This window comes from Taudactylus pleione, unplaced genomic scaffold (genome assembly GCF_031769625.1).
Source record: "Taudactylus pleione unplaced genomic scaffold, aTauple2 ptg000105l, whole genome shotgun sequence".
NCBI lineage: Eukaryota > Metazoa > Chordata > Amphibia > Anura > Myobatrachidae > Taudactylus > Taudactylus pleione.
The window spans coordinates 9,812,343-9,956,521 of record NW_028284507.1 but is presented as its reverse complement, the minus strand read 5'-3'; the positions used below and the strand labels follow the sequence as shown (position 1 = coordinate 9,956,521).

General features: G+C 45.3%; 1 protein-coding gene, 1 long non-coding RNA gene and 1 pseudogene across 2 annotated transcripts in view; 1 reads left to right on the top strand and 2 right to left on the bottom strand.

The window, feature by feature from the left end:
• The window catches only part of LOC148525570 (uncharacterized), an 82,260-nt pseudogene extending 78,681 nt beyond the window's left edge, over window positions 1–3,579 (bottom strand).
• A 44,301-nt stretch (window positions 3,580–47,880) lies between these two features.
• On the bottom strand, window positions 47,881–97,803 carry LOC148525569 (hexokinase-2). The gene is made up of 18 exons (XM_088470839.1): window positions 97,633–97,803; window positions 86,844–87,006; window positions 70,092–70,240; window positions 68,013–68,132; window positions 67,098–67,193; window positions 65,608–65,707; window positions 65,314–65,497; window positions 61,453–61,608; window positions 60,293–60,526; window positions 58,255–58,559; window positions 57,688–57,836; window positions 57,209–57,328; window positions 55,758–55,853; window positions 54,787–54,886; window positions 54,232–54,415; window positions 53,161–53,316; window positions 52,602–52,835; window positions 47,881–50,093 (listed from the first exon to the last, which is right to left on the bottom strand). The coding sequence occupies exons 1-18, from the start codon at window positions 97,693–97,695 to the stop codon at window positions 49,949–49,951; spliced, it is 2,754 nt and encodes a 917-aa protein (XP_088326965.1). The 5' UTR covers window positions 97,696–97,803; the 3' UTR covers window positions 47,881–49,948.
• A 45,687-nt stretch (window positions 97,804–143,490) lies between these two features.
• The window catches only part of LOC148525568 (uncharacterized), a 9,070-nt gene continuing 8,381 nt past the window's right edge, over window positions 143,491–144,179 (top strand). Inside the window, exon 1 of the long non-coding RNA XR_015878272.1 lies at window positions 143,491–143,719. This is a non-coding gene — a long non-coding RNA (uncharacterized LOC148525568). The remainder of the gene's footprint in view (window positions 143,720–144,179) is intronic.

Here is a 144,179-nt window from a genome sequence, read left to right as displayed (position 1 = left end):
AGCCACTTAGTTACATTGGGCCACTCAGCTCTCAACTTACTGCTGTATAGTAGCTTTTTTCTCAGTTATTGGACACACTGGTGCTAATTGCTGTGGAACATTGTCAGCCAGTTTAACTGGGCTATCCAGCTCTCAACTTACTGCTACATAGTAGTTTTTTCTCAGTTATTTAGATACATTGCTGCCAACTGGGTCACTTTTTTTTACATGGTTCACTGAAGCACCAGAGCTCGGATGTAAAATTAATCAACTAGAGAATAATAGAGACGTTTTATTGGAATTGTTTATTTTTTAATTGCGATTCTGTGCTCCATTTAAATACATGTTATTTATTTAAATACATGCTGTGTGTATAGAATTCTATTACACTCCCGGGAGTCTTATTGATATTTTTGAATGCTTACATATATTTATATTTGAGCTTTTAATAAAGGTGATTTAAAAATACACTCCCTGATATGTGTTCTTAGACGCCGCCTACTATTCTTGTGTATATCTTTGTTTTTGTTGGAAGTGTGGCAAAAACTTCCTGTGGGCGTGCCGCAATTTACACAAGGAGGGGAGTTAACAGCATACCATTACTGGCGCTTAGGTTATTTATCTTTTTTATATTAATACATGACTTAAAAGAATAGATGGAAATTAGAAATATACGAGTAAAGCAATATATGTAGCAGACCAGCAAGAGCATAGCTTAACATTTTTTAAAGTAAATAAACTAATTTAAATAAGCCCAACATTACACAAAGACCAAACCGTGGGCCTAACAATAATACTAGCAGTGAGCAAAATTTCAAAACAGTCATATAAAACATTTGATACCTTCCATGTTTGCCCATTCAATTTTACACATTTTGTCACTGCAATATGATGCTTCCAGCATGACCGTTGGGAGCAGTGATGGTCCCAGGGGTTGTGACCAAATCCTGCGGGAGTGAAAACCTAACCCCTCCCCAAAATTAATGAAAATTACTAGGGGGGGGCATTATTCACCCTGCACAGCTGGCCTAGGCCTCTACTCAGGCCAGGGTAATTAGTACCTGCTCCTCTCCCACTCTCTGCACCTCTGGTCCCCAGGCCTACTGCAACAACACCACACAGCAGAATGAATTGCCTGTCATCGTCCCAGCTCATTTCAGAGACTATACATTTTTGCGAAATGTAAATTTAGAAAGTAATGGCTAAGCTAAAGCACAACTGCAAGATTATGTTACCAGAAGGCCTCACCACTACAAGACAGCCCGTTCTATTCCAAAACTCACATTAGACTAAAGATCACTGTGACTTCATTGGTCTCTAATATATTCCTTGCTCACACTCTTAAACTATCATCAATGTTTATGAACTACTTTGTATTGTAACAAAGCCCTAAAATTGCTAAGAATCATTTGTAATACAATTTAAAAATAAGAACAATTACATTTTTTATGTTACATATGGTGTTACCCCATGTGTTTTGGAAAGGGTCACTAGGTCCCCTAATTAGATCTTTGTTCTCTGACCACCACGTAACTTAATTTGGTCTCGTCTGTAAAATAATGGGAACATTTTATAAAGCTGAAAACACTTGCTATAGAAGGATACGCGCTACCAGAGCCTATGCAATCTGGTCCAACCAGATTGCAGAGGTTCTTGGTGGGCTGTATGATCCAGACACACAGGAATGTTGGCCTAAAGTCAGCGATATGCGTAAGTGTAGAAAGAGAACATATGTAAAGTTATGTGTGGACTGTATATATGGGATGTAATTGGGTAGGATAGCTTATGGAGGTTATGTGGGTGGTTCTGGAATTTGATAAGCTTGTCTGTGGAGGTGAGTTCTCATGGAACGCTTGAAGGTTTGGACACTGGAGGAAAATTTTTTTGTGCATGGGAAATCAGATTGGGTGCAGCCGAAAAAAAGTCCTGTAACCGTGAATGGAAGCAAGTGATACGTGTGGATGAGAGATGCAGATCTTGGGCAGGTCGGAGGAGTCGGGTTGGGTTTTAAAGCACTATAAAGCTACATACTGCCCCTAAATGGCCATTGATCCATTATAAAGCACAATGGAATCAGGGTTTATTTTGAACTTATATTTAATTCTGCTCATTTTAATAATTTATCATTTATATTTGTAATACAAATTCTGTCATTTTACAATCAAACAAATTCACACAAAAAACTATTATGGCTGAGTAGGTAGTTGTGTTACATAACACTCCGAATACATAATTCCCTAAACTCACACCCTGTTGTCAGTTGTCATTATACCGCTACTTTATGTTCACACTTTAATGGGTTCACATTTTTTTTTAAAGAAAATAATTTCTTATTTATAGGGTTCTTTTAAGACCAATTCTCCATTTGGGCTTTTTAAGCATAAATAATGCACATATTTTTGTTGCTAAAAGTATATTTCTTAAGTGTGATTTAATTTAGAATTTTGAGCAGTTTGGCTCAAGACATTTGTTAGAAGAAATTTCAGACATATTGAGTCAGCAAAAAGCAATACAAAAAGTGCTTTAAAACACCCACTGAACATGATGAAATGTATAGTACCATCATCATATATTATTTTAAAAGGAAATTTTACTCAGCATGGGAAATTCTCTTGTCAGATGCAATACCGTGAGTGAAACTTTGTTGTCTACAAATGTTACTTATCTGGGGGCTAGCGTTAACCACTGTTGAGTCCCTTTATGTCCTGCACATGCTTACCACATTCTCTAAATGTAATTCACAACTGGCACTCAAGTCTTTGTCCTCCAAATTGGGCCCCTGCCAATTTGGAATAAGAGTAACATTTTCAATGAAAACACATAAAAATGTATCTTCAAAACAGTGTAAAAAACAAAAAAGAAGCCAGAAGTTAGTGTGTTCAGAGTTTGTACATATAACACATGTACTCATTTATTATATGTGAGACCAGCCAGGAAAGAGGTGGCAACATTTGCCCTTTGGGGCAAAAGCAAGCAGGTGGCCTAAATTATTGTACCAGTCACTGAAATGCAAATGAGTGTGATTAAACTCTACAATACAAAGAGCACTGACATTATAAAGACTGATATATACAATACAAAGAGCATTCTAGTGACTGATATACAATTCAGAGAACATTCTAGTGATGATATACAATAGAAAGAACATTCTAGTAACATCCATGCAATACAGAGAGTCTCTACTTGCCTAATATATAATCTAGAGATCATCCCATATTTAATGACTGTGACTATGATCAAACCTTTAATAAAGGTGCGGGTGGAATATTTCTTAGCACCCTAGGCAAACTTCAGCCTACTGCCCCACCACCACTAATACTTACTTCCAAACCCCTCAGGTGATAGTGTGGAGATGGCGTTTTATAAGTTGTACAGCCACCTTCTGCATTAAATACAAAAAGTAGGTCTATCTTAGAGACACCAGGACGTAGCGTAGGTGGAGCTCGTACTCTGGGCACTTGCTCCAGCCAGGGGCACCGTCACATTTTTTATTCTGGCCACCACTGACCACGGGATAATTTCTCAATACCTGGTAGTACGTAGCAGAGATGTCCCCATTGGTGTCTGGGATTCACTGGCCGCCAGCTTCCACTGATCCATCTTGCCTCCCCCAGGCTCTGTTACTCCTCTCCCTAGCAGGTCTATTAATTTGCTTCAGCTTGGCTGGTCCCACCCACTGCATAGTCACCCGTACCATGGTAGCCTGTGTATCAGACCTTGGATTCAGCCAGAGCCAGCTACCCAGCCAGAGCTAGCTACCCAGACAACATGATATGACAACTGCAGATAACGGTCACCATCTCCTAGCGAGACGACACTGGCACTGCCTCTCGGGATGGATCACAGTCACACTGAGTTAGTGTGTAAGACGGGCGTGCAGTGCATGGTGTTGCCTGCTGCCATGCTGGTGTAGTCCTGTGGCTTACCTTTCATCGCACCCTCTCACCTACAGGCTGTTAGGTAACAGATGGTCCTGGTATGCAGACTGGACAAACACGAAGGAGGAGGTCTAGGACAATGGGGTATTTATAATGGGTGCACACGGGCTCCTGGGTCCAGGGGGGGGCACGCACCGCACACCCTGCACCCATACTTTTTTTTCATACTTACCTCTCCGATGTCCCATGAAGTAGCGCTGCTGAAAACACCGGAAAATGGCCACCGCAGCCATTTTCCCGGCGTTTTGCGCTTGTGCCGTAAGAAATCACAGGGCAAATGGCTGCTGCACCATTTTCCTGGTGAACCGTGCATACGCAGTAGACTCCGGGCACACTCTAGTGCCTGGAATCTACTGCTGCTGACGGTTCATTGAAAGCAGCCGGGGAGAGAGGAGAGGGTCCCGGACGGTGAGTGAACACGGACTCCCTCCTCTCTTAATATGCCCCTGGTCTAGGAGAAAGACAGGATGTAAGAGCTGTCCTTGCCCAAGCCGACCATCACGCCCTACCGAACTGGGAACCGTTCCAAAGATGGTGATTCAGGTTTAAGGGAAGATCATCACTGGCACTTTTGGCCTCAGAGCCTCAATTTCACCTATGGGTACTCATGCACCAGGTGGAGATTCGACCTTGCACCGGAGTGCAAGGCCCACTGTCTACCCAGAAAGAAGATAGACAGGAAGAGACAAAGGGACTATTTACTAAGCCTTGGATGGAGATAAAGTGAATGGAGATTAAGGCCCTGATTCAGAGCCGGACGCTCTGACAGAGCACTCGCTCTGAATCAGGGCCGTTCCTCCTACTTTTTGGAGCGGCCTCCGGGCTGCTCGCATAGCTGTGGATAACCAACCACAGCTATAGCGAGCGGTCAAAATGATGGTCGCGATGGTCAGCGATGGTCAGCGCTCGTGAGTGGATCTGAATCAGGCCCTAAGTCCAATAATGTGTTGTAATTTTTCAAACACAGCCTGTGACATGATAGTTAGGAGCTGATTGGCTGGGACTTTACCTCCGTGTACATTATCTCTATCCAAGGCTTAGTAAATAGAACCCAAACAAACACAGATGGTTCTCACTGTGACTTTCCTTGTTCTTCATTCACTTACTCTCTTACAGATCCCTGTGAGCAGACAACATTACAGTCATGCAGGGCTCTATCCTAGACTACGGTGTGTCACTCCTACTCTTCCTGCAACACAAAAATGGCCCTCAACTCACCGGCCTAACAAACTATAACTGTGTATATGTAGTGTAACACAACCTGTGATATACAGTCTATTCTAACTAATTTACTCTGTACGGATACAGCATTCACAATGACACAATACACTGTCACATCACAAGGATTAATCACGGTACTGTCTCTTAAATGTTGTTTTAACTCCCAACAGAGAGCTGGCCAGCTCCTTCTCTAATGCTGGAGGTAAAGCAACTGCTGGCGAGCAATGCTGGGGGAAGGAGATACAAGCTGAGAGTGGGATCCACACAGCTTCCCACACTCAATCACAGGTTCCTCACACTTATCCTAATCACTGGCTTGCAGTATGAAACCAGGTACAGTGTGGGCCAGACAACCCTCCACTTCCTATGGAATTCTCCAATTAACGTAGCCTGGGCTTAATGCGCAGGCTCACCAGAGGGGCGTTATTTAAAAACTTAGCCTGATGCCCTAACCTACCGAGGATATTATTTCTTTGAATAACCTGGGCCTAATGCCCAGGCTATTACCAGTGACCAAGGACCTTGTGCCTGCCTAATTTATACAAACAGTGACCTAGACTTAATGCCCAGGGTCACTTATACCTTGCAGGGGCTACTTGACAGTGACCAGGGCCTAATGTCCAGAGTGACTCACAGTGGGGCTCATGCCCTTTGGCCTACTAAATATACCTACAGTGCTCTAGGCCTAATACCTAGGGGCACTTTACAGGGGCTCAGGCCTTGGCCTGCCTACTGGAGGGCAGGCCAAGAGGGACCTGGGCCTAATGCCTAGAATCCCTTTACTTATTGGGGCTCAGGCTACTGGAGGGCAGGCCAAGAGGGACCTGGGCCTAATGCCTAGAATCCCTTTACTTATTGGGGCTCAGGCTACTGGAGGGCAGGCCAAGAGGGACCTGGGCCTAATGCCTAGAATCCCTTTACTTATTGGGGCTCAGGCCTTGGCCTGCCTACTGGAGGGCAGACCAAGAGGGACCTGGGCCTAATGCCTAGAATCCCTTTACTTATTGGGGCTCAGGCTAATGCCTGCCTACTCAGGGACCTTTAAGTGGCTTGAACCTAATGCCCAAAGCCACTTTATACACAATTAAGTATGGGCACAGCAGACTGCCCACCTACTGCCTAACAGGCCTGAGGCCTTTCTAACCCCACAAGCCTAGTGCCCAACTACCATGGTGATCAAGGGAGGGGTTAATAATTCCGGTGGCCCAAAGCCGCCTACTGGTATGTTGAGAGAGGCTGCCTTTACAGCTATTTTGCTTCCCTCCACCGCAGCGCTCTCTGGTCCTCAGCTTCGGCTCCACCTCCCGACGCTGGCCACAGTCCTCATGGTCAGCTGCCGCATCTTCGTCTCTTCCCTGATGACTTCCAAGATTGCGGCCATGACCATGATCTGACTTTTAGATTGGCTTGTGACAGGCAGAAAGAAAGTACAATAGGAGAACACTGTTTTCCTCCAGGTACACAGACCAACCAAAAGCAATTTTATTATAGTGGACCTGTCAATTTGCCTTGAAAACACTATATGACTAGTAAACAGTTACTGTTCCAGAGCAGGCCTATATACATCAGAGAGCAAGAGAGGTTCTTAATCGAGGACTACAGTTCATATTTGGTTGATTCTTTGTACTTGCAATGACATGCTTAGTTGACCAACTGCTATATATAATATGGTTGGAGTTTAACGATATCAATAATTAATGACGGGGATGGCTGAATAAAAAATAACTGTCTTGTAGATTATTGGTCAGCTAAAGGGGGCTAGAATCAGCAGTCAAGGCCACCATGAGATCTGTCCTGGTACTGAGAGGCATGGCCAAATGTGTGAGGGTGTGACCAGGCTCATATGCAGCCAAGGTGAGAAATAACAGTACTAAATATGGAACAGTATATAGGGTGCCATTTACATGACCATGCAACCCATTTGTGCAATCATTTTTGTCAGGGCAATCGCTGACTATAGGTATCCAGATATATGTCTAGAACATGTATTATCTTATGCTAGGCAAAATTCAGCAAAGAAACATGTTAAGGTCACAAAACCTGATTCAGACCCGTTCGTTAAGCTGCGTTCGCTCGCACCCAGCGTATGCAAATTCAGCAAAGGCAGGCGATCGCACGGCAAGGCATTAGCATGCCCACTATGTCTTGGCATGCGATCGCTCTGTAAGTGCAGACGCCACCAGCCTGTCTTAAGACGCCCACTTACGGACGTCATCTCCAGGAAGTGTATGCAGCCATCGGTACATAGGGTAACATCGGATGCGATCGCAGCGCTTGTGGTTGATCATACCCTGCCGCAAGCACTGCGGGCACTTCAGTGTAAAATTTAGCCAGGTGATGTGTACAATGACGCTGCCTCTTAATTATGCACGCTTCTGAAAAGGCGTTGAGACGCTCAGATATGCCTGCGTTCGCACCTCCACTCCCTCATTTTTAATGTCCAGCCCCTGTCACCACCCACAAACGGCTTCTCCTGTCACTCATTCTGCTGGGTAGTCTATGCTTCCCGATCTCTCGCAGTGGTTTGCGCACGCGCACTGCGATGTGTGCCCATGCGTGCAAAGCGAACCATCGGCAGCTATGAGAGAACGCATCTTAGCGAGCGGGTCTGAATCAGGTCCACAGTTCCTTTAAATGATATTGATCATGACACTTCTATACACAAAATGACATGCAGTACATTTCCTCATTATCTTTAAGTAGACATTGTTAGCTGCCTGCCTCATTATTAAATGATTGGAAGAACAATGGTAGGGATCTATGGTGAATTTACGTTTCAAACAGATCAATCAATATCTCTGGGCTACACATACTTCAGATCTGGGACCACTAGGACAACTTGTGAGAAGTCACTGCTGATGTTATCACATTATAAATTGCATACTTCTTCCATGGATACACTGAACGTTCGGAAGGTCTGTTGAGGTTTACGTTACGTATAATAATATCCTCAATTTTCATCCTTGGCACAGACAAATAGCAAATTATCAATTTTAATTAGACTTTCTTAATTTGAATAAAAAATTATAAAAATATGCAGCAATATGCTTAACTGAAAGTGACAAGAGGATTAAAATACAGGAAAAGTTTTTGGATGATTCTTAAAAACATATGTTGTGAGTGCGGTATCTGGAGGCTCTCACCCTCTCTGCTGGATATATTTTTGGGGGAATTTATAATTTATTCTTTGGCACTGTTGACATAGCAACAGAGGGATGGGTAGAGGAGACAAATAATGAGCTGGTGCAGGATTAATGACACTGAATATTTAACCCAGCCATTGATATTGCAATCTGAACAAAAGTATAATAAAATCCCAGATTATCATCACCTAGCCCACAAGTAATTTCACCTATAAGGTATTAATAGCATTAACCTGTTTAGAGCGATGAATAAGAGTATCTTTTTTTCATTGGACTCTGAGGACATCTAGTGGATGTTTGAAAAACGATATGAGGCCCTTCACAAGTGTAAACAGCTGTACATAGGGCCTGATTCAGCATGGATCGCTATTCTGTTTATACGCACGCAATGCAGCTGCTAATATCAACGGTGATATGTAAATGTTTGCATTCGCATTGCGATCACAGCCCAACATAAGGACGCCCACTTCCCCTTACTCACATCCGTATACTTGGGCAACATATTGAAATAAGCGGTAACATCGTGTAACATCGGACCCATACGCACAGTTAAGGCAGGACAGACCTCACTCAGGAATTGCTTACTTCAGCGCATGCTATGAGACCTCAGGCTGCTCATGGTATCGCAGTGGCTAATTTATGCACGCCCCTGCACGCCGTGCCAAAGCACAGACACGCCTGCGTTTGCTCGACCACCCCCCGCCAGAAACGGCACTTCCTGTCAATCACTTTGCTACAGGTCTGAGTGGTCACTGCGATCGCACTCCCGATCTCAGTGGCCGGTTCACACATGCGCACTGTGATGCGTACACGTGCGCAGTACGCAACAATCGGCCAATTGCGTGCGTATAAGCACCTGTGATTCTTGCTGAATCTGGCCCATAGAGTATAGTTCTGATTTGGGAATAAAGTAAGAAAGAGCAAGTAACTGTGCACCTTGGTAAAACCATGCTATACTGCAGGCAGGGCCGGATTAAGGGGGGGGCGACAGTTGCAGTCGTCCCGGGCCCCCACACACAGAGGGGCCCCCACCACTAGAGCACGCGGGGGGGGGGTTCTGTGCAAACCCAGAGGGTGGAGAGATCGGCCGTATAACACAAGACACACATGTTGCCTGGCTGATCTGGGCCATAGTCATATGGCAGGCTGTCAGCAGTGCTGCACATGCGGTTGCAGTATGCTCTGGCCCAAAAACAATAAGCCATTCAATCATCATGGCCGATGCACTATCCCTACTGCATTTGTTGATGGTGGCACCAATGCTCTTCATGTTCATAGGGAACCAAAATGTGTAGTTATGGCTCTGCTTTGGTGTGCACAGATGTGTCATCCACTGTGTTTGGGTGCTGACGCAAGGTGGGCCTGTGTGCTTTAAATGCCAGGGCCTATTTTTAGTCCCAGTCCGGCCCGGTCCCTAATTCTAAACCTAAGCCTCCTCCCAACCTTATTACTTACTATCGGGATGCTGGCGGTTGAGATTCTGGCATCATTGTGATAATTAATAAGAATAAATTAATAAGAATAAATTGTATATTATATTATAAAATGTATATACTGTATTATAAAGAGATACAGGAGCCAATTTATCAAATAATATTTGCAGAATATCCCCCGAAAACACGTTTAGGAAGTTACCCGCAAATATTAAGGATCTCCAAGATGTACCATGAAGGGACTGCAGCAGAGATTTCCGACAGCAGAAGCAGCCCCTATAGGTTTCTATGGGGCTGCTAGGATAAAGGATTTCCAGAGCTTGGCCCCAGAAGGCAAAGCATTATGGAGTTTGGCCCCGGAGGCTAACATAATTTTTAAATGGCATTAGCCCATTGTAGCCTATGAGCTGCATTTGCAATATTTATCAGGAGATGGATCCGTAGGGTCCTTCCCCGCTGCTGCTTGCTTGCGCATGTGCCACCAGACATCGACGGCAACGCATGCTCAGAAGCGAATGCGATCACTTTACTCCTACTGATTGCTGGGGCGGTCTTCTTTCGGAGCCCCAAGCCTGTTGACTCAGTAATAATAATATATTTAGGTATATAAATGGCCATCCTTACCACCTCTCACACAGTACTAAGATGGCTGCAGTCACATGTGCAGGAGCATATCAGGTTGGAGCACAAACCTCCCTGCAGACTCTGAGTCCTAAAGCCCAGCATGTATGCACAGTGAGGAGAGAGAAGCACGTATTGATTAAATTATCTTTTAGCATTTCTTTATTCCGGATTGGCAACTTCCAAAATCCTTCTTTTGCAAGGACAGTTGAAAACCCATCTTTACCTGTCCATAGCCATGGAGTGCGGCTTACACGAGTTTAGCATTGTGGTATTTACAGGAGCTAGCGTACATAAACAGTGGTTAGGGGTAAGCAATAGTAGGGATGGCCATTGACCATCAATGTTTAACAACCTTTAATGGTTTGCCACTGATGGTCTGTGATTTTGCCATTGATGACGTAGACCGACGGTTTTCCGCCATCGATGGCTACCAACGTAACAATGGTTTTTTCTCCCGAGGCACCGGAAGATGGAGCTTAGGGCTCGACTCAGACCTGCTCGATAGCTGCCAAAGTATGCAAATCTGGCGATCGCACGCCAAGGCAATAGCACACCCGCTATGTCTTGGCGTGTGATCGCGGTGTCTATTAAGGCACCCACCAGCTTGTCTTAAGATGCCCACTTATACACGTCATCTCCAGGAAGTGTATACAACCATCGGTAACAACGAGTACCATCGGATGCGAACACAGCGCTTGTGGTTGACCATACCCTATCAGTGTAAAATTCAGCCATGTGACGAGTACTATGATGCACCGTATTAATTATGCATGCCTCTGAAATGGCGTTAAGACACTCAGGCATGCTTGCGTTCGCACCACCACTCTCCCGTTTTCATCAACCAACCCCTGTCCACCCACAAACTGCTCGTCCTGTCACTAAGGCTAGCGAGGCATTTATGATTAAGGGGCGATCGCTTCGCGATAGCATGGACTGGTTCGTGCACGCGCATTGTGATGCATATGTATGCGCACATTGCAAACATCGGCAGGCTGCGTGTGAACGCTTCCTAGCGAGTGGGTCTGAATCGGGCCCTTAGCTCATCCCCCCAAGGTGACCCACAAAGCTCTGCCCCCTTTCCTGATTGGTCCACTGCCTACCAATTTATGCCTCCAGTCACCTTCACTGATGGCCATTGATCGTGTAAACCATCAATGGTTTCCTGTCATTGATGTACAGTAAACCAACTTTGACACTATCGATGGGAGACCTGCTGGTGGACATCCCTATGCAATAGTGATTCATAGAAGGTGGATGAGTTGTCTGAGTGGAAGTAGATGGACCCAAGTTATTACCTGTGTTCACAGAGCACACCCACAGTTTCATACACTAACCAAGTGCAATAATGCACCCTCAACTGTAATATACTGTGTACTGCATTGCTATGAGAGCAATAGCCACAGTGTGTGGAATGTTTACCTGGTATAACCAATACCTACAATTTATAACTTTTCAGAATACATTTGTTTATACACATGTGAAGTAGGGGTGTGCACCGGCCACTTTTCGTGTTTTGTGTTTTGGTTTTGGATCTGGATCTTTCTTCGTGTTTTGGATCTAGATTGGTTTTGCCAAAACCACCCTTCCATGTTTTGGGTTCTGGGTTTTGTGTTTTGGATCTGTATTTTTTTTTTAAAAAGCATAAAAACAGCTAAAATCACAGAATTTGTGTGTTTTTCTGCTCCTATGCTATTATTAACCTCAATAACCTTAATTTCCACTCATTTCCAGTCTATTCTGAACACCTCACACCTCACAATAGTGTTTTTATATCCAAAAGGTTGCACCGAGGTAGCTGGATGACTATGCTAAGAGATACGAGTGGGCGGCACAAACACGTGGTCCATCTAGGAGTGACACTGCAGTGGCAGACAGGATGGCAGTTTGAAAAACTAGGCCCCAAACAGTACATAATTCAAAGAAAAAAAAGAGGTGCAAGATGGAATTGTCCTCCCACACACCCTTATGTTGTATAAACAGGACATGCACACTTTAACAAACCAAACATTTCAGCGCCAGGGTCTGCCACATGACTGTGGCTGAAATGATTGGTTCGTTTGGGCCCCCACAAAACAAGCTGGCAATTAATCTGTCCCTGCACAAACTGGCTCTACGGAGGCAAGATGTCGTCCTCATCCTCCGATTCCTCACCCTCTTCAGTGTTGTGTACATCCTCATCCTCACAGAGTATTAATTCGTCCCCGCTGGAATCCACAACCACAGGTCCCTCTGTACGTTCTGGAGGCTGGTCTCCCTGGAAGAGTTGATAATTCATTTTATGAACAGCATCTTCTCCACATTTTGTGGAAGCAACCTCCTACGCCTTTTGCTGACAAGGTTCCCGGCTGCACTAAACACTCTTTCGGAGTACACACTGGAGGGGGGGCAACTCAGGTAAAATAGAGCCAGTTTGTACAGGGACCTCCAAATTGCTTCTTTTTCCTGCCAGTACAGGTACGGACTGTCTGACATGCCTACTTGGATGCTGTCACCGATGTAATCCTTTAACAGACAGACGCACGCGTGTCGCTGCTGCTTTAAGGATGCAGCTGCGGCTACAGCCCACACATTTCACAAAGACAGAAAAAAAAAGAAGAATTTTTTTATTGTTTGTGGAGTGCACTTTGAGGGTTACACTACCCTTTAACAGACAGACGCACGCGTGTCGCTGCTGCTTTAAGGATGCAGGTGCGGCTACAGCCCACACATTTCACAAAGACAGAAAAAAAATAAGAATTTTTTAATTGTTTGTGGAGCGCACTTTGAGGGTTACACCACCCTTTAACAGACAGACGCACGCTTGTCGCTGCTGCTTTAAGGATGCAGGTGCGGCTACAGCCCACACATTTCACAAAGACAGAAAAAAAAATAAGATTTTTTAATTGTTTGTGGAGTGCACTTTGAGGGTTACACCACCCTTTAACAGACAGACGCACGCTTGTCGCTGCTGCTTTAAGGATGCAGGTGCGGCTACAGCCCACACATTTCACAAAGACAGCAAAAAAAAAAAGAATTTTTTTATTGTTTGTGGAGTGCACTTTGAGGGTTACACCACCCTTTAACAGACAGATGCACGCTTGTCGCTGCTGCTTTAAGGATGCAAGTGCGGCTACAGCCCACACAATTCACAAAGACAGAAAAAAAGAAGAATATTTTTATTGTTTGTGGAGCACACTTTGAGGGTTACACCACCCTTTAACAGACAGACGCACGCTTGTCGCTGCTGCTTTAAGGATGCGGGTGCGGCTACAGCCCACACATTTCACAAAGACAGAAAAAAAAGAAGAATATTTTTATTGTTTGTGGAGCACACTTTGAGGGTTACACCACCCTTTAACAGACAGACGCACGCTTGTCGCTGCTGCTTTGAGGATGCAAGTGCGGCTACAGCCCACACAATTCACAAAGACAGAAAAAAAAAGAATATTTTTATTGTTTGTGGAGCGCACTTTGAGGGTTACACCACCCTTTAACAGACAGACGCACGCTTGTCGCTGCTGCTTTAAGGATGCAGGTGCGGCTACAGCCCACACATTTCACAAAGACAGAAAAAAAAGAAGAATATTTTTATTGTTTGTGGAGCACACTTTGAGGGTTACACCACCCTTTAACAGACAGACGCACGCTTGTCGCTGCTGCTTTGAGGATGCAAGTGCGGCTACAGCCCACACAATTCACAAAGACAGAAAAAAAAAGAATATTTTTATTATTTGTGGAGCGCACTTTGAGGGTTACACCACCCTTTAACAGACAGACGCACGTTTGTCGCTGCTGCTTTAAGGATGCAGGTGCGGCTACAGCCCACACATTTCACAAAGACAGAAAAAAAAAGAAGAATTTTTTAATTGTTTGTGGAGCGCACTTTGAGGGTTACACCACCCTTTAACAGACAGACGCACGCTTGTCGCTGCTGCTTTGAGGATGCAAGTGCGGCTACAGCCCACACAATTCACAAAGACAGAAAAAAAAAGAATATTTTTATTATTTGTGGAGCGCACTTTGAGGGTTACACCACCCTTTAACAGACAGACGCACGTTTGTCGCTGCTGCTTTAAGGATGCAGGTGCGGCTACAGCCCACACATTTCACAAAGACAGAAAAAAAAAGAAGAATTTTTTAATTGTTTGTGGAGCGCACTTTGAGGGTTACACCACCCTTTAACAGACAGACGCACGCTTGTTGCTGCTGCTTTGAGGACAGTATCATATGCAGTGACAGTAGACTTGTCAGAAATTGTTGGCACGTCCTTCAGTCCGGACCAGATGTCCAAACCGGCCCTTGACTTATGACACAGGCGCACGCTTGGCGCTGCTACTGTGTTGCTGCACGTGCGGCTACATCGCACACAAGTCACAAACGCATAAAAAAAAATATTTTTTATTTTTTGGAGCACTTTGAGGGTTACACCACCCTTTAACAGACAGACGCACGCTTGTCGCTGCTGCTTTGAGGATGCAAGTGCGGCTACAGCCCACACAATTCACAAAGACAGAAAAAAAAAGAATATTTTTATTATTTGTGGAGCGCACTTTGAGGGTTACACCACCCTTTAACAGATAGACGCACGTTTGTCGCTGCTGCTTTAAGGATGCAGGTGCGGCTACAGCCCACACATTTCACAAAGACAGAAAAAAAAAGAAGAATTTTTTAATTGTTTGTGGAGCACACTTTGAGGGTTACACCACCCTTTAACAGACAGACGCACGCTTGTTGCTGCTGCTTTGAGGACAGTATCATATGCAGTGACAGTAGACTTGTCAGAAATTGTTGGCACGTCCTTCAGTCCGGACCAGATGTCCAAACCGGCCCTTGACTTATGACACAGGCGCACGCTTGGCGCTGCTACTGTGTTGCTGCACGTGCGGCTACATCGCACACAAGTCACAAACACATAAAAAAAAATATATTTTATTTTTTGGAGCACTTTGAGGGTTACACCACCCTTTAACAGACAGACGCACGCTTGTCGCTGCTGCTTTGAGGATGCAAGTGCGGCTACAGCCCACACAATTCACAAAGACAGAAAAAAAAAGAAGAATATTTTTATTGTTTGTGGAGCACACTTTGAGGGTTACACCACCCTTTAATAGACAGACGCACGCTTGTCGCTGCTGCTTTGAGGATGCAGGTGGAATCTAGACAGGATTTGGAACCGGGGACACACTACCTCCATCAATTGTCTAAATCCCACTGCACTAATGGCAAATACCGGACCCACGTCTAACACCAACATAGCAGTCAAGGCCTCAGTTATACGTTTTGCTTCAGGATGACTGCTGTCGTACTTCATCCTCATCGCTAGGGACTGTTGGAGGGTCAATTGTTTAGTAAAAGTGGTGGTGTTCCTACTTCCTCTCTGGGATGATGAACAGCTCCCAGCAGCAGGAACAGCACTAGGAGGAAGTGGTTCTTGATCTTTCCCTATTTTATTTTTATCAGAGAAAGTTTGGTCCTCCATTTATGTTATATTGATATATACGTGCGGATAAAGCGCACACAAACACAGAAAATATTTTTTTATTTTTGCTGGAGAGTAGTGCACTTTGTGGGTTACACCACCCTTTAAGAAATGAGCCAGCCGGCTCTTTACTTATGGGACACAGGCGCACGCTTGGCGCTGCTCCTTTGTTGATGCACGTGCAGCCACAGTGCACACAATTCACAAACACAGAAAATATTTTGTTTTTTGGTTTGGACTGGAGTGTACTTTGGGGGTTACAGCACCCTTTAACGGTCAAGCCAGCCGGCCCTTTACTTATGACACAGGCGCACGCTTGGCACTACTTTGTTGATGCACGTGTGGCTACTGCGCACACAATTCACAAACACAGAAAAAATATTTTGTTATTTGGTTTGGAGTGTACTTTGGGGGTTACAGCACCCTTTAACGGTCAAGCCAGCCGGCCCTTTACTTATGACACAGGCGCACGCTTGGCACTACTTTGTTGATGCACGTGCGGCTACTGCGCACACAATTCACAAACACAGAAAAAATATTTTGTTTTTTGGTTTGGACTGGAGTGTACTTTGTGGGTTACAGCACCCTTTAACGGTCAAGCCAGCCGGCCCTTTACTTATGACACAGGCGCACGCTTGGCACTACTTTATTGATGCACGTGCGGCTACTGCGCACACAATTCACAAACACAGAAAAAATATTTTGTTATTTGGTTTGGAGTGTACTTTGGGGGTTACAGCACCCTTTAACGGTCAAGCCAGCCGGCCCTTTACTTATGACACAGGCGCAAGCTTGGCACTACTTTGTTGATGCACGTGCGGCTACTGAGCACACAATTCACAAACACAGAAAAAATATTTTTTTTTTTGGTTTGGACTGGAGTGTACTTTGGGGGTTACAGCACCCTTTAACGGTCAAGCCAGCCGGCCCTTTACTTATGACACAGGCGCACGCTTGGCACTACTTTGTTGATGCACGTGCGGCTACTGCGCACACAATTCACAAACACAGAAAAAATAAAAAAAATTTTAGCACTTGGGGGGAGCACCCCTGATGGACAGAGCACCCCCTGGACAACACTACAGCACCGGACTGGGACACTGCACAGGACTTTGGAGTGGACACAGCCCCTATGGAGAACTGACTGCACAACACAGTCCAGCCAGCCCCTATGGACTTTGAAGTAGTGGACACAGCCCCTATTAACAACAGCAGCACAGCACAACACAGCCAGCCCCTATGGACTTTGAAGTAGTGGACAACAGCAGCACAGCACAACACTACTCTGCACTACACTACACTACACAGCCCAGCCAGCCCTAACTCCCACCCTCCCTCTTCACTGTCCACAGCCGAGTGAGAAAATGGCGCCGACGCGGGTACCTTATATAGGATCCAAAACCCGCGAGACCCGGAAGGCGGGATGATGACGTTTTGCCTCGATTTCAGATCCGAGTCAGGCGGGAAAAGTCGAGCCTGACTCGGATCTGACTCTGATCGGGGGGTCTCGGGGGGGTTCGGATTTCAGAAATCCGAACCTGCTCACCCCTAATGTGAAGGGGCTAAAAGTCTGATTTAGAATTATACAGGTGACCCAAATAAAAATGTAGGTACATTAATAAAAAAAAATGTCTTTCACATATAAATAGAACACAGTTGAATGCTATTTAAAAGTCATAAATGAGGTGCAAACACAAAGAAAATGTTGCAGATCTGTCTCTCCCGGTAAACATTACCTTCAGGGGTTTTAAGCCTTTTTGGCAGCCTCGTACCACCATGGCCAGAAAAAGAGTTTTCTTTTTCTGTATTAAGCCAGTGACATTTCGGAGTTTGCTGTGTAAATGTCGGAACCTATAACATCAGCAGCTCAACAATTGTTCCAAAGGCAGATCAGGGAATAACAAATATTGCTGCACAGTTGGTAAATATGGTACAAAATGTGGAGAAAAAACAGAATACATTTCATTTTTCAGAACATACCTGGGAACTTTCTCCAATGGGAACTGTTTTGACTGGAAGCAGTGAATTGAACTCCGGTCACAAGTCCTGTCCCCATGGGTGCTATAATCCTCTCAGAATCCCTGCCCCTGCTAATCATGGTTGCCTACCTTTGCTGTCTCTTCCCTGGAAGAAGCCCTGGGAGGAAAGGCAGGTGGGGGCGGGGCCTGATGAATTGCATCTTTAATCCCCACCCCCTCACGGTAAAATGCCCGCGATTGGTTTAAATTTAAATAGGGGGCGGAGCCAAATGACACGAATCATGTAGAATCGCCTCATTAAGCCCCGCCCCCTGCACAGACACTCGTGATCGCCGGGGAAATTCTCCTAATTCTGCCTACTTCACTAGGAAGTGGGCAGAATACAGGAGAAATGCCTACCCTTCAAGGGGTGCGGGGGGTTACCCGAAAAATCGTGAGACTCCCGCGAAAACCGGAAGGGTAGGCATGTATGCTGCTAATGTAATTGCCAAATTCTCTTGGTAAGAAGTTGCCAGTGATACAGGTGGTGTCCATGTATATAGGAGTATATTTACTAAAGTGCAGGTTTTAGAAGCAGAGATTTTGCCCAAAGCAACCAGATTCTAGCTATTATCTTCTAGAAGGTGCTAGATAAATGCATTCTTAATCTCAGCATTGTGAAGAAGGGGCAGGGCCATGATGACAAGATTGTGCTGTCACTCCCCATGCTCGCCCCCAAAGATGCGTCATTGCCACATCACGTCCCCTTTCCCCCGCCGTGAGTCCCAACAGCTCCGTCCCGGAAGGAGGCAACTATGGATAGATGATAAGTAGAATCTGATTGGTTGCTATCCAAATCCAGGAACAGCTGGGTGGAGTGAAGGCATCCCTTGCTGCAAATGGAGAAGACACAGTGGTGTATCTATAATGTGTGCACGGTGTGCAGTACACTTGGAACCCTGGGTCCAGGGGGACATGTACCGCACACCCTTCTCCCATGTTCTTTAATACTTACCTTTTCAAAGTCCCATGTTGGCAGCACTGCACAAATAATTTTACCAGCAATTTATGCATGATGCGCTATAGACTCTGGCTAGTGAGGAGGCGGCCTGGACGGATCTGCACACGGGCCTCCTCCTCTCTAAAGCCTCTACTTTTTCAGGGCATGCAAGGCTATTGGGAAAATGACTTGGGCGGTATGGCTTGCTGTGTATTCCAACAAACTTGAGTATTATTTATTGCTGTATGAAATTTGCCGCATATACTATACAATTTGCCTTGTGTTTTATTGAAAATAAAGTGAAGGGTGGATAACAAAGACCACTGAACCCAAAATACAATAATTCTTATATAATAGAGCTAATGTTATTTAAGAATTATTGGAATGTTAGACATACACTACATGAACACCAGTTGGCCGATGCTTGGCAGCTCCAGCACCCCACAGATCGAGACTACGTTTTTCTCATCCTGCCATAATTCCTACTCTAGATTGGATTACTTTTTATTACCCCACCAAATTTCACCTCCTATGTCACACCTCCATTGAACCAATGACTTGGTCTGACCACGCCCCAATAACCCTTACACTTTACACATCCCATACGTCCCCCATACCTTGTACCTGAATGAGAGCCTTCTCTCGGTTGCCTACAGCAAACCCCAGCTTGACCAAACATTAACTAACTTTAACTTAATGACTCCTCTGAGGTCTCCAGTCTCACCATTTGGGAAGTGCACAAGTGTGTGTGCTGCGGGGAAAATTCATTCAGCTGGGTTCCTACTTTAAAAGATAGCCCAAGGGACTTAAGTTGCAGCAAATTAGGTCCCTAGAATTGTGCATAAGGCCCCTTTGTCTACGGCAGATGAGGCAGCATTAGCATCAGCCCAGGCAGATTTAAATAAGCTGCTGAATGAGGGGGTGATACGAGACTTCCTTCTCTGTAGATATTGTTATATCCGAAGGGGGAACAAACCGGGCAAATTGTTAGCACGGGCCTTTCAAGCGCAAGGGCATTGACATATATAGAGGTAGTGAAAGCCGATGGTGGCAGGGATTGTAGGATGGCTCGAGATATTGCCTCTGCATTTCATTCTTATTATTCAAAACTGTATAATCTTTCTTCCTCGTACTCTCCCCCCAGAAGTGGCTACCTTTCAGGAGAAAGTGTCTATTTACCTCCAGAAGGTTGGCCTCTGCACCATCTCTGATGAAGGTAGGGATTGGCTGAACCGCCCTTTCATGTTAGAGGAACTGGAGGAGGCTTTAAAAAGTACACCCACTGGCAAGAGCCCAGGTCCTGATGGATGTACAGTTTCATATTAGAAAACGTTTCAGTCTACACTTTTACATAAGGTGCTGTTGGCATTTAACTCCATCTCTGATAAGGTAATTTTCTCCCCTCAGTCCCTGGAGGCCAATATCATGGTTATCCACAAGGAAGGTAAGGTCCCAGCCTTATGTTCTAGTTATAGGCCTATCTCACTCCTGAATATAGATGTATGTTGGCCAAACTTGTTGCAAACAGGCTTAAAACTCTCCTTCCTGTGTTAATACACTTGGACCAGGTTGGTTTTGTCTCGGGCCATGATGTACGAGACAACACCACCAAGATAGTTGATTTGATGCATATTGTCCTTTTTCGACTGATGCAGAAAAGGCCTTTGATAGAATTGATTGGCTGATTATGAAGGGGTTGCTAGAGGATATGAGGTTGGGTCCTACCTCCTTACTAGAATTTTGGCCTTATACACTTTGTCTACGGCCCATATAAAAATTAATGGTTCTCTTGCAGTCACAGGACTGATTAACAATGGCACCCGACAGGGCTCTCCAATGTCCTCGCTTATATTTGTAGTATGTCTGGTGGTTCTAGCTCAGGCGAGCCAGTTAAGATCTCTGATATATCTGGACTTACCGTGGGTAACCATGAATATAAACTGGCTTTATTTGCAGATAACTTTTTGACCATTTTAACCAAACCATCTGTATCTTTTCCCACACACAAAATTCATGAATTTGGCCTCTTCTCAAATTTCAAAATGAATTATTCTAAATCTATTGTGGTCAATCTCACAGTCTCCTCTATGGTGGTGGAAGGTCTAAAGATTTCTTTCCCCTTATCCTGGCAGCCTTCGAGTATTAAGAACCTAGGGTTTCTATTAAACAGAGATCTATCACAGTTATACTTGGATAACTTCCTACCCCTACATACGAGGATCCAAGGTAACTAGGGCCGGAGTACATTTTGGTGGTTGGGTAGAGCCAGTATCATTAATATGAATATAGTCTCCAGAATACTCTACTTGCTACAGACTCTCCTGATACACGTGCCTAGGAGTTGGTTTCAGAGCATTACCTGTCTAGTAAGGGAATTTGTCTGTGGTGGGCAACGACCTCATTTTCGAAATATTCTTCCAACGTAGACATTTGGGTGGTTTTCAGTTACTTCACTTTCCTACTTATTATAAAGCGGTGTCTCTCAGTAGAATTCTAGAGTGGTGCAGACCAGACTTGGACAAACAGTGGTGAGTATTGAAAATCTAGGGCTTCCTGTGAGCCTTGTGCTTGCGTCATGGCTACCCACCCTAGCTTATTTTGCTTATATCACAGTTGGCCCAACTCCTTCTATATGGAAATTGTTATATAAATGACCCTGTATTTCTTCTGTGCTCTCTCCAATGAATCCGCTTTTTCATAATTCTCTTCATTGTGGTTAATCGATTATTGTACAGTATACTTTACTAATATTGATGGTACTTTGTTGTATAAGGTGATTTGCACCCTGTATCAATGATTTTGGTGATCACAATAAAAACCTTTATTGCAAAAATAATAGAGCTAATGATACCATTCATAAATATAAATATATGAAAAGCAGTCAAGTTATCTTTCTATCCTGCCACTCTGATTCGATCTCTCATCTCCTTGAACTCCTTAAGGCTCCCCTTGCCCTACAGAATCCAGTTTAAGTTCCTCACACTAACCTTTAAAGCACTACATCGCTCCTCTCTTTCCTACATCTCTGACCTTCAATCCACACTGCCTCTTCCTCTCTCTGCTCTTCCTCTTCCTGGCCTTGCGGTGTACATCCCACCAGTCACCGCAAAAATACTAATCGCATATGTACTAACATATGTGATTAGTATCGCAAAGGACAGCTCTTGCGATAAGAGCAGCCCTTTGCGAAGCTGGTGCTGTCAGGTGAGGGGGTCTCCGTGGGTCTCCTCCACTTCCTAGCCCTGGGAGCCTCCTGCTGGTGACCTCTGCAGGAAGTCCTGGGCTCCTCCTCCCTGCACCCGGAATAAGAATAGGAGAAGGAGGCAGGGGTGCTCAGCAGGAGGCCGCAGGAGGCTGAGGTGAGTGGGGCCTGCAGTGAGAAGTGCTGAGTGACTGCTGGGTGGCGGCGAAGCCGCGAGGAGCGGGATGCAGTAAGAAGCCCATAGACTTCTATAGGGTAACATCAGGGGCTTAGTACATATGAAAATGCGATAAAAACATCCCGGCCACTGTCATCTTGCCTCTATGTTGAATACCTCCTCCACTCCTGCATCCAAGATTTCTCCTATGCTGATCCACTCCTCTGGAACTCACTCTCCTTCCCTATCAGATTGTCTATCAGCGTGCACTGTTCAAAGCCTATCAGCTCTCCTCACATTCTTAACTCTCAACTCCCTGCCTTCCCTCCTCATTTTCTCCCAGTTCACTTCTCAGTAATACCCTGACTCCCCTAGACTGTGAGCTCTCATGAGCAGGGCCCTCCACCCTCATGTTCTCTCTTTGCACAGTTCCTTTCTCCAGTGCGCTCAATGATCTTTTCTGTCCACCGTTCCTAGATCACTGGGTCATTGAGTAATACTGTTTTTATCGTCACTCAGTAACTTTTCCCTGTACAGTACACTTTGTGGCACCATATAAATAAAAGATTATAATAACGAAAAAGTTCTTTACCTACATTGCAAGTAGTTGCTGTTCCTGCACATGGACAGATCTGCAAACATCAGGAGATTGCATGAAAATCGATTTAGCACACACCTCTGAAGCAGCCCCAATGACAAACCACAGTTGTATTTTTGGGGCCTATTCTTTTATTTGGATACCTAATTATCAAAGACCCTTTTGTGATTTTTATTATTTTAATAGATTTAAATTTGGGAAATGGTTTATTCCATGTAGATTTCACTCTGTATCAATTAGCATTAACCTAGTAACGTACTTTAGTAAAATTAATCTTAGTTTGTTAATATTTCTAGTTGCCTTCAGTCCGATTACATTCTTTAGTCTAGATGCTCTTAATATAATTTCTAATTCTACAATACCAGGGGGAGATGACAGATGGCAGCCAATCAGCTTCTACCTATCATTTTATATAATGTGGTAGAATTGGTTGCTACTAGTAAATTCTCAATTTGTCCTCTTTACAAGGTCTGATACATCTCCCCCTATTGGTAGAGTGGTGTAATGCAGTGGTTCTCAAACTCGTTCCTCAGGACCCCACACAGGTCACATTTTCCAGGTCACCCAGCAGGTGCACAGATGTAGTCATTACTTACTGACACATTTTAAAAAATCCACAGGTGGAGCTAATTATTTCACTTGTGATTCTGTGAGACCTCGAAAACATGCACCGTGTGGGGTCCTGAGGACCAAGTTTGAGAACCTGTGGAGTAATGGATTATAAATAAGCCTTCCTCTATTAATGTCAGAATTTGAACTTGTCCCTAAAGCCGGTTGCTTCATTCACTTTTAGGAGCCATAGCTCCACTTGGCGTCAGTTTGTATGACATCTTCTTCTTCACCCCCCAGCTGCCTATTGCTAAGCAACTGGGACACCGCTGCCAGAGTTACTGTTGATGACCACAATTCTATTAGTCATGTCTGGGGGCTTATATCTAAAGAGTTTAGTCAATGACTCTTAGGAACCCAAATGGCATGGAGTACAGAGACTTCTTGCTGGTGATAGCATTCTTGTGATGTCCTTTGCTTGCACGCGGTACAAGCGCTTTCTGCTGATTTCAGCCTTGTCCTGACTTTTGGCTGTATAATTGAAAATGCTGTTTGCTAATGTCTTTAACTTGTCTATAGTATGTTTACTGGAATGTGCTGTCTTACTGCCTAGACCTTCTGTTTGTCTTACTGGATATCCCTTGTTTGCCACCTGTCTTGACCTATGGTCTGTTCGTGGTTATTCTCTTGTTCATTTGTTCATCGTCAGCCCTAGATCTGGTGTAATATTCTAGCTTACCACCCCTCCTACTAACTCTGTCCTTTCTCCCTATTGTGTCCATCCATATTCCTAAAGATTGGAAGCTTGTATGAGCAGGGTCCTTTCCTTTTTGTCCTCCCCACATAATTATGTTAATTACACATGTTATTATCTATCTATGTAAAACCATTGACTTGTTTAAATTAGTCTGTACTCTTATAACTTATTGGCACTTGTATTTGGCGTTACGGAACCCTTGTATCATCTTACAAATAAATAATAATAATAATATACTTAATCTCCATATTCCTATGCTAGCTAAGAATTAGATATGTCTCTACTACTCAAAACTTGAAGTCCTGTTGGCTTCTATGGTAAAGGTGGCTTGTTATAAAACCTCAGTATATATGGTTATATCGGGATTCATGTAGTGTCCAGCAGTAACCCTAACCTGACTTATCTAATCTGACTGTTGGGCAGCTCCTCGCCTTTGCCTTGTGTTCAGCTCAGTCCTACTGCTACCCTGATGTTCCAGCAAATTATACTGGTCCTCCCTTTGTGCTCTTATCCAATAAACTGATTGCTGTTGCTGCATTCTGACATCAGTCATTTGTCAGCTTGTCCTCGACATTACCTGCCTCTGCTTCATCCTTTGGTACTGATTCTGCCTTACCAAATACTGAACCCCTTTGCTTCTGACCATTCCTTCTTCCAGTCAACCTATTTTGGTCTGCCTTCCTTTCCAGCTATTGGACTCTGATGTTGATGCCCTACTGTTACCTTTGACCTTACAGTTCTTGAACTTATTCGACTAAACAATAAATTCTCTGTTAACATTACTTCAGTAATACATATACATATTAATACGTTACCAATACAATTATTGATCCAGACTGTAGAGGAGGCAGTACACTTCTGTCTGCTGGTCACTCTACAAGTTGGTTTACTACACAAATATTCTCGACTGATTCTCACATTAACCCTAAACCACTTAATGTCTTTTCTGTATAACATACTGTATATGCCTAAATAAGAGTTCTATGTTATATGTTCTACTCTTGTTCTCTCCTATTTATGTCATCATTCATAACTTTTCTTAGATCCAGTTTGGATGATATGGTCCTAATTAAAGAGGCTAATGGTGACTGCTCCGCTGGCCGGGACTTTTAGCTACATCACTTTATGTACAATTTAGTCAGTCACTTTAGGTACCGTACTTATCTGCACTGAAGATACTCACTAGTGCATCCATTATGTCTAACAATGATGAATACAATTAATTCACTACTTGGAAAACTCCTATAAGGTGCTCAGAGGCATCTACAGATTTCCTGTTCCAACGTATATTCATTTCCAAAATGTTTAAAATAAATATTTTTCCCCTCTTACTGTTCAGTGATCCTACTTAGAATTATTTCTGCTACTGGAGAGCCACTATTATATTTTATCCTATTTTGTTGTGCAGACTCTTACTCTCACTTGTCGCTGTTTAAACTGTCACACTTGAATCTTCCTATTTTCTCTTTGCCTCATTAACTATGACTGACTCTAATTGTCACTAACTCTTAATTTGACTCATGACACCTTCTCCAACGTATCTATTTCCTTGTTATTAGCCGTATTTGTCTTCCTCTGCAAACGTTTCTCTTTTTCCTGTTTTTTTTAGTTCCATGTAGTTAACAGGTGGAAAAATGACAGAAAAAAAATAGGGAGAGGAAGTGTAGGGGGTGCAAATTCTCAATTATTCTGCATATAAATCTTAGATTAAGCACCAAAAACTGTAATAAATACTTTAATATGAAAAAGGTCAAAAATAAATAAACAAAACCCAGTGCCATAGCATTTCAATTAGAGTATGGGGAATGGAGATTGTAGCGAAGTTAGTAACGGAACAGACAAGGGGGCCGATTCAATTCAGCGCATTGTGAATATCTCCGGGAACTTGGGGCCTGATTCAGCTTGGGAATAGAATAAAATATAGCAAGTAACTGATCATCTTGGTGAAACCATGCTGCACTGTAGGTGGGACAGATGTAAAATGTGCAGAGAGATTTAGATTTGGGTGGACTGTGTCCAAACTGACATCTAAATTGCAGTGTAAAAAATAAAGCTGTGCAGTATTTGTGGGCTACATGCAAAAGCAGACAGTATTTACCCTACATGCAAAAATAAAATGTATGTATTTGCACTAGGGATGTGCAGGCTCGGATTAGTTCGGATTTTCCTGCCAAATTCTGAGTTTTCCCACCAAAAATCAAGTCTCAGAAGGAAAAAACGTCATCTTTCAAGGACAAACATCATCATTCCTGGACAAAAGTACATGAAAGATGATGTTTGTGTCAGAATCTGAACTATATCCCTGTTTAAAGATAAACTACACTTGCCAAGGTTCCGTTGTGGTCGCTGGAGTATCCTTACGGGCTGCTGGCGTGTATCGCATGGAGTATACAGAGAGTTAAAGTGATCCTCTATTCCTTGGGCGTCGTCTGCTTGCTGGGGTCTGTGATTACTTGGTTTTCTAAACTTGGTTCTGTCTGGGTCACATGCTTTAACACTTCCAATGGATTTCATGCATCTGGTATAAAAGTCTATTACTAACTGAGCATTATTGTCTGTGCAACGTTACCTTCAGGTTCTTCCTTGGACTCCTGCCAGATCCTCTCTACTCTTGATTTATGCTATGGACTCTCTTTGCCCGGTTCTGCTACAGATGCTTGACGGCACTACAGATCCCAGCACTGCTACTGAACTCTCTGCTGCAATACTAAACCTAACTCTGCTGGTAGTCTCCGCTGTACTACTAGCCTAGCTTTGCTGCCGTTTCATGGTCCCTTCATGTTTACCTTCAACTAACAGTTGCCAACTGCATCATAAAAGTTTCTTCACTCCGGACCTCTGCCTCATCTCAGGGCTCAACCCTGCACCTCTTCACTCCGGACCTTTGCCTCATCTCAGGGTTCAACCCTCTACCCCTTCACACTGGACTTCCCTCACGTCTTGGGGCTCAACCCCATACCAGATCTTCACTGCACTTCAGGGCTCAACCCTGCACCTTACGACACCGGACCTCCATCACGTTTTGGGGCTCAACCCCAGCACCTCCTCATACTGGATCTCCTTTGCACCTTGGGGCTCAACTCCATACCGGATTTCAGTCAAGTCCCGGGGCTCAACCCCGCACCGCTCCATACTGGATTTTCAGTTACGTCTCGGGGCTCAACCCCACACCACTTCATACTGGATCTTTGTCACGTCTTGGGGTTCAGCCCCATACCGGATCTAAGTCACCTCACGGAGTTCAACTCCGCACCTGTTACTTGGTATGATATGAACTTTGTGCTATATGAACTGTAGTTCTTGCGTGGCTATCCTGACACCTGCTTGTTGTGATAATCTGAACTTTGCTTTATGGATACTTTATGCTTAAGTATCTAGAACTTTTCTGCACAGTCTTGTCTTTGAATAAATCTTGTTTACTTTTAACATTGCGTGCAGGTGCTATTTCATGAGAAGGTCATTCCTTAAACCCCCTCAGTTTGTGCCACCTGTTAAGCCTATTTCTCCTCAGGAGTCTCAAGAGTCTGTAGCCGTGACAGTTTGTCCATGAAAGATGACGTTTTGCCTCTTTGGCAGGAAAATCTGAACTAATCCGAGCCTGAACATACCTAATTTGCACCCCTTGCATTGCAACATGGTTTGTCCTGGTTCACAGTTACGTGCTCTTTCTCACTCTATTCCCAAAGCTAAATCAGGCCCTTGGTCCCGAAGCTATTCAATTCAGCGTGCTGTTTAGTCCGACTATAACAACTTAAGTCAGAGAATATTTCTCGCGACTTAGTTGTGATATGGGCCCATACAGCGCCGTAACTGGGTGTTACGGAACCCTATGTCAGCCACATACCCTAATAGTATGACATCATGACATCATGCCAAGGGGGGTGGTGCCACCAGCGCTCGTAAAAACAGCTGTGTCCGGAGAATGCATCGGACCAGTCCTGAACATGTGCAGAACGGGTCCTGCCAGATTGCACGTAGGCCCCCCTATGCCTCAATCTGATTGAGAGGGAGAGGCGTTTGAGGGGCAGGGAATGCTTGCATTCCTGATGGTGATCTCAGGTTACGACCTCGGTCGCAGCGCTGGGAACGCAGAAGCTGACAGGTGGCGTCTCTTCTCTTCCGAAACCTCCTGCAGTATTTGAATTCTAACAGGGCGGAATTGCAAAGGCGCTTGTGTGCGGCTTTGCAATTCCGTCCACTACTGAATCAGTCCCCATTCACTTATTCCAAATATGTGTTGTTCAATTTTGCCCTTAATGATCTGGATCCCTCTGCTTGTTTTCCTTATTTATTCTACTCGCTCATCTTTGTATTTAGCTTTCAAAACTCATTCTGATTACCTTCTGGCCACATCTACCCCCCACCCCTGCCCTTGTCTGTCTGTCTACTTCACGAAATGTAAGACTGCCCAATTCTCCAGGTTAAAAAACGCTGGTCAGGTTGAGGGCCAGTGGCGTCACTATGGGGGTGCTATGCTATTTTGATGTCACCTCCTCGGATGGTGTCACCAAGCAGCAGTGATAGATGACATGCTATGCCTGGAGAGGCTGGGGGCTGCTCAGAAGTACCCAGCCTGATAAAGGTGTGACACGTCGTCACTCCTCCAAAACGTCATACATTACTGGGCATGGTAATCGGGAATTAGGTCACACCCCCTTTTGTGAGCACACATGAAGGAATCCAAAGATGGGGCAACAAGTAGGTACATTTTGTGACACCAATGTAAAGGGCTGATCAGCTAATCTTTTGTGATGGGTTGAGCCCCTTCTGCCATTAACTGATATGCATTCCCAGGTTCGCACATACCAATCCATACATGCATGGCATGCACCAGAGAAACCATGTGAGCGCTCACCAGTGACATCACAGCACAATAGAGGGAAATGATCAGATGATCCTGGAATTGATGCCCATAATACTAACCCGGGTGGGAGGAGGGGGTTCTCAATTTAGTGTTTTTGTTTATATGGTTTTCGTTCTACATATACAGCTGTCCACCTGTATAGCGGCATCTCTGGTTTGTAAGAGCCTCAACCTTGCTGGGTTTCCATAGCGACCCTTTGTTCCGTGTCATTTCACTGGCTCATTGCTAAGCACAGCTGGAGTTACACTTATTCTTATCTCCCCTTTTCTCTTCTTGACACCGTTCTGTCAATTGCTTAGTAAACTGTACCTGAAATAATCAGCGCAGAGGTAGTAAACTGTACCTGAAATAATCAGCGCAGAGGGAGCAGACGGACACAATGCGGCAGAGGGTGTAACCAGGTGTTTAGAGAGGATAAATCATGTGAGTTTGATAAGCTTGGTCTAGCACATAAAATATAACAGGTTTTAATATGTTATGTAAAATATATTTGAAGAACTGTGGGCCTGATTCAGAGCCGGACGCTATTTGCGGTCGTTCGTCCAGAAAATAGGGGTGGCTATTCAAATGAACCGTTCGCTCTTTGCGGTCTGTTCACGCCTCTATGTCTAAATAAATGATGATGATAACTTGTGGTTGTTTTTTGAAAAAATACGCCCCCTGGCCGCTCGCATCCTACGTCATGTCTGCTATTTATTAGATTAATCGAGTACATCGACCAGCGTATGAACTGCTCGCTATTCTTGTGGTTGGTTTTTGCTACCACAATCTTGCGAGCAGTTCTGGCTATAAAATAACCCAGTGACGTGGTCAATGACGCTGCTGTATTAATTATGCACACCCTTAAAACGCCTGTTTTGACCTTTAAGCACGCCTGCGTTCGGATCTCCACTCCCCGTTTTCAAGCACCTTCCCCAGGTACCACCCACATACGCCTCATTCTGTCACTCAAAATAGCAGGCATTCGCTATTTAATGAACAAACAATTTTCGGCCGCACTGACTGGTTCGCGCATGCGTATTACGATCCGTACGCATGCGCAGTTAAGCAAACATCGCTCGGAGCGAACGAGCGGCCGCTTACGAGCGGCTCTGAATCAGGCCCTGTGTCATTTGTTTTATTTGTTTATCCTCTTTAGTAAATGTTTTGTTGTGCTTAGTTTCTTTGTTAGTAATTGCTTGCATTTCGGTTAAGCTGGGTACATCCCTATACATTCGTCAGGCCGGTTTTTTAGATTTTCCCCTGTTCATGCGATATTGCAAGTGTGTGTACGCACCTTCAATCGTGTTTTTTTCTGAAGAAAACTGGTCGAATGGAAGAATTGCATCTTATGTGCTGTTTTAATATTCATCCGATTCGACCGGACGGGATTGTACCAAAGTGCAGTGTATACCGTTCTTGCGGATCTGCACCATTAGCAGCGCTGCCTCTGTGGGTGGTACAATCATTTTTTTACAATATTTTGGCAGTCGAAAGTTGCAAGTATGAGTGTATAGGTATGCATGGGCGTATTGGCACTGTGGACTTCCGATTGGGAGTGAAGTCGATCGAAACATTGCATCAAAAGGGTGATCACAAAGTTGTGTACCCAGCTTAAGTCTGTTATTGTCAGCTTGTTGTAAAAAAAAATTGTGCAAGATTGTGGGGGTCATTTAGAGTTAGACGCAAGCCCATTATCTTCTGCAGATAATCTGGATTTCATTTCTGCACAAATGCATATAAATGTGTGTACTGTACATACATCTATGTCACATTTTTGTGCCTCTCTGATGTGCCTCTTACTGTCTGTAAAGGGTCGAGCAAGCATAAGCCAACCATAGTAAAAGGGGTAAATAATAGCATGGAGTACATCTGCAGTAGCCACAACCAGTAATGACAGACTGAACTGATCACATTATGTTGTATGTAAATAATAGAGATCAGCGGGTTCGGATCTCAGAGATCCGAACCCACCCAAATTTTGGGGATCCTGGGCGATCCGAGCTAAGCTCGGATCTCCCTGCCTTCCCCGGATCCCTCACCCGAGGCAAAAACTCGCGACCCCACTGTTGGGTCGCGAGGTTTTGTATTGAGCGGGCTTATCGCTGATTGGCTGAGAGAGTCGTCTCTCACGGTTCTCAGCCAATCAGCGTTAAGCCCATTGAAAATGCACACAGAAGAAAAAGAAGAAGGCGCCCGCCATCCCCCACCACCTGACACCCCCGGCAGGCCCCATTGCCAACACCACCGGCACCCCCACTGACAGCAACCCCTGCTGCTGACACCACCGCTGCCGGCACCCCTATGGTGTCCTCACGTACTGAGGACTCCATCAGCAACCCCCACACTGCTGACACTGCTGACACTCCCACACTGAGGACACCACCAGCACCCCTGCACTGCCGACACTGTCAGCACACATGCACTGAGGACACTGCTGGCACCCCTGCTCTGCCAACACCACCGGCACCCTGCATTGAGAACACCCTTGCACTGCTGACAAAGTCAGCAAACCTGCACTGAGGACACTGCTGGCACCCCCGCTCTGCCGAGACCGCCGGTACCTTTCACTAAGAACACTGCCAGCACCGCAGCACTGCCATTCCATGTACTGAGGACACAACCAGCAGCCCCTGCACTGCCGACACAGCCAGCAAACCTGTACTAAAGACACCGCTGGCACCCCCTGCTCTGCCTACATCACCGGTACCCTCCACTGAGGACACTGCCAGCACCGCAGCACTGCCATTCCATGTACTGAGGACACCGCCAGCAACCCCCGCACTGCTGACACAGCCAGCAAACCTGCACTAAAGACACAGCTGGCACCCCGACACTGCCGACATCACCGGTACCCTTCACTGAGGACACTGCCAGCACCGCAGCACTGCCATTCCATGCAGGGCCGCCATCAGGGGGGGACTGCCAGGACTATAGTCCCGGGCCCAAACAGAAAGGGGGCCTGGGTGGCAGCTGAGAGCATAAGCACTGCCAGCTTTTCAAGTTGTCGATGGTCGACAGCAAGCCACTCATAGTTTGCAGACCGGCAGCTGAGCTAATCAGGAGCCGTCACAGCGGAGGCGGCTCCTGATTGGCTGCCGGTTTGCGAGCTCCGATTGGCTCGCGCCCGGTGCATAGTTCAAACTTCCACATCTCTGGGTGAGCGGTTGGCTGGAGCAGGAGCAACAGTGGCAACCACCTGCCAGTGGGAGAGGCTGCTGGGAAGAGAGCAGCTGGGGAGGGCAGAAGCAGCAGCACAGGGGAGAAGCTGCCCAAAGCTGCTGCCGCTTGTTAGTGAAGTACTGCTCGGACAGGCAGGAGCAGGAGGCTGCAGGGAATCCCACCTCACTGCTATGGAAACAGACAAGGTACAGAGACTCCTGCTCTCACCCCCTCACTCAGCTCTCACACCCACTCTGCTCTCACCCCCTCACCCTGCACTCTGACCCTGCGCCCTCACCCTGTGCTCTCACTCCCTCACCCTGCGCTCTGACTCCCTCACCCTGCACAGTCACTCCCTCACCCTGCGCTCTAACCCTGCACTCTGACCTTGTGCCCTCACCCTGCGCTCTGACTCCCCCCCTTGCGCTCTGACTCCCTCACCCTGCACAGTCACTCCCTCACCCTGCGCTCTTGCCCTGCTCTCACAACCTCACCCCCACATTCCCACTCTGCACTCATACCCACACCTCACTGCTTACTTTGCTCTCTCACCCACACCTCCCTCTCTCACCCACACCTTGCTCTCTCACTCACACCTTGCTCTCTCACTCACACCTTGCTCTCACCGACACCTCATTCTCTCACCCACACCTCGTTCTCTCACCCACACCGTCACTCTGCTCTCACACCCACACTTCACTCTGCTCTCACACCCACACCTCACTCTGCTCTCACACCCACACCTCGTTCTCTCACCCACACCTCGTTCTCTCACCCACACCTCGCTCTCACCCATACCTCGTTCTCTCACCCACACCGTCATTCTGCTCTCACCCCTACACCTTGTTCTCTCATGCCCACATCCTCACTCTGCTCTCACCCCCACACAGTCACTCTGCACTCACACCTTGCTCTCACCCCCACACCGTCACTCTGCACTCACACCCACACCTTGCTCTCACCCCCACACCGTCACTCTGTAGTCTGTACTCACACCCACACCTTGCTCTCACCCCCACACAGTCATTCTGCACTCACACCCTCACCTCATACCCACACCTCACTCTCACCCCAGCAACCTCACCCTGCTCTCACACCCTGACTCTGCTCTAACCCTCCTCACAGCCACACCTCGCTGTCACCCCAACAACCTCACCCTGCTCTCACACCCTGACTCTGCTCTCACCCTCCTCACACCCACACCTCACTCTGTTCTCTCACCCACACCTCATTCTCTCACCCACACCTCATTCTCTCACCCACACCTCGTTCTCTCACCCACACCGTCACTCTGCTCTCACACCCACACCTCACTCTGCTCTCACACCCACACCTCACTCTGCTCTCACACCCACACTTCACTCTGCTCTCTCACCCACACCTCGTTCTCTCACCCACACCTCGTTCTCTCACCCATACCTCGCTCTCTCACCCCCACATCCTCACTCTGCTCTCACCCCCACATCCTCACTCTGCTCTCACCCCCACACAGTCACTCTGCACTCACACCCACACCTTGCTCTCACCCCCACACCGTCACTCTGCACTCACACCTTGCTCTCACCCCCACACCGTCACTCTGCACTCACACCCACACCTTGCTCTCACCCCCACACAGTCACTCTGCACTCACACCCACACCTTGCTCTCACCCCCACTCAGTCATTCTGCACTCACACCCTCACCTCATACCCACACCTCGCTCTCACCCCAGCAACCTCACCCTGCTCTCACACCCTGACTCTGCTCTAACCCTCCTCACAGCCACACCTCGCTGTCACCCCAACAACTTCACCCTGCTCTCACACCCTGACTCTGCTCTCACCCTCCTCACACCCACACCTCACTCTGTTCTCTCACCCACACCTCATTCTCTCACCTATACCTCGTTCTCTCACCCACACCGTCACTCTGCTCTCACACCCACACCTCACTCTGCTCTCACACCCACACCTCACTCTGCTCTCACACCCACACCTCACTCTGCTCTCACACCCACACTTCACTCTGCTCTCTCACCCACACCTCGTTCTCTCACCCACACCTTTTTCTCTCACCCACACCTCGCTCTCTCACCCACACCTCACTCTCTCACCCACATCTCGTTCTCTCACCCACACCGTCACTCTGCTCTCACCCCCACACCTCGTTCTCTCACACACACCTCGCTCTCTCACCCCCACATCCTCACTCTGCTCTCACCCCCACACCGTCACTCTGCTCTCACCCCCACACAGTTATTCTGCACTCACACCCTCACCTCATACCCACACCTTGCTCTCACCCCAGCAACCTCACCCTGCTCTCACCCTCCTCACAGCCACACCTCGCTCTCACCCCAACAACCTAACCCTGCTCTCACACCCTGACTCTGCTCTCACCCTCCTCACACCCACACCTCACTCTGCTCTCACACACACACCTCGCTCTCATACCGACAACCTCACCCTGCTCTCACACCCTGACCCTCCTCACACCTACACCTTATTCTTACACCCACATCCTCACCCTGCTCTCACACCCTGACCCTCCTCTCACACCTACACCTTGCTCTTACACCCACAACCTCACCCCACTCTCATACCCACAACCTCACCTTGCTCCCTCAGCCTCCTCTCACACCCACACCTCGCTCTCACACCCACACCCTCACCCTGCTCTAACACTCTCTCCCTGCTATGTTAACCTCCCCTTTATATGATAGATTGGCTTGTTTTAACACACACCCACAAGCCCAAACTTTGACAATTTTTTTTAAACTGTTTTTTTTGCACCATTTGATGGCCTCACCTCTGCTGTAGCTCCACCCACATTATCAACCGCAATGCCCACCACTGACAAACTGCCCCTGCCACCCAAGGGAAGGGGCCCTGCCTGTTTTGTCAGTCCCGGGCCCCATAATTTCTGATGGCAGCCCTGATTCCATGTACTGAGGACACCATCAGCAACACTGCTCTGCCGACACTGCTGTCACAGTAAGTGCACTATTGGTGTTTCCAACCCACACTGTATAACACACTGTATCCATGTTGGAAATTAGAAGCTGAACTGCCACATGTTAGTGCCGCCCACTGTGTCACTTAGCTTAGTCAGCCAGCTAGCTGGATGCAACCTTTTGGCCTTTACTAGATGAAGCAAATAATATTGTGAGGTGGTCAAAATTGATTGGAAATTACTGGAAATAAATGTTATTGAGGTTAATTATACTGTAGGAACAAAAACAGGCCCATTTTATGTGATTTTAGCTGTTTTTATGATTTTTTAAGAAAAAATCCAGATCCAAAACTAAAACACGAAAACAAAACACGGAGGTGAGGTTCTGGCAAAACTAATCCAGATCCAAAATCATGGGGGATCCAAATCCAAAACCAAAACCAAAACACGAGGGTCGGCGGCGGCGCACATCTCTAGTAAATAATAATAATCCCACAATAATATGTAATAATATATTGGTCTATACTGTAGTTGGCAGATCTCTTTATCATAAATCAATTCTATATGACCATTCATTGGTTAGGTCAGCTCTGTGCTCTACATCTCTCATAGGGCCTGATTCAGCAAGGATTATAGTTGCGCAGTGCGCGTGCATGAACTAGACGGTGCGATCTGGACTTCGATTGCAGAGGCTTCACAGACCCATAGCAGAGTGATTGACGGGAAGCGTCATTTGTGGGTGGTGACGAGGGGTGGTCGGGAGAATGCAGGTGTGCCAGTGCGTCTTAACACCGTTGCATGGACGTGCACAAATTATCCACTGCGTAGCCATACGCAGTGGGAGGACTCATAACATTCGTGGCTGTTAGCAATTTCTGAGTAAGGTCAGGGGTTGTGCAAGTGTGTGTATGGGTCCGATGGTACTCCATTGAACAGATGGTTTCACTATTCTGCTAAGTGTTACGGATGTGAGTAAGGGGAAGTGGGCATCCTTATGTGAGGCTGCGACCGCAATGTGAATGCAATGTTTGCATATCATCGTTGATATTAGCAACTGCGTTGTGTGCGCATTAGCAGAATAGCAATCCATAGTGAGTTACGCCCATAATCACATATTCACAAATAAAAATTCAGTTAAAGTTTCTGACCGCTACATTACATCAGGGTTAAGGTTATTTTAGAAGATTTATGGTGGAACAACATTTCAGTTAAGCTGCAGGACCAGTGAGTTTAAGGGGTCAATTCAATGAATTACACGTTCACGCCAGGGGCGTATCTATAATCGGTGCAGGGTGTGCGGTGCAGACAGGCCCCCGCACACCCTGCACCCATATTTCTAAAACTTACCTCTCCGAGGTCCCACGTCGGGTCTCCAAGCACTGCTCAAACACCGGAAAATGAGCGCCGCTTTACGCATGCGCTGTGAGGAAATTGCCGGGAAAATGGCAGCCGCGCCATTTCCCCGGCGATCTGCGCATGCGCAATAGACTCTGGTCACACTCTAGTGCCCAGAGTCTATTGATTTGGAGCGAGAGGAGGGGGCCCGTGATGGGGGATGCACACAGGCCTCCTCCTCTCTAAAGACGCCCCTGGTTCACGCTGCGCCTATATAGGGACATTATGGTAGGCTGATTCTCAGGGACGGTTCATCAAGGGTGTGGTATGATATGGCGACAGTTGTCAACATTCACCATGTCGACATTCAGCATGTAGACACTGATGAAATGTCGACATGTTAGAATGTCGAAATATCATCCTTGGTGGGTCAGCAGACTTACATGCTCCCGATGGCTGCAACAGCTCCATCTGTGTCTGCAGTGTCCCGACGGTCACGTGAGTGTCGTTTCCGGCAGAGTCATCTGATGGAGCGGCGTTCCAGTGAGTATCCCTGCCCTAACCCTAATCACTAACCCTCCCTCTAGTGCAGCTAGAACTGAATGCAGCTCTTTTGGTTTTAAGATGCAGCTCCCCCCACTGTAACTGGGAAGGCTGGTCTCTGAAGCAGTCGGAGACTAAAATCACTTCAGAGGTCAGCGTTCCCAGTGATGTATTGCGCGGGTGACGTCATGACGTCAACCTCGATGTGAGGAGCCTGCCCTGCATGCCTGCTGAATCTAAATAGATCCAGTCAGAGGCAGCGTTAGCAGGAGCCATAACCAGCGTGGTCAGGTAAGTACTGGGCTGGGGGTACTGCTTAAGGGGCACTACTTTAGGGGGAAAAAATACAGGGGGCACTGCATAAGGGGCACAAATACAGGGGGCACTGCATAAGGGGCACAAATACAGGGGGGCAGTGCATAAGGGACATTCAAAAATGATTGAAAACAAGGATTGTCAAAAATACCAGTAATAAAAGATGACAGCAAAGTAAAAAGGTAAAAAAAAAATTATATTGGGAAGAATATGTAAATTGTGTATTTTCAATGTGCTGGGCTCGCCCCCAGCATGACTAAAAATGGGGGTGTGACACAAGGTCATGCTCCTGCAAATGTCATACCAAAGGAGTGTGCGAACAAAAATGGGGCGTGGCCTTGTGACCGCTAGGCCATGCCCCATTTATGCGTGCGCCTTCGGAGCGCTCTTCCTGTTGGCTCTTTGGCTTGGCTTCATGCATTTTTTGGCTCTATGCCTCTGACTTGTTGGCCATCCCTGCTCTAGTACCTAACTCTAACCTCCCACCCCGTACCCTAACCCTAAACACCCCCTAGAGCAGGAGTGTCAAACTCATGGCCATCCAGGTGCTGTGGGACTACATATCCCAGGATGCCCTGCCACAGTTTTAGCATGCCTAACAGCAAAACTGTGGCAGTGCATGCTGGGATGTGTAGTTCCACTGAGCTGGATGGCCACGAGTTTGACACCACTGCCTTAGAGCCTAACCCTAACCCTCCTGTCCCGCAGCCTAACCCATTTTAACAATGTCGACATCATATATGTCAACTAGGGATGTGCAGGCTCGGATAGGTTCGAGTTTGCACGTTGAGTTCGGATTTTTCCCTCCAAAAAAACGGAACTCAGAAAGAGGCTAAACGTCATCTTACATGGACGAACATCATCATTCCTGGACAAAAGTCCAGGAATGATGATGTTCGTCCATGTAAGATGACGTTTAGCCTCTTTCTGAGTTCCGTTTTTTTGGAGGGAAAAATCCGAACTCAACGTGCAAACTCGAACCTATCCGAGCCTGCACATCCCTAATGTCAACATTATGAATGTTGACATTGTCAATGTCGACCTAATGACTACATCCAGTTCAAGAGAGGGGAGAGTCTGTGTGCAACCCCGTGTGCCCCCATAGGCAAATGCAGGGGGGGTTTCCATTGCCTGTAAACCCCCTTTACCATGACCACAATAGAAATATTACATAATACAATTTTACTAGTGCTGCATGTTCTTCTTAGTATCACAAATGAAATAATTAGCACCACGTGTGAATCTTTTAACACATATCAGCCAGTAGTAAATACATATGTGCGCTTACTAGTAGATCTAGGAATCATGCACTGTTAAAGGTGCACTGCTATAGACCATCAATAGGGTTACTTATTAATACCATATAATAATACACTATCCAATGAATAACGAGACCAATATGTATATATATGTCCAGGGCAGTGCTAGGTTCTTCTGCTGCTCCCTCAGACTCCCGAACTTGCTCCACTGCTCTGGAATGATGCCCACATCTGACATAGAAACACTCAGCTCAGGCAGGATGGCCCTACTGCTGCATATAATGGCTCACTGTGATCGCTGGTCCTGTATATGCTGGAATTATGACACACTATACACTATACACTTTGTATGATGCATATTAAAGCTGGTTAAGTGCTAATTATACCCTCTTCATGGACTGGCCACACTCGCCCTAAAATCAAGCATTTGGAAACCCCCTCTAGAAATCCTGCGTTTGCCACTGCCCCCCTTTGTGTCTTTCAGCCTTAGCTCCACGTGTCTCTCCAACCTCATCCTCGCCAGGGGATAAGGCAAAGAGACACCTTATCCCCTGCCGAGTCTCTCATTTTCATTCCCCAAACTTAGTCTCCCAGCTTCATTCCCCATCCTGTGTCGCTCGGCCCCACATCATGTCTCACAGCCCCGACCCTTGTGTCCCCCAGTCCTGTGACATCAGCTCTAAACCCCCGCCACGTCCTTAGGTAGTGTTGCGAGGGCATTGCGACTGTAATAGATTAGCATACTAGCGATAGCAATTTCATTAGCAGTTGCGATCCGTAGTGAATCAAGTCCTATATCTTCAAACATGCTGTAGGCTCCCTCAGTCTGTGCCTCCGGTGTGCCACTTATTCTGTGAGAGGTCTGTCAGAGAAGGAAGATAAACAGTACCCAGTATTTTGCCCACCAGAGAAAAACTGGTTAATTATATGTAAGTGGTGTCATTATATATCTCACATCTTGTCTCGTGTCTTACAGACTATCACTGAATATGAGCTTCATTACATTATAATTTAGGTAATTTTTTAATATTAATCCAATTACATAAGCACTGTAATTACTATGAATATAAAGTGGCGTATCCTGGTAAGGAGTATTTTGCACAGTTGCCTGAACTAATAGCAGCTACTTTACCACCTTCTTTTATTTTAATGTATTGAATTTAAACACAATTTTGACAGTTCCTAAAAATAAATGATTATTCAGAATTATTAGCATATGCGATGTGCAGAGAAACCGCAGATTAATGCATATGTATAGTGTAATAGTTATGTGTGTCAGATACAGTTTACCTCAAACCTTGCCCTCTCCATATATAATAGGAATAATGCATTCAATTGCTATTTTTTTTTTAATTAGTGTCATTCGTTAAACATTGTCATTGCCTTCTGAGTCCCCTCACTCTCGTAAAGAGAAATTCAAGTAAGGTTCAGTCTATTTAAACTCATGATAAAAGTGTAAATTTTACACAGCTGCTTAAAGGATCTATAAATCTACAAATAATGGTCCTGATTCAGAGATTTACACAACGCCGATATTTACGGAGTTTACGCGATTTTTACCCATTGCGCATGCATGAAAGCCGCACTGTACACGTGCAGTGATCAGTTTGCAATTGGCTCGCACAGAGGATTAACTCGTAAAGTGAGTGACAGGTAGTCAGCGTTTGGAATGATAAAGGGGGGTGGTTAAGGAAATGCAGACGTGTTTGGACCATTTATTCGCCATTTCATGAGAGTGCATAAATTAGCCATTGTGATCTCCTTCGCAGCATGAGAGCTCTCCGCGTGTCAGCAGAGATGTAGTGTTTGACGTAGTGTTTGAGACAGGTCGGACTTCACTCAAAAGCTGTGTGGCTGTCCAATCTGCATCGGTGTTCGATGTTTACGCTGATACACTTTGTCGGACAGATAGGAGAAGGCATCGGTGGGCCTCCCTATGCTCGGGTAAGTTTTGGAAGACATTAGCATATTTTCACAATTGAGATCAGTAAGAGATCGCAGTTGCGATTGCATTAGCGTAAATCTCCGAATCAGGCCCAATTATAGTAATAATAACATATATTTTTTAAATAATAATAATGTTATTATTAATAATAATAACTGGGATAAGTGCCAATGCCCGGGTTGAAGAATGGACCTTAAAATACATCTGCAGCCTTCATTTTTTATGTTCTTCTCCTCTATAACCCCATTCCATTGATCCTGAAAAGGACCCACGGTTTGCTAATATGGCGTAGTATTGTAAAGGGGGAAAGCTTTGACAAGGAACACAGAAGTCATTCACACCTGGATAACAATGCAATTTAGGAGTAAATGACAGTGTAGTCGGGCGGATTCACTTACTGTTTTGAATGGGGTATAGCAGACTTATGGAGGGTACACACGTTCAGATTTTCTGGAAGATATGAACGATAATAACGATTGTAAAAATCGTTACATCGTTCATATCGTTGACATGTTTGGCATGCATCGACCAACGATGCGTGTGCCCGCATGTCATATAACGATATCTGAAATCGACTGTGTTTGCAGTCAGATTTGGATGATTTCATTAATTTAAATACTGACAGAAATCGTTCATGAAATCGTTAATATCGTTGATCGTTATCGATGATCTAGCCAATCTGACCATGTATATGCACAATTACAGGATAGAAATCAGTATAGCTTCCCAAATCACTGTGGTTTAAGAAATCACTACAGAACAGAGGCCCTGATTCAGAGCCGGACGCTCTGACAGAGCGCTCGCTCTGAATCAGGGCCGTCCTTCTGAATTCTTAGAGCGGCCTCCTGGCCGCTCGTATAGCTGTGGGTGACCCACAGCTATAGCGAGCGGCCAGGAAGATGGTCGTGATGGTCAAGACCATCGCGACCATCGGGCTTGCGACGTGACCCTTGTGGTAGGGTCTCGTTGCCGCAAGCCCTGGAGTGCTTTCGGCTCTCAGAGGGGTCGGCCCCAGAAGGTAGGCGTTCCCATGGGAACGCCTCCGTCTGGCCAGCCACACACCCCGGCACGCCCACCAAAGGGCTGTCACCATCAACAGCACGCCCCCTTTGTAGCGAGACCCATAGCGACAGCTTGCCCGTCACTATCCGGGTCTCGCGCATGCGCACGACAGAGCCGGGTCCGTCGTGCGCATGCGCACTGGGCCAACATCGACCCGCTTGCGAGCGCTCAGCGCTCGCGAGCGGGTCTGAATTAGGCCCAGAAATCAGTGCAGAACAGAAATCATTGCTGAGCAGAAATCTCTGCAGACCAACATTGGAGACCATGGCATATGATAATATGCTTGGAGGAAAGTAGTAACTGTCAGTGCAGGTGCAGTGTGACAGTTGATCCTCCGGCTCACTGCTCTTCCGTTGGAGCTCTGCCTGCCCCCCACTGGTACATATCAGCCTGTGCCTTCAGATCAGTGCAGTTTTAGGCACTGGAAAACATCTTGAGTGAACTTGCTTAAACCAAAACCTCTAATTAGAGACACTACGGTCTACTTGGTAAGCACCATGTAGACCTCCATGGCCCTGACGAGCTTCAAACATAGCTAAAAACCTGATCCTGATGGTCAAACTACACCACCATGCCAAATTTGATGGAGCTAGGTTAAAAACCCTGGATGTGCATAAAGGACAGACATACAGACAGACACACGCTTTTCCACTTATTATATAAATAAATGATAATAATAATAATAATAACACTACTTAATCTGTCACCTATCACAGTGAACATTATTATCTCACAGAAGCAGGGGGCTCATCTTGCACACTAGGAGGAGCAGGATTGAATGCAATCCCTTTTTCAGTTTTTATACCAGGGGTGTGAGAGTGGGGCTAGAGACTGCTAAATTGCAGGATCCCGCTGACAGAGGGGCCTATTTATCAATCCAATTTGCCCTGGAATCATTCTGAAACAGCAGTTTCTGCATGATTACCACAAAGTTAAATATAGAGGCTATTTATTAAACATCTAGCACAAGGTATATGTATTCCCTGTGTTCTGATAAATAAAAGAGTACACCACCGTCCTCATGCAATGTACAGTATGGGGACGTTACAGGTGTGCTCTTCATCAAACGCCAAAACTGAAAGTTTCCTGGAGCTTGACTGCTGGAACTAACACCATCATCAGCTCTATTTTGTATCCCTCTGTCTCATCTGGCCCTTGCACTGGACATGTGCAACCTAAGGTTGCGCCTGTTTAGTAGCACCGCCGGGACAGAACCCTACTTACAGTATCTGCTATTAGAAGGATAAGTCGCAGCAAAATAGTGTTAAGCTTTACTAGGACAGCTGCTCTGATAAGAATGGAGGCCATGACAGATAGCCAGTGCAAATTGGAATATTTAGTTTCGGGGAATTTATCACTAAATTGATAAATAGGCACCTGGGTCCCTCAGTGTACTGACAACCACATTCTGAAACACTGCGTACAACCCTGCGCTATAGAGGTTGCTTCTCCCTTCTAGTCTGAAGAGCAATGAGTGGTGGGCATTTCAAACCTGGGAGGAGATATACTGAGCCTTGGAGAAAGATAAAGGGGTCTATTTACTAAGCCTTGGATGGAGATAATGTGAATGGAGATAAAGTCCCAACCAATCAGCTCCTGTCATTTTTCAAACACAGCCTGTAAAGTGTCAGTTAGGAGCTGATTGGCTGGTACTTTATCTCCATTCACTTTATCTCCATCCAAGGCTTAATAAATAGACCCCAAAAAACCAACCAATAACCTCCCAACCAGTGGCGTCCCTCCCCGCGGTGACACCCGGTGCGGGGAGGGACACCTTGCACGTCACAATCGCCGAAATGGGGGCGTGGTCTTCAGGAGGGGGTGTGTCGGGGGCGTGGCCTCACATATTGGACCTTCGGGAGGGGCGTGGCCTCACGGCGCTTACCCTGCCGTGGCCGCGGTAAAAAAAAATGTATGATACATTATGTATCAATGGCGTGGGGGGTGCAGGAGGTGCGGGCATGGACAGTGCCGGCTCCCTCACTGACAGGAGCCGAGCGCTGCACTTAATGCTATAGTGCAGCACCCGGCTCCCGTCACTGAGGGGGAGCCTGCACCTTGGTGTCACCCCTCGGCGGGTGACACCCGGGTGCGGGCCGCACCCCCCGCACCCACCTTGTGACGCCACTGCTCCCAACTGTTACTTTACAGGCTGTGTTTGAAAAATGGCAGTTAGGAGCTGTTTGGTAGGTACTTTGGACCTCATTCAGAGGCGGTCGTTAGTTGCAAGCGGTCGCACTGAATCAGGGAGGACACTTGCATCCTGAACGACCGCCTCCTTGTCGATTGCTAAGCTGTGGGTTAACACCCACAGCTCTATCGACCGACATGGGTGATGGTCGCGATGGTCAAGATCATCGTGATCATCGGGGCTTACAACCAGACCCTAATGTTGGGTCTGGGCACTCATAAGCCCCAGGGAGCTTCCTGCTCTGATCGAGCGGGAACGCCTCCGTTTGGGCAGGCACGCCCCCTTCCCGCCTCCCAAACGGGGCGAGCTGTCACCATCGACAGCTCGCCCCGTCTGCTGCGAGACCCCTAGCGACGGAGCGTCCGTCGCTAGCCGGGTCTCGCGCAATGCGCACGACGGAGCCGGCTCCGTCGTGCGTATGCCCAGTGGGGCAACAGAGAGTCGGTTGCGAGCGCTCAGCGCTTGCGACCGACTCTGAATGACCCCTTTTATCTCTCCCCACCTTATCACTTTCCAATCCTTAGTTCATCTCCCCTGGTCAGCTGTCCAACCGCAGTTAGACCACCTGTTGTTGTACAATATCAATGTTACTCCACTAGGGCTACTCACACAATGTGGTAAGAGTGGGGGAAGGGAATACATTTTTATGATGGGGGGAGGTTAACATTTTTATTAGAGGATTTACTGATCATTTAACATATATTGTAATATGTAGACAAATACCTGTTTAGATATAATCTTCATGAATAGTGTTTCTCTGTTTTAAGCAAATAATTTCAAGGAGAATTCCTATTGCGAGTATAAGAGTTATTGTAGTAAACTGTAGAAGTCAGCATGATTCATGGTTGGTGCCATACTGACTCAGACAAACAACAGCTCAGCGTTACATTGTTCGAAAGTTGCTACCCTTACCACTGACCTAGAACACCTAGTGTATAATGGCATGAGATCTGAGGCAATCTGTGGTCTTGTGATATCCTGTGATATCAACCCTAGCCAACATGTTATGCCAATGGTTGGCACCCAATCCTTTATTCGGTAACATCTAACACTTGACTACACGCTCACAATGAAAATTAGGGCAAGTGTTTGTGTTATAAAACCCCACTAGTCACCGCCCTTGGATAGCTTGTGTAACAAGTGTCATTTGTCTGGGTATTTTTCAATACATTTTAATTTAATGAGTGTTACAGAAAAGAAAAAGGGCCACGTGGATGCAAAAGGCACCATGACATGACATTTCCATGCCAAATAGTAGATATAAACCGATCAATTGTTCATATCAATGTTTTTTCATCAGTCACCTATTGGGGTTTTAAATAATAAGCCGGGGGATCTGCATCTGATGGGCGCCTATAGGGATTCAAAAGAGGAGGGAAGAGAGGGTTGTTAGTGGAGGGAAGGGTGGCGTGGTGACTAAGAAAAGGGCCCTTGACAAGAACGCGCAGATTATATTAGAGAGCCGCAGTGAGAGATTTTAAAATAAGAGTCTTTGGAGTCTATTTACTAAGCTTTGTTAGGAGATAAAGTGAACGGTGATAAGGTACCAGCCAATCAGCTCCTAACTGCCATTTTTCAAACACAGCCTGTGACATGGCAGTTAGGAGCTGATTGGCTGGTACCTTATCACCATTCACTTTATCTCCTAACAAAGCTTAGTAAATAGACCCCTTAGGCTGACCAGATGCTGTTAAATGTATTGGGAGAGTAATAATTAATGCTAGTCATATATACCGGTTGGGTATGGGATCCCGATATTCAGAATCCAAACAGATTTCTGTAAGTATTATAACCCTTACCCTAACCCGCCCCCTAATCCACCCGTCCCACAGCCTAACCCTAACCTTCCCCCTAGTCCTTAACCTTCCCCCTAACCCTGCAATCTGTCGGGATACTGACAGTCGAGGAGCTGGCTACATCCCATATATTCCAATGGGTGAATTTGCCAAACTGCCAATTACAGCGTGTGTTGTAGATTTACATTTGTTTCCAGTTAGCTGCCATTAGATATTTTGCTGTAATCAATATGTGATCATCATCACTGTTTTCTTAAGCATATCAGGATTACACGAGGTAAGAGGGGTGTAACAGACACCCGGGTGGGTGGGAGGGGGACCGGATTGGACACCGGGAACGCCGCGATGGGAGGAGGTGAGACACAGTGGGGGAGAGACATGCAGCAGTAGTGAGGAAATCCAATCTTTGTGGATACCTCAGCTACATGGGGGGGGGAAAGTATCACTTTTCCGAAAGTTGACTCCGCAAAAAGAGCAACTTTTCGGAAGTGATACTTTTGTTAAGGAGGCATGATGAATGCCTCCAAAACATCTTTTAAACTCGCAGCGAGTTTAAAACATAATTATCACTAGTGATAGTTATGTCATGATAAATAGGCCCTTCACTGTGTTGACAAACAGACTATAAATAAACCTATTTACAAAGTTTTTATAACCTGACCAACTTGCTAACAAGAGTGTTGCCTTTCTGGATATAGATTAATAAAGATAAATTAAAGGTCAGATAAAAAATACCAATTCAAAGCACATACTACAATGAAAGCAAAATAAATCAATGAACTGATACTCAACAGGTTCTCTTCCCATCCTCAACAGTCATCTCTGAATGCCAGAGGACGAGACACTGTGCCAGTAATGAAAGCCAACCCCTGACCGGACCATGGCGCTTCTCTTGTAGTCACAAACTAGATGGCATTTCTTGGTCTAGGCAATAGCTTTGGTGTTAAGGTGGCTTATGCCAATTGTTTCTGCCCTATTTGAATGAATTACTTATAAAGCCTTACCTATGTTTGTTCAGTCAGATGTGTTGGACTTTTCAAGCATGTGTTTGCATGATCAGGGCCGAAACTAGGATATCTGTCACCCGGTGCAAGGCAGCAATTTTGCGCCCCCCTCTCTTCCCGTACCTGGATTTTGTCCTTGCTCCTCCATAAGGCAGTGCATTACTCAGACGTCCCTGGTATAGTGACTTACATTATTCCATACACCATAATGCCCATTACACATTATGCCACACACTGTAATGCCTATTAAAAAAGTGCCACTTACATATTTGCCCGACACCATTTTATGCCCCACAGTAATGCTTCTAATTACTTTAAAATTACCTGCTCGTTGCCATGGAGTTTCATGCTTGTTGCCAGGGGTTACATGTTCATTGCCAGGGGGTTTCATGCTTGTTGTCAGGGGATTTATGCTCATTGTCAGGGGGTTTCATGCTTGCTGTCAGGGGTTCCATGCTCGTTGCCATGGGGTTCCATGCTCGTTGCCATGGGTGTTTATGCTCAGCCAGGGGGGTTTATGCTCGTTGCCAGGGGGGTTTGAAGGGAGAAGATGCAGCTCTCAGCATCCTCTCCCTGCAGCGCCAGCGTTCCCGGCACTTCCGGGAACGCTGTGTGCATTGCGCTCTGCTAACAGACACTAGAGGTCCAGTAGGACCTCTAACATCTGTCTCTTCCTTGGCGGCGGCCATTTTTTGATGGCCGTTTTCAGCAGAGTCCATGCGGACGGCTAGTCCGCATGGAATCTGCTGAAAACGGCCATCCAAAAATGGCCACCGCCAACAAAGAGACAGACACTAGAGGTCCAGTAAGGACCTCTAGCATTAGTCTCCTCTTCGGCGGCGGCCATTTTCAGATGGCAGAGTCTTCTTTTTCACCCCCAGGCAATCCCCTCCCGGTGCACGTGCACCTCTAGCCCCCCCCTAGTTGCGGCCCTGGCATGATGGTAAATACTAGACCACGGCAAGCCACATCCATAGAGATGTGAGGCCTATTACCTCCTGCCAGGAGGACAGAGGCTACAGTGTCATATCACCAGCACTAAGAGGAAATAGTAACATGGGTGACAGCCTTCTTTAGTGTTCCATTCACAGCAGCAATAGAGCATGGGCACAATTAACTACCTGTGTTAATATACTTTTTACCTCAGTGATGCCACTGGCTCTTGGGAAACAAAATGAGTATGGTACAGCCCTAAGAATGGCTGCCTCCGTGTAGCAATGGATCCCCCTGGGGAGAGGTAAAGGCTAAGTGGCTCAAGGTGGTATTGTAATCTCAAAAGAGAGGGTTAATCTGCCCCAGCCACCAAAATAAATCAAGTTCTAGTTCTCTTTAAGGTTTTGTATTTTGTGAGACGATTAATAGAGTGTCAGCTTTATCATAACAACAAAAACAAGGGTCAGAACTCACAGAACCAATGTCTCATGGTCGGCTAATAGGTAGAACACTCATTTCAACAAAGACACAAGGAGGCACATTTCATATTTCTAAAAAGCATTCAGCAATTTTATGAAGTTACAAGTACAGAAAGCCAATAAAATAGCAAATATAAATAAAACACAACTTCTCTATCACTATGTACATAAAGCAGGCAGCCATTTTGTGTGAGACCATGAACCAAACATGTTACATTGGAACGTATGGAAACATTACTGTGCCAGCAAATAGAAGTATTATTTATTTATACATATGAATCTATAGAGTTCCTGTAGAAAGTTAAATCTATACTTAGCAAAAATGTAAATCTATGTGCATAATAGATGTTGCATGGATATGCAGCTTCTAGGTAGATATATACATCTGTACTGAATACCGCATATATATGCTGTTGTCGTTGTGGGACCTTGGCCTAACGTTTTGTACACTACTATTCTGTGGCTAAAAGGCAAATTTTCAAAGAGCAGCATTTGAAGAGTTACAAGGTGCTCAACACCAATAATCTATCTCTAACAGGCAAAATACATTTTATATAGACTTAACATAAATTAACATAGCAACAATAATAGTACTAATTTACTCCTATCCTAAAATAACAGACCTCCCAACATTGGTCCCAAAATTGGGACAAAGTGTGTACTTTGTGGTGGCGCACATACAAAGGGGAGTGTGCCTAGTTCTTCTGAAGTGGGAGGCCGCCCTCTATATACCCCTTACAAGACCTATAAATTGCTATACGCAACAGTGGTAGTTGTGCGTGGCACTTGCTCACCCTGTTAACTGAAGATGAACATCCCTAAAGATGGTGACTGGCAGGATAGTGCCCTATATCCCGCCTATATCAGGTCAGCTGGGAGATATGGAATAAACAATTGTGTATAACATTAACAGGGTCCTCAGGTGCTCTGCACACCTTGGAGAGATGCTTTATTGCTTTTGCTTAATCTTAGGAAAAATCCCAAAGAGCTTTATTCCTATCCCCACATTGTACGGTCCTGAAGTTTGGTTAAAGTTTTCAAGTGTTGCAGGATATAATGACTACTCATATACCTCATTTAAACCCTCATTGATGCAGTATTTTGGAGTTTAAGGGGTATGTTTAGCAACCAATCAGATTCTACTTTTAATGTACCTAGCAACTTCTAGAAGATAATCGCTAGAATCTGATTGGTTGCTTGCTATAGGCAAATACTTCACTTCTAAAACAACCCACTTTAGTAAATATACCCCTAAGACTCTTCTGAATATGAGACAACTTTATTATTTTTTGTTTTATTGGAAAATTAAGTCCAAAAAATAAATAAGTCCTATGAATACGTTAAGATTATAGAAACAGTTTTCCTCTGAGTCTCAGTGACCTTATAGTCAGCTAAATGAGTCCATTCAACCAACTGTAGGTAAAGTTTAAAGGCAAAATCTTCAACTTATTTTCTTGTGTATTTTAATGTGGACTATTTGCATAATTTCCAGGTCACCTACAGTCGTTCTGTACTGCTCACTCTCGCTTGGCCAATATAAATCCTGTCCTCATAAATACTCAATATCATTAACCTCGATATTTTAGTTTTATCTCACTTAACACCGAGCAATAACTGAGCAGAAGAATTAATTATTATATTTTTGCTGACATTTCTCACTAATTTCCTGTAATGGGCCCTAGCTAACCATTTATCTTTGGGAATGGTGTAATTAATGTGCTTTTAAACATTACTCAGCCACTGCCAGGTATTTGCAATTCAATTCATCTGTAATCACAACCTGGTCTGGAGACATAGCAGTATTAAAATGTGTAGAGGTTACTTTCAACGTACAGTACATAGGATGAGAATTCAGGCTTAGACTAGCCACGAGTAAGGAAACATGAAACTGTGTACCTCTCGGTGGCCAGTTCTATTTCCATTGATCTATCCTACAAAAAATAAAATAATATTGACCTATGTACATATTTCCCTGGTGTAGTCAAATGCATGCAAAATCCCTGTTGATATGGGCTGTATCCGGGATTCTGATTATCAACCAGTCCAGTGGAGTGGAGTCAGTAGTAGCGAAGATCTGTAACAAGTCTCTGTACAGGAATGCACTGAAAGAAATTCTTTGGCTCCTGCACCCTAACGCTGGCCGGCTTCCCGGATCCTACAGGCTACTGCGGTGATAAGGGCGGCTCCTTTCCCGCTGCCATCTTCAGACTGTATAAATGTCACCTGGCATTTTGGGGACAGTTCTTCCACAGTTTGGTGCATAATGGACGAGAAACTGCAATGAAATTAAAAAACAACAGTAATTAATCGATTCACTCTTTCAGGTCTGTACGATTGAGGGGTCTAGTTACTAAGCAGTGTTAGGAGACAGAGTGAAAAGTGATAAGAAAGTGATAAGATGCCAGCCAATCATCTCCCAACTGTCATTTTTCAAACACAGCCTGTGAGATGGCAGTTAGGAGCTGATTGGCTGGCACCTTATCACTTTCTTATCACTTTTCACTCTGTCTCATAACACTGCTTAGTAAATAGACCCCTAAGACTGTTCCGGACTGTCCATAGGATGTCCCTGCAATGGCGTCAACAAATGTTTGTCTACCAACCTCATACTGCCACTGAGTTGGTCCCCCACCCCCTAGCAAAATCTATTCACAATAGACAGACATGTCCGTTTATCTGTGTTGTCATAATAGACACCCATGATTCTGCCGTTTTCACCGATCTGATAAATTATGTGATCTATGCATTTGACCTCAAATTTGATTGGGTCATAACAAAAACGAATCTGTCCATGTTGGGACAGAAATTATAGTTTTAGAATAGGATTTCTGGTATAAATGTGTTACACTGTGGCTTCAGTCCCGCCAAATAGCCCCTGTCGGCCCGCCAGGTCCCAGACGACTCTCTCGCTCAAAATGTGCGTCTTATTCACATAAATAAAACAACTGGGAGTGACAAAACTACATTGCTAGCGTACACTGATCAATTTAATGTGTGACATTTGTACATCCGTGTGCGACTTAATCATTACGTGCGTAAAACCAATTCCTACGTGGTTGTCGCAACCTAGTACACCGTGAGAGGTAGTTGCTGATTCTGTAATACATATAAGATGCAAAATTGAAAGAAATATATGGTATGCTGCTCCTCTCGGAGCGTCTCATGCAGTATGGCGTATAAACGCTGTATGAGGACATATCTGTACAACAATTGCTTAGCACATCACATAAAAACCTTGGCTATAATGATGTGTATGTACTAGTATACAAGACTAAAATATAATACTTGTAAAAAAAAAAAAAAAGTACTGTAAATATTTGTAAGTTTAAGTTTTTTCCACTCAGTTGGTTTCTTTGTATTCCGAGCTACAAAAAAAACAGGTGTAATGTACAGTGATCGGCCGGCCCCAGTTCTCCAAAAGTCGGATTGAGCCACACTATTACCCCTTGCTGCAGAGGATCTCTGCTTTATGATTTTGCCCTAAGATAGAGCCCAGCCACAGATTAGAAATAGCCAAGTGAATGTGCATATGGGCGGGATGAATCCAAGCAGATTTTGTGGTAAAACCTCCAAAATTACGTTTTTCAGAGGTTTGGCCGCTTACCGCATATGAAGCTGACCGCTTAAGACGCACGTCCACTAGGCGATGTGGTAACGACAGTGCGATTACGACATCGTAATCGTACCGTCGTTCCCCATCCCCTGCATTGAACGATCATCCCTGGACATGGTCAATCTGTCGTTATCGGACGATTGACCAGCATGTTCAGCCGATGATTGATGTCGGAAACGACCAGCGGGAGCGCACATCGCTGTTCATTACCAACTTTATGGTGCAGATTTGTACACAATTAATGAGAGATTGCACGATTACGATGTTGCAATCATGCAATCGGTCATTAATATCTGATAGTGGATGTGCGCCTTTTCCGCATATGAACCATGCTCCGGAATGCACTACATTCCGGTGCTTGGATGTGGCGGGCAACACCCAATAGAAACCTATGGGCTTCTATTCGCAATTCCGCCTGTGAGGGATCCGATCGGATCCCTTCCAGCACCCACCGCAGTGCGTGTGTCACTCAGCGCATGTGCAGCAGGACTACTGCGTTCTAAACCTGGAAATCCTTCTATCGTAAAGGACAGGTCTTACTAGGAGAGCTCTCCTTTGTGATTTCCTTAAAGCATACAGCATTAGTAAACGCCGTTATTCCTACGATGAGTGGCGGGATGCATCACATTCAAAATGCGATGCGTCATGCATCCCGGCCTTAGTGAGGTTTGACAGTGCTGACATCATCAAAATGCAGCTGATTAAAGGTGCATTGGGAGATCGAGGATAGTCAAGTAAAATAAATGATGCCTTTAAAAATGAGACTCTTTTGATCTAACATGAAGAAAATCAAATTATAGGGGTCTATTTACTAAGCAGTGTTAGGAGACAGAGTGAAAAGTGATAAGAAAGTGATAAGGTGCCAGCCAATCAGCTCCCAACTGTCATCTCACAGGCTGTGTTTGAAAAATGACAGTTGGGAGCTGATTGGCTGCACCTTATCACTTTCTTATCACTTTTCACTCGGTCTCCTAACACTGACCCATAGAGATAAACAAGAGGCAAAGCCATTTTAGAGCACACTTACAAAGGAATCTAGCAACGCAGCTGTGAAGTCGCCATTTCGCACTTGTACAAAAGTGAAATAACGCTGCCCTTTTTTTGGACATGTGAGACCCTTGTCCTGATTTGTATATTGAACCCTCACCAGAGACTGTGCCAATAACTTACTGCGGGTGAAGCTTGTAGAGGGTCCCATCCACGCCCACCGTGACTTTCAGCGAGTCCAATGCTCGATTTTCTCGGATCTTGTCGACTACCGCAGCCACTCCGGCCCCGCAGAGCTGAGCGGCCCTCCGAGCCACTACTGTGCACACCTCCTTCACGATGATACTGTCATCACACGTGCTGTCCAAGCCAAGGTGTTGGAGGATGGAGCGAACCTGCAGCAATGCCAAGCGGTCACTGCCAAGATGAGAAAAGCAATCCAATAAGGAAAAGACATTAGACACTGGAACAGCATAGGAGCCTGGGGCACTTGTCTCAATCATATAATCATGCCGTCACTTATTGTTATACTGTAATATACATCAAGATGTTCCACTGCTATGTACAATACGGGAGACACTGATAACAAAAAAAAGAGAAGAACATGCATTGAGAATAAAGTAAACGGAACCTGGTCACTAGAGCTTACCATGCAAAAAGCAATGAGGGACTATTTGTTTTCCTATCTCCAGCACTTACAGAAAGATGTGATTATTAGCAAAGTGTCTTTATCCTTACTCACCTCTCAATCTGGGACAGGAATTTGGTTTCGAAAATGCCCCTTGTCTTCAGCCTCTCAGATATCTTTCCACGGAAGAGGAGCCCCCGCTTGGTAAAGTCTATCAGGACATTCCTGACAATCTCCCCCAGGTACATGCCACTGATCATCTTTTCAAACCTGCAGCCAGAAGACACATCTTTAGTGTGCATTACAATAGGCATAATTATTATTATTATCATTATTATCATCATTTATTTATATGGCGCCACAAATGTTCCGCAGCACCTTACAAAGTACATAAACAAGTTGTAGATAAGCGACTTACAGAACAATACACTACAGGACCAGGACATGGATAATATATATTGCTACATTAGTGACCATAACACCCAGATAAGCAACAGAGCATAAGCAGCCAAGTGTTAGGTGCCCTAGTGGTGAGTAAGAAGTAGATGAACATAAAGTAGGGAGAAGCACAAGAGGGTAGAGGGCCCTGCTCGTAAGAGCTTACATTCTAAAAGGGAGGGGAAGACAAACAGGGGTGACACAGATGGGGTAGATGGGGAGGAAGGAGCATGTATCAGGGAGTTAGAATGATAGCTGGAAGGCTTTGATGATAATCCATAGTGCTGAGGGTTTCCCTGTGTCTACATTTCCCAGGACTGTCTGCTTTCAAAATTGTAACTCCTAATACTCAGTTCACCAGTATTTAAACTTCTAATGAAGCCATATCAACATGACAACCTAGACAGGTTCTTTTAGCTGTTTGTAAATATACATATAAATCACATTTTATGGCCCACGAAAATTTTAAGTGACTTATTTATAAATGATAGGAGCCCTGAATATATTCAGCAAACCATATAGGCAACCCGATGCAAAAACCAGAGAGGTTTGTAGAACGTGCCCAGAGGCCGACACTCTGCTTGTGCAATTACTGGGGCTTCTGGTACTCTGTGTCAAAACAGTTCCACTGCTGTAATAATTGATGCTTATATACACAAACCCTGAGAGTGTTATGATGGATGACGGCTTATTAAGCTGAAGAACGGATGTGCTGTCTGTGAGAATTTGGTTATTGGAGCAACGTACCTCTGTTTGCCCGGATTAAGAGAGAGTTCATCCACAGCCTTGTCAAACTCAGTGCGGAAATCTTCCAGGCAGTCGTTATCCCCGAACGCTCCCCACTCCATGTTGACGCACATTCTACCTTCCTCGCCGTCCACCAGCTCCACGTTCCTCATCTCCTCCATGTAACAAGCATTGCTGCCAGTACCTGGTGTGCACAAAGATAAGATTCGCGTCATGATCCTGAAGCCTTCTGTAATGACTATTTTTGCTTCTCCACCAGATCACAGTTAAACAAAAAAAAAGTACTAGACCAGGATTAAAAAAAAAAAAGTTTCTACCTCCTTTCCTACTCGTTGGCCCAGTCATATATTATAGAGAGCCCTGGCTCTTATATGTTTATTTAAACATCAAATGTCGCTGGTTGTGCTGTTGATGCTCATGTTGGACAGGTGTTTTGCCTGTATTGTTTAACAAATTGTCTTTAAAATTCTTTGAAAATAAAGAATTTCTGAAAAAAAAAAAAAATTTTAAAGTTTTGTTTCCTTCTCTTTGACCCAATGATCTACCGTATCTTACCGACAATCAGTCCCATTTCACAGCGGGGGTCTTCGTAGCCACACGTCATCATAGTGCCCACTGTATCATTCACAACAGCCACTACATCCAGGTCAAACTCCTGTAGAATGGGAAACAAAACTAGAGTGAAACCTAGAATCACATAGACTGTCACTTATCCAATCATTCGGTGCACTACGTTCTCCAGCGACTCTTCTCTAGATAGCAACGTGTAACATATCACAGAGTACAGTATTAATCGCATATCACACACTGGATGGAGCATGTTCCAAATTAGCCAAATAAAAAAATGTGAAAAGGGCACAGTGTGCTCATTTGTTTCTGTACTTTGTAAGGCGCTGCGGAACCCTTGTGGTGCCATATAAATAAAGGATAATAATAATAATAATAATAATAATAATAATAATAATAATAAAGTGTTGAAAAGTGGGTATGGCAACTAAAGCATGAGAAGGCAACACAAATAAACTTTAAATAAGTGTATAAATAAAACGGTAACTGAAAGTAAACATCAGAACTGTTGTGTAACAGTAAAAGCAGAACATGTACCTTACAGCGAGCTTGGCTGCTTTAGAAGGTGGTAAATAAAAGGCTACAGTACGTGGAAGATTTTTCAAACCTTTTCGAAAGAGGACAAGTGGAGGTGTTTCCCGTAGCAACCAATCTGATTGTAGCTATCATTTTATAGAATGTACTAGATGAATGACAGCTACAATCTGATTGGCTGCTTTGGGGAATATCTACACTTGTTTGATAAAATGTTGAAATCATTTTACATTTCATAATATGTACCACCGCGTATAATCACAGATTACAGTTCCTTAACAGTTCCACTTCCTTATTCTGTTCTGTTTGATTACAGATTATTTTATGTTGAAAGAAACAACAACAACGACAAAACAATTATTCTGAGGAGCCTTAGACGTTGGCTAATATTGTCCCTTTCCCCCTTTATGTTCCAGAGTCCTCACCTCCCGCCTGTGGATGGCTTCCTTCAGCAGGTTCACCACATCTTCTCCTTCACAGCCGGACGCCTTGAAGCCTTTTGTCCACTTTAGAAGGATGCCCTGCGGAGACAGGAGACGCAGGCTATGAATGCGAGTGACGGAGAAAACTATAGGACCATAGGGGGCACAGAGGGAGGCTAAAGGTGCACCCGCCCGTAATTTTCACTGATTCAAATATTAATTCAATCTACGTTTATAACCCTTGCACTGACCCCATTTGCAACAAACTCTTACCCAGAGTTTTATTCAGAGCAGGAAGTATATATAAAGTTTGTTATGTATATTGTATAGTATTTTTTATATAAAAATGTAGAGAATGTATAATATATAGTTTTCCAATATGCAAAGCTGAAACCTGAAGTGTCAATTCATTCAACCAGGGGTCAGACGCAGGGGGCTAAAGGCTTGATACATACAGAATGTGTAGACAGGGCTGTAACTAGGGTGGTGCGACCAGTGCCATGGCACAGGGCACTGCAGGGCAGGGGGCACTGTTTGGGCCTGTCACTTTTCCTGTGTATTATCATTCTCACTTGTAACTTCCTCTGCTTTTATCCCCCCTATCTCTTCCCTGGCCCTTCCCCATGAGGCCATGGCCCCTTTTCAGGTGCACTATCTTGTGTCCCTATTTAAAAAATGGGTGGGGGCACCAATGCTCTCACTGGAACACGGCACCAAAAAGTCTACTTACGGCTCTGTGTGTAGGCACAGTATTAGTGCACTGTTCATGTCGTTTGTATACATAAATGATAACGACCAGGTCATAGACTGTGACCTGTTACACACACAGGGCCTGATTCAGAGCCGCTCGTAAGCGGCCGCTCGTTCGCTCCGAGCGATGTTCGCACAACTGCGCATGCGTATGGGTTGTAATACGCATGCGCGAACCAGTCATTGCGGTCGGAAATTGTGTGCTCGCAAAATAGCGAATGCCTGCTAATTTGAGTAACAGGATGAGGCGTTTGTGGGTGGTAACAGGGGAAGGTGCTTGAAAACGGGGAGTGGTGATCCGAACGCAGGCGTGCCAAACGGTCGAAACGGGCGTTTTAAGGGTGTGCATAATTAACAAAGCAGCGTCATCAACCACGTCACTTGGTTGTCTTTTAGCCTGAACTGCTCGCATGATTGCGGTAGGAAAATCCAACCACAAGAATAGCGAGTTCATACGCCTTTCAATGTACTCGATTAATCTAATAAATAGCGGAGATGACGTAGGATGCGAGCGGCCAGGGGGCGTTTTTTTGAAAATAGCGAGCGCATGTTTCGTTCGCTCGTTCAGACATAGAGGCATCAACAGACCGCAAAGAGCGAGCGCTCTATTTAAATAACCGGCCCCTTTTTCTGAACGAGCGAGCGCAAATAGCGTCCGGCTCTGAATCAGGCCCACTGTACATTCTGCTACTGATGACACTTACCTCATCCAGGCTGTTCTGGTGGCAAGGAAAAGAAAAGGTGAATCCCAGAGGCAGCGACACTCCTTTCATGCCCATGTACTCCAGGAAATCAGCAATGCAATGTACAATGTGGTCAAAGAGCTGCAATAAATAAAATGATCATCAGGATGTAATAATAGATCAACTGCAAATAATTGTGACACATTCAGGTCCATATATATTAATGCAGTGGCTGCAGTAGTGAATTGGGGTCTAAATCAAGGGTAGTGGTACTCCAGCTGCTGTGGAACTACACATTCCAGAATGCCCTGCCATAGTTTTGCTGTTAAGGAATGCTAAAACTGTGGCAAGATATGCTGGGATGTGTAGTTCCACAGTATGCTGGAATGCCACACATCGCCTACGCCTGGTCTGAATTATTGCAGTAGACTAGAGTTAAGCTCACAAAACTCTTCAGCTGTTGTCGAACTAAAACTCCCATCATGTTCAGGGTATCTCACCTCCTCTCCGGTCCCCTGCATGATATCCTGGGGAATGGTGTAGATCTTGTTGTGCATCTCCACTCCACGCCTCATACTGTTCCGAACACGCACCAGCAGTACACGGAAATTAGTGCCTCCGAGATCCAGGGCCAGGAAGTCTCCTCTCTCTGAAAGACAGGCGTGTGGTATTGTTACACTAAAGGCATCTGGCTGCACTGTGTATATTACTGTAATGAGTCTGGATTCTAAATAATTCAGTATAATATGAAAATTCACCTATAACAGAGTTTTCCCAGAATACCATAGCTGGCTAATTCACATACTGTTCAGACGTAATCCAAATGCAATTTAACAAATGTACAATCCCTGGTGATATAGTCTCCATGTGGATGGTGTACTTTACATTCTGTTTACTGATTTGTAAGCTGTACCTGATATGTCTGTGAGCATCAGAAGACACAGTGTGACTCCTCAATAATACCAAAAAAGATGTGTATATATGACTCTACATGGACGCGTCACGCCACACAGTATAGCACCATGTTCTGGGGACCAACCAAAACCCACGAATCTAAGGGAGCTCACCTGTGCCATCAGGAGTGGACCGTACATAAGTAGGGAGCATCTTGACGGTGGCCTCGTCATGGCTTGCTTTTCTCAGGCCCCTCTCCATCTCACCTCTCAGGATGCTCTTAACCTTTAGGAGCTGCTCTGTGCTAAGGTTCAGGGATTCAAGTGTCTTCTCCCGTTCATGGCGCTGGTCAGCCAGTCGGTATGCCACGGCTGTCACCATGGCTGCCCCTTTACCACTGCCATCCTCTGAGCGGATGAATCGGACGTCACAGTCAGGCACAAGTCTGCGGACAGTCTTCTGTAGGAACCGCGCAAAACTGATGAAGAAATAACAACACTGAGAATGTCAGGAAACAACCACAAGGCCCAATTACTAGAAAGGGTTAATCATAGCCAGAATCCAATCAGTCTGTTAAACAAATACTGGATTTCTGTGATCATGAAAATTATTTAATTGCTTATATCAGGGGTCTTCAAACTTGGCCCTCCAGATGCTGTGGTACTACACATCCCAGCATGCACTGCACATAGTTTTAGCATGCTGTTATATCAAAAAGGTGTCAGTGCATGCTGGGATGTGTAGTTCCACAGCAGCTGGAGGGCCAAGTTTGAAGACCCCTGGCTTATATGTAACTATTTCATAATCAACAATATGTGGTGAGTCTCAAGGAAAATTCTTACTGCAGTGATCTTGTTAGAGATTCTTTTGAAAAAAAATTAAAAAAGACCTAACTTGTCTTTTTGGGATAATGAAACACTAAATACACGAACTGACAATAAACGTAAGTGTACACTTGGAAAACGTATGCACGTTGTGGGGTAAATTTGCTATGCAGCACTTTTCAAAGCCACCGCACCATCGGCTGTCTCGGCCGCTGGATTTACAGGGGTAGTAATATTAAATATATAACGTGCCTGGTTTTGCATTTACTATTATTTGCCATTGCATTTTCTGATTTCTCCCCATTAATTAGCTCCTAAGTTTCCCTGTTTGGAGGCCAGATAAGAACCTCGTCCATGCAGTAAGACCTAAATGTAAGTTAATGAGATCCTGCAACAGCAATGTGATAATCACACTTTCCAGAAGACTGATCCCACCGGAGACTTTCAAATGTAGGCAGCTACTGTATAGAAGCATCAGGGGCAACACTGAAGTCAGACGACTCGTTTTATGTTTTTAGCTCTTTGCAAATAATAGACATGACTTGTTACTCTATGTGATGCTCTCTTTTTGGGATACTAGTCAGTGGGTTACATTGTGCTTTGCATTTACTATGGATGTAAAAGGCACAAGCAGAAATAAACTACTGAACACATGGGTTTCCTCATTTCGAGTTACACAGATCAAATAGACAGCAATCATCATCATCAATGTAAGCTGCACCTGCCTTGTGTGGGCACAGAATTTGCATTTGATAAGGAACTCAAAAATATGTGTACCCAAATAAAAGCGCAACTCAAAGAGCTGCGCGTAGGTTTTATCTGCACTCTCTGATCCGAATGTATTGATCTGCCTTACCCAGCGATAGGTGCCGCAAGCGTCAGATATGTGCAGCTCACAATACTTTGCTGAGAGACAAATGTTGTGCAAAACTCATGGATCCAACGCACTTGGACCCAATGCTAATCATCCCCTTAGCGCACAGCTCACTATGAGGCTTGTCAGCTACCCACAAGTCAGCTGCTATTACAGTCACATTGTGGGAATGGTTTTAAATATGGATATCCACCTATATGCAGCGCTGTACGCACCTGCGCAACAGCATCGCCCCGTATCCATACGGCGCCATCGCTATCAGAGTGCAATTGCGCCAGTCCTATGCTAGGTGTGAGAGACCCATCTGATCTCTGCGTACATAACGCTATGTGCAGCCTGCAATTCCGTTTACACCTGCTCCCAAAAGTAAGCCCATGAGCGAATGCACCATTACCTCCCAGTTACCACCAACCAGCCGCAAGTGGAGATGCGACTGAGATGCGTAAGCTCGGCTAGTGCTAAAAAGTGGCGTTCAATTCTGAATCGTCCCCTGTCACTCTGCTCCTCACTTACTGTGGGTGGTTCTTGTAGACGGACCCATCCACTCCCACTGTGGACCTCAACCGTTCCGCACCTTTGTTCTCTCGAATGCGTCGCAGAACAGCAGCCAGGGTGGCGGCACACAAGCTGGCAGACCGGGAAGAGACAATCTGGCAGATTCGGTGCGTGGCCACGCAATCCTCGTGTGATGGCTCCAGGCCCAGCTTGCTCAGGATCTGCTGTGCCATTTTGATCCCTTCTTTATCTCTGGAAAGGTAAGGAGGATCAACGGGATTACAAGATGCATTACATCAGCCTTATTATAGTAACGTATTGCCACAGAAGTAGTGTATCATGCAGACATGGCACTTAGCCCATGCACTGTGCGTTTAGGCCATGTGTTACTATACATGACATTCCAGGGAAATAGCTATTTTGGTAAGGGAAGTACATTCTCAGAACAGGAAGCAGACATATGGTGGTGGCTACTTCTGCTTCCTATCTATATATGGCAAAAATATGGAATGAGATATATCCCCTTCCGTTTCTGTACGATGACGTCATCAGTCAGTGTCCAACGTCATTCCCTACCATCCAAGTGGCCATAAAGGGGGAATATATTCTTGTGGCGAGCGAAGTGAGCCCGCAAGGGGCTGACTTTCTTATTTTCCTGGAAAGTGTGGCCAGAAACCTCCACTTCCATGGCAATATAGCCCCCAAACCAATGACAATGTTTCAGGTTATACAGTGCAGCAGGAGTAAGAGGCCTCCAACAGTCACGTACGCTGCAGTTATTGTTATGTATAAGTCTGTCTGTATTACTTAGTAAACTCCAGGGGAACAGCAGGATGTGACATTTTCCATTGAATAGCTATGACACATCGTCATGTGTACGAACATTACCTCAAAAACCTAAACAGACCACGTTTTTACCCATCTGTGATTATTGTAGTAATGGCCCAGTCATAACCCAATCATTTAAATAAATTCACCTATATTTAGATTAAGTGATAATGATAACAAGGTCTGTCGGTGGTCCTGGAGAAAAGTTCTACCAATGAGGATAAGATAATAGTTTGTTCCCTTTGGTGCTGGAAATAATATCAGAACCATAGATGTCAGCAAGACAGCCTCCTAAACTGTGACATGAGACTTCATTTCACCAATATTCAGAATGTCATTTATGTTCTTACTTTTCAATCTCGGAGACATAGCGAGTCTCAAAGTGTCCAGTGGTTAAGAGGTCAGCTGTAATTCTTCCTTCAAATAGCAGATCCTCCTTTGCCATCTTAACTAGGATGAGCCTGACCAACTCTCCCATGTACATCCCGCTGATCATCTTTTCAAACCTGAAGAGAAACAATTGCACAGTCATCACTGCTAAATGTCTATTGTATTTGACAATTCAGTAAAACCTCTGCATGGATGCTGAACCTGCGACTGATCATTGTCAGAACATGACACAACCACCAGGTGGCAGTGTTACAACTTCAAAACTTCTATTTAAGCAAAGAACACTGAATGCTACTGTATGTAATAATGGGATTTTTGCATTTCTTATGTAACGAACACTTGGATATATTTATCCTATACTTAAGTTGCTCGCATTGCCTACAATCACAAGCAGACATGAACTAGTGACTTCGCTGAGGCATATCTTGCAGTCAGGTACGCATTCATCAAAGCAGTCAACAGATCTCTACGTTCATGAAACAGGAGCTTAGCCTACAGCAGAACATGCTACACAGAGTTTCAAAAGGAAAGTTCCTAAAATATAGTACAACATTCCACTTGGTTGAAGCTTTATTCTATATTACAAAGAGAACAACAGTAACGCAGCTTCAGATCAAGAAAGAGCAATGAGATAAAGAATTAATTACAGTCAGATGACCATAATCAAATACTGATTACAATCTTCTGTAGGCGTAATGAAATGACAATGTACAGCCATAGGCATAACAGATTACAGTCATATACAAGTTGTTCCACTCAGATAACTGGAAAGCAAACCTAAATAATTATGTGATTTGTTTTGTTTATTGTCCCTGTTTCCTAAAATAATATATTGGGACGAAAATATTCTCTATAGAAAATAGTTCTCCTCTGCATGGTAAACAGATGCAGATTGTAATAGAAAAGCAGAACTATATGGCAGGCAAGGTCTTATTTCATCACCTAATGCAAGTGGAAAAAATGGACTGGTACTACGGGGACAGAGCGTAATACAGTATAACAAGTGTGACATAAAAAGCAACATTATTATTATCATTACATTTTATTTATAGGGCGCCACAAGTGGTCCGCAGCGCCGTACATACAGTACAGGGTACACAGAACATTACATTACAATACAGTAACCAAAATATAAACAGAACACAAGTAACAATTAGCAACACAATTCTCCATACACAGTACAGCTCTGAAGGTGAAGGCTGTCATAGAAGTGCTAGAGAAGAAGGCTGTGAGACAGTGGGGAGGAGGACCCTGCTCCTAGGAGCTTACAATCTAGGGGAGAGGGGAGACAGACAGATGACATGAGGCGTGAGTGTGTAGAGGGGAACCTGAGTGCAGGAAGTAGGCGAGGTAGAGATGGCTGAGGCAGGAGGGACAGAGACTTGGTGACACGATTATTTGGTGGAAGAGTATGCTTTGACAAATAGGTGGGTTTTCAGTGCACGTTTGAAGCTCTGCAAGGTCAGGGAGAGCCTAATCGAGCGAGGGAGCTCATTCCAGTGAAGGGGGAGCTGCACAAGCAAAATCTTGGATACAGCATGAGATGAAGTAACCAGGGTGGAGGAGAGGTAACAGTCATTGGCAGACCGGAGTGAGCGGGAGGGAGTATGTAAGGAGATGAGGTTGGAGATGTAGGGAGCAGTAGAGTTAGAGAGGGCCTTGTATGTGAAGGTGAGGAGTTTGAAGAGGAATCTGTGAGGGAATGGGAGCCAGTGCAGGTTTTGGCAGAGGGGAGCAGCAGAAGTGGAACGGTGGGAGAGGAAGATAAGTCTAGTTGCAGCATTGAGTACAGACTGGAGGGGAGCAAGACAGCAATGTGGGAGACCAGTAAGGAGAAGTAGTCAAGCTGAGAAATGATTAGAGAATGAATAATCAGTTTGGTAGCATTCTGGGAGAGGAAAGGCCTAAACATAATTTAATATAATATAGTATTCCTCAATGCTCATCTTTACTGTACAGTATGTATTGCTTATTGTTTATTTTATAATTTTGGACTATTCATTCATGTATATATTTATTATCTAATGAGCATTTAATGTCTGGGGTATATTTACTAAAGTGCAGGTTTTTAGAAGTGGAGATGTTGCACATAGCAACCAATCAGATTTTAGCTATTTTAGAAGGTGCTAGATAAATGTAAAGTAGAATCTGATTGGTTGCTATGGGCAACATCTCTACTTCTAAAAACCCACTCTAAGTAAGTATATCCAACTGTCCTCAAAGAAGAAATATAGATAAAGTTATTCAATACTTCAAAATGCAGCAGATTTTGGAACCTAGCGTTTTTAATTCTATTTGAAAAACGTGCGTTTTTGCAATAACGCAAAACATGAGGCAGATAAAGTAATTTGGTTTAGATTTTTGGATTTGGGGGGAAAAGTTACCTTAGGGGTCCAAATTTCATGGTGATTCCTTAATAAACACCCGTGATATTTCAAATAAACGGGATAAAGAAGCCAAGATTAGTAAATAATTTAATAAATGGAAAAATCAATATTTAATAAACTAATTGTCAGACAGTCGAGATATTTGGCAGAAATTGTTGTCTTGACATCCTCTCTTAACTACAATATTTTCGTAGAAATCTGAGACGGTTGGTGGATACGCCTGGTTGAACTGACATGGAATGACCCTTCAGGGAGTTTGTGAAAGCAACACATATGGGCGCGGCGGTAAAGAGAGACATGCCGTAAAACCGGTTTACATCCAAATGTAAATGAGCCCCAAAGCAGTTAGTAAGATCTGCTTGTTTATGAAAAAACACACTGATACTTTTCAGAAAATGCATGTATCCATAGGGATCATTGTCCCCTATACCCAGTGCAGGGAAATGATACTAATGACAGGGCCGCAACTAGGGGGGGCCTGGAGGTGCACGTGCACCGGGTGCGCCGCTGTACCTGGCGCCAGTGTCCTCCAGCCCGACACCGCAGGGAGACTCCAAGCCGGTCGCCCACTGAGATGTTATTACCAGCGGGCGCCCGGCTCCTTCTCTGCAGCACCGTGCTAGCCGGAGGCTGGAATTTTCTCCTGAACTCCAGCTTCCGGCTCTCCCCACAAGCACTATGGGAGAGACGTAATGACGTCTCTCCCATGGTTCAGAGGAGCAGCCAGGCGGACCCGACGGCGGCAGTCACAGGAGCAGGGTTTAAGGTAAGTATTTTTTTTTCGTGTGTGTGTGTGTATGTGGCACTACGGGGGCATTAACAGGGGGCACTACAGGAGGACTACAGTGGCATTACCTACAGGGGCATTACCAGGAGGCTCTACAGGGGCATTACCAGGGGGCTCTACATGTGGCATTACCAGGGGGCTCTATAGGGGGACTACAGTGGCATTACCTACAGAGGCATTACCAGGGGGCTCTACAGGGGTATTACTATTCGGTCACTACAGGGGCATTACCATATGGGCACTACAGGGGCATTACTATGGGGACATTACCATATGGCCACTAGTAAAGGGGCATTACTATAGGTGCACTGCTGAAGGAGGCATTACTATGGGGACACTGCTGCAGGGGGCATTACTATGGGAGAATTACCGGATTTGCCAAATTACTGTCTTGCCCCGGGTGACAAAAACCCTAGTTTTGGCCCTGCTAATGATCCCATAAGAATGTATATATCTTTACATATAACAGCTACATAATGGGGGTAAGGTGCAATCAGGGAGATTGTTAGACTCTTCAGGGAGTCAGGGAGATTGCTACTATTTCAGGGAGTCTCCCCGACAATCAGAGAGAGTTGGCAAGTATGGTAACACCTTCTCCAGTACAATAAATGACATGAACGATTGGACATCCATACTGAGATACTTACAATTGTTTTCCTGGATTCAAGGATCCCATGTCAATTTCACGGTCAAACTCAGTTCTAATGTCATCCAATGTTCCATCATCTCCAAATGCTCCCCACTCCATATTCACACACATGCGGCCCTCGTCACCCTCTACCAGGTCAATGTGACGCATGTCTTCCATGTAACACGCATTCGTACCGGTGCCTACAAAGTACAGTGGGGTATCAGTAAGCAGGGTCTTTTATCATCTACGTGTAAAAGGGTGTGTTGGGGGGAAGATTAGACAGAGCAGGAATCCATCATCACTGCCTTACCAATAATAAGGCCAATCTCACAGTTGTGGTCATCATATCCGCAGGTCATCATTGTTCCCACAGTGTCATTTACCACTGCAACTACATCAATATCAAAATCCTACAGAAAGAGAGATAAAGGTGTAAATTACAGTACTGTACATATTGTTAATGTTAATTATGCAATAATATTTCAAAATTAGTGTAATGCGGTATAATGTAGATACGTTTGTAACAATATGATTAGTTACATTGAGTTTAGTACAATGAAGGATCTGCTATGGTAATAATGGAACTGAATAATAATTCAGGTAGGGTATCATTTAATAAACAGCGCCGTAACAGTGTTCAGGTGTGATATGCATTACCGCCGGCCACAGGGCCGGCGGTTCAATTCCCGACAGCGGCTGCCCAACAAAGGAGGAAATCCCGATCGTCCTAAAGGTAAGTATTTACTAACCTAACCTAACCCCCCTAACCCTAACCCTCCTTAGGGGTGCCTAACCCTAACCTCCCCCCCTGTGCCTAACCCTAACCCCCCCTCTAAGTGCCTAAACTTAACCCCCCCTTCCCCACTGCCTGAACCTAAGTCCCCTCGGTGGGTGCCTAACCCTAACCTCCCCCCGGGGGTGCCTAACCCTAACCTTCCATCCCCCTAGTCTAACCCTAACCTCCTCCCGGGGGTGCCTAACCCTCCCTCCCCCTAGCCTAACCCTAACCTCACGGGGGGTGGCTAACCCTAAGTCCCCCCCGGGAGCCCTAACCCTCCCCCCCAGCGGCTGTCCGCTGCGGCGCCCTGCATCAGCTCGATCGGGATGCCGGGCGCCGGTCTCCAGACGTTGGGCAAATGACAGGCGTCTAGATTTAGACGCCTGTCATTCGTCCCTAGTCGGGATAAAGCAGTCTGGAAGCCGGCGATCGGCATTTAGACCGTCGGGTTTCAGACTACATCCCCTGGGTTCAAATACTTTCTGTGAAGAGCAAGCAGCACCGGTGAGTGCAGCACTGACCGGAGCATCCTGTGGATGCTCCGTTCGGCTGTACAGGCTGCAGGGTGCCTGTCTGGAGAGTCTAAAGGAAGCTCCGGTGGTGCTACAGCAGCGATCTTGGCTGTAGGGTGCCGTTCCAGTCGCCCTTCTGACCAATGCAGGGGCCGTGGGGCGGCAGCGTTGGCACACCCCTAGTTACCGCTCTGATCATGAATAAATAACTGTAGTTATGTGGGACCATGATGCAACAGCAGATAAACTTATGTTTTGACCTGATTCAGGGACTGTTTGCTCGGAGTCACAGGACAATATTTTTCATATCTCTGAGGCAGCAAATTAACTGGAAATTATTAGTAGATGTGAAATACATAATGCTCTGTGAATGAAGGAAACGTTATACATGAGCTGCACATGACGTGTCAGTTCCGATAGCGTCCATACTGCGATAGTTCCCTTGTGCGCATCCACTAGGATGAACAAAGATCCGCCATCTTGGAAAACACGCTTTAAGTGCCAACTTACTCCGCGTTTCTTGATTGCTCTCCTTAACAGTGTAACAACATCCTTTCCCTCCACACCACAGGCCTTGAATCCTTTCGTCCAATTCACCAATATGCTCTGTAGGAAGAATTAGAAGAATTACAGCTACTGTGAGTATGGGGATGGGGAACAATTTAAGGAGGAAGAGTGTCAAGAAGAGGTCATGTCCTAAATTAAGAAGCACACTGATAGCAGTGTGACCTGAAGTGACAGAACTATATACAGTACTAGGAACAGGATCTCAGCAGATACAGTAATGTGATATGGCTACTATGAAATTCCTAGCAGAGATTTAGGGCCGCCCTGACCATGTGGAAAGGTCAGACATTCTACAAAGCCTGAGATTGTTGTTAGATTTATCTGTCATCGCCCTTATCCTGACACAGGCTGAATACAAAGACAATGCAAGTTAGTTAGTTAGTCCAGTCTGCAGGCACAGTGTATACCCACTCCATCTGATAACATGATGCCATTCTCTCCTGCCTGTGTGCAGGTCAGGAAAATGTTTGATTAAAACAATGGAATGCAGATAAATGGAATACCTATTACACTCTATGGCAGCAGCCAGTCAGTGTGCCAAACCAACAGCTATGAGAAAGGAGCTGGTATAAACCTTAGTATATGTGATAGGAATGACAGTACTTTTCAAGCCCATGAAACAGGAAATATTCACAGGAACATCGTCATTGTGCATTATATGACCCAATTCCTTATGCTCATTCATTGACATTGCATTTAAATTGTAGGTCTAACATTTGAACTGAACAGAACCAGACACTCGCATACTGTATTGCAAATGCGGATTGCAGATTGATTACTGTTGGTTGCAAATCCGTCTACACCTAAATCAGTGTTAATAAAAGACATCCATGTATCGTGTGATCATTCTGCACTCACCTCGTCTAGTTTAGTCTGGTGGCAGGGGAAGGAGAAAGTGAATCCTAGAGGCAGCTTCTTGTCTTTGATATTCAGTTTGTCCATGAAGTTGCCCAGGCACTCAGCAATGTGGTCGAACAGCTGGGAAGGGGGAAAAAAAAAAAAAAGATTTGATTTTATGCAGTAAGGAGAATTCAATTGAAACCTGACTTGTTGTAACTGTGCACCTGTGACCACCACTGTGATATGTGAGTGACGGAAGCAGTCGGTGTGTTGTACCAATATTCAGAAGTATGCCAGCTATCAGTCAGTGACACCATGGGGACATGATGCACAAAGAACTAGATACATGACTATGGCAGCACCATTGCAGGGGGAAAGCAGGCGTCAATTTATGTCCATTTTTTTTTTTTTCACTTCGGCATTCGGTAAATATCGGCATTGCGTACGATTACAATCTTTCAAAAGTAAACACTTCAGAATTCTAGATTTATTTTATTGACTTAAAGCCCCCATACATCAGCAATGAATTGGGCCAATACCCCGATACCCTGACGCCGGGGTCTAGGGATCGGTGAAATGTTGGATTTCCATGATTTGCCGATCATGATCTAAATATGATTGTGATCAGCGAATCTGGGATTGTTAACGTAAAGAATTTCACTGATTCCCCCATGGATCGGCGATCAACTCCGACAGGCGGATTAGCCGTTACGGTCGGATTGGGGAACTGGTAAAATGGCCTCCTGATGTATGGTGCCTTTAAATTCAGGTAGTTCCTAACAGAGCCGTAACTAGACTTTTTGATGCCCTGTGCCAGAAAGAGCATTGGCGCCCCCCTCATTTTTCAAAGGACATAATGTACCCAAAAAAGGGCCATGGCTTCATAGGGAAGGGCCAGGGAAGAGATAGGAGAGACCAGGAGATGCTGGGGATGAAATAAGAGGAAGCTACAAGCAAGAATGATAATAAACAGAAATGTGACAGGCCCAAACAGCGCCCCCTGCCCTGTGGTGCCCTGTGCGATGGCACCGGCCGCACTACCCTAGCTACGGCCCTGGTTCCTAAATACCTATACTTTGTACAGTACAATACAAACAGAATCAGAATTTGTCATATCACTGGTATTATTAATTTAATTTTTTTTCTTATTACATTTTCACATTTGAATCTCTTAAAAGAGGAAACACTGAGATAACAGCAACATATTTAATGGCTTAATATACAAGTACTAAAGAAACAAAGTTAGTTCAGGGATAAATATTTTTTTTGTCCATTTAAGGCGGGGCAAGAATGTAATACCGGAACATTTTAAGGTTCGCTCAGTAATTTCAAGCCCTGAGCTTTTTATTTTTTATTACACTGTTTTCTTTGCTAAGCGCCTGACAAAACATGTCAAGGCAAATCACTGCATTAAAGATAGCAGGAGCTGATCAGAGTGGAGCCGGGATTGTGCAAGTTATTGTAGTCGGGCGTCCGTGTTTGTATTCCTGAAATCTCTGGCTGGCAGGAAAGTTACACGTATGAGAGAGAAGCTGCAGACAGCGCACAGGAGGAAGAGGAAATGCTGAGGAGGAGACATTCTACAAGCTGCCAGCATTCTGCATGGCTTCCAGACAGCTAGGCCGACAGCACGCCCCACATTGCACCAAACATTCAGAGAACTATGTGCTAATATATATATACAGTATGTAAAAGTGCCATGGCTCTGTATATACAGCTCTTTTACAGGTTTGGAAAGGGATAAATAAAGGACTGTCACACTGTGGAAAACAGCTCCTTTCTTTCATAACATTAAATGTTTGGATGACAACCCTAGTCACTGTGTTCTAATGTCTATTAACCTGTTACAGGGACCACAGTATTACAGTAATGCCACCCACAGAAGTGGTTCATGTCAGTGAGTATAGAAGTATATAAGGAATTTTATTTTTTCTACCGAACACTATCTCCATCTACTGTTATTAACTTTCCTTTTTTTCACTCTGATCCATCATCTTCTGTCTTCTCGAACTAAATATACTGACAATGTCCTACCCTGACCTTTACCTCTCTATTTAACATGGAGATCACTTAGGTGTTTCCAGAGTGTGGCCTCACCTGTGCCCCGCTGCCCCTCATCAGATCTTCCGGGATGGCATAGATTTGATTCTCCATCTCCACCTTTTTCATCCCGTTATCGGAAACTTTCACCCGCAGGACTCGAAAGTTGGTTCCTCCCAAATCCAGAGCCAGAAAATCTCCATTTTCTACGCAAGAGGCAAAGAAGACGTTTATGTGTCAATAATAAGTCACAGATTATCATATATGTCATTATTGTTTATGTTGAGGGTGAGCCTTTCATTCAGCATCAAGGGCAGTGAGAATGTATCCTGTTCATGAGTAGTGAAAGAAACAGGAGGCTATTTATGAAACAGTGATAACCACTTTATCATTTTTCTTTGCCGGAGTAGAGAGGTTATCACTGCTGTCTCCTATTTAAGAAGAGGGATACCGCAGAGAAATCACTGATTTCTCTTGTGTGTACCCATAGCCTGCTATGGGGACTAGGGTGTCTGATCTTACCAATCTTGAGATAGCTTCACCCAAAAGCCTGTGAAGCTAGAGAGGTTTCACAGAATTCCCTCCTGGTCATATCTCACTGGACTCCTTTACGGCAGTGACCTCCTCCTATTGGCTGACCACCTTGCCGATAGTGATAAGCTGCTGGAGTGGGGTAGTAAACCACGGCTTAGTAGCAATGTTTTTGCCAGGGCTCTAAAAGGAGCATCTGCATGGTAAACAGCAGCACATGGACATTATGGGGGAGATGTATCAAACTTTGGGGAGAGATGAAGTGGAGAGAGATAAAGTACCAACGAATCAGCATCTAACTGTAATTTTTCAAACACAGCCTTTAAAGTGACAGTTAGAAGCTAATTGGTTGGCACTTTATCTCTCTCCAAGGTTTGATACATCTCCCCCTGTGATAAAAAAACCCCAATATATAATGGTTCTTAAAGCTGGGGGATAGTAAATAGACCCAATAATACCAGCAATGGCATAGTAAATACTGCTGTGCCCCTCATGGGTCTATTTACGAAAGGTATAAAAGTAATTTCTATCGTAAATCTGGACATATGGTGTATATATGGTGACCTCGTTACACTGTCTGATACCCAAACTATAATACAAGTTTTGTACTTTGTTATGGACCGGGTGGTATATAGCACTGTATGTCTATAGTAAAATTCAGAATTGGTGTTTGAGACCCAGAACGACCTCTACCATCACTCTATTCCAAGCAGTGATTCTGCTGTGCTGGCTTCACTGTGAGGGATTACACTGCCCAGAACCATTGTGCTCACACAATGAGACGGCCATACAAATCAAAGGCAGCCGGCGTATTTAACCCCTTAGAGGCGAGGACAGTGGGTGGAAACAATATTATTGCCTGCATCAGATGGATCTATTTCAATGTAAATAAAAAACATCACTTCACACTGCCATTCACATGGCTAATAGTGTCAGTGATAATGGAGAGCAGCTGTATTCTAGGAATATTTCCAGATACCACATCTGTACAGCTGTTGCTAATACTTCTGTACTTGTTCATCATACATATGAGTGTGCATGTAAAACATCCGCTATTAAATATATGAAAGTTCGATCTTATTTTGCAAACAATCCTGCCATCACTCTGGGTTTTTTGATATTTGCTTACTCTCTAGGCTGTTGAGCTAGAGCTGGAATTAACACAGGCTGGCACGCGAATCGTATAGGACATTCACAGACAACTGTGATAGACAGCTACAAATGTATATCGTATATTATTATTATCATCATTTATTTATATAGCGCCACAAGTGTTCCGCAGCGCCTTACAAAGTACATAAACAAATAGGTGACCAGTGACTTACAGTACAATACAATACAGGACATGGATAATATACATTGCTACATTCGTGACCATAACACCCAGTTAAGCAACAGAGCAAAGCAACCAAGTGTTAGGTGCCCTAGTGGGGAATAAGAAGTAGATGAAAGTAGACGGAGAAGCACAAGAGGGTAGAGGGCCCTGCTCGTAAGAGCTTATATGGAATGATGTTGATGTGTAAAGAGCATGCAACATGCAAGACTCATTCCAGTGCCTGACAAAGACTGTTTGGGCCCTGGGCAATATGGTGATTTGGGCCCCTCACTCCTCTCTGGTTGTCATAAATAACCACATAAAGTAGGCTAAAGTAATCTGGGCCACTTAGTGCCCATTTGGCCCATGGAGAGCCTAGGTTCTATGGATGACCTGACTAAGGCTGGTTCAATCAATGGATGGAGCTCTGATTAATACAGCAAACATTTATAAGTGCACATAAGTTGAATGCATGAAACAGGCACAAAATACGCATGTGCTGCACGCTGTGGTCCGGTATCTGTTCACATAACTGAATGCAGTGCTGCATCTGTTCACTGCAGCCCACTTCATCTGATCCTCATTTCACTGAGAGGGACTGATTCAATCATTCTGGGCCGGACGTACAGGGGCTGTGTTTGCGTGATGCCGCGGAAGCCGATTTACTACCCCATGCTGCCATAGGGCTAATGCGAGGATATGTGCGGCTTCAAGCGGGATACTGCTCCGCCCACTGTTTTTGTGTCCACAGCTGCAACCGCAGTGGCATCACTAGGGGCATGAGGGCCACACCAGGTGACACCAGTCACGCACAGTCATGGTCTCAAAATGGAACAAACCAGGCATGCGCGAAGGGTGGGTAAGTGCCGCACCAGGTATCATCACACCCGGTGACACCTTTGCGAACCGTCATCATTAATATCAGCACTTGTACCAGCACCATGCTGTGTGCACGAGATCCATCAGAAACAGGCTGCCCTCCTCCGTAGAGACGACTTAGCTATATGCCCACAACACTCCCATGCAGGGGCGTACTGGGGAGTGGAGGGGGCCCGTGTGCATCCCTCGTCATGGGCCCCCTCCTCTCACCCCGGCGGCCAGAAGCCGTCTGACGCAGCTGGCCGGCCACCGCAGAATTAGTAGACTCTGGGCACTAGAGTGTGCCCAGAGTCTACTGCGCATGCGTAGATGTGTTTGCTCAGGGATGCCAGTGCTCGGGATACCGGTGGTCAGAATCCCGACGACGGCATACTGACAGGTTACAATACCGACATCTAAAGGTATGTACTCCTAACTCTACCCCTAATCCTCCCTCCCCAGAGCCTAAAACTAACCTCCCCACAGTGCCTAAACCTAACGCTCCCTCCCCCGCACCCTAAACTTACCCCCCCCTGCAGCCTAACCCTACCCCTCCCCCTAGTGCCCAACCATAACCCCTTACCCTTCGGTATTCTGGCGGTGGGGATGCCGATGACGGTATTCTGATAAATGTCGGGATTCCGGCGTCGGCATTCTGACCGCCGGAATCCAAGTGGTCGGGATTCTGAGCGCATTCCCCTCTGTACAACACTGTGTAATATGATTGGAGATATAAAAAAATGGCAATAATGTTACCAAGCAATAGATTACAGGTCAGACAGGTTTACTCCACTTCCTATTAGGAAGTAATTGGTGACTGAGGCACCTGTTACAGCTATTGTAAAACCCTGGATATGGATTGCATTGTGCTGATGTAATGCCCCATAGCCTAAAGAGGGTGGTGGTGGTGTTTGAACAATCATGGTGATAGAAAAAGGTTGTTGCAGCCAAGCAGAAGAAAGTGTACATAAAACACCGATCTGTTAAGAAGGATAACTTAAATGTTACCTCAGATTCATACACAGACCTTATATGAGGCTGGGGTCAGGTGTGACATGTATTTACTATTTATCAATATTTTATTTTAGTCAGAAAAGACATACGCAGTGCACTTAGCGCTGGCGGCAAAGGGTCACAGTAAAATGCGTGGGGAGCAGCCGTGAATGTGCCCAATAGCTTTTCATTGAGAAAATAGGAGTGCTGAGGTAACTGGTGCAAACTAAGTGAGCACTGGATAAAATCTCTGATTTCTCCGGTGTTAACCCATTAATAAATTAAGAAAAGCTGAGAAAAGCTAGTGCACTGCTGAACGCAGATTCCCGATGTTTGGGAACCTGCACAGTCGCATGACCCGTTCTGCGCATCTGCAGAACGGGTATGCGATCCCGCTTGCTGACTGTCTGTGATTGACAGTCTGCTGCTGCTTGTGGGTGGGGAGGGGGCGGCGATACAAACAGAGGCTGGTCGCCGCTGTTGGAGGGAAGGGAAGAGGCCAGGATCTCCGGTGGCTGACAGAGATTTCCTTGCCTCTTCCTCTCAACTGCGGCGGCCGGCTGTGTTACCCCATGGGTCACCTTAGCTGGGCGATGTTACGCAGATTATCCGATGCTGCATTGGACAACGCAGCTCGGATAAGTAATGCACAGGAGGCGTGATGCCTCCTGCTGCATTACCGTATCTGCAAGGATCGCAATTGCAAAGCTGCCTGCGTGCAGGTCACGCATGCGTACAAAAAATCCTGGTGTCCGGTGGAAGGAGCAGGACAGGGGCATAGGGATCCGAAAGGGTCCCTCTTCGCAACCCTGGACTTCTTTCAATAGGGAAGGAGCGTGTTGCGAGCTGGAGCAAACGCCATCTGAAGATGGCAAATGCTCCCGCAGTCAAGCTCCGAAAATGTTGTATTTTCGGAGCTTGATGAAATCTGTCCCCATTCCGGGAGAGAAAGGTAAGCAGGAGATATCTGTGATACTAGTGTATGAGGACAGCAGGCCATTCTGCGAGAGGAAGGGAAGTAGGAGATATCTGTGATACTAGTGTATGGGGACAGCAGGTCATTCTGCGAGAGGAAGGTATGTAGGAGATATCTGTGATACTAGTGTATGGAGACAGTCGGCCATTCTGCGAGAGGAAGGTATGTAGGAGATATCTCTGTGATACTAGTGTATGGGGACAGCCGGCCATTCTGCGAGAGGAAGGGAAGTAGGAGATATCTGTGATACTAGTGTATGGGGACAGCAGGTCATTCTGCGAGAGGAAGGGAAGTAGGAGATATCTGTGATACTAGTGTATGGGGACAGCCGGCCATTCTGCGAGAGGAAGGTATGTAGGAGATATCTGTGATATCTCCTGCTTTACCTTCTTGATGAATGGCCCGGACACTTAATTTCTACAATTGCAGATGAACATGTTCATTTTCACGTGCTTTTGTAGAAATTAAGTGATGATGAATAGAGCCCATAGAAATCTATGGGGCAGCTTTTGTGAATCTGCTGCAGTCCTCCTTCTAAAATCCAGGAGATTTGAGGTTGAAACAGCCATTTTGGGGGAAACTGAGAGAAACTTAAGTGCATGTTCAATATTTTTTATATCTTTTATTTTTCACACCTAGTTATATGTTTCTTTACTTTTTTCTGCAATCAAAATTTTTTTTTATGTTTTGTTTTTTTCATTTTAACTTTTTGACTGATAACAGTTCGCATGTAATGATAATAAATAATAACTTAATTTCAGGAAACAGATTAGTTAACTACGGTATGACACCCTAAACATTGGGCATATTGTGGTCCTTTTTCATAATAATGTACTTCCTATATTTCTCCTACAACATACAAAAGGAAGTTGTTGCAACGATGTTGCAGTTTCCTGTAAGGTGGCTTGGTAAATGGCGTAATTCCTAAACTCGCTAGAGACATCTACAGTATAATATGTATCAGCTGCCTGTCAAATATGTGGTCTTACAGCAGGAGATGTTGAAAATATTTCAACTATAGAACATTATATCCTGACCAACACATATCACGCAGGGCCGTCAAGAAGTTGGTTTTGCCTTGGCACGAGGAAGTGGTGTGACCAAACCTGAGGCTGGTGCAATGCTGTCCCCAGTAGGTGCAGAAGGTGCGTATGGCCGTGTCAGCTTAGGTCCCATACACATTGGGGTATCTATAATGGGTGCAGGGTGTGAGGTGCACATGGGTCCCTGGGGGACACACCCTGCACACATGTTTGATACTGAGTTACTGACCTATTCAGAGTCCTGCAATGGTGCTGCACTAGCAATGCAAATCACAGGGAATAACCTACAGTGGCCATTTTCCTGGAGATTTACGCATGCGCAGTAAGTGTCCCCGGTACCAAGGCCCGGGCGCCATAGTACCAGAGACCTGTGCTTGTGCAGTAGACTATGACACAATACCAGAGACTTCTGCACCACAGAGAGGAGGGGGCCCACACAGAGTAGTCTGCACACGGGCCCCCTCCTTTCTTAAATCGCCCCAGCCCAGACAGGCCTGGGTATTTTGTACTTGCTCTGCATCCCTCTGTGCTCCTGATCCTATGTGTCAAAGATACTTAGCTTTAGGGTCCATCACTGATTTGGACAGCGGTGAAGGTATTTGGACCAGAATGCGTGTGTTAGATGTACGCTGACACTTTTAACTCCCTGGGCGGCATGCAGCACAGGTTTGACCACATTTCTCATATGCACCAAGCCCTAGAATGCGATGCACTCCAGGCTTGATTGCGGTGGGTAACGCCATTTTCCTGATGGTGTTACCCTATAGAAGCCTATGGACTTCTATCGGGAGAGTGCTGTAGGAGGGATCCAATTGAATCCCTCCCAGCACCCCCCATGGGTATTTTATATTTATCATAGTTTTTGTATTTAATTACATTTTATATTGAAAATGCAACTAATTTAATTCTTTTAATAATGGTCCAAACACAATTCTGCCTGGTGTATATAACATTTCATTATACTATTATACTGTGTACAAACAGAGTAATGCAAATTTAGCATTTACTGTGAAACTACATCTGTAAGCTATCTCTATGCTAACATGGGGTGCACTCCCGATGTACATCTGTAAGCAATGGCGTAACTAGGGGGGGTCGGGCAGGGTGCGTGCCCTGGGCGCCGAGGGGCCGGCGGCGCGGGGGGGCGCCGCCGGCCACGGTCCGGCCCACCCTAGTTAGCCACCAGTGTAGCGCCGACCGCAGTGAGTGCGGTCAGCGCTACACATTTACACAGGACCGGCGGGCGCTAGGCTTCCAGCGCCGGTCATGTGCTGCACAGCTGAGCCCGTTCCCTCCCCCTGAGCGCTTGCCCAATAGTGCTAGGAGGCGGGCTCAGGCTGTGCATAACACACGCATCGCCGGCAGCGCTGGCGGCGATGCGTGTGTTAAACAGCAGCCAATGAGAGTTAGATAGACTCTCATTGACTGCCGCAGCACCCACTGCAAGAGCCAGGCTTCCGTCCGGCTCCTGCAGTGGGTAATGGGACAGACGTCATGACATCATGACGTCTCTCCCATAATGCTGAGCGTGCCAGCCCGGGAGGACTGGCGGGCGGCGGCGGGAGCGGCATCGCGGACCGGCGCAGCAGCAGCGTGGATTCAGGTAAGTATATTTTTATATATATATTTCTTAAACCTGTCTGCACTACTGGAGGCACAACGGGGGAGGGGGGTGGCTACTACTGGGGGGACCTCTACTGGGGGGGGTACAACGGGGGAGGGGTGGCTACTACTGGGGGCACCATTATTGGGAGGACCTCTACTGGGGGGGCTACTACTGGGGGCACTTAATCGGGAGGGGGAACCTCTACTGGGGACTACTACTTTGAGGGGGGGAACTACCACTGGGGGCATTATAAAAGGGGCCTACTACTAGAGGCACTGCACTGGGGGGACCACTACTGGGGGCAATAATAGGAAGGGCCGCTACAGGGGGCACTGGATAGGGGGGATCACTACTGGGTGCCTGCATAAGGGGGACCACTACTGGGAAAACTGCATGGGGGGGAACACTGCTGGGGGCACTATATAAAGGGCACTGCATAGGAGGGGACTACTACTGGGGGCACTATATAAAGGGCACTGCATAAGGGGATACCGCTACTGGGCGCACTGCATTTTGGGGACTGCTACTGGGGGCACTGCATAAGGGGGAACACTACATGGGGCACTGCATTTGGGGGGCCACTACTGGGGGTACTGAGTAAGGGGAACTAATTGGGGACTGTATAAGGGGGACCACTACTGGGGATACTGTATAAGGGGCACTACTATGGGCCTGCATAAGAGGGACCACAACTGCATACTGGGGGTACTGTATAAGGGGTACTACTGGGGTTAAGGTGTATATGGATAGGAATGTTCAGCGTGAAAATAAAGGGGTGTGTCATGTTGACACACCCCATTTTTAAGTGACCACGCCCATTTTTTGCCGCACGTGCCTTCGGCGCACACACATCTGGGGGGACTTCCTTTTCAAATTTGCCCTGGGCTCCAAATACCCTAGTTACGCCACTGTCTGTAAGCTATCTCTATGCTAACATGGGGTGCACTCCCGATGTACATCTGTAAACTATCTCTATGCTAACATGGGGTGCACTCCCGATGTACATCTGTAAGCTATCTCTATGCTAACATGGGGTGCACTCCCGATGTGCATCTGTAAGCTATCTCTATGCTAACATGGGGTGCACTCCCGATGTACATCTGTAGGCTATCTCTATGCTAACATGGGGTGCACTCCCGATGTACATCTGTAAGCTATCTCTACGCTAACATGGGGTGCACTCCCGATGTACATCTGTAAACTATCTCTACGCTAACATGGGGTGCACTCCCGATGTACATCTGTAAGCTATCTCTATGCTAACATGGGGTGCACTCCCGATGTACATCTGTAAGCTATCTCTATGCTAACATGGGGTGCACTCCCGATGTACATCTGTAAGCTATCTCTATGCTAACATGGGGTGCACTCCCGATGTACATCTGTAAGCTATCTCTATGCTAACATGGGGTGCACTCCCGATGTACATCTGTAAGCTATCTCTATGCTAACATGGGGTGCACTCCAGATGTACATCTGTAGCAAATGCTAGTGTGCTGCGTCTGGATGCTATTTGTCCCACATAACAGATGTATGGTCTGTAAATGCAATTTCTCTCGTGATCATCCTTTCCTGCCTACGTTAGGGGGAACAGATGCGTCCATTTCTACATAAGCATTTCTATCTTTTAAAGATATATTCCAATAAAAGAGTATTTAATATTACTAATAATAATAATGTTCTTTGTATAGCGCTTTTCTCCTAATAGGACTCCAAGTGCTTTACACTTGCAGATAAGAAAAAATACAATACAAAAAAAACTTAGGTGTTAACAGACTACAGAAAAAGAGCTACGGATTTGGGTTGTTGTTTTTGCTTTTTAGAAAATAGATGGGAATTAATTAAATACTTGAGTAAAAGCTCAACCCCCACATGACGTTTGAAAGATTCTGGGTGCTGCCAATAGTCCGTCATCTGCCAATCCAAGTAAACGAGCGGGGCGATAAGGAAACAGAAGCTGCATGAAGTATTTGGGCCATGGTTATGTGGGGCTATGAATGTCAGTAAGCAAATCTTGACATAGATTTATCATCTTACAGGCAGCCAGTGAAGGGAGTAGAGAATGGTGTTATATGGCAGGAACAGGGCTGGTTAAGTAACAGTCTGGCTGCTGCATTTTGCTTAAGCTGCAAGCGGTGCAATTCTTTCGTTGGGAGACCCAGGTAGAGGGTTTTGCAGTAGTCCACCAAGCATGATGATACCAATGTATGTATGAGTGTAGGAAGATCTTCTGAGGAAATCACGTGCATCTGGCTATGATTCGATCCTGGCTGACACCCGATGTTTAAGTGTAAAGCCATCGGTAAAATATTTGTACAGTGTAGTGTGTATTTTCCTCCTCTGTACCCAGTGTATGGAAGGGATCACTAAGCTGAGAACTTTTACACCCTGTTCTGACGCAATGTCGTCACATTGGGCTGACGCCTCATTTGTACGTCAGGAGTGGCTCCTTCTCCTCGGTCGCTGCTACATTACAACAGTTTGGAATGTTTAAACAGCGGGTGTGTGTGCCTCATCTATTGTCAATAGCACAGCCTAGAAAAACCATGGCCCATTTGTCTATACACACAGCTGTGGAGAGAAAACATTCCTCATTGGACAGAAACCCTGCCCTAGCTATAATCTGCTAACAGCTGTGCTACTTTCTTAGATGCAATATATTAAATATACAACTAAGTGCTCAAATGAAGTGAACATACATCCAGGGTACACCTGAACATCGACTAATATCAGGTTCACTATACTGTAACTTTTGATAGAGGAAAGTCACATGACTGAGATACCACGTATCCATGGTTATAAATAACTCTTTCCACGCAACATTATTTTCTTAATACTAATACTAAACGTCTGCTCATGAAAAGCTGATAGACTGGAATAGTCATGTGTCACAGGTATCACAGGCACGCTGTCCACGCCTTTATATTATGCAACAATGGAGACACATATTAAAGGTACATATCCACTTAGCGATTTTTTTGAACGATAACGATCTTTTGATCGATCAATCGTTTGCAAATCGTTTGCAAAAGTGTCTAAAACGATCAGCGATGCGCGTGCCCGCTGGTCGTTTAGACATCTATGATCTCTCCAACATGCTGGTCAACCTGACGATATAGGGCCTGATTCAGACCCACTCGCGAGCGGCTGTCCGCTCGCAAGTGGGTCGATGTTATGCACTGAGCATGCGCACGACGGAGGGAGCTCCGTCGTGCGCATGCGCCAGACGCGACGAGCGAAGGAAAGTCCTTCGCTCGTTGTGTCCGATCAAAGGGGGCGTGCTGTCAATGTTGATTGACAGCACGCCCCCTTTGGTGGGCGTGCCGGGGGCGTGCCTCCCTGACGGGGGCGTTCCCACGGGAACGCCTCCCGTCAGAAGCCGGCCCACTGACATCACTAGTGATGTTAGTGGGAGTGATTTTGGCTCTGATAGAGCCAAAATCACTCCGGAGCTTGCGGTTGAAAACCTCAACCGCAGGCTCCGGCTCGCAATTTCGATGGTCGCGATGGTCTCGACCATCGCGGCCATCAAAAAGCACGCTCGTATAGCCTGTGGGTGGTGACCCACAGCTATACGAGCGTCCAGGAGGACGCTCCATGAAAATGGAGCCCGGCCCTCATTCAGAGCGTGCGCTCTGCTCAGAGCGTACGGCTCTGAATGAGGGCCATAGTCAGGGTCAGCATGTTTCCAGATGATTGATGACCCTGCACTGAATGTCTGCTCGTTCAGTGCAGACACATCACACAACTGACAAACGACTGCACGATTACAATGTCATAATCGTGCAGTCATTTTCAGATCTGATAGTGGATATCCCCTTAAAGACTATTTTTATAGATTTCCTATGTGCTTTATCTAATTAAGTTATAAATAAATATATTAATATTACATTTGTACAGAAAGGCTCCCTGTGCATTTTCTGAATGCTTGCTACAAAATGCAATTAAATTGGCCATTTGCAGCACCACTATTGTTTTTTAACAAATACCTCCTTATATTTGCATGTACTAAACCTTCACCTACACTATCCCGCACCTCTACCCGCATAACTCTCCTTACATACTGCAGATAGAATTACTTAACTTTCTCTACAGATATTTGTTGGGGGTGGGGGTGGGAGAAAAGAATGGGATGGGCAGAATGGACATCTGGGGAATACTGACGGCTAGTAGTTAAAAACCTCACTATCTCTCCCCTATTTGGCGCCTTAATGAAAGGTCCCTGCTAAATCCTGTCTTATGCTTGCAACTGGCTTCTGCAATTAAAGACTATTCCTCTTTTAACTCCACTCCAGCTACTCTGGGACACCCAAAAAGCAGTGATTAAGACAGCGCCCTCCACTAGGAAGGCCTGGGCTATGAGACTCCTTAAACTTTTTGTTGTTGCTCAATTAGACAAACTTCATAAAACCTCAGGTCTGGCGGATGACTACCGTAAACTTGTACCTGCTAGAGATTGGCCTCCTTCTCACGGCAAAAGCTAAGTCTTCTCTTAAGTGGCTTAATCAAACTTTTTATGAAAAAGGTGATAAAGCTGATAGAATACTGGCATCCAGACTACGCTCTAAACTTTTAGTGTTCTAACCATTAAATGTCATTCGGGAGATTCAGTCAGGGAGCCCACGCTTATCACTGAAGAGTTTAGAAAATTCTACGCTAAGCTACATAACCTTTTGTCTTCCTCGGATAGCTCCTCCCCTGCTGTGGACTCTATACAGAACTTTTTAACCATCTGCCATCTCCCTAAATTGTCCTCCTCGGCTCTTCAATCGTTATGTGTCACAATCGAGGCGCAGGAGATCTCGGAAGTGATTAAGGGCCTCAAGGCAAATAAGACCCCAGGCCCAGATGGCTTTACGGCCACCTATTATAATTCCTTTAACTCTATATTATCCCCTTAGCTTGCCGGGGTGTTCAATGGCGTGATGTCCGGGGGCTCATTTTCCAAGGAGGCCCTCGAGGCTAAAATCATTGGAAGGGAAGGACACCATCTCGCTGCTGAACACCGATGTCAAGATATACGCAAAGATTCTTGCCAACCGTCAGAACTTAGTATTGCCCACCGTGGCTCAGAACGACCAGGTTGGCTTCATCCCAGGGAGGCAGGCGTGTGACAACACCAGGTGAGTTATTAGTCCCATTCACTCCCTTAATTCCACCCGCACCCCAGTCCTGGTGTTCTCCCTGGTCGCTGAGAAGGTCTTAGACCGTATTAGCTGGCCATTATGGTCCAAACACTAAGGGCCTTCAGCCTCGGTGGTGACTTTCTCCAAAGCATCCAGGCTCTCATCCGTAAATGGTCTTCTCTCGTCCCCTTTCCTTGGCAATAGGCAGGGGTGCCCTTTGTTGCCCCTGATATATGCTTTGGTTATTGAACCCCTTGCAGCATAAATCTGCCTCGACCCAGATATTAGGGGGATGTCACTTGGTAAGACTGAATATAAAGTGTCCCTCTTAGCAGATGACATTCTCCTAACTCTAACTTCACCTCATACATCTCTTCCCAAACTCTTTCAGACCCTGTCTATGGTTCACTCTCTGGCTATTAAATCAATTTTTCGAAAATTGAGTCCCTCACCCTCAATATCTCACCGATGTCCCTGGATCTCCTGCATCACAATTACAATTCTAAACACTCTAAAATCAAATGTCTGGGAGTTTATATAACAAGTCGTTACGATAACTTATACGCAGGTCATTTTCTCCCTATGCTTAAAGCCATTAAACTAGCTCTCGTTTGTTGGTGGGATCCCATTATTTCCTGGTTGTGCAGGATAGTGTCAGTTAAGATGAATCTTATGGCCAGGCTAATCTACCTCTTCCAGACCCTACCTGTTGCTGTCCCTAAATTGACTCTATCACAAATATCCATGTGGTTTGTCCAATTTGTTTTGCGATCTAAACCTCCATTTAGCTTTCTCACTCTCCGTCGCCCCACTACCAATGGTGGCAATGGGTTCCTAGATGTTTAAGTCAGGCAATAGCTTAGTTTGTATCTTCCCAGATAACTAGGTGGGTGGAAGTGGAAGCTACTTCATGCAGCATTCATTTTATGTCCTCTAGTGCGGGACTGGCTGCATCTGATAGACCCAAGCCTGCTCATTTACACCCAGTTATTGCCTTCACATGCTCTATTTAGGATTACTGTAAATCTTACTACGAAATTACTTCCTATCCATTCCGCATTACTCCTGTGTGGCTTAATCCAGCATTCTCTATGGGTTTCAATCCCATTTGTTTTTCCTCATGGATTAAGGCAGGTGTTAGGGTGGTATCTAATCTCGTCGATATGGGTGGATGCACCTTTCTGGGTTCCTTACAAATTACATTTAGCATACCTTTTATTAACTCTTTTATTTACATCCATTTCCGACATTTCATCAACTGCCTCCCCCTAAACTCTGTAGACAGAGCTTAGGGGGAGGCAGTTAGCAATATAGCGCAAGTTTGTACCTACCAGTTTGAATTATGGGTGAGCGGATTCGGTTCTACTCGGTTCCGTTCGGATTTAAAAACCGAATCTTATTGGGTATCAGCTGTCACGAGTTTTGGATAGCCAATAAGATTTGGTTATTTAATCCGAACAGAACTGAGTAGAACCGAATCTGCTGTATAAACTGACATACAATATATCTTACTCTAGTCATACAGTGCCTTTAGGTTTTTAACTTTTTGCATGTTTACTGCGTCTCTTCCTCTCATCTGCTACCAACCTTTTACAAGCTAGCTAAGTGAAGGAGAAGGGCTGAAAGATTTAGCAGGGTTCTCACACTGTATGGTGAGGGACTGACCCCAATAGATTATGCGGCATTAAGTAAACTGCGGCTGTTTGTAGCCTGTGATGCTATAATGTCATTATATTCTTACCACACATAATCGGCATAGTTCTAGGAACATATTAGAAGACATGTCCACATTTGCATTTTGGAAAACTGATTAAATTAAATTGCAATGATAGTTATATGTTACCAAAGTGGCAGCGACGCGTTTTGCTGGCATGGCCAAGGTTTTGTTTGCCTGAGTCTCTGCACTAACTGTTTTCAACTGGGAGAGGTTACACTCCTCAAAGGCATTATTATGTTTGCATAATTGTGAGAGCTGCCAAAATGCCAAGGCGTGGCAGGTCTGTTCCTCTGGTCTCTTATTATCACTTGTAAATATTTGGGATATACTAGGTGCTGGAAGGCCTCAAAATACACCTTGGATTGAAACAGAGACTCACCAATACAATATTTACCGTAGCAACAATGTGCATCATCGCATGTGACAGAAACTATGCTCAGCTGTTATATCAGGTCTCTAGGACTTACAGGTAACAGAAACCCTCTCATAGCTCTTGGGACTTGTAGTCAGTTCCAGTGTCATCTATACTTTAAGGGTAATCCAAGGAATATGTGGTAATAATATTATATGGATATATAGTGATAAGAAGGTTATTGGGAAATCATTGTTATTTTCCAGAGTCTTACTGCGTATGGTTCCTCTGAAGGGGTCACTGTTTATGGGATGTATCATTGGGGGACTGGTATGAAATACCGCCGGCCGCCTGGCCGGCGGTTCGATTCCCATCAGCGGCAGCCCGACAGGAGCAGAGTGCGACGCAGCGGAAGCCCGACAGCGCTGGAAATCCCGATCGTGGAGAGGTGAGTATTTACTAACCTAACCTAACCCCCCTAACCCTAACCCTCCTTAGGGGTGCCTAACCCTAAATTCCCCCCCAAGTGCCTAACCCTAATCCCCCCTCTAAGTGCCTAACCCTAACCACCCCCTTCCCCGCTGCCTAAACCTAAGTCCCCCGGGGGGGTGCCTAACCCTAAGTCCCCCCCGGGGGTGCCTAACCCTAACCCTCCCTCCCCCGAGCCTAACCCTAACCCTCCCGGGGGGGTGCCTAATCCTAAGTCCCCCCCGGGAGCCCTAAACCTAACCCTCCCCCCCCCGCGGCTATCCGCTCGCGGCACCCGGCATCACTACGATCGTGATGCCGGGCGCCGGTCTCCCGGCGTCGGGGAAATGCGGGCGTCTACATCTAGACGCCCGGCATTTCACCCTTGCCGGGATAAGACAGTCGGGACGCCGGCTGCCGGTATATAGGCAGTCAGCTTCCCGATTGCCTCCCTATCATTGGTCAGAAAGAAATGAGATATATGGGCTGGTTAAAAGCAACAAATATGGCATATTAAAAGTAGTGATGTGCGGATCCGGTTTTACTCAGATTTACTCGGCTCTTTTCGACAAAATTATCGCAAGTTTGGATTAGTTCGGATTCATTTTATTGGCTATCCAAACCACGTGATAGCCGATAGTCAATAAAATTCAGTTTTTGAGATCTGAACATATCCGAGTAAAATCGAACCGGAACATCTCTAAATAAAAGTGAAAATACTCACATGGTTAAAATGCACTAAGTCAGAGGCGTCACTCGCCTCTGTGACACCCGGTGCGGTAGGACTGAAATGCTTTGTGCGCCGTAGGCGCGTGCGCTCGAAAGGGGGCATGGCTTCACGAAAGGGGGCGTGGCCACGCCCCCTATGTGTGCCGATCCGGGAGGCGTTAATGCCTCCCGTTCTCGGCACACAGTGGGCTTGCCCAGTGCTCCTGCAGCTGCTGGGGCAGCCCACAATCTTTCCCCTTCCTCTCTCCATGTCACGGTGACACCATCCGACAGGGTGACACCAAAATAGCAGAGCAGCTCTGCTATTTTGGTGTCACCCCCTTGGATGGTGTCACCCAGTGCGGCCCGCACCCCTCGCACCCCCCTAGTGACGCCAGGGACTAAGTAGCAATAGCACCGTGTCGCGATACTGGCGCCGGGATTGTTGTGTCGACATAGTGACTTTCAACATAAAAACCGCGTACTCTTCTAAAACTGACTTTAGTTCAACCATAGATCTAGTCACATGTGATAACGTAGTAATTCAGTCATTTGAACTCAATAACAACAAAATGACCAGTCCTGTGCCCAGTTTGGCCACACATATGGAAGACTACAGACGTGGTTGTTTGTAGAATAGGCAAAACAAACTAATTATGTTTCCTGTTGGCTGACATCTGAACACAGGTCAAAGCATTCATCAGGGTTTCTTCCCACCCGTTATGATCAATATCAACAGATTAGGGAATCATTTTGGAGGTCACACGTGTGCCAATTGTGAACAAACCGTCAAGTTTGTGGCTAGCTGCAAAAAGCATAATAAGATATAACTATTTGCATATAGCATTATCTTTGGGGAATTCAAATATAATATACGTCTCAGATTTACTAGCAATGTACGACCACAGGATTCCACAGCATCAAACCTTTGAGAGAGAGAGATTAAAGTGATACAGATGTCCATAGTAACCAATCAGCTGATGGGCAACTTTTCCAACTCTCTCGAAGGTTTGATACATCTCCCCCATAAACAAGCTGCCTGTATAATTTTTGACCCCAAGTGACCTTCAGCAGATCATTTCTTAGTTCATTTAAATCACACAGTTCAGTCCCTACCTGTCCCATCTGGAGTGGATCGTACAAAGGCGGGCAGCATCTTCACACAAGCCGTAGGGTTGGTTTCTGCCCTAAGTCCTTTCTCCATCTGCTTGCTAAACCTGTTTGATACCTCCAAGAGTGTCTCATCAGATAAGCGCATATGATAGAGGTACTTGTCCACCTGTAGACAAAGAGAAGACAGGTGATAATACTAAACAATTCACATAGACTAGGAAAATTGTTCTATAGATAGAAATGTGTCTTTATAATGGTTTGTGTTACCACAAGAAACTCAAAGGCTTATGTACAGGCTTGATGGAAAAAAAATATATATATATTTTCAGGGCCGTAGCTAGGGTAGTGCGGCCGGTGCCATCGCACAGGGCACCACAGGTCAGGGGGCGCTGTTTGGGCCTGTCAAATTTCTGTTTATTATCATTCTTGCTTGTAGCTTCCTTTTATTTCATCCCCAGCATCTCCTGGCTTCTCCTATCTCTTCCCTGGCCCTTCCCCATGAAGCCATGGCCCTTTTTTGGATGTATTATGTCCCTTTGAAAAATGAGGGGGGTGCCAATGCTCTTTCTGGCACAAGGCACCAAAAAGTCTAGTTACTGCTCTGTATATTTTAACATCTATTACGCCGACATGTTTATTTGCACGTAACAAGCAAGTAAGCTTAAAAGGACACACCTATCACAGGTTTAACAAAGTGCCTTGAGGAAAGATTTAGGAACACATTTACTTCTGGTTAAAAAGAAATAGCAGCAATTATAGCTTGGCCATAATTATTACATGTTGTAATGTCAGCATCCTCCCTATGATCCTAATAAGTCAAGTGTTACCACTTCAGGTAACAGGATGTTGTTCAGTCTGAACGGAGGAGTAGTTTAATCCTCTGATAATGAAGATGTAACCTTAATGCAACAGAGAGACGGCTAAAAATACAGTCTGATAAAAAATAGCTTAATTACAAGTACTAATTAGATTGCAAGCCTCTGAGGTAACTGTGTCAGTATATATAAAGCAGTGTGTTAGGTTGGTATACTATGAGAACACATGAAATTCCAGCAATAACAGATGAATTACTGGGACAATTTACCATTGATGTCATACTGGGATAGCGCATACAGGAAGCTCCTTCACCGATTGCTTATTGCAGTGGCAAAGAAGGAGTATGTACTACACATGCACAGACATATTACTACGCATGTGCACAGTCCATACTGCTAGGCAGAGATATGCAGATACGAATACATCTTCAGCACAACTGTAGCGTACAGGTTATAGCAGCTAACTCTATCTGCAGATGGTGTTAGCCACCTGCTACCTGTGGTTCTCCAAGTGAGGCCGTGCCAGCGCACGCTTGCGGAGACCTGTAGTCCCACCATAAAGAACAATATTAATAACTCTCACCCATTAACCCTGCACCCGCTTCCAACAGGGGTGCAGGGAATAGCCCCAGGCTTCACCTCAGACCTCGGGTATCCTCGGGAGGTGAGAACCCTATCTTGTGGGGTTTTCACTTTCTGAGGTATCCCAGGGTAGTGGTGACCAGTTTGGGGATAAAAAATGCTTTGACAAGGTGAACCCCATGATGTGTGTGTCCCTGCTATGGTATTACCCCCCCCCCCCCCTCTTCCCAGCTGGTTGAGCCTGGTGCTACTTACTGGAAATACGGAGGAACCCTACGCCATTTTCCTCCTGTTTTTCCAGCACCAGAATGGGCTCAGAGGTCGGGGGGGGGGGAACCCCACAATGATTTTTTTATGCTTTAACACTTTCTTTATACTGTACGCACAAAAGAGCTGCACAGATCAGAGTCTATTGAGAAGGGGCCAAGAAGACTGAACTCGCACACTATACAACACTTATATTCTTAGTAAATCTGTGATTTTGGTGGCCAAAAAGTCATGCGAATCTCAGCGCTACCCAGGTTGTGTTTAAATAAACACGGCCAAAAGTGATTCTTAGAAAATTTACCCCTTAGGGCCATATTCAACTAGAGGCGAAAAGTCCGTTATCTTCGCCTATTTCAAGTATCCCCATATTCAATTTCAAAGACTTTTCGCCGTTGCGAAAAGTCTTTGTTAAAAAACGGGGATAACTTTTCTTTATGTAATACATGGCGAAAAAAAGTGCAGAATTGGGGTTTAGAGGTGCAGGCTTAAGGAAAATAGCCTGCAGCCCTGGGAGTGTCCCCTAAAAGTAATCTGTGTCAAAAAAATCTTAAAAAATCTTTAGGACACCCCAAAAAATTAACTTTAATTTTGGGGCAAAAAAAAATATATTGGGGAACAAAGTTTTAAACTAGCAAAATTGATTCACGGGGGGTCCCCAAGTATGTGGTAGGTGTTTTCTAGAATGCGGCTATTAGCGGCAGGTGCATTTTTGGAGAATATTAAAAAATTACTTTAGGGACTTAAAATTATGCTTGCACCCATTTTCATGTACCCCAAATTTGATGGGCATAGTTATTTTTCCCCAGAAAAAACCTAAGTGCTATTCTTCACCACTTTAGCAAAGCAGCATTTATGCACCTGCGGCGGCTATTTAAAAAACCCTGACTACCTTCAGCAGGCAAAATCAGGGGTACCCATAGTGATCCTCCATGTCAGAACATCTATAATTTAAACTGTATGTTGTATGGGATGTAAAGAGTCCATAAGAGACTATTAGGAGTACACAGTATAAGATATGAACTGCCTCATCGGAAAGTAATAGGCTATTAATTGTTGTGTAAGATACCACGCCTTGCTGGAAACCGGTCAGTTATCTAAGCATGTGATGTCTGCGTTTGTCCACTCCCTCCAGTTCTTGCACTATCATATGCTCAGTTTGCATCAGGATCATGGCATTTACACTGCACAGTATGAAGAGAAGTGAGTCAGCTTCCTTTAGCTCGAGTGTCTGGTTTCAGCTCTAATGTGAATGTGAGAAATGTGTGTGAGCGAAGCTGATGGGGGGGAACTTCCCAAATTAAAGTGGTGTTTCTCGGAAATGGGGCACTGATGCTTAGTTAGAATAAAACGACAGTCCAGTCATACACTACTACTTCACTTATTCTCATTTACAGTCTATATACAGTATACCAATGAATTAACACATGACAATATTGATTTTTTTTTTTTTTTTTTAGGGTAAGAAAAAATAAATGAGTAAAACAGCAATTATTCAGCATTATCCTCTCAGTAACGTCCATCTGTACTACAAAGTTGTTACAAGATGTTATGGTGCATACACACGGTACGAACAGTCAGGGATAACCATATCGCTGGCTGATCGTCCTGCACCTTCCCGGAGGGCTGGATGATCGATATCGATCATCCAACATACCACCAACCCACCAACGATGGCCAACGACCCGCGAACAACAATTGCGGGTCCCTATAGTAACCTGGTCGATATCGACCAGGTTGGCCTGCGTGCACGGGCGATGGACGATATCGTTATCGTCCATCGCCCGTGGACGATAACGCAGGTTGTTGGTGGGTTGGACGGGACCAAAAAATACACTATATGAACGATAATGATATGATAGATACACGATATGAACGATAATGATATGATAGATATCGTTATCGTTCATATCGTGCATTTTAATCGTCCCGTGTGTACGCACCATTAAACGGTTACCACTGAGTCACATATCGTGCATTTTAATCGTCCCGTGTGTACGCACCATTAAACGGTTACCACTGAGTCACATATCGTGCATTTTAATCGTCCCGTGTGTACGCACCATTAAACGGTTACCACTGAGTCACATATCGTGCATTTTAATCGTCCCGTGTGTACGCACCATTAAACGGTTACCACTGAGTCACAAATAGAGCCATGGAGTTTGGGATCCTGCAAAGTTGCCAAACTCTATTTGATTTTTAAGTCAGTCACTATGAATATGGATGACTTGTGCTAGCGAAGTGTTATTGCTTTACTTCTTATCTTATGACATCCTGCTTCTATAAGTATATATTCTCTAGTCCCCAGTTTCACACGTATTTCACTGAAGCACTCATCTCTGTACTGTGACTCACTATGAAAGCGTTGTAGTAACTGACCTTCATCGGTAATTTTTTACTATTATTTTATCATTCGTCCAGCCCATTTATCAGCACGTGACACTTTTTTTTTTTTTTTTTTTTAGAAGATCATCATTTGAACGGGATGAAGAGAAAAGAAAATATAATAATACCACATCTGCAGCAAACCGCAGAAATGTTTGATTTTTTTAATTGTATTATGACACTAATTTTTACACATTATAAGCTACATAGCAAGTATCTAATGTTAGTTAAGCGATTAATCTAACTACTGTACAAAACTCTGCTTAAAACAGGGGCAGATGTACTAAGCTCTGGAAAGTGATAAATTGGAGAGTGATAAACTACCAGCCACTCAGCTCCTAACTGTTACGTTACAGGCTGTGGGGGTCTATGTACAAAGCCTTGGAGAGAGATAAAGTGGACGGAGATAAAGTAGCAACCAATCAGCTCCTAACTATAATTTTTCAAACAGCCTGTAAGATTGCAGTTAGGAGCTGATTGGTTCAGGCTTTATCTCTTTCCGAGGCTTAGTACATAAACCCCTGTGTTTGAAAAATGACAGATAGGACCTGATTGGTTGGTAGTTTATCACTCTTCAATTTATCACTCTCCAGAGCTTAGTACATCTGCCCCAATATGTACAAATCAATCAATATGCACAATTTTTACCAGGTCATCACTGTTTCCTAGGGAGGAGCTCTATCAAGCCTTCTAAAGAGTGAAGAAGAGGACAAGTGGAAAAGCTATCCATAGCAACCAATCAGCTTCTACCTATCATTTTATAGAATGTACTTGATAAATCCTAGCTAGAAGCTAATTGGTTGTTATGGGAATTGTCTCCAATTGTATGCTCTTCTCTAGAAGGTTTGATATATTTTTCCCCCCAAGCTTTGGGGCAAAATACTGAGAGACCACAGCCAGGACATTGCATCTGAATAAATGTTTTCTTTGTGAAATATAGTGTCAGCTTCCATCATCACTATCCTGCCAGATTCAGACCTGATGAAGCTGCACATGTGCATGGCAAAAACCATCATGAAAATGGGAGTGAGGAGCTCCAGCCCACCAAAGTGGGATGAGAGATCCCTATCTGACCGGGCTCTCTGCAAGGGAAAAGCAGGTTAATGCCATCTAAAGATGGTGTTAGCTAATGGAGACAAGCTATGAAAAGCTAAGCTTTTCAGAACTTTTTAAATAGCCCCATGTCGCTGCCCCCATGGAGAACTGTGGGGTGGCTGCAGTGTGCGCTTTTGTACTGAATACAGGAGACGTCTGCTACGTTACATACTTCTTCTGATACCTCTTTGCCGCTTATACATGTTTAAGGACAGAATGAATTTGCTAAATAGGCCCCTATTGGAAGAAAATATAACAGGGCACGTAAGCACAATATTATAAGAATATTATAAGCTAGTAATAATAACGTTATAAAGCATCTATGCAACAGAGCACAGCCCACCATGGCTTCCTTTCTGTCTGCTCTCTAAGACCTTCCTACCTGGTTTGCTTCCTGTTATAAATATATTTCAGCGCCCTCGTGTCTGCATTACACATAGTTTATGTATGACACTCATGTCCATGCTGCTATTACCTACTGTTGCATAGTCCTATGACCTTCCCCTGATGAGCATGTTGTGTTATACATAATATGGTAAATGCCTGATGCTCGAAGAGGTAGTTAATATACTGCATTACACAGTGACAGGGAGAATTTCTAAGTACTCCCAAACTATGTGAAATGCTGCACAATAACTCACAATATGTACAATAAAATCACCTACTGTCACTTTATAGGATGTGTTTGAAATTGATGGGAGCTGATTGGTTGGTACTTTATCTCTTTCCACTTTATATCTCTCCAAGACCTAGTACATCTACTCCAGTATCACTATATCCAAGATAGTGTTAAAGTTAGTACCAGCCACTTTGCAATGAGACATTATGCCACACAGCCATTTATAATTATAGCTACTGAAATGGTATGAACAGGGACGGATTAAGGAGGGGCGACAGGGGCGGTCGTCCCTGGGCCCCCACACACGGAGGGGCCCCCACTAGCAGCGGTGCGCTGTCTGCGCCCGCCGCTAGTGTCCCCTCCATCAGTGTAGTGTAGACCGCGTAGTGACCGTGGCCACACTACACAGCGACATACACACAGCCGCTGGCGGCAGCTGTGTGAATGTTACAGCAGCCGATGAGAGTCACACAGACTTCAGCTGAGGGAGCCGGCTGGAGCTCACTCAGGATCGCCGCCTTCCGGCTCCCCCCCCGCAGCTGGTGATGATGGGAGAGACGTCATGACGCTGACGTCTCTCCCATCTATGCAACAGAAGAGCCGGGACTCGCGCCAGGAGCGGGGATTCAGGTAAGTTTTTTTATTTTTGTGTGCGTGTGGGGCAGCACTGTCACTGCATAGGGGGGGAGCGCTACAGGCGTCCCTGTATAGGGAGGCCACTTCATGGGGGCACTGTATAGGGGGGGTGCTACAAGGGGCAATGCATAGGGGGGGGCTACTACTGGGAGCTCTGCATACCGGGGGACTACTACTGGGGGCAGAGCATGGGGGACTACTAGTGGGGGCACTGTATAGGGGGGACTACTACTGGGGGCTGAGCATGGGGGGACTAATACTGGGGGCACTGTATAGGGGGGACTACTACTGGGGGCAGAGCATGGGGGGACTACTACTGGGGGCACTGTATAGGGGACTACTACTACTGAGGGCAATGCATAGGGGGGACTACTACTGAGGCAATGCATAGAGGGAACAACTACTGGGGGCACTGTATAGGGACGACCACTGTGGGCATTATATAAGGGGCACTGCATAGGGAAGACCAATACTGGGGGCACTGCATAAGGGGCACTACTACAGGGGGCACTGCATAGGGAGGATTACTACAGGGGGCACTGCATAGGGAGGACTACTACAGGGGGCACTGCATAGGGGGGACCATTACTGAGGACATTGCATAAGGGGCACTTCTACAGTGGGCATTGCAAGAGGGGCATTAAGGTGAATAGAAAGAAAAAAAAATCCTAGGGTGACGAGAAACGGTGGTATATAGGGGCCCCCACAAGTTTGTTGCCCAGAGGCCCCCACAGACCTTAATCCGGCCCTGGGTATGAAATACCGGAGGCTGAATGACTAACCCTAACCTCATCCCCCTAGTGCCTAACCCTAACCTCCCCCCGGTGGTGCCTAACCCAAACCCCCCCTTACCACACCCTAAACCTAACCCTTCCAGGGGGGTGCTTAACCCTAACCTTCCCTCAGAGGTGCCTAACCCTAACCCCCCTCCCAGTAGCCTAACCCTCCTCAGGGGGTACCTAACCCTAATCTCCCCCCAGGGGTGCCTAAACCTAACCCCCCCCCCATCCACGGGGAAACTGCAATACTTACCGGGGTCCGGACGTTCAGGGATGTCAACGCCGGTATCCTGATCTCCTTCAGGATACCCATAGCTACTAATATACATAAATAAATGTATTACTTAATTCCAATGGTTGGGCTTTGTATTGTAAGTCCTGTGGGCCTTCTGCTGGGCATGTGAGGAACCAGCACTGGAAAAACGCCAAGGCGACCACCGGTCGCCCCTAGACCCCAGGAAAGTGTATGCTGTAGCAAATAATGACACCAAGTAAGCAGCGCTGGCTTGTATCATTATTACAATGCATCCTCGGTGCGCCTCTAATTTATATATAACATTCACACAGCATTATAGTGAAAAAAGACACTAAAACAAAAAGTGTCTTAAATGCCACTTGCTGATTTAGAGTTACATATGGTGTATCATGATATGGGGAGAAAGGTCCAAGGAGGGAGAATGGCCGCAGAGTGGCAGCACATAGAGGGATTGTCATGGGTTGTATAGCACAATGTATCAGTCATTAATGCTATTGTAACACAGGAGTGTTGGAGTGCTACAGACTGACAGCCATGAATGAGCCATGTCTGCGGGGGGAGTTCTACATCTGGGTAGATGATGTCAGAAAGTCAAACGTGACTAAATGCAGGTTCGTTCAAGCCTCCTGCATTCTGCACGTGACCTGATTTGTAACCAATCACACTGTGGATCATTAGAGCCTCCAACATTTTAGACCCTACATATGCATCTATCACCTCGCTCTACAGAAGGCTGGTAGGGCAGGAAACCATTAGATCTTGGTATGATCTGATGGGATGACACTAGCAAATAAGGAATCAACTGCACTGTGGTTATATTTCCATTTACATACTTTATCAGCTCTACATTCTCCCTTATAGGGAACTGGTTATTTCCCAGCTACATCCAGCATTTATAGTAACTAGGTGAATATATGAATTACATAAAGCTCTGTGCTGATCGAGAATCCTGCTCCATCAACTACAGTAACTAACAACCATGTTAGATGTCATTCTCTGGTTTGCAGCGTGTAGGATGCCTGCATATCGTACTGTAGCTCTATGGTTGTCATGTCAGTGATGATACCAGCTCATGCACAGCTCATGCACTACATAGTGTAGTCTCTAGTATAGCTCTGCCTGGACAATTGCATTGTTGGACATTGGACAGTTCCACTGAGTCACAGACTTTCTGGTAAGGAAATCCCCCTTCTTAGGACAATACATGAGGACTGGGGAGGGCACAAAGGAAAGGCTGTGCTGTAATGCAGATATGTAGACGTCAGGATTTCTAATAGGAAATGTAGGTTACACAAATTTACAGGAATGTGCGGCACATGCTGAATTCCTGAAGAGCACATAATAGCAACATTAGTTATTCCTCTTATTCAATATTCCATTTACAAATACATTAAAAAACTAATATATGTAACTTATCATATCTTAAATTCTCAGCACTGCTGTTGCTTAATATGGTTGATGCCAGTATAGTAAATAAGGATTTTCTAAATGATAACTGCTCCTATTCCTACATCTAATTGACTGAACAGTTCTTACATACATGTACATGTATATTTCCCCATGAGCCTTCTCGTTTCCCTGAAAGGTCATCTTGCCTTCCGCATGTCTAAACCTTAATTCAGCATCTCCACCAGTGAGGGAGCATCCTAAGGGAATTCTCTCTGAACCCCCTAGCAACCCATCAATACTAAACACAGCACAGTGCTATAAACCTAATAAATTGGCCACAGGAACATTCACATGGGCAATAAAAATGGAGGAAGGACATTTCTGCTGAAACCATGATTTCAAGTTATGCGCGTGCATTCTACAGTACCTGACATACAGGTCATATTAGATTGTACATACTGCTATAGTACAGTATGTGCCTTGGGTCATTGTCTGACATTGGTATGACTGGCGCATAATGAGTTAAGTGATTTAAAAAAGCGCTGTGGCCTGAAGTGGAATAGACCAGCATAGATGTAAGCATGACCTTGATACTTAATGCATAGGATGGAATAAGCATTTGCAGAAGTGCAGTATTTCTTCAGGGTAGGAGCAGAGATGTCACTGCTGCAGATATAAAGCAGAGGCCTGTTTAGTAGACATGGTACATGAGAAGACATTAGTTACACTGAGACTACCATAGCAGGAAAGAGTTAATGTTGACAGAGGACATCAGGTTCACATCTAGTGAATTTCCACTTTACTTCCTGAATTGTAATTTCCATTTTATAACCATGGTTGGTCCTTGATGTAGAAACTAAGCACATTAGTGGGTTCTTCTTACGTTACATTATAGTAGGGGAAATCCCACTCAGGGGTTGCTTCATTATTCATATGCTGTACCCTAGCAAAGGACAATTCATTTACAAAGACAGGAAAAAATAGCAAAGGACACATTGATGGATTCACATATTGGGAAATACCTATAAAGTAATTGCCATGGTCTAACCCTCATTTGTTTTACAGGTCATATTTGCCAAAGGCCAGTCACTACTAGATGCTACATTGTGGTTCTACTCACAGTATATAGATCAGCCATGACATGTATACCTGAGAACACGTGGGGCTGTCTGGCTCAGTACAAGCTATTCCCCACTCACTCTGGGTGACATATATATATATATTATATTGTTACCATGTTAGTATAAACTCTGTTACTAAGCTGTCTATAAGGAATGCTAGCAGGCTCAGAACATTTTATAAATGTGCAAATTGTTGGCAGCCTGTGTCCTCTTACGAAACTCTCTTACTGGAAGTTCAACCCAAGTTACTAAGACGCCATCAGAGAGTTTCATACCACCCAGTGGAGGCGACTTCTATCCCCCCCAAACCTGAATGTCCCTGTCACTTACTGTTATTACTGACACCTGGTCTACTGTACATACAATAGGTTACCTGGGGCTGCAAAGAAATCATACACTCAGCTGATCACATCATTGTCCTATTAAACCAAGAAAGGTGATGTGTGCTAGGGGACAGGGTCATTTCTATATTTCACTAGAGAGAATGTCATCCTTTACCCATTCCTAGCAATTGCACTTTATTTTACAAATGCAATAAGATAGATAGATAGATAGATAGATAGATAGATAGATAGATAGATAGATAGATAGATAGATAGATAGATAGATAGATAGATAGACAGACCAACGATAGATAGATAGATAGATAGATAGATAGATAGATAGATAGATACATACATACATACATACATACATACATACATACATACATACATACATATAAGATAGATAGATAGATAGATAGATAGATAGATAGATAGATAGATAGATAGATAGATACATATGAGATAGATAGATAGATAGATAGATAGATAGATAGATAGATAGATAGATAGATAGATACTTACCTTCTGTACTTGATCATGGTTGAGCTCTGTGAAGAAATATGCCAGTAAATGGGATGCTATCATGGTTCTCTCTCCCTCTCACTATGAATGACCTGTATAAGTGCCTTTCCTTGTGGTATGCTGTCCCTGTGTTCCCCAGCAGCAGTGCCGGCTTTTTCCTCACTCTGCTCTCTGTGTGACAATGTGGTCCATTCAGTGAGATGCCTGCAGCCAAGCCCCTAGTGACGTCACAGCTCCCCATCCTTAACCCGTTCCCTGCGGCCGACACGTCCATCACACACACACCCCCTCTGACACTGCTGCTGTGACTCACACCCAGCCAGCGCTGTGCTAGTCATCATGCAGTACCCAGCCTCCGGTATGTGCAGGCCGATGCAGGATGAAAGGAGTGTACGCATTTTTTTTCATATATTTATATTAATTTAAAGAACTATATTAAAATTAACTAAGGGTGATAATAATATCATCGGCAGCTTCCTCCTTCCTCTGTAACAGACTATGTATATCACTCTACTGTACATTATACATGTAATAGAATAGATAAATAAGTAACCCATGTAAGCCCTAGCAGCAATAAGGACATACACAAGAAAATACAATGCACAGTACGTAGCTAGCAGGAAGTGTGTGCTGCCTGTATTATATTACACACTATAATGATTATACGCATAGCTCTGTGTGAGGGGGCAGCAGCCGGACCCGGAGCTGCAGGGGTTACAGGAGACGCCTCCAGCAGGAACCGGCACAGCGCGCTATTGGCTATGGATGGGGTGTGTGAGAAGCAGGTAGCTGATTGGGCGATCTGCCGGTGGGTGGGCGTGACTATCTGCCTTGGTGGCAGCGTGTATCCCCATAGTGTGTGTCACCCAGACACCGCGACTATGGTGCTACCCGCCCCGCCCGCATCACGCGATGTCCCCGGACACTGCTCCCCACTGTGAGGGCGGCTCACTCACCGGCAGCTGTGTGCGGGGGATTATCACTGATGTTACACCGGACAGTGGCTGCATCACTGTCACATATTCTGCCCATTGTAATCAAGAGCAGAAACGTCTATATACTTTACACACTGTATATAGATAGATAGATAGATAGATAGATAGATAGATAGATAGATAGATAGATAGATAGATAGATAGATAGATAGATAGATAGAATTATACTGGGCTGCACGTGGTAAATGAAACTCATTTTCTGATTTTGAGTACAGTCAGTCATGCAACAACTGCAGTCTGGGGATTACAATGAATCAATGGTGAAAATACAATCCAATCATACAGGATATACAGTAATGGAAACTGTAGCAACGAAAGAACATGCTATTCATATACTCTACATCAGTAGTTCTCTACCACTATCATTAAGTACCACTAACAGGTCATGTTTTGTGGCTTGCTGTCTGTGGATAGTTACCGACCCAGCTAAATAGATTTGCTCAAATGTGCACAGCGGCAGCCCCTGTACTGGCTTCAGCGCATGTCTAAAAAATTAAAGAATTTCTCAAACACTACATGGTGGCGGTACTTGAGGATTAGGGTTGATAATAACCAGAGCCGTCACTAGACTTTTTGGTGCCCTGTGCCAGAAAGAGCATTGGCGCCCCCCTCATTTTTCAAAGGGACATAATGCACCCAAAAAAGGGCCATGGCTTCATGGGGAAGGGCCAGGGAAGAGATAGGGGAGGCCAGGAGATGCTGGGGATGAAATAAGAGGAAGCTACAAGCAAGAATGATAATAAACAGAAATTTGACAGGCCCAAACAGCGCCCCCTGACCTGTGGTGCCCTGTGCGATGGCACCGGCCGCACTACCCTAGCTACAGCCCTGATAATAACCCCCTGCTCTACATCATCATAGCCACAGGACTCCGCATTCTGATTTAGCCACACGGATAACTGATATTAGATTAATATATGCTTTGTACTATTAGTATGTACTGAATATAATATTACCACAAAAAAACAAGACAGCAGATAACAGTGAACAGATAAACACACATTTTTATCCTGAAAATAAGACAATAACCCTTTCATGACTAAGGGGCATATTTATTAATTTATGTGGTGTGGTCTGACCCTTAAAATAAGGATTCCTTAGGCTGCAATTCACAGCAATAAGGAATCCTTATTTGCCTGAATCCTATGCAGGGACGTGCAGTCAGTGTAGGCAGGGGAGTCAGCGCCTGTCAGACTCCAGAGATTTGGTTATAAAAATGATTAGAAAAATACAAAGAAAATATTTATAACTTATAAACATCTTCTTTGTTTATTGTAATAATTTTTATATGGAGCTCCCTGGGACTGCAGGGACCTGTATATCAGCTATCTGTATAGTCAGACACTGTTTGCCGCGGCAGGGGGCAAGGCCACACCACGGGCAGTAAGCTGCACAGAAAGAGAGCTATAGAGGCATGCCTCTGAGTATGGGAGGCGTGCCTTAACCACTGATGGACACCTTGGATGTGTCATGTGACCAGGAAGTGCACTACAGTGTTTAGATAGGAGCTCAGTCAGCAGCAAGAGAAGACACAGTGATGCAGGTAGGAGAATCAATGGACACTGAAGCTTAGTGTAGTGAGGGGAGAGTTACAGTGAATAGGGAGTGAGACAGGCTAACAGCACTCAGACCCATCTCCATGTGTGCCTCCCCAGCCATTGATCTCACTACACATCACTGATCCTGTGGATCCCTCTCCCGATAAGTTTTGCGAATGTAACCTATAGGCTACAACAGGCTAATGCTAGGCAGTAAATCCAACAGGCTAGCATAGAAACTTATGGGGGCTGCTTCTGCTGTCTTTGATATCCGCTGCAGTCCCACCATGGTACATTCAGGAGATCCTTAATATTTGTGTGAACCCTTCCCCCCTCCCCCAAAACGGCTGTTTTAAAGGGATATCGAGCATATATTATTTGATAAATAGGCCCCTCAGGATATTTGGATGGCATAATGGCACAGTAGCTGGCATCACCACTCCCTGCACTGGAGATTTGGGCTAGATGCTAATGGATTTTACTTTCCATGCTCATGTACACTCCCCACAAACATACACACACACACACACAGTCCAAATAAACTGGTAAGTTAACTGGCTTCCAGCTAAATTGGCCCTGGAGCCCCAGCATTCATTTTTTAACCTGTGGAAGGAAGAATAGATTGTAAATTCAAATGGGCAGAGACTGGTGTGAATGAATAAGCTGCCTCAGTACAGCTCTTTGTCATATGTTGTTATTGGTAGCAGCTCTTTATTTATTTATTTATTTATTTATTATCAGTTGTTATATAGCGCAGAATATTTAGTTGCTTTTTTTGAATATTTACTTTACAATTGGAAACATTAATATAACAAAATTGGGTAATAACACACAGATATATAGGTAGGAAGATCCTGCTCGCAAGCTTACAATCTATAGGGAAATAAGCATTGATACACAAGGATAGGTGCTATATATATTGCAATTTGGTCTGGCCAGACTGCAGAGTTTCTTGGTGGGCTGCATGATCCAGTCACACAGGAATGTAGGCCAAATGTCAGGATGATGTGAAAGAAAGACAATGTGTGAGGTTATGTGTGGACTGTGAATGGGGATGTAATAAGACATGGAAGCTATGAAGGTTATGTGGGTGGTTCTGGAATCTGATAAGCTTGCCTGAAGAGGTGAGTTTTCAGGGAACGCTTGAAGGATTGGAGACTAGATGTAAGTCTTATTTTGCGTGGTAAGGCATTCCATAGAGTAGGTGGCGCTCGAAGAAAGTCCTGTAACCATGAATGGGAGCAAGTAATGCGTGGGGATGTGAGACGCAGATCTTGTGCTGAGCGGAGAGGTCGGGTTGGGAGATATTTTGAGATAAGTGAAGAGATGTATGTTGGTGTGGTTTGGTTAATAGCCTTATGTGTAAGTAAAAGTATTTTGTATTGAATACGGTAGAAACCGGCAACCAATGGAGGGACTGACAGAGCAGGGCAGCAGACGATGAACGTTTGGCAAGGAAGATAAGCCTCGCAGCTGCATTCATAATGGATTGTAATGGCAATAGCTTGTTTTTGGGAAGACCAGTAAGAAGACTATTGCAATAGTCTTTATAACTGCTAGTACATAATGCTGTACATTAAGGGGGTCTTGATACAAATACCTCTGTTCAAAGTAATTTTATTAATATGGCACTACAAGCAGTGGCAAACGCAGGATTTCTAGAGGGGGGTTTCCAAATGGTTGATTTTAGAGTGAGTGGGCCAGTCCATGAAGAGGGTAAAATTAGCACTTATCCAGCTTTAATATGCATCATACAAAGTGTATTGTGTGTATTAATTCCAGCGTATACAGGACCAGTGATCACAGTAAGCCATTAGATGTGGCAGTAGGACCATCCTGCCAGAGCTAAATGTTTTTATATTAGATGTGGGCACCATTCCAGAGTATGAGAGCAAGTCCGGGAGCCTGGGAGCAACCTAGTACTGCCCTGGACATATATGTACATATTGGGCTCTATAGCAGTGCATCTCTAACAGTGAATGTTTTCCAGATATCCAAGTTGATGCACAGGTTATTTATTACTAGCTGATACATGTTAAAAGATCCACAGGTGGTGTTAATTATTTCATTTGTGATAGTGAGAAGAACATGCAGCACTTGTAAAATTCTATTATATTACTATTTCTGTTGTAGTCATGGAGTGTGCTGGGGAGGGGGGTTTCCAGGCAGATGGAAACCCCCCCTGCGTTTGCCTATGACAAGAAAAAAGTTTGGATGCCCCTGATTTAGGAGGTGAGGTGAACACATGATACATAAGGTAGTGGAATAACAATTGTAGATGGGGAAGGTGTGTGTGGATACTGCAAGTCAGAAAGCTATTATTGTGTACATTCACTGCTGGCAATTATAACTGTCTGCCACCATTTATCTTAATTTATCCTCCTTTCTCTTCTGTTTCTGGAGAATGCTTTCAGTTTTACACTCTCAGCTGCCTTACATTTCACAGTATAGCTATGTGTTGGCTAAACACAAGATCATTGTTTGACAGTCTTGCATTGCTAAGTAAAGTTCATTACAAAGTTAAATATCACTTTAAAGGGGAAAAAAAATATAACGTTATTAAATTGACACTTCCCCATCATTGGTTGCATAGTTTCTGTCACCCAACTACTGCTATTCATAATTGCCAAATAATTGCAAGTTTCGGAAGATATAACGGAGATGGAAGGAATATAATTGAGGTATTTTTCATTTTTTTTTATTATTTGTTTTACAAATGTATTTTAGCCAGGTAGAATATTTCAGACTTTTCCCATTGTCTGCAATGGTAGATTCTGTGGAGTATGGATCTGGATGTAACAGGGGCAGACATGTCTTAGACAGATCTAGCACATCCATGCAGTCTCTAGGGCCTCCCTGTTGTGACATCAGAGGATTTACGGGTATAAATCAGCCTTGAGCTGAACATAGCTCAGAATGTGAGCACTGATTCCCGGTCACTTCCCCAGATCCCAACGTTACCATTAATAGCTGTGGTTTTGGTGTGAGTCCAGGTGCTTGATTGTGCAGCCACCTCTTTGAATGTAGATGGATGGATGGACGATAGATAGATAGATAGATAGATAGATAGATAGATAGATAGAAGTTTTAGTGTAAATTGTATTTTATTAGATTTTACATATGGAAAACACGTGCAACATTTTTTCAATAACAAAGACAAGTCAGTCATAAAAGAAGAAAACAAGAAATACAGATACACTGGAATAGGTATAAAACTCTGGAAAACAGCTGGAAAAAATATCAGTGAATTCACAAAGAGACAAAGTAGACCCACAAATATAACAAACAGACTATGGATAAATGTTCAAATAAGAACAATAACATAAAGACAATAGGACGAGGAGAGGGGGGAAAGAAAAAAAAAAGGAAGTTCTTTAGACTGGTTGAGCCAGTTGGTCCTCATTTGCCATCAACGTTCTGCCAGCGCTCCTGTCTGACTTGGCAGTATAGCTGCCCGCAAAATGATATTTGTAAATGAAATTGGGATCCTGTAACTGTTGAGTTCCTAACCTTCCCACATCCTTTCCTCGATGTCTGCCAATTGTAATATGTAGTCCATACCAGAAGTTCACATCCATGTAAAGTAATGCAACAAAAAAAATAAATTTCCTTGTCTGCTGCAAGTAATCTAAGGAGAAATATAATGGCATTTTTAAAATGTTATTAATGTAGAAAAATCTTGTAACGTGTGTGTGAATAATTGGTATTTTACCAGAATAAATAGTGCTAAATATTCACTTGACTTATATAGATATAATAAAAATGTACCTCTCTGTACAAATGTTGCTCTAGCATACAGTTTGGTAGTTAGTTATAAGTTATTAATCAGATAGAAATCAGTCTGCACAACACTGGAACTATCTATTTACATTCACAAAATCCCCAGGATATGATCTTACAATATGTGTAAAGGCACACATCCACTAGACAATTTATTTGAGCGTTTGAACATTAACTTTATCATTATCGTTCAATCGTTCATAAATCGTTTGTAAATCGCTTGCAAATAATTTGCAAAAATGTCTTAAACAACCAGCGATGCGCGCTCCCGCTGGTCATTTAGACATCTATCATCGGGCAAACATGCTGGACAACCTGATGATATCGTCAGGTTCTGCATGTTTGCAGATGATTGATGAGCCTGCACTGAACGACTGCTCGTTCAGTGCAGGCTCATCACAGACAAACGACTGCGCGATTACAATGTCGTAATCGTGCAGTCGGTTTCATATCTTCTAGTGGATGTGATTTCTATCATACCTCCACATTCCCACATTCTTCCCCAAGTACCTTGGAGGGGTCTGCCCTGCAGACAGTAACAGAGACCTGGGGCTACAGAGTCATTATATACTACTTGTATAACTTGTACACCATTACATGAGTCACTGTCACCTGCTGACCTCCCACTTGATGAATACTTTTCATTGTTATCTGATAACAAAGTTGATAGACAAGTTTTATGTAAAGAGAGAGATGTAACTATATATTTCAGCATCCTGAACGAGAGAGAGCACAAGTGCCCCCCCACACACACACACATCTTAGTGCTAGATCGCGCCACAAAGTCAAGACTTTGTTTTAATATCTAATTCTTTATATTATTTTTAAATAATTGACCAGTCCTCTGTGCACCGAGACAGTTGGGGTGCTGTGTTTATTATTTATTCATGGTGAACTCCAATAAGGGTGAGCAAAGAGAGATAAATTCTCGGGGAGGGGAAAAACATTCCTGTCACCCACACTAGGTCAATATTATTCAAGAAAACAGCTTATACAGCTGCATGTGGTGGAGTCTGATGGGACATAAGGGGCATGTGGCAAGGGACTGATGGCATATGAGGGGTAAGGTTCTGATGGTATATAAGGGACATATGGTGGGGTCCAATGGCATATAAAGGGCATGTTTAGGGTTCTGATGCTATATAAGGGGCATATGGTGGGGTCTGGTTCAACATAAAGGGGCTTGTTTAGGGTTCTGATGGTAAATAAGGGGCATATGGTGGGGTCTGATGTCAAATAAGGTATATGTTGAAGGGTCTGATGGCATATATAAGGGGTAGTTCCAAAAACCAAGCTGCATATTGCACTTATGAATTAGCTAGGCAAAGCTGTGTGCCTACAATAACTTTCATAAATACCTTTATATAGGTTAACGTCTTACGATGACTGGCAAGATCACTTTAAAAAGGATATATTTAACATGGGTAACTATATAGTTTTTCATACAGTAATAGTTAAGATTATCTCCTGGCACGCAGTGCATCAAGTCCTGGAGAGAGAAAAGGTGGAAAGTTGTGCAAAGCAACCTATCGTTTCTAAAGCTAAGTGCACACTATGTGATCTATCTTAAGATATATCGTTCCGACATGGATTAGAACTATATATTGTGCAGCTCATATAGTGTGTTTGCCCGAACGCGCATACACGGCGGTCGTTCATTACATGTTCACATTTGCTGTGCTGCACACCAGATGGGATGATGCAATGAATGACGTCATGCTGTCAAATCCAGCATGGAAAAACAAATCGCACAATCGTACACCGGATCGTGTAGTGTGTACGTCCGGCGCAATATATTGTTCCATTGTGCCGTCCTGTCGCGAGGTACACACATTGCATAGTGTGTACCAAGCTTAAATGTCCTTTATCTAGCACAGTCTGGGAAGTGACAGTTAGAAGCCGATTGGTTGCTTTGGGCCACGTCTACACTTTGGGGACCATTTACTAAGCAGTGTTAGGAGACAGAGTGAAATGAGATAAGGTGCCAGCCAATCAGCTCCTAACTGCCATCTCACAGGCTGTGTTTGAAAAATTACAGTTAGGAGCTGATTGGCTGGCACCTTATCACTTTTCACTCTGTCTCCTAAAACTGCTTAGTAAATAGGGCCTGATTCAGAGCCGCTCGTAAGCGGCCGCTCGTTCGTTCCGAGCGATGTTTGCCCAACTGCGCATGCGTACGGATCGTAATACGCATGCGTGAACCAGTCAGTGCGGCCGAAAATCGTTTGTTCGCTAAATAGCGAATGCCTGCTAATATGAGTGACAGGAGGAGGCGTATGTGGGTGGTAACAGGGGAAGGTGCTTGAAAACGGGGAGTGGAGATCAGAACGCAGGCGTGCTTAAAGGTCAAAACGGGCGTTTTATGGGTGTGCATAATTAATACAGCAGCGTCACTGACCACATCACTGGGTTATTTTATAGTCAGAACTGCTCGCAAATTTGTGGTAGGAAAAACCAACCACAAGAATAGCGAGCAGTTCATACGCTGGTCGATGTACTCGATTAATCTAATAAATAGCTGACATGACGTAGGATGTGAGTGGCCAGGGGGCGCAGTTATCCAAAAAACGACCGCAAGTTTTGTTCGCTCGTTCAGACATAGAGGCGTGAACAGACCGCAAAGAGCGAACGGTTCATTTGAATATCCACCCCTATTTTCTGAACGAACGACCGCAAATAGCGCCCGGCTCTGAATCAGGCCCATAGACCCCTGAATCTCTCTCCAAGGCTTGATACATCTCCTCACCTTGATGGTAATTCTATTACACACCGTGGAACACTTTAAAAAGTAATTGCATCAAATATATTAACTTACAAATGAATTATAGTATCCTAATTAGTTACAGGTTCTTGCCTGTGAACTCTCAGAAAGTAAGTTATGGATTTTCTGCATATTTTTATTTGTTCTTCAGACCCGTCATTGCCAGGAGAGTCATCATTTATCAAGCTGCAAAATTCAGTTTTCTCTAGAAGTAATAACATTATCCCTCTGTCCTTATTCCCCACTTTCACCCCACTGCACCTTAATATCCAGTCAAAGAATGACAGAGAACACATTCCCTGTCCACTGCAGTGCCATTAATATCAAACAGCTGGATGCTGCGGAGGAGAAGAGCAGGAGAGAGCCAGATGCCCCGCCCACATGCAATCTTTTCTGGCAGGCGCTTTGGAATTATAGCCGATGAGCAGCGGCGTGATGGGATGGAGCAGCGGCTATGCAGCCCCAGGGCATCATCCCCCTTGCTATGGCCCTGTGTATGTATGTGTAGTTGTATATATGTATGTGTGTGTGTCTATATATATATATATATATCTCAATCAGACACACATACATGCATAAATCGTCTATCAATGGTCACTTTCTGACCAGTGAGATAAAAATGATAGTTTATCTAAAGGTGGAGATCTTACAAGCTGCTACCGGCTTGGGCCCCAGTATTCTGAACTTCTCCTCTCCCTTTGTCTCAGTGCCGCTGCTGGTGTTACAACCACACCTGGCACTCAGAGGAAAATGCTTCCATTGCCACTGAGAGTTAAGCCACTGTATTAGAGGAAACCAATATCTGCTTGCTAGATCAGAGTACAAAGTACTTATGTATCACCCTGCACTGATTGTACACAAGGATGCTTACTCTTAGCATATGAGGAAATAAGCACGCTAGTTATGGCTGTTGTCATACTGTTTCCTGTTTAAGTACAAAAGTCTAGTTATACAGCATGAAGGTAAAATGCATTAATCCCACACTGTAATTAGTGGCATATCAACATATTTTTTAACTTCCAGTCAAATCCCTATTAGATGGTTCACCCAGACATAGAAGACAAAGGATAACAAACCCAGGGCATCACCGCCATTAAGATGCTAAGATAAAGTATCTAATATATGCACTCACATGAAAATTAATATAAAACAGTATATCACATAATGCCACGTATAATAAAACTTTCAAAGGGTTTGTACCAGAAAAGCAGTGGGATTGGAACCTGTAATCAAACAGATGTCCTTATCGAATTGTTGTTACGGTCGCTCTTCCGTGAATTCTGGGATAGCCCTCTGATTTTGTGGAAAGACCTCACAAATCCTAACGCGTTTCGGTATAGATGTACCTTCTTCAGCATAAATGTCTACAACACGAATCTACTTTATCCCATCTTAAGCATAAAGTAACAATAAAATAGCATCTTCACTACTGTATAATGGCCTAGCCATCATACATGGAAACTGGATGAAATCGAAAACATTACACCAGGGCCGTTTTAAAAGAGGAGGGGGCCTCGTGTGCAACCCCCCTTTTGGGCCACCTCCTCTCTGTCAGCGCACTAAGCTGACAGAGAGCGGCTTCGTGCCAGAATCTACTGCACATACGCAGGTCTCCGGGAAAATGGCGCCCGAGCCTATTTTCCTGGGACATATTTTTCTGTGAATGTGCAGATCACTGGGAAAATGGCCACCGCCATTTTCCCAGTGAGTTTTTGCTGCTCTGCAGCGCTGGTCCAATGCTGCAGAGCAGCACATCGGAATCTGCGGAGAGGCAAGTATATTGTTAACTATGGGTGTAGGATGTGCGGTGTGGGCCCCCCTTAAACCCAGGGGCCTGTGTGCACCACACACCTTGCACCCATTATAAATACGCCTATTCATAACACCTATAGGGACTCATTAGTTCGGTTTGTGAGAAAACCAAACACACCCGAGCTTAGGAGTTTTGAGTCGAACCGAGTCCCAGTTCAGAATCTCTTTGGGGTTCCAAGTAGAGGGCCTGATTCAGACCCGCTCGCAAGCGCATTGCGCTCACAAGCGGGTCGATGGTGGCCCAGTGCGCACGTGCGGCGTGTGCACTGCATGTGTTCGAGCCCCGGAGCGAGCGCAAAAAGCGCTCGCTACGGGACTCACTACAAAAGGGACGGCTGTCGATGTTGATCGACAGCTCGCCCCATTTTGTAGGCGTGGCGGGGGGTGGCTTCACAAACGGAGGCATTCCCATGTGAATGCTTGCCGTTTGTGGGCGGCCTCACTGACATCACCAGTGATGTCAGTGAGAGAGCTTCCGGCTCTATTTGAGCCAGAAGCTCTCTGGGGCTTGTTGCCACAAGACCCTACCACAAGGGTCTCATCGCAAGCCCGATGGTCGCGATGGTCTTGACCATCGCGACCATCATCATGGCCGCTCACAATAGCTGTGGGTGGTACCCCACAGCTATGCGAGCGGACAAGAGGCCGCAACTAAAAAAAAATCTGCGCCCGCCCTGAGTCACAGCAAGCGCTCGCTTTTTGCGAGCACCTCTGAATCAGACCCAGAGTCCTGACATGGGTTTTCTCACAACTCAGAATTGATTGTAAATGACTGGAAATGAATGTTATTGATGTTAATATTACTATAGGAACAAAAACAGGTCCAAGGTAAAGGATTTTAGCTGTTTCTAACTATTTTTAAAGAAATCCAAGACCGAATCTGAACCAAAACACTTGAGAGTGGTTTTGGCAAAATAAAAACCAAGGGTCCGCACACATCTCTAGTTCGGAGTTAATTCTTCTTTAGGGGCTTATTCATCATCACTTAATTTTTACAAAAGCAGGTGAAAATACACATTTTCACCTGCAATTGTAAAAATTAAGTTATCAGGCCATTCATCACGAAGGTAAAGCAGGAGATATCACAGATATCTCCTGCAAACCTTCCTCTGGCAGAATGGCCTGCTGTCCCCATACACTAGTATCACAGATATCTCCTGCTTACCTTCCTCTCCCTAGATATGGCCCGCTGTTCCCATACACTAGGATCACAGATATCTCTTGCTTACCTTCCACTCCCGGAATGGCACGCTGTCCCCATACACTAGTATCACAGATATCTCCTGGTTACCTTCCTCTCCCAGAATGGCCCACTGTCCCCATACACTAGTATCACAGATATCTCCTACCTACCTTCCTTTGTGGAATGGCCCGCTGTCCCCATACACTAGTATCACAGATATCTCCTGCTTACCTTCCTCTCCCAGAATGGCATGCTGTCCCCATACACTAGTAAAATAGATATCTCCTGCTTACCTTCCTTTGTGGAATGGCCCGCTGTCCCCATACACTAGTATCACAGATATCTCCTACTTACCTTCCTTTGTGGAATGGCCCGCTGTCCCCATACACTAGTATCACAGATATCTCCTGCTTACAGTACCTTTCTCTGCCGGAATGGCCCACTGTTCCCATACACTAGTATCACAGATATCTCCTACTTACCTTCCTTTGTGGAATGGCCCGCTGTCCCCATACACTTGTATCACAGATATCTCTTACTTACCTTCCTTTGTGGAATGGCCCACTGTCCCCATACACTAGTATCACAGATATCTCCTACTTACCTTCCTTTGTGGAATGGTCCGCTGTCCCCATACACTAGTATCACAGATATCTCCTGCTTACCTTCCTCTCCCGGAATGGCACGCTGTCCCCATACACTAGTATCACAGATATCTCCTGGTTACCTTCCTCTCCCGGAATGGCCCACTGTCCCCATACACTAGTATCACAGATATCTCCTACCTACCTTCCTTTGTGGAATGGCCCGCTGTCCCCATACACTAGTATCACAGATATCTCCTGCTTACCTTCCTCTCCCAGAATGGCATGCTGTCCCCATACACTAGTATCACAAATATCTCCTGCTTACCTTCCTTTGTGGAATGGCCCGCTGTCCCCATACACTAGTATCACAGATATCTCCTACTTACCTTCCTTTGTGGAATGGCCCGCTGTCCCCATACACTAGTATCACAGATATCTCCTGCTTACAGTACCTTTCTCTGCCGGAATGGCCCACTGTCCCCATACACTAGTATCACAGATATCTCCTACTTACCTTCCTTTGTGGAATGGCCCGCTGTCCCCATACACTTGTATCACAGATATCTCCTACTTACCTTCCTTTGTGGAATGGCCCACTGTCCCCATACACTAGTATCACAGATATCTCCTACTTACCTTCCTTTGTGGAATGGTCCGCTGTCCCCATACACTTGTATCACAGATATCTCCTACTTACCTTCCTTTGTGGAATGGCCCACTGTCCCCATACACTAGTATCACAGATATCTCCTACTTACCTTTCTTTGTGGAATGGCCCGCTGTCCCCATAAACTTGTATCACAGATATCTCCTACTTACCTTCCTTTGTGGAATGGCCCGCTGTCCCCATACACTTGTATCACAGATATCTCCTACTTACCTTACTTTGTGGAATGGCCCGCTGTCCCCATACACTAGTATCACAGATATCTCCTACTTACCTTCCTCTCCCGGAATGGCACGCTGTCCCCATACACTAGTATCACAGATATCTCCTGGTTACCTTCCTCTCCCGGAATGGCCCACTGTCCCCATACAGTAGTATCACAGATATCTCCTACTTACCTTCCTTTGTGGAATGGCACCCTGTCCCCATACACTAGTATCACAGATATCTCCTACTTACTTCCTTTGTGGAATGGCACCCTGTCTCCATACACTAGTATCATAGATATCTCCTACTTACCTTCCTTTGTGGAATGGCACGCTGTCCCCATACACTAGTATCACAGATATCTCCTGCTTACCTTCCTCTCCCGGAATGGCCCACTGTCCCCATACACTGGTATCACAGATATCTCCTACTTACCTTCCTCTCCCGGAATGGCCCGCTGTCCCCATACACTAGTATCACAGATATCTCCTGCTTACCTTCCTCTCCCGGAATGGCATGCTGTCCCCATACACTAGTATCACAGATATCTCCTGCTTACCTTCCTTTGTGGATTGGCCCGCTGTCCCCATACACTAGTATCACAGATATCTCCTACTTACCTTCCTTTGTGGAATGGCCCGCTGTCCCCATACACTAGTATCACAGATATCTCCTGCTTACAGTACCTTTCTCTGCTGGAATGGCCCACTGTCCCCATACACTAGTATCACAGATATCTCCTACTTACCTTCCTTTGTGGAATGGCCCGCTGTCCCCATACACTTGTATCACAGATATCTCCTACTTACCTTCCTTTGTGGAATGGTCCACTGTCCCCATACACTTGTATCACAGATATCTCCTACTTACCTTCCTTTGTGGAATGGCCCACTGTCCCCATACACTAGTATCACAGATATCTCCTACTTACCTTTCTTTGTGGAATGGCCCGCTGTCCCCATACACTTGTATCACAGATATCTCCTACTTACCTTCCTTTGTGGAATGGCCCGCTGTCCCCATACACTTGTATCACAGATATCTCCTACTTACCTTACTTTGTGGAATGGCCCGCTGTCCCCATACACTAGTATCACAGATATCTCCTACTTACCTTCCTTTGTGGAATGGCCCACTGTCCCCATACACTAGTATCACAGATATCTCCTACTAACCTTTCTTTGTGGAATGGCCCGCTGTCCCCATACACTTGTATCACAGATATCTCCTACTTACCTTCCTTTGTGGAATGGCCCGCTGTCCCCATACACTTGTATCACAGATATCTCCTACTTACCTTCCTTTGTGGAATGGCACGCTGTCCCCATACACTAGTATCACAGATATCTCCTGCTTACCTTCCTCTCCAGGAATGGCCCACTGTCCCCATACACTAGTATCACAGATATCTCCTACTTACCTTCCTCTCCCGGAATGGCCCACTGTCCCCATACACTAGTATCACAGATATCTCCTACTTACCTTCCTTTGTGGAATGGCCCGCTGTCCCCATACACTTGTATCACAGATATCTCCTACTTACCTTCCTTTGTGGAATGGCCCGCTGTCCCCATACACTTGTATCACAGATATCTCCTACTTACCTTCCTTTGTGGAATGGCCCACTGTCCCCATACAGTTGTATCACAGATATCTCCTACTTACCTTCCTTTGTGGAATGGCCCGCTGTCCCCATACACTTGTATCACAGATATCTCCTACTTACCTTACTTTGTGGAATGGCCCGCTGTCCCCATACACTTGTATCACAGATATCTCCTACTTACCTTCCTTTGTAGAATGGCACGCTGTCCCCATACACTAGTATCACAGATATATCCTACTTACCTTCTTTTGTGGAATGGCCCGCTGTCCCCATACAATGTCCCCATGACTGTGGGAGCATTCACCATCTTCAGATGGCGAATGCTCCCGATACCCGCTCCTTCTCTATGGGAAGGAGTCCCGTGTCGCAAAGAGGGATCCTTTCGGATCCCTCTGCCTCTGTCGGGCTCCTTCCCTCGGACGTTGGGGCTCTTGTGCGCATGCGTGACCTGTAGGCAGTGCATGCACTGTTGCGCACCCCCATCACTGCTCCGAAAAGGAGCAGTAAAGCCGCTCGCGGGGACAGCTGATTTTGCATCAGCTGTCATTGCGCCGGAGCAATGATGAATTGCTCCGGAATCTGCGGCGAGTTAGAATGTTAATTAACCCCGATACTTAACATGATAGGCCCCCAAATGTGTAAATTAGCACCTTGGCAAAACCATGTTGTGCTGCAGAGGGGACACATTTAAATTAGAGTTGGAAAGCAGTCACATCCTAATTGTAAAGTGCAATTTATCAATACAGCTGTCCAGTATTTGTATTCAAAGAGCAAACATCCCTGTGTCGCAACATGGCTACTCTGCAAATTTACACTATTTTGCTGGATGGCTCCTCTGATCTAAATGACTCACATAGTTTAGCCTCAATAGTTATCTGTAATTACAGTATGCTGTTATTTCTCACAGAGTTAGCATATATAGACCTGCACATATTATTCCCCTGTGTACACGCTAGAGGTTTTATTGTGGGCTAAGCCATAGAATATAACTAAGAATGTGCAGGTACATAGGATGCAGGGTGCAGCAATGACACATTAGTTTATGACATCTGTTGATGATAATGATTGCCATGAATTGTAAAAAAAAAATGTATTTCATATAAAGCACTGCAGTGGGTACTACTATAGGGAAGCTACCCTCTTTAATGTACTAACTAACTAGATAAATCTTAAGTACACACAGAGAAAGAGCTATTTTAGAGACGTAACCAATAATCAGCTTATCACTTCCCCGGAAACTAGTGTCATCACAAAGAGCACGAGACTGACTGTGGAGCGTATTTATGAATTATCTGCCGGCTAAGTAATATCTGTAGTTTTCCCAGGACGCTAGTGGCTCTAATTCCTGTTCACTCAGGCTGGCGATTACTATTTCAGACAAGTTATTTCTAGGGAGTCGTCTCACGCACACATGGAGATCTGTACTATTGGTTTGTCTTCCGCTACAAACACTTTAGCACTGAATACTTTGACCACAATAATCCTGTTTTTAGACATGTACATTAAGTGCTTTTATGCATACGCTATAGTTAGACAGCAACCCCTTTGAATCATGCAGAACCTTGTACGTGTCATTTTTGTATGTGTAATGTCATGGCGTGTATATCACCATTTTATAATTAACTTAATGGTATACAATATACTATTGGTTACGTTTAGTTATTGGTTATTAAATTATTCTTTACTTAGTTGGTTTAAATAATATCAACGAAACTTGCTGGATAGATCTCTATATACACTGGCGTCGGAATGGGGGGACAAGGGGACGGCTTGGCCCCCCCCCCAACAAAAAAAAAACATTTGAAAAGGTGCCAGGGAGACTAATGCAATAGCCGAGGACAGTGGAGTGCTGCTGGGGACTGGGGCCTGACAGCCGCTGCTTCCACTCCCCTGTGCATCCAACGCCCGCAGCCTCAAGCTCCCACACTCAGGGCGAGAGCATCAGCAGCCTCCGCCCAATCAGAGGGCAGCGTCAGCGTGACGGCTGGCTGCGCCAATAACAGTCGGAGTCTCATTGTGGCCTGCTGGGACTGGAGGTGGCTTTGCGGGTGAGTGTGGGACTGCATCACGACATGAACACAGCTCAGCTGCAGCTGCTCCAACATAAAATCGTTCCGATCCCACAGTCTATATATATGCACACTCTTTAGATGTGGAAGACAGTGGCGGAACTAGCGGCGATGCAGCCGGTGGCTTGCACCGGGGCTCGCTGTGGTGCAGGGGCCCATAGCGCCTGTAGCCAACAGCACCGCTGCACCCACCGCAAGTGTCCCCCGGGCCCCACAGTGTAGTGCGGACCACAGTGAGCGCGGTCTGCACTACACAACAAACACTCGTACTACCCGGCGGTGGTGTGTTTGTTTTGGCAGCCAATGAGAGTCAGACAGACTCTCATTGATTGCTGCGTCCACGGAGGGGGCCGGGCTGGAGCTCACTCATGAGCTCCGCCTTCCAGCTCCTGCAGTGGGTGATGGGAGGGACGTCATGACGTCTCTCCCATAGTGCAGCGCGATAGCGGGTTGGGAGGACGGAGGAGCAGACAGCGGCAGGCGCAGGAGCGGGGATAAAGGTAAGTGTTTTTTTTGTGTGTGTGTGTTTGTTCTATAGGCAGACTACTACTGGGGGCAGTGCACATAGGGGGGACTACTACTAGGGGCACTGCACATAGAGGGAGTACTATTGGGGGCACTGCACATGGGCTGGACTACTACTGCACATAGCGGGGACTACTACTGGGGGGCACTGCACATAGCGGGGACTACTACTGGGGGCACTGCACATAGGGGGACTACTACTGGGGGGGCACTGCGCCTAGGGGGAACTATTTCTGGGGGCATTGAACATAGGGGGATTTACTACTGGGGGCACTGCACATAGCGGGAACTACTACTGGGGGCACTGCACATAGGGGAGACTACTACTGGGGGCACTGCACATAGGGGAGACTACTACTGGGGGCACTGCACATAGGGGAGACTACTACTGGGGGCACTGCACATAGGGGAGACTACTACTGGGGGCACTGCATAGTGGGCTGACCACTGCTGGGGGCACTATAAATATAAGCGGCACTAATTGGGGCACTGCATAGTGGTACCACTACATGGGGCACTGCATAAGGGGGCCAAAGCATATTCTTGCACCTGGGCCCACCACTCTCTAGTTCCACTACTGGTGGAAGATGGTATATATTTTTTGTTTTAATCTCCCCTATGGGAGAATCTTATTAGCCTTTTACAAGACTGGTTGTTTGTTTTTTTTATTTCAACTAATATCTGTATGCATACTGTTTTTTAATCAATTAGCATACTTGATCTTTAATGTATGCATTTGTCTTTTTTTTATTTGGGGAGTGGCTCCAATATTAGACTGCACTATGGTGGATTGGCCACCGCAAGGAACCAGTCACTTTATTACTGTATGTGCTGCCCATCAGGCTGCCTGGCATCAATGCATCCAAATGCAGATGGGACAGTACAAGCAGCTCACCTACCCTGCACTCAGTAACTACTGTGTTGATCTCTGGTAATTATATATAGTTTATGATGTTCTCCATATTGTATTGTAGTCACTAGCATGCTCTCTGTATTGTATAGTGGTCTAGTGGTCTCTGGGAGTCTCCCTGTATTATATATCAGTATCTGGTGATCTTTCTCCAGTGGTGCGGAGTGACCAGAATGACCATAGAAACTTTTCCGCTTTGCACAAACTGTTGCTATCGTCCGCTAACTGCGGCTTGATGGTGCTCTTCCCTTCCATTCCTGAGCCCTTACTTACCAGGCTGGACTTCACCTATCGTAGTATGTAGTAAGGGAAATCAGCATTCACAACTCCAGTGGAGAGATTAATTACTATGGGAGAGATTTATCAAAGCTTGTAGAGAAATAAAGTACCAACCAAACAGTTCTGAACTGCCATTTTTTAAACACAGCCTGTAACATGACAGAGGAGCTGATTGGTTTGCACCTTATCTCTATCCAAGCTTTGATAAATCTCCCCCTAAATCACTATCTAGATGGCCACAGTGTACTCCTTCCTCTTCCCTCAACAATGACAGACAAAAAAACCACGGGAAAAAGGAGTTGTTGGGCTGCACATCTTAATCTTAAACATAATAATAGGTGCTATCATGCTGAGACCTGTAGTACTACAGCAGAAAATAAGGGGGAAGATGCAGTTGCACACTATTAGCATTAAGAATTCTAATGAGCAAAATATTTCTAATAAACTCCAGTGGTGTCCCTCCCCGCGGTATGCAGTCAGGAAGCCGGCGGACCTAATCCCGACAGCCGGCTTCCCGACTGTCATATCCCGGCAAGGGTCTAAAGACAGGCGTCGCTATGCCGACGCCTGTCATTAGACATACACCGGGAGCCCGACGCAAAGGCATCCCGATCAAAGGGACGTCGGGCGCCGAGCGTGGACTGCCGCTGGGGGGGAGGGTTAGGTTTAGGGTTCCCGGGAGGGACTTAGGGTTAGGCACCAACCCAGGAGGTTAGGTTTAGGCTAGGGGGAGGGAGGGTTAGCGTTAGGCACCCCCCGGGGGGGACTTAGGGTTAGGCACCCCCCGTGGGACTTAGGTTTAGGCCGAGGGGAAGGGGGGGTTAGGTTTAGGCACTTAGAGGGGGGAGTAGGGTTAGGCACTGGGGGGAAGGTTAGGGTTAGGCACCCCTAAGGGAGGGTTATCGGGTAGAAATAGGTTAGTATATACTTACCTGGGGACGATCGGGATTTCCTCCTCTGCCGGGATTCCGCTGTCGGGATTCCAACCACCGGGCATGGGTCCGGCGGTAAATCATACCGATTCCCTCCCCACGGTGTCACCTGGTGCGGGGAGGGGTGCTGTGCGCGCGGTTCCCTTACAATGTCAGGAGCCGAGTGCTGCACTCAATGCTACAGTGCAGCACTTGGCTCCTGTCACTGAAGGGGAGTCTGCACCTTGACGGGTGACACCCGGGTGCGGGCCGCAACCCCCGCACCCCCCTTGTGACGCCACTGATAAACTCCAACAATTACATTATTTTTTAAGTAAGGATTCTTAGTACAGCCAAAGATGTTTGCCCACCTACCACATCACTACCACATCACGGTGAACCTCATAAGGTGGGTCCCTAACATCCCTAATACTGACACATTAAATAATTTATCTAGGACTCTTTTCTGCTGTAGAAAAAAAAACATATCAGGAGGCCTAACCAGAAATAGTCCCACTAAGGCTATTGACTAATCAAGAGGTTCCCAAATGCGGTCCTCAAAGCACCCCAACAGTTCAGGTTTTAGAGCTATAGGCCCGTATTCAATTAGAGGCGAAAAGTTGGAAAATTTTTGCCTGACCCATTTCCCGCCTTCTTCGCCTGTTTCAGAGGCAAAAACTTTTTGTGCATGTCCCCGCTTTTCACCCCATTCAATTCCTAAACACGCGAAAATGGAAACTATCGAATGCGGAACTGGCGGAAAGTACTGTCAGAACTGGGGAAATCAGTCTGTATCCCAAAAACAGATGCACTAACATAGGTAATCAATGTACATGTGTACTAATAGCCCTAATAAAAGTGTTTGGGGTACTTACGTAGTTTACATTGCTTCTTATTAGCGTATTTGCACAAGTGGTGAAGAATGGCATAAAGCAGTATTTTCTGGTGAAAACAAGTACTCCAGTCAAATTTGGGGTACTTAAAAATGGGTGCTAGTATATTTCTATGTCTCTAAAGTGAACTTTTAAAAAACTTCAAAAATGCACCTAAAAACACCTGACCCATCCCTGCAGACCTCATGATGTCTATTTCGCTAGTTTTTATGCTTGTCCCCTCACTTTTTACTTATTCGACCCAAAAATGAAAGTACTTTTTTGGGGTGTTCTTAGGTTTTTTGTATTTTTTTGGCCAGATTTGTCCTTTGGGGGACTGTCTCAAGGGTTCTGGGTCCTTTCCCCACGTTTGCATCACAAAATAAAGATTTTGCACTTCTTTTCACCGGCTATTCTTTGGAGAAACTTTTTCGCCTGTTACATTGCAATGAGTTTCCACTTAGGCGATATCATCCTGGAATTGAATTTGGAGATAAGTTCCGAACAGGCAAAAAGTGGAAATAGGCAAAACTTTTTCGCCGATTACGGCTTTTCCCCTCTAATTGAATACGGCCCATAGGTGGTTAAATCAAATTGACTGAGGTAATAATTAAGTCACCTGTGGTCAACATGGATATCCTTAAAACCTGGACTGTTAGGATGCCTTGAGAACGGAGTTTGGGAACCTTTGGACTAATCCAGTGGTTCTCGAACTCGGTCTTCAGGACCCCACACAGGTCATGTTTTCCAGGTTACCCAGCAGGTGCACAGGTGTAGTCATTACTCACTGATACATTTTAAAAGATTCACAGGTTGAGCTAATTATTTTACTAGTGATTCTGTGAGGAGACCTGGAAAACATGCACTGTTTGGGGTCCTTAGGACCGAGTTTGAGAACCTGTGCTCTAGGCTGCTTTCTAGTGGTTGATCAGGCAATAGCAACACTGAAAGTCATGAAAAATATGCTTAATATATTGGCCCCATGGGGGAGACAAGATCATTTTATTTCTTTGCTTAGATCCAGTACACACTGACGTGCCTTTGCTCTGATCTCACTGCTCTGGGCAGCTGTATAAATAAGAAACGCTGATTCCCATAGTACATGCAGTGTATGTATAGCAAACATATTTCCAAATGTTTTACACTAGAGAAGAGAACAAGGAGTATGCATGGTGCATTAGCAGCTCAGAGAGTGTGTACTGGCAGCGCTGTCACTACATGGTCAGTGACCCAGGAGTCTAAGCGATGGTCGCTGTGTGGAGAATGAAGAACACAAGTACTAATGAACGGCATATACGTATGGCAGCGACGTTAATTCCGACCCTGATGACAGAAAATTGTATCTGCGTAAAATAATTTGTGTATGGACTGATGTGAATGATTACATATTATCTATACAGTGCTGCATAGTCTGTCTGATTGGCGCTATAAGAGTAAAACAACAATAATGATATCCAATATATTAAAGTGCTAATATACACATGATTTGTATCTGTAAGATACCGCATAGTAGCTTTCATTAGTTAAATGTGCACAACACTAATGGTGCGTACATACGTAGCGATCTCCCAGCGATACGATATCGCTGGCAGATCGTTATGCACCCTCCCTGGTATGCTGGATGATCAATATCGTTCATTCAGCACACCAACTACTTACCGACGGCTATAGTAACTTGCTCGATATCGAGCAAGTTGACCGGCATGCACGGCCGATGGACGATATCGCTATCGTCCATACATGGCCGCGCATCTCTGGTCGATGGTAAGTTGGTAGGGTCCATTTAAAAGAACGATTTGAAAGATAACGGTAACGATATCGTTATCGTTCAAATCGTTCTTTTAAATCGCTACGTGTGTACACACCATAACACATCTGTGTTTGGGTATATTTGTACCATATTATAAAATAATTAAAGCATCACATATAGAATTAGAGAGTTGTAATAAATTGTATCTCTTTATGTACACACAGTACAATGCAATGTGCTAAATATTATTATAGTCCTCCCAAGCACATTATAAATGTCATGTAGTAAAATGAATCCCAAACAACATATCAAAAATTGCAGCAGGTAGATACGTATAGTAGTAACATGTCTGTGCTGGGTTTACAATATACAGGGAAGGGGGAGTTCATGTGGGAAATACTGGAATGGTAATACTCAGTGGGTGATCTGTGTGCATAGCTCTAATTGTAAATGTGCAAACTGTATGTAAAGAGGGATGAGGACTAATAGCACAGGGGATATTTAGCCAAAGGCTTGAAGATTTCACTTCGGAGTAATTGAAGGCTCTAACCGGGATTGGATAAGTTCATCTAGAACAGATTCTGGCAGCAACTATTAGTCAAAAAGGCTTATATTGTACCCTAAAATATAAATGTTATAGTACTGATAAACTACCCGTCACTCCTGATAATGATCTGCTCCAACTTCCGGTGAACTTAAACTTGAAAAATACTACTTTGACATGTTGTAGAAGAGGACGATGTGCAGTATGTTTCTCTCTGAGGGGCAAATTTAGTAAGATGGGAGTTCTATTAGGAAGTGATGTTGCCCATAGCAACCAGATTCCAGGTATTATCTTCTAGAAGGTGCTAGATAAATGAGAAGTAGAATATGATTGGTTGCTATGGGCAACATCACTTCTTAAATAGAACTCTCATCTTAGTAAATTTACCCCTGAAAGTCACCACAACGAATTGAAAACCTACACAGAATTAACTCACTGCACACTGCCATATTATTGTGAAGTCTGTCCCATATCTATAGTGACTGACTTTAATCAATGAATAACCTGAACTGTTAGTAGTACTGTACACTACACAAGGCGTTCTATTACTTCCTTTACATGTCACACCTTTAAAAAAAAGAAAATCAGAGCAGAATATTTCCTGTGATATTCAAACTTCATTGCTCTTAGCCCCAAATACTAAATCTCTACAAAATAAGATACACTGTAGCTATAACAATTTAGGTCACTATAAATCACAGCTTTTGTCCCTTCTAATTCTATTGTATGATTATGATGCCAGCATTATTAATAAAATAATCAGATAGAGAAGCCAGCTGCAAATAACCTCTCTTCTTGAATCTCAGCTATCCTAGAGGACATTCTGAAATGATACATTTTGAATTTTTTGCTGCAAGAGACAAATTTGTTGATTAACTAGTATTAGATCAAAAATGTTTTAAATTGGTTATTTACAATTTGGCGCAGATTTATCTAATGCTATGTGAAACATTAGTCTGTCTATGGAGGGGATGTACTAAGCCTTGGAATGTGATAAAGTGGATAGTGATTTAGTACCAACCAATCAGCACCTGCCATTTTTCAAACACAGCCTGTAAAGTAACAGTTAGGAGCTGACTGGTTGGTACTTATCACTCTCCACTTTATCACTTTTCAAGGCTTAGTACATCTCCCCCTATGTCAGTTCCTTGTGCAGAGATTACACAAGCACACTGCCCAGCCCTTATGCCTCACATCTCTGTATACCTTTTAATACCACTAGAGGATAAAGATACAATCTGCTCTTTGTGGCAGGCTGGGGGCAGGGGTTTAGTCAGACCCAGGGCCAGATTAACAATGGGGCGGATGGAGCTACAGCTCCAGGCCTCAACATAAAAATAGGCCCATCACCATGACAGCATGATGTTGACTGGCCATTTGCTGTCCACAAGGTCAGCCATAAATTATAAGTAGTAAAATGTTATTTTTCTACTAGTTACCTCACAAAATTAAGCTTTTTTTTCTATTACATATTTAGAAAGACATTGGGGCTGATAGTGTAGCGTGTGTACATTCCCACATGGCACTGGCTAAACCTACACAGTAATGGTCACACCTCCTGTACTTCTCAAAATAGGCCCTTGATAATTTTCAGCTCCAGGCCCATGTGGTCCTAAATCCGGCCCTGGTCAGACCAGTTCTTTTCCTTCCACTCTGCAGAATGTCATTCTAAGTATAGATTGTCCTGCAAAGGACCACACAAAGTGACAAGGAATGAATGAAAGGACAATATGACAATAAAGCAATTGCATGCGCTTTGTAGAGAATGGGAACTGGTCTTTTTAATATCTTTACACTAGGAATCCAAATCTACAATAATTTCTTCAATCAGGACAGATCCGAGTCGCAGTTCTGATCTCCTGAGGAGATCTGGTCACTGATCTCCTGAGGTACTGATTTCTTGAGGAACTCCGAACACGGTTCTGTCATATTCAAACTTCAAATTTTAAATCCGAATTTGGGGTTTTGGATTGCAAAAATATCATAATTTTAGCTGTTTTAAAAAATATTTTATCAATTTAAAAAAAAAAATAAACCCAGATCCAAACCAAAACACTTGAGAAGTATTTTTGCAAAACCAAAACACGGAAATGAATCCAGATCCAAAACCAAAACACAGGGGTCAGCGCACATCTCTGCTTTAAACTAGTGCACAGGTTCTCAAACTCGGTCCTCAGGACCCCAAACAGTGCATGTTTTCCATGTCTCCACACTGAATCAAGTGAAATAATTAGCTCCACCTGTGGACCTTTTAAAATGTGTCAGTGAGTAATGATTACACCTGTGCAGCTGCTGGGTGACCTGCAAAACGTGAACTGTGTGGGGTCCTGAGGACCGAGTTTGAGAACCACTGAACTAGTGGTTCTCAAACTTGGTCCTCAGCACCCCACACAGCTCACGTTTTCCAGGTCACTCAGCAGGGGCACAGGTGCATTCTTTACTCCCTGGCACATTTTAAAAGGTCCACAGGTGGTTATAATTATTTAACTTTTGATTCTGTGAAGAGACCTGGAAAACATGCACTGTGTGGGGTCCTGAGGACCGAGTTTGAGAACCTTTTCTTAAGTCCCGTCCGTGATCATATTACTTTGGGCTCTATTTACTACAATCCGCATATTGAATGCGGATTGTAGTGTGATATTACCGAGTGAATTCGCATTGCGAATTCAGGTAATATCACAGGGATTTACTATAAATCCCTTGCAGGGACAGAGCTTGCGATAAAGCTCTGTCCCTGCGGATCCCATCCGCACTCTAGTCGCGGTATTTTCGGAAAAAATACCGCGACTAAGAGCACGCGCATGCGCCGACCGACCACCGCTACTACCCCCCCACCGATGCTAAGCCCCGCCCCCTGGCGCTAAGCCCCCCCCCGCGACCCCCCCTCCCTTCATTACACTTACCTGCATCCTCCTGGCCTCCGGTGGTCTTCTCCGGGCTTCCCGATCAGGTGATCTCCCATACTGCACTGGGGCCCGATCACCTGATGACCGGGCCCCAGTGCACTGTGGGAGACCAGCTGACCGGAGAGGAGCCATCACCGGAGCCCCGATCACCGGTCCCTGGATTCAGGTAAGTGAAAAAAAAAATGTTTAATTTTTTTTTTCTTTTTTTACAGCAATCAGCTTGCGGTCTCTTTAGACCACATAGCTGATTACTGTTACCGGCTCCCGCCTCTGCTCTCCCCGTTAGAGCAGAGTGGGAGCCCGGTAACCGGGGGAGACCCTGGATAACGCCACCTCCAGGTGGCGTTATTATCACAGGGCTTCCCCCGGTATTTTTTTACAATTTATTTTTAGTAACTTGCACACAGATCACATTTCCCATTACAATTATGGGAAATGCGATCTGCTTTACTAAAAATAAGTGATACTGGGGGTTGGAGTAGAATTTTACTAATTCTACTCCAATTGCCCTGTAATAAATACAGGTGAAACTAAAATAATGTGAAAAGGGTGTGAAAACACCCTTTTTCACTTTATTTTAGTAAAAATAATGTTAATAAATAGAGCCCTATAAGAGAGTTCTATATCACATTTTATTTTCTATTATTTTTAGACTTTTTTAATACAGTGCCAACACATTACGCAACACTTTATCCATTTATTTTGTCTATTCCACAGGTTCTCAAACTCGGTCCTCAGGACCCCAAACAATGCATGTTTTCCAGGTCTCCTCACAGAATCACAAGTGAAATAATTAGCTCCACCTGTGGATCTTTTAAAATGCGTCAGTTTAATGAGTACACCTGTGCACCTGCTGGGTGACCTGGAAAACGTGACCTGTGTGGGGTCCTGAGGGCAGAGTTCGAGAACCTCTGGTCTGTTCATTGAGTCCCTCACACAAGAGCTTACAATTTCATTCTCTGGGCACACACTCTCACAAGCACAAACTAAAGGTCGATTGATACAGAAGCCAATTAACCTTTCAGTATGTTTTTTGACCTTGGAAGGAGATTGAAGCACTCGGAAATTATAAGATGTGAGCCAAACGCCCCAACGTACTCAGGCAACCATTCTATACACTCTCATTACCATGTTTCACACCCCTATTTACAGATATATCCTAAAATATTTTCATTTATTTCCTGTTATATTATGTTTTTTTTTCCTTTTGTGGGTTTCATCTAATCGTGCTAAATAAACACAATATAATTTATTTAACTTTATAATATTATTATTTGCTACCGGATTTTGTACTCTATGGTTTATTATCTCTCTTTTACAGCGGTTCATTGTACAGAGAATGATGATGCCAGTGTTGCTGTACAATTAAATTTTTCTGAACAGGTTTCCAGTTTTGCACAGAATGCAGTTCTCATTTTTATTGCCTAAATCCCTGGCGTACTGTGACGTATAAGCACATGAGTGGTCTCATGTCAGGTGTACAATAATCACAGACGGTGAGGAGAGCTACTCCGAGAGGCAGAGCATTTGTTGAGGAAGGTTAAGGTGTATGAAACATGAATCTATGACAAAAGGGAGCAGAGCCTAGTAGTGATGATTTTATTGAAGCAAGTCAATAAAAAAACAGCTGTCCAAGCGCTTTCTTGGCTCACGCTGCCTAAAAAGATATATCACAACGATGGGCTTTATTTTATACAAGAGGTTCTCAAACTCGGTCCTCAGGACCCCACACAGTTCATGTTTTCCAGGTCACCCAGCAGCTGCACAGATGTATTCATTACTCACTGACACATTTTAAAAGATCCAATGGTGGAGCTAATTAGGAGACCTGGAAAACATGCACTGTTTGGGGTCCTGAGGACAGAGGGTCTGATTCAGACCCACTCGCGACCACTATGCGCTCGCAAGCGGGTCGATGGTGGCCCAGTGCGCATGCGCGAGACCCGGATAGCGACGGGCAATCCGTTGCTCCGGGTCTCGTACCAAAGGGGGCATGCTGTCGATGTTGAGTGACAGCACGCACCCTTTGGTGACGGAGACATCCCACAAGTGATGTCAGTGGGAGTGCTTTCGGCTCTGTTAGAGCCGAAAGCACTCTAGGGCTTGCAGCCACGAGACCCTACCACAAGGGTCTCGTCGCAAGCCCGATGGTCGCGATGGTCTTGACCATCGCGACCATCTTCTTGGCCACTCGCTATAGCTGTGGGTGGTCACCCACAGCTATGCGAGCGGCAAGGAGGCCGCTCTAAAAACACTGAAGGCCGGCCCTGATTCCTTGATTCAGAGAGAGCGTACGGCTCTGAATCAGGCCCAGAGTTTGAGAACCTGTATTTTATTCCATGTAGAGATTGATATGTATTATCCGGTTTCTCCAGAAAAAATGTTTGTAAGCCCTTTTTACTGATACAAAATTTAAGTTTTTCCCTTTTTTTATACTGTACCTATTTCATTTATTTTAAAAACGATTCTTTATTTTCAAGTGAGTCCAATTCCCGGGAAGAGTCTGCTTTGGCGTGACAATAAGTAAAGCCCAGGAACAGGCACTTAACGTGGCTGGAGTTGACCTTAATGGAGACTGTTTTCTCATGGACAACTTTACGTGGCCTTTTGTCTGTCACGTCCAAATACATGTTTTCAAGTTGACGTCAGGAGGAAAAACGACTAATGTCATCTACATGGCATCAGGGCAAGTTGCTTAGGGGTCTATTGATGTAGCAGTGAAAAGGACTTTATCACTGATAACAGGGCTTTTCACTGCTTGGTCCTATTCATAGAAGGGGTTACCTGGTTAGTGCAGCTATCACTTCTTCATACACTAGTATGGGGAGAGTGACTCATGGAAGCATGGAAAGCTCAGATTTTCTGCTTTGTAAAATCCATTTGCGATCTCAGGATGGCGTATGGAGGCTTCTTAGGGGAGAAGAGCAGAGAAGACAGTTGTCTCCAGGGGCGGATTGGCCATTACTTTCAGCGGGAAGATTCCCGGTGGGCCGATTGGTCTGTGGGGCAGCTTGTCACCTGTGGCCCCGCCCCCCTAACCCATCACTGCTTTCTTGCATGACAAGCAGCCCGCCGGCTGCCTGTCACACCTAATAGAGCGGCCCGCCTATATCGCGAGAAGAGGAAGTCCGGGAAGGAACCTAAGGTGCATGTGACTCTGTGCACCTTGGAAGAGGCAGAGCGGGTCTGTGTCCCGCAGTAAAGGTAAGTACAGCACTGCCAAACCCCTGCTGCTGCCGCTAGTCCCCCGCTGTGCAGGTACCGACAGCAGGTGCTGGCAGACAGGAGACAGGCTGTGCCTTGAGTCTGTGATGTGAAGGGCCGAGGTGATGTGAACTGTGCTATGAGGGACTGTGATGAGGGGGGCTGTGCTGTGACGGGCTGTAATGAGGGGTTATGCTCTGATGGGGGATGTCATATGAGGGAGACTGTGCTGTGAGGGGCTGTGCTGCAAAGGGACTGTGGTGTGACGGGCTGTGCTACAAAGGGACTTGTGTGAGGGGCTGTGGTTTGGGGGGGCTGTACTGTGAGAGGCTGTGCTGAGGGGGCATGTGATGTAAGGTGCTGTTCTATGAGGGGCATTGCTATGTGGGGGCTGTGCTGTGAGGAGCTGTGATAAGGGGGCCTGTGCTATGAGGGACTGTGATGAGGGGGGCTGTGCTGTGACGGGCTGTAATGAGGGGTTTTGCTCTGAGGGGGGATGTCATGTTAGGGAGACTGTGGTGTGACGGGCTGTGCTACAAAGGGACTGGCGTGAGGGGCTGTGGTTTGAGGGGCTGTACTGTGAGAGGCTGTGCTGGGGGGGCCTGTGATGTAAGGTGCTGTGCTATGAGGGGCAGTGCTATGTGGGGGACTGTGCTCCAACCTGACTAGCCCATTCATTTCACATGCCCAAAACCAATATGGCGGCGCCCAGCAATCCCCAGCATGGCAGTGCTGCCAGTCTTACCTGTCACCACATGGCTTGTACCCCTCAGACAACCACACGCACCTCGCGCCAACCTCCAGGCACCAGCAACCCCACTGGTAAGACCGCGCCAAAGCACCCGCACAGGCAGAGACCGCGACTCACCACGTACAACAACTCTGGTCGTGACAAGGAGGTCTAGACACACCTCTGCCTGTTGTATCAGTGATCATTAAATGATCCAGTATATTGTGGCCTCTCTTAAATGCAGCAATAGGTTGTTGAATACAGGCAAGGCAGGATCAGAGGTAATGACAGGCCATAATGCCTTAGTGGCATGTCTAATCACCGGACCCGCCACAGTATAAGGTAGAATGTTATTCTGACTTCTCTGTCTGGGTTGCAATAATTTATATATATATATATATATATATATATATATATATTGCAGAGTAATGACACTCGGAAATACATATACACATTCACACACACATTTATTTGAGTCTTAGGGCCACTTGCAGGGTTAAATATCTGAAAGGACTTTGTAAATCCAGCATGCTGGGCTGTTTCCATGGCACAGGAACACTATACAAATTGCCTGTAGTGGTACGTGAGAAAAGTCATGCACGTTTTAGAAGAGGTCTCCCCCTCCCCACCCCACCCTGTGACATAATCAGGAGATGAGAAATCAGACTGATGCAGACTGCCACATTGATCTTGCCGGATACATTGTTGTATAAGTCATTCGCATCACATATTGGAGTCTAACACAAGGAAAAGCAATAATTCCCAAGCACAAAAAGAGTCATAAAATGCCCCATGTTACCAGAGAGACTGCAGAGTAAGTGCTTTAAATAAAGCAGTTATGTAAGTCCAGCTTTCTAATCACATTCACAACAGCTGAATAATTAATTATTATTATTATTATTATTATTATTATTAATTATAAATAATGTTAATTATTTATATGGTACCATAACATTTTGTAGTATCATATATTGTGCATAGTAGCATCAAAGCCAGCCAAACAGGCAAAATAGAAAACAACCAAACTCTAAAATATGACATTCATACAGGCTGTTCCATTACATTCTCAAAGGGGATTTTTTAAGTTGTGCAGCATAATGTAATTATAAAGTGGAACAGAGAGGCAGATTCTACCATTCACACACAGTGGCGTAACCAGGGGAACGGGGGTGTGTGGGGCCGACTTATCTCACATTTCTGCTCACCTGAGCAGAATTGTGCGCTCCCGCGGCTGTACGCGCCCAAACAGAGCAACAATTGAATTGTTCTGTCTGGCATCCGGCACCATCAGCCACGGGCGAAAACAATCGAATTCCCCCCAATGAGTCTTTTTTTTTTAATAAATATATATTTATGATTTATGTTTTAAATGTTGAGATGTGATGATAATAAATGAACATACTATTATGAACTCACAGACACAAGTTTTCAATACATATAATTATTAGCCATTTCTTTAGTTTATAGTTATACATTACAATATAAAGTTCTGTATGAGTTGCCAGTTTTCAAGGGGGATCGCAGTCCCCATTTACGGGATGCTGAGGTTCATATTACAGCTTCTATACATTCTTAAAAATATATTTTGTTCAGCTGCAATAGGATACGTGTTCCAGTTTTCTCCATCATAATGAAAGTCAAGTCCAATTCCTCATGAGTAAATAAAACAAAAGAGATTACCATTTGGCCCAAGCAAAAAATCTTGGATTAGCCATTCTCCATTACATGATTTTTTTTTGGCTGCCATTTTAGATGGCGGAAGCTTTGATAATATCTCCTCATACACAGGACAGGACTGGGACTAAAAATAGGCCCTGGCATTTAAATCACACAGGCCCACCTCACGTCAGCATCTGGCTCCTGACAGACTCCTCCCCTTACTATTCCTGACTCCTCCCACTTAGCTTAAGCCATTACAAATATAATTATTAGAACATTCAAGTGTACATAGTGTTCACTCTAGGGCCGGCGGCAGGCAAGGCGCTGGACCTAGAGCTAGGGCACTTTTGTCCGTGCTGAAGGCGCGCGCCTGAAAAGGGGACATGGCCAATGAAAAGGGGCGTGTATTTATGATGCGTCCTCTATTAGTCACTCTTGGGGGCGTGTCCGGCACACAGACATGCCGGGCAGTCCCCAAGTGCAGCGGTCACTGTGAATGGATCCCAGGTGCATGCGCCCGGCATCTATTCAGCGGCGGTGACTGCTGCTCTGCCGGGTTCTCCACCCGTGGGCTACAGTGGACAGAACCCGCAGGCTGTTTCAGCGGGGCGCCGTGCTGGAGGGCAGGGTGCTTTCTGCCCTTCAGAAATAGGGCAGAGCGCGGTGCCCAGCTGAAACAGCCTAGCGGGAATGCTATGTACATCAATCTCTATTAAAATACACATACAGAGCTGAGAGCCCACCCTGCAGGGTATTCAAACATGTCCCATAGACAGACATTTGGTTGGTTCTGTTAGGTAAAGCTGGCACTTCATTGGTGCAAGTCACAGGTTCTCAAACTCGGTCCTCAGGACCCCAAACAGTGCATGTTTTCCAGGTCTCCTCACAGAATCACAAGTGAAATAATTAGCTCCACCTATGGATCTTTTAAAATGTGTCAGTGAGTAATGAATACAGCTGTGCACCTGCTGGGTGACCTGGGAAACATCAACTGTGTTGGGTCCTGAGTACCGAGTTTGAGAACCACTGGTGTAAGTCACACAAAGACAAGGGAATGCATTTTCCCAATTGACCAAACCCTATCTGAGCAGTTGTTGAGGATTGGATGGTTATCACTGTAGGAATTGTTTAGAAAAGGAATGCTGAACACAGAGGAGGACACATCTGTACACACCAAAGCAGAGCTGTAACTCCACATTCTGGTGCTTTGTGTACATAAAGAGCATAGGTGTCCCCATTCACAATTTAAGTAGGGAGAGACAGCGGCGCATGGAGAGTGCGCGCCTCAGGCGTGCGGCAAAAAAATCTGGTGTGGTCTCATTGCGAAGGGGTCTGATCACACAATAGTACCCCCAATTTAAATTATGCCACACAGTAGTGCCCCTTCATCACATTACACCCATACTTGTCAGCTCTCCTTCATTGTCAGGGAGACTCCCTGAAGCAGTAGTAATCTCCCTGAAGAGTCTAGTAATCTCCCTGATTGCACCTTACCCCCATTATGTAGCTGTTATATAAAGAAAATAAATAAATCAGATATATAAATTCAAATGGGATTAGCTCTGCCATTTCCCTGCATTGGGTGTAAGGCACAATGATCCCTATGGGATGTAGTTGGCATCCTGGCATGTGGGATGCCAACAGTCTAAATACCAGCGCATAAATCCCAACAGCAGTATCCCCACCGCTAGCATCAAGAAGGTAAGTATCGCCAGTTAGGGGAGGGTTAGGATGCGGAGTTAGGGTTAGGCACTAGGCGTAGGGTTAGGCACTGGGGAGGGTTAGGATTAGGGTGCGGGGAGGGGGAGGTTAGGTTTAGGCAGTAGAGGGGGGAGGTGGTTAGGTTTAGGCACCTCTGGGGAGGTATGTACTAATGGGGGAGGGTTAGGTTTAGGCAAGAAAGGGGGGAAACTTAGGTTTAGGCACTAACGGGGAGGGTTAGGGTACAAGAAGGGAGGTTTAGGGGGAGAAGGGTAAGTATACTTACCCGACCCCTGTTGGGATACCAACCATCGGGATGCCGCTGTCGGTATTTTGACAGGAGGACTCTCGACAGCCGGCATTACATACCCATTCCTTAAATAGTCTTGTATTGCCAAGATAATACATATTTGTATGCCCAGCCGGCACTCGGCCAGAAACGACCCCTATCCTCCCAGCTACTCCCATAGAAAATGAGAACATATTGCACCCCTGCAGAGACCACCCTCTTGGCCAGCAAATCTATTTTCACTATAAAAATGGGTTAATTTAATTTTCATTTTCAAAATGCCAGCCAGATTACCCAAGGGCCCCACCCCCGCCACGCATCCTCATACCTGGCCGCGTCATGACGTCATTACGCGGCCGCGTAAAGACGTCACTACGTCATGACACGGCTGCACATAACACCGGGCAGCCCAGCACGTTGCTAGCTCACAGGAGGAGTTGGCTGAATAGCGTGCGCCCGCCTGCCCGCCCGCCCAGATTGCAAATGCCCCACACACAGCCGCCGGCCACGTGATGATGTCATGACGCGGCCGCGTCATTACATCATTACGGCCGTGGCACATAGTAAGCAAACATGGCACCGCCCAGGAGGCGGTGCTGCAGTGCGGGGTAAGCATGTGCTAGGCCGGACCGGCCCATTTGACCATCGGCCCTTCTGGCATTTGCCAGACGTGCCCGATGGCCAGTCCGGCCCTGCTCATACATGTCACTCGCTGATGATAAGGAATAATGGGGAGATGTGTGAATCGCTGAAATGGGGAAGTACTACACACTGAACGGCCATTATCTTCCAGGCAGCAGCTGGTCCCGCTGTCCCTGGGGCGGGTTGGGGGCGTGCCCGCCCCCTCCCGCGGCTGCCGCTGCATGTGTACGGGCGGTTTGCAGACTGCACGTATACACTTGCCAATGGACAAATATGTCTGCAGATATATCTGTCGATCAGCTGCGCTGCACAGCCAATGCGATATGTCTGTGAACGCCGTCGTTCACAGACATATCGTTGGTACACACTGGCCGACGGGCACCAGATATGTTGGCAGATCAATATATCGGCCAGTGTGTACCCAGCTAAAGAAGCTACAAAGACTATTTTTGTGAGCCATTACAAGAGTACAGCCCTGCAGATCTACACATCAGTCACAATTGGTGGAGAGGGACAGTGAAAAAACTGGGAAAAGAGCCATTTAGTTAAGTGTATAGAGTTTCATGCACTGTTATTTCCAACAAAATAACCTTGCCTTACATTTATGGTGACAACTGTTCAAACAGTGTGGGCTCCTCTATTCTCAGCTAAACAGTTTAGAAATTATCAAAAGAAAAAATGAAATGAATGGGTGACTGTATATCTGATAAGGACAATTTGTCCATCAAAGATCTGTACTGTACATTGTTTCTTGACCTGAAACTTCCACATTACTAACACAATATATTGTATCTGCCATCACAAACTCCCATTTTAACCAGCAAACCCTGTATGTCCATAAGTCTCTAAGGGGTCTATTTAGTCGAATCAAAAAGGCTTTTCTTCAGCATTTTACCTGGAAACAGCTGAAAATAATAGTTCTTCTTATTTACCAATTTCTATGCCTTGTCTGGGCTAGAAGTACTGGAGGCCAACTTTCTCCTCACTATGGGCTCTATTTACTACAATCTGCATTTTGAATGCAGATTGTAGTGTGATATTACCAACTGAATTTCCATTGCGAATTCAGCCAATATCACAGAGATTTACTAAAAATCCCTTGCAGGGACAGAGCTTGCGATAAAGCTCTGTCCCTGCGAATCCCCACCACACACTTATCATGGTATTTTCGCAAAAAATACATGACAAGTGCCCGCGCATGCACCGACCGCCCGCCACTAAGCTCTGCCCGGGGTCGCGAAGCCCTGCCCCCTGTGGTCGTGCCCCCCCCCCCCCGCAACTCCCCCCGCGACCCCCCTCACTTAAATGCACTTACCTCCGGTGATCGGGCTCCAGTGATGCCCTCATGGCTCCGGTCAGCTAACATGCCATCCTGCACTGGGACCCGGTCAGGTGACAAACGGGCCCCAGTGCAGGATGGGAGACCAGCTGCCTGGAGGGAGGACATCACTGGAGCACCGATCTCAGCATGTGGTCTGTTTACACCACACAGCTGATCACTGGGGCCGGCTCCGGACTCTGCTCTGCCTGTTAGAGCGGAGCAGGAATCCAGTAACCAGGGGAGACCCTGGATAATGCCACCTCCAGGAGGTGTTAATATCACAGGGCTTCCCCCTGTATTTTTTTTCACAATTTATTGTTAGTAACTACCAGGCAGATCGCATTTCCCATTACAGTGATGGGAAATGTGATACGATTACTAACAATAAGTGATATTTAGGGGTTGGAGTAGAATTTTACGAATTCTACTCCAATTGCCCTTAAGTAACTTTAGGTGATACTAAAATAATGTGAAAAGAGTGTGGAAAACACCCTTTTTCACTTTATTTTAGTAAAAATAAGCATAATAAATAGAACCCTAAGACACTCCTATAACACATGTTCTGTCCAGGCATCCCTTTTCATATAAATATAGCTAGAAAATGATAGTAAAACACGCAGGTAATTTTATACAGTGTTACACGCGGGATGCTGTCGGTCAGACTCTTGGTGCAGGAATCCCGACAGCAGTCTGAATCCCAGCTCCAGAATCCCGACTGCTGACATCACCATGGTGAGTATTAGGGTTAGGCACTTGGGGAGGGTTAGGATTAGGCTGTGGGAGGGATGGTTAGGCTGGGGGGGTTAGGTTTTGCGGGAGGGGACAGTTAGGCTGCAGAAAAGGTGAATTAGGGGGAGGGTTAGGGCAGAGATTCCCAAACGCGGTCCTCAAGGCTCCGCAACAGTCTAGGATTTAGAGATATCCATGGTTGAGCACAGGTGACTTAATTAGTACCTCAGTCAATTTGATTTAACCACCTGTGTTCAACCACGGATTTCTCTAACACCTGAACTGTTGGGAAGCCTTGAGGACCGCGTTTGGGAACCTCTGAGTTAGGGTAAAGGTTGGTATACCTACAAAATTCTGTTGGGATTCTGACTGTCGGGATGCCGCTCTCATTATAGTATATCATTCTGTAATATATCTATATAATCTATATAATAAGCAAAAAAGCATGTCTGTCTGTTTGTCCTTTATGCACGGCCATAGTTTTGGACCTAGCTCCACCAAATTTGGCATGGTGGTGTCGTTTGACCAGGATTAGGTTTTTGCCTAGGTTTGAACTAAGTCAGGGCCACACACTGTCACACAAACACTAAAAATGGGGACACTCTTACATTACACAGTGTTAGGATCTGAGTTTGTTGTGGACCTGGGGTAGTAACAGGATCAGACACCTGAACAGACTTAAACTGAAAAGTGGCTTTCTAATGGGTGAACTTCAAGACATGTACACTGATAATATAAAGTCCAGAATATTGACCTACCCTCCAACATGACCCATTCCATTAAGTACAACATGCTCTGCTCCTGGACTTCCCATCTAATGTACGATTGCAGTCACCTGTGTTGAACTTGGTAATTGATAAGACAGGTGTTTCAGCACAGGTGTCTGCAATCATAAATTAAGAGGGAAGTCCAGAAGCAGAGCATTTTGTACCTAATGGAATGGGTCATGTTGGAGGGTCTGTATAGATGGGGAGGTGATGACTTGAAACTGAAGTGAAGCAAGAGTGGGTAATGTCCAGGTAGTGACAGAAATAATAAAAAGCATTTGTAATCCAAATGGTTACTGCGATGCTGCAGACAGGATATCAGGTTACAAATTGATACTGGTGTGATTAAATCCAGAGAGGTTATGGAGTAGTTGAATAACTGATGAGTAGCACTAAGATGGCTCAGTGTAGAAACAGGATAGCTGCAGAGAGCTAGGTAATTGGAGGCAGTGTAGGGACAGGGTTAACTGCACACTCAGGTCTTTAGGCATGGAGAGGGTTAATGGAAGGTGCAGGGTGGTTCCAGCAGGAGACTGGGAGAAGGCAGAGCAATGCAGGCTGCTTGGAAGCTGGGATCCAGCAAGAGCACAGGTGAGCACGGAACAGACAGGTCTCAGGAGCACAGGAACTGTCTCACAGCATATGCTGTGAAACACGCTGCACTGGCAACTATGGGGAGCTCTGAACTCCCTTAAGTACTCAGTGAAAGATCGTGAATGGAGAGAGCATGTGACACGACAGGATTGGAGCAACTAAGTCGCATGACCAGAAGCAAGATGGCGGCGCCCATACCAGGACGGAATGGAAACACCACCAGGCTTACCCCAGCCAGAATGACACAGTGCCTGCGGAACACCTCACACAGCCAATGCCTGCCGCCAGACACCAGCTCCTCCACCGGAAGGACCACACCAGAGCGTCCTCACAGGTAATACCCGTCGTCCCCTATGTCGGGAAAACTCTGGTCGTGACACACAGATTCCAGGACTGGCTCCAGTGGAAATTGGCAGTCTGCCAAAAACCTGTGTGAAAGATACAAATGTATTCTTTTAATCCCACAGGCTGAGCAAACTTTAGGACTCGTGCAAGTTCATATTAAATCCATACACGGTGCTAGTTTTTGCACAATGTGGACGATTTCGATCAATCGTAATGATCAATCGTGAACATCGTGTGTTGATTCTGTATGTTTACAATGCCGATGCACAACCCCACCGTCATATAGCTGGATCGTATATCTTACGGCAAAATCATAAGATTGCGATCTATTGTGTACAATGTGATACACATTAGCATCCATATTCTATGATCGTAGCGATCAATCTTACACCATTTGAAGTTTTGAACACATCGTATGGAGAATTTCAAGGGAAAAATCTCAAGGGAAATTGTACAACACATCGTGACGTTTCAATATCGCACCGTGTATGGCCGGCATATGTCCTTATTAAAGTAACCATATATACAGTACCAGTCAAAAGTTTGGACACACCTTCTCATTCAATTGTTTTTTTTTATTATTTTCAACATAGTAGATTAATACTGAAGACATCAAAACTATGAAAGAACACATGGAATTATGTTGTAAACTAAAAAGTGTTAAGTCAAAATCTGTTTTATATTTTAGACTCCTAAAAGTAGCCCCCTTTTACTTGGATGACAGCTTTGCACACTCTTGGAATTCTCTCAATCCGCTTCATGAGGTAGTCTCCTGGAATGGTTTTGAATTAACAGGTGTGCCTTGTCAAGAGTCAATCTGTGGAATTAAACTCCTTCTTAATGTGTTTGAGACCATCAGTTGTGTTGTGCAGAGGTAGGGTTAGTACACAGTGGACACCACTATTTGACTACTGTTGTAATCCATATTATGGCACCAACCACTCAACTCAGTAAAGAGAAACGACAGTCCATCATTACTTTAAGACACGAAGATCAGTCGATACGGAAGGACCGCCCCAGGAAAGGAAGACCAAGAGTTACCTCTGCTGCAGAGGATTAGTTCATTAGAGTTACCAGCCTCAGAAACCACTACTTAACAGCACCTCAGATTAGAGACCACATAAAGTATTCATAGAGTTCAAGTAGCAGACAAATCTCAACATCAACTGTTCAGAGGAGACTGAGTGAATCAGGCCTTATGTTCGTATTGCTGTGAAGAAGCAACTGAGGATGAGCAAGAAGAAGAAGAGAATTGTTTGGGCCAAGAAACACAAGGAATGGACATTAGACCAGTGGAAATCTGTACTTTGGTCTGATGAGTCCAAATTTGAAATTTTTGGTTCCAACCATCGTGTCTTTGTGAGACGCAGATAGGTGAGCGGATGGTTTCTACATGTGTGATTCCCACTGTGAAGCATGGAGGAGGAGGTGTGATGGTGTGGGAGTGCTTTGCTGGTGACACTGTTGGTGATTTATTCAAAATTCAAGGCACACTTAACCAGCATGGCTACCACAGCATTCTGTAGTGCCATGCCATCCCACCTGGTTTGCGCTTACTGGGACCATCATTTGTTTTTCAACAAGACAATGGCCCTCATTCAGAGGCGCTCGCAAAATGCGAGCGGTCGCTCTGAATGAGGGCGGCCACTTGGATTTTGAAGTGCGGCCTCCTGGTCGCTAGCTAAGCTGTGGGTTACCACCCACAGCTTTAGCGACCGACCAGGTTGATGATCAAGACCAGGATGATCAAGACCATCGCGACCATCGGGGCTTGCGACGAGACCCTAAGGTTGGGTCTCGGCAACTGCAAGCCCCAGGGCGCTTCCTGCTCTGATCGAGCAGGAAGCTCCCCACTGACATCACTGCTGATGTCAGTGTGGCCGCCCACAAATGCCTCCGTTTGTGAAACCAGCCCCCCACCACGCCTACAAAACGGGGCGAGCTGTCGATCAGCATCGACAGCCGCCCTTTTGTAGTGAGCTCTACTTCAAACACAATGGTAAAGCATCACATTTGAAGTTGTAATGCTGACACTGTAACAATGTTTTCAATCTGATTATTAGCATGTCGGCATGCCGGGGTTAGAGCTCACAGTATCCTTGTTTTGAGTGTTGACTATTTAACTGTCTAAATGGGAACTGCATACAGATGTGTCCTTTTTTACTTTGGCACCAAATAGCCCATCTTGGCACTCCAATTCCTGTGCGACTTGGCAGAGTAGAGTGTCGTTCTCTCAAAATGTGCGTCTAATACAACTGGGAGTGACAGAACTGCATTGTTAGGAAACACTGGCCCTGATTCAGACCCGGACGCTCTGACAGAGCGCTCGCTCTGAGTCAGGGCCGTCCCTGCTCCTTTTTGGAGCGGCCCCCTGGCCGCGGGCTTGTGACGAGACCCATGCGGTAGGGTCTCGCTGCCGCAAGCCCTGGAGTGCTTTTGGCTCTATCAGAGCCAAAAGCACTCCCACTGACATCACTAGTGCTGTCAGTGGGGCCGGCCCCAGATGGGAACGCCTCCGTCTGGGCAGCCATGCCCCCAGCACGCCCACCAAAGGGGGCGTGCTGTCAATCACCATCGACAGCACGCCCCTTTGGTGCGAGATCCATAACCATGGCTTGGCCGTCATTATTCGGGTCTCGCGCATGCGCACGATGGAGCCGCTTCCGTCGTGCGCATGTGCACTTGGGCAACATCGACCCGCTTGCGAGCGCTCGCGAGCGGGTCTGAATTAGGCCCACTGACCACTAGGGTGTGGGACATTGGTACATCTGGGGTTCCGGACTGTAGATAGACAGTATTTAGTTAGACAATGTCTAGATAGACCCAGTGGCGTAAGTTCATTCCAGATGCCCGGAGGCAAGTTATAATTTTGTGCCTTCCCCCCATCATAGCCGCTGACACTGTAATGAAGCATTGCATGCAGACATGTTATAGATAGACGGAGGCAGCAGCTGATGATCTGACATGGAGCTCTCCACTAGTGTATGGTGGCTTCTCAGGTGCCAGCAAGGGATGCCATGTATTGGGCGGCCGTGACAGTACACTCCGGGTACATAGTCACGGCCTAATGGTGCGTACACACTGGGCGATAAAGTGGACGACTGAACGATAACGATATCGTTATCATTCAGTCGTCCACTTTATCGTCCATTTTTAACCCCAAAAAGATGAACGATGACGACGACGCGCGTTCCCGCGGGTCGTTCGTCATCATCGTTCATCGGGCAACATGCAGGCCAACCTGACGATCTCGTCAGGTTGCTGCATGTCAGGGAATGGGGGAGAGAGCCCAGCGCTGAACGATATCGTTAATGATATCGTTCAGCGGCTGTGACAACACTACACGATATCGCTCAGGGAGCATATCGTGTAGTGTGTACCCACCATAAGTGGGGTGAATATGTTGTGGACAATGGAGGAGGTGCCCCTTCAGAGCTGGAGCCCGGCAACAGGCGCCTCCATTGTCTCCCATAGTTCTGCCCCTGGATAGACCCCAGATGTTAGACAGTCAATAGGTCGACAGGTACAAAAGGTCGACAGGTACAAAAGGTCGACCTATTGACTGTCTAACACCTGGGGTCTATCTAGACATTGTCTATCTAATTACTATCTCTTATACCACACCCGTACATCTGTGTGCAACTGTTTATGTATCAAGCAGTGAAAAGCATGGAGAAGTGGACCAGTGGAGAAGTTGCCCATAGCAACCAATCAGCTCCTACCTATTATTTTATAGACTCTACTTGATAAATGCTTCTTCAAAGCTGATTGGTTGCTATGGGCAACTTCACTTCATACATAAACTCCGTAGTCTGAATCTGTGTGCAACTGAATCTGCAGCAGAGAAACAAATAATAGCCATCCTCCAAGTATATGATAAATGAGAAGAGCCACACAAAGAGTGTGATAACAACAGTCCCCTCACTCTCACCATTAATTTGAGTTTCTGACAATAATAATAAGTTTTAGTTGATGACATTGATAGTACTAAAGAGGTAACAGATTGGAATGTGATGTAAATTAGCTCTATTACACAGTGCTCCTCTTCAGATTATGGGGCCTATTTACTAAGCAGTGTTAGGAGACAGAGTGAAAAGTGATAAGGTGCCAGCCAATCAGCTCCAAACTGTCATTTTTCAAACACAGCCTGTGAGATGACAGTTAGGAGCTGATTGGCTGGCACCTTATCTCCTTTCACTCTGTCTCCTAACACTGCTTAGTAAATAGACCCCTATGTCACCCACCTCTCTGCACACTTAGATGCACTTCTAGTTGGCAGAGACGGGTTGGACTTTAACCTTAGTGGTAGGGACACACCTGATGATGTCACCTGGACGCTGTGGGTTGGCCCATATTTTTGGTCAAAATTACGCTAAGCACCTCAAATTTACTCTGTTACTCTGCAGAGTTTATTATAGTTATTCGGCTTGGCAGTGTTTAGTATTTGGAGTGTGCACCATCTATTCTCTGTCTGGCACACTTAAGGTTTAAGTTATTCAAGGAGAATCAAGAGCAAAGCTGGAGCCCGTACACTGCACAGTCTCAGATAAACCACAGAGATCACGTAGCAGAGGAGTCACAGACAAAGACAAGGTCAGGATACCAGACGATCATGTACGGTCACTGGGGTTATGCAGAGGGAAGTAACGAACAAGCCAGGTCACACACAGGATCAAGCAGATAGGAAGTCTCAGTATGTTGAAGCTAATTCTCTGGCAACCATCTTAACAAGAGTTATGATTAAATAGGGAATCCAGGTTTGAACAGCTCCAGTGATGGACGGTAGCGATCAGGTAACAATAACATTAAGGAAGTGCTGTACGCACTCCTATAGCAGAAGCAAATAGCATCAGGCCTCAGAGTCAGATGTGTCGCAGTCAGTTTTGGTATGTATATAAACTCCATTGTGTTTAGGCAATGGATACGCATTCATTGGCTGGCTCGGGTTCAGCTTCAACTAGGACACTATGTTGCATAGGTTTTGCCCAGGTATTCTGGTTGTTGCCACCATTCAAAAACCAACTGGTATATTAAATGGCTTCTGAAGAAATTGGGGTGTGTTGGAGTAGTACAGAATATTGACTGTTAGCTCGAATGGGACAGCGATTGGTGTGAATGGTAATGGTAATGTGAACTCATAAATTCTGATGCAAATACTCTGTACAGGCGACTGCCTATCAATGTCTGTGACCTTATTAGCCAGTGACCAATCATAAGCAGCAAGGGAAAAGCATGTGATTGGCTGATCGACTTATGGGACATCAAGGTCAGTCAAGGTCACACCATTCAGCGACAAGCACCCATAGAGATCAGGTCCTTTTTTGGGGTGTTTTTTTTCTTTGTTCCACACACTAGATCACAAAAACAGAAAAAAAACATCTTGTTGGATTACAATGGATCAGGAACAATGTAAAAAAAAAAAGTAGATTTTTTTTAACAATTTGGTGAAAAAGGGTTTGAGGAATGTTTTATTCAAATTATCAGTCCACTGCAAGCTATGGTGATCTGTTCTCGGTTACTACTCAGATGTACAATAATGTCCCGCAGGCAATAAAATACATTTATAACATAGTTTTGATTGAAAATATTGTGTACAATGGGCTTAATCCAGTACGGATCGCAATCACTGCAAAGATATGCTAATCCACTGTGATTGCTATGCCGTCGCAGCACAACATAAGGACGCCCACTTCACCATACACACATCCATAATACTTAGCAAGACTGTTACATCATTGGTACAATCGAGTACCATCGCAGCCTCACGCACACTTGCACAAGGTCTGACCTTACTCAGGAATTGCTGACCTCATCGCACACTGTGAGTACACAAGCTGCGTATGGCATCGCAGAGGATAACTTATTGCACAGCCTTGCAACGGCATTCAACGGCACTGGCACGCCTGCATTTCGCCGACCACTCTCCCTTCACCACCCCTAAACGGTACTTCCTGTCAATCACTCTGCGATGGGTCTGCGTAGTGACTGCAATCGCAGTCCCGATCGCAGTAGAGTCGCACACGCACTGCGATGCATACGTATGAGCAGAACGCAAAAATCAGCCGATTGCGTGCGTAATCGCAGTTGTGATCCTTGCTGAACCAGGTCCCATGTCAGTATTTTTTAAAGTATATATGGAACAAAATGTGTGTACACGTGTGTGTGTATATATATATAAATATGACAAAGAAAGCGGCACTTGAAGATTTAAATAGAGTTATTTAATGTGTTCCTCACACATGTATAACCGATGTTTCGTGGCCACACACCCCTTTGTCAAGGTGAGTAAAGGGGTGTGTGGCCCCAAAACGTCGGTTATACATGTATGAGGAACACATTAAATAACTCTATTTAAATCTTCAAGTGCCGCTTTCTTTGCCATTTTTTACATCTATTATCTGAGGGCACGGGAGTACTTTTTACCCAGTCTAGCGGAGTGCCGGTCCAACGAGCGTGCTATATTTAGTATATATATATATATATATATATATAATATATATATATATACATTAGGGATGTGCAGGCTCGGTTCTACTCGGTTCCGTTCGGTTTTTATTACCGAATCTTATTGGATCCCTAATATACATATACAAATACAATCCACTGCTCCGGCACTCCTCCACACAGTGTAAGTGGGCACGCAGCCCCAACTTGCTCAGTGTAAGTGGGCACGCAGCCCTCCCAGGCACCACTCGGAGACTGGTGCAAACAAAACCCTCTCCAGAGGGATTTTATTTAGTAGTCAGCGTTACGGGGTATTGTACCCCTTTTTTCACTTGTTGCCCTGAGGAAGGGGTACAATACCCCGAAACGTTGACCACTGAATAAAATCCCTCTGGAAAGGGTTTTGTTTGCACCAGTCTCTAAGGGAATCGGTTCCCGGCAGTGGCAGCCCGACACTGGAACAGATCCCAGCAGCGGCAGGCCGACAGAGCTGGAAATCCTGATTGTCCCTAGGTAAGTATTAACTAACCTAACCCTAACTCTCCTCAAGGGTGCCTAACCCTAACCTCCCTCCAAGTGCCTAACCCTAATCCCCCCTCTAAGTGCCTGAACCTAACACCCCCCTTCCCCGCTGCCTAAACCTAAGTCCCCCGGGGGGGTGCCTAACCCTAACCTCCCCCCGGGGGTGCCTAACCCAAACCCTCCCTCCCCCTAGCCTAACCTTAACCTCCGGGGGGGGGTGCCTAACCCTAAGTCCCCCACGAGAGCCCTAAACCTAACCTTCCCCCACCCAGCGGCTGTCCGCTCGCGGCGCCCGCATCCCTTCGATCGGGATGCCGGGCGCCAGTCTCCCGGCATCGGGGAAATGAGCGGCGTCTACATCTAGATGCCGGGCATTTCACCCTCGCCGTGATATGACAGTAGGGAAGCCGGCTGTCTGTATGTCAGCCGGCTTCCCGATTGCATCCCGTCGCCGAGTGCCGCCTGACATTGTTTTTATATATATACACATATATATATATATATTCTTTTTTTATATATATATATATATATATATGTGTGTGTGTGTGTACACAGGGGTGTATTAAGAGTGGAGGGGGCCCATGTGCAGTCTCTGTCCGGGGCCCCCTCCTCTCTACTGGCAGAGCAGTAGACTCTGACCACTAGTAGGCTCTAGCACTGTGCCAGAGTCTGGTGCACATGCGAAGGTATATATACATACCAGGGCTCGAAGTGAGCCGGTATACGGCGGTATGCCATACCGCCACTTCAGCCAGCAACCCCTGCTGCAGCGATGGAAACAAGAGAAGCTTCCTCCGTATTATGTGGAGATGTGTCCCTCTGGGGACACATCATTAAGCAGCGCTGGGCAGGCATCGAGTGACAGGTTCCGGCGGGCCGACGGCAGAAAAGACGCGGCGCCCGGCGACAGTACACAATCCCCGGCCCCGGTCGTGAACCAATCACAGACCGGCGGCCAAATAAAGAGGTTAATTGGCGGTGGCCATTAGCCAATCACGGCTTGCGGACCAGCAGCCAATCAGAATCAGCTATGTGGCTGTTTCTGATTGGCTGCCGGTCTGTGCTGTGATTGGTTCACAGCCGGCACTAGGTACAAATCGCCCTCGCAACTTCCCCGGCGCTCCATCCCAGCGCTAATCAAAAGTGTCCTGATGATGCAACGCCCGCCAGAGCCCACTGCCAGCTGGTGGACTGGGACAAGAAGCCGGACTCTGCCAACTCCGGACATGGAAATAAAGGTACAGGGGGGGGGAGGAGAAAGAATAAGGCAGTGTTAGGTGCAGCGTGTGGGAGAGGGAAGCAAGTAGTGAGGGAGAGGGAAGCAGGTAGTGTGGAGTGCAGGGTGTGGGAGTGGGGAGTAGGCAATGTTAGGTGCAGGGTATAGCAGTGGGAAGCAGGTAGTGTGGAGTGCAGGGTGTGGGAGTAGGCAATGTTAGGTGTTGCAGTGGGAAGCAGGTAGTGTGGAGTGCAGGGTGTGGGAGTAGGCAATGTTAGGTGTAGCAGTGGGAAGCAGGTAGTGTGGAGTGCAGGGTGTGGGAGTGGGGAGTAGGCAATGTTAGGTGCAGTGTGTGGGAAGCAGGTAGTGTGGGGTGCAGGGTATGGGAGAGGAAAGCAGGTGGTGTGGGAGTGGGAAGCAGATAGTGTGGGGTGCAGGATGTGGGAGCTGGAAGTAGGCAATGTTAGATGCAGGGTGTGAGT

Coding starts and splice junctions, on each gene's coding strand:
- LOC148525569 (XM_088470839.1), bottom strand. CDS start 97,695: ATGATAGCATCCCATTTACTGGCATATTTCTTCACAGAGCTCAACCAT. Junction 53,317..54,231: donor CTTAATCCGGGCAAACAGAG/GTACGTTGCTCC, acceptor TTCTGGCTGCAG/GTTTGAAAAGATGATCAGTG. Junction 50,094..52,601: donor CTCTACAAGCTTCACCCGCA/GTAAGTTATTGG, acceptor ATTTCATTGCAG/TTTCTCGTCCATTATGCACC.